The sequence below is a fragment of the Rhinichthys klamathensis genome, unplaced genomic scaffold (genome assembly GCF_029890125.1).
Source record: "Rhinichthys klamathensis goyatoka isolate OS25496 unplaced genomic scaffold, OSU_Roscu_1.1 h1tg000578l_1, whole genome shotgun sequence".
NCBI lineage: Eukaryota > Metazoa > Chordata > Actinopteri > Cypriniformes > Leuciscidae > Rhinichthys > Rhinichthys klamathensis.
The window spans coordinates 531,644-644,510 of record NW_026607042.1 but is presented as its reverse complement, the minus strand read 5'-3'; the positions used below and the strand labels follow the sequence as shown (position 1 = coordinate 644,510).

The 112,867-nt window shown below is 42.3% G+C and overlaps 3 protein-coding genes across 7 annotated transcripts in view; 1 reads left to right on the top strand and 2 right to left on the bottom strand.

Moving 5' to 3' along the window:
- Nucleotides 1-961: 961 nt before the first annotated feature.
- ccdc66 (coiled-coil domain containing 66) lies at nt 962-26,982 on the top strand. Its single transcript, XM_056240015.1, has 20 exons — nt 962-1,038; nt 1,454-1,512; nt 2,785-2,825; nt 5,446-5,746; nt 5,833-5,935; nt 6,614-6,720; nt 7,390-7,487; nt 10,058-10,141; nt 10,233-10,364; nt 13,979-14,169; nt 15,396-15,480; nt 15,566-15,727; nt 18,006-18,168; nt 18,239-18,328; nt 19,456-19,853; nt 20,355-20,398; nt 24,361-24,466; nt 24,665-24,728; nt 25,449-25,531; nt 26,828-26,982. Exons 1-20 carry the CDS (start codon nt 1,025-1,027, stop codon nt 26,921-26,923), a joined length of 2,421 nt encoding a protein of 806 aa, XP_056095990.1. The 5' UTR covers nt 962-1,024; the 3' UTR covers nt 26,924-26,982.
- Nucleotides 26,983-27,521: 539 nt separating this feature from the next.
- Nucleotides 27,522-78,046, bottom strand: tasora (transcription activation suppressor a). The gene is made up of 23 exons (XM_056240019.1): nt 77,664-78,046; nt 67,173-67,318; nt 65,250-65,342; nt 65,094-65,166; nt 62,271-62,362; nt 62,052-62,183; nt 61,537-61,670; nt 59,626-59,657; nt 58,718-58,823; nt 54,785-54,888; nt 51,083-51,186; nt 50,942-51,014; nt 50,786-50,863; nt 43,742-44,284; nt 42,303-42,682; nt 41,841-41,967; nt 36,505-37,709; nt 35,143-35,265; nt 34,899-35,058; nt 33,236-33,344; nt 32,976-33,154; nt 31,372-31,527; nt 27,522-28,564 (listed from the first exon to the last, which is right to left on the bottom strand). Exons 1-23 carry the CDS (start codon nt 77,875-77,877, stop codon nt 27,522-27,524), a joined length of 5,406 nt encoding a protein of 1,801 aa, XP_056095994.1. The 5' UTR covers nt 77,878-78,046.
- Nucleotides 78,047-88,670: 10,624 nt separating this feature from the next.
- arhgef3 (Rho guanine nucleotide exchange factor (GEF) 3) overlaps nt 88,671-112,867 on the bottom strand; it is a 118,000-nt gene continuing 93,803 nt past the window's right edge. For all 5 annotated transcript variants that reach the window (XM_056239990.1, XM_056239991.1, XM_056239993.1 and 2 more), the window contains 6 exons: nt 112,656-112,752; nt 111,478-111,554; nt 109,568-109,825; nt 108,504-108,674; nt 90,019-90,205; nt 88,671-89,154 (listed from right to left, as the gene is read on the bottom strand). In XM_056239990.1, the coding sequence (XP_056095965.1) occupies nt 88,952-89,154; nt 90,019-90,205; nt 108,504-108,674; nt 109,568-109,825; nt 111,478-111,554; nt 112,656-112,752 (993 nt within the window). In that variant the 3' untranslated portion in view covers nt 88,671-88,951. The remainder of the gene's footprint in view (nt 89,155-90,018; nt 90,206-108,503; nt 108,675-109,567; nt 109,826-111,477; nt 111,555-112,655; nt 112,753-112,867) is intronic.

Sequence of the window (112,867 nt, the reverse complement as noted above, 5' to 3'; positions counted from 1 at the left end):
ACAACTACCACAACCACCTCTGGCAAGATCAAAACTTTAGTATTGCCATCGTCATCGTATTTACACATACATAGCCTACACGTTTACAGAAATAAATGAATGAATAGTAATAAGATAACTAAGATAAGTAAAACAATAGGGTGCTCTAGAGACAAAAGTATGTGAAGTGGGGGAAGCAGGTCTCCTTAATATTTGTATAATCACAGTCCAATTTAGGGTGGGATCACTGATCACGCAGCACAGTCTTCCTCTGTCTGTGTTATATGATGAGTCTGAACTCTTAGTTCAGGGTCTGTCACTGTGCTGAGGTGTGTGTGTGTGTGTGTGTGTGTGTGTGTGTGTGTGTGTGTGTGTGTGTGTGTGTGACCCATTACATTCATATTTACTTAGCCAGGAGAGTCTGTTAAGAACTTTAAGTGTTCAATCTTTTACAATTGATGTGCAAGTGAGATTACTGATCTCACTTGCACAAAAACAGATTCAGTATTACTCTAAATGAATAGAATCATGAAATGCAAACTCTGCATATTACACAAACCTGCAATAGTTACATAACACAATACTTTATGTATTTAATCTTACTTTATTAACCAATGTCTTTGCTACTGACCAAATTCAACCATGATGATCCAATTCAACCATACTAATAAGAGCTGGAAATGGCTGAGGCGGGGATCTAGATTTGTATCTAACCAATTATACTCCTTCTTGATGTCAAAATGATTTCAGGCTTATTAATTTAAGCTGCGTTTTGTTTAAAACACAATTACACATTTTCCGAAAATGATAGCGACAGCGTCTGTGAGCTCCTGAAGAGGCGCTGAAGCGCGTCCTGGTGTTCGCTGGTTTGCTTCTCTGCCGTAGAAGAAGAAGACTCCCCCTCCGCCAATCAGAGGAGCGCTTACTGGTGTTTTCTGCCCTGCGGCTCCGCCTCAGCCAATCAGAGGAGCGCTTACTGGTCGTGAGCAGCAACGGACACGCTTTTCAACAGAACGCACTGGCATCAAAACATCGGGGGCTTAAAATGATGAATTTGGGGTGAGTGTGATCTTAAATTATGAATTTGCGGTGAGTGTGATGTTAATGTATGTCACATGATTTGATAGATTAATAAACGGCTGTCTTTGACCATGTTATGCTGTAATGTGTCACACTGAACTGTGCGGTTTGCACTGAGAAAGGACGGGCGATTAAAGGATGCGATATTTTATGACATGCATGCAAAGATATCGGGATAATCTTTTTATTTTACATTGACCTTTGCAATAAAGCACTGTCGCGGTAACAAGGTACACTGGTGGTATATGATGGTAATCTCATGGCTCTTTCATATACAAACCAGAGCACTGATGTACTGCAATAATCACACTACTCCATGGGCTTAACCTTTAACATGGCGCTTGTTAGAATGAGTGTGTTGCACTCCGGTCAGGTGTATTGGTGTGTTTTGCAGGGATGGTCTGGTGTTTGAGCTGGAGAATGGCAAGCCCAGGCTTGTGTTGGCTAAGTATGGTAAGAACACGATCTTAATCACTTCATTGTCCTTGAATGTAATCCGATAACTTTGATCCAGTGCATCAACATGCAGTTTCACACTGTGGATCATAGAGCTTCACAATAATGTGTTTTCTTACTGTAAACTCAAAAGTAGGGGTGGGCAAATATATCATATCATGATTGTTTACAGACAGGAGTATGATCCACAATCTTATCCCAGTTTTCATGTTGGTTTTTAAGACTGTTTTGCAGGTTAGTGAGTGTAGCCAAACTAATGATAAATATAGCCCTACACAATAACCGAACATAAATGAAAGAAGGCCAAACTCTAGGGGTGGGTGATATGGACAACATCTTATTTTCCTCGTTATTTTTATATTTATTAATTCATTCATTACTTTTATATTAATAAAAGGATACAATTCCCAGACAATATTAGACAGATACTACAGAAATAAACTTCTGGCACAGTAGGTCAATTTTAAAAGGAGTATTCAAGCTAGAAATTAATGGAAAATAGGTCACACTTTACTTGAAGGGGTGTGCATAAGACTGACATGACACCTTCATAATCATGACATGACATATGTCATGAATATGAAGTAGGGTTTATGCATGTTTATGACAACTGTCATTAAGTGTCATTCGCTCAATTATGACATTTTGAATGCAAATATGACATTGTTTAAGATGTCTTTGTTATGACAACTTGACATTACCAAGACAACATAAATTGTTATAAACATGACATAGCAGATTAATTATCAAACTTAAGAAAGCACTGAGCTTTATGGGTTAACAATACATTAAACTGTCAGGCGGCTGGTTTTGACATTGGCTGTCATGAGGCCATTATAACTGTGTCATGAATATTTTTCTTGACCTCGACTACAGTGGTACACATTGAATTTGTCATTAAAAAGTTATAATGGCTTCATGACAGCCAATGTCAAAACCAACTACCTGACAGTTTAATGTAATGTTAACCCATAAAGCTAAGTGCTTAAGTTTGATAATTAATCTGCTATGACATGTTTATGACAGGTTGTGTTGTCTTAACACTGTCAAGTTCTCATGACAAAGACACTGACAGGTTATGATGTATTGGTTTATGTCAAGGTGTCATAACAAAGACATCTCAAACAATGTCATATTTGCATTAAAAATGTCATAATTGAGCGAATGACACTTAATGACAGTTGTCATAAACATGCATAAACCTCCTTCATCTTCATGACATGTGTCCTGTCATGTCTGTATTTCGGCTGATGGTCTCGTCTTATACAGGTGCCGAATCCAAATCTTCTAATAAGAAGAGCTCTTGTCGGGTAAGTAAACATCCATGCAACCTTTTTGCAAGAACAAAAAAATTGAAATAAAATATGTAAGTGTGTTTTAACATCCAAATTCTAGAGCTTATCAAACATGAATGTTGTTTTGAACTGTTTGTTACTTGCAGTGTTGGGGAAAATTACATTTAAAAAGTAATGTGTTACAATATTGCGTTACTCTCTAAAAAAAGTAACTAATGCATTATTATATATATATATATATATATATATATATATATATATATATATATATATATATATATATATATATATATATATATATATATATATATATGCATTACTTTTTCTCACCTGGACTTGGCTAGCTTGTTTAATAAGTTGTATTTTTGGTAAATGTAGGTGTGATGGTATAACATTTTCATGTTGCTATAATCGCTGAAGCTTTTATCATGGTATACGGTATTATCACGATATTGAAGTAAGTTGCAAAAAATGTGTTGTCATGCTATAACATGTTTAATAACTTTTTTTCTGATAACAAAAAGAACTCTGAACATATAAATACACAAAAAATTTATAAAGATCAAACAGATTAAAGTGCAAAAGAATATCGAACAATAGGCAACACTTTACAATATGGTCCCATTAGTTAATGCATTAAATAAATGCTTTTGATTTTAGTAATGTATTATTAAATGTTGAAATTTACTTACATGATTAACGGGATGTGAATTGTGATGTCATTTTTGCTTATTAGTATGGTTGAGTTGATTCATGGCAGCAAATGATCAGCAGCAAATACATTGTTTAATAAAGTGAGGTTAAATACATAAAGTATTGTGTTATTTAACATACCGGTATTTGATTATTGCAGATTTGCATAATATTCTGAGCTTGCATTTCACTGTTTTTATTAATTTAGAGGAAAACTGAATCTGTGAGATGAGTAAATGCTCACATTTAGCCAATCAGCATCATGTTCACACACAACACCTCTGCACTTACTCACGATTCCTCTCAATAACTAAATTTTTTTTTTTTGTAAATTCAGAAGTAATGCGTTACTTTACAGGTGAAACTCGAAAAATTAGAATATCGTCCAAAAGTTCATTTATTTCAGTAATTCAACTTAAAAGGTGAAACTAATATATTATATAGACTCATTACATGCAAAGTGAGATATTTCAAGCCTTTATTTGTTATAATTTTGACGATTATGGCTTACAGCTTATGAAAACCCCAAATTCAAAATTAGAATATTGTGAAAAGGTTTTCATATCTGTAAGACATAATCATCAAAATTATAACAAATAAAGGCTTGAAATATCTCACTTTGCATGTAATGAGTCTATATAATATATTAGTTTCACCTTTTAAGTTGAATTACTGAAATAAATGAACTTTTGCACAATATTCAAATTTTTCGAGTTTCACCTGTACTAGCGTAAGTAATCTGATTACGTATCTTAAATGTTAATTATAATATGTTACCCCCAACACTGGTTACTTTTTTTTTTATACTTTCAATTTTTATTAGAATTTTATGTCAACAATAAAACAAAAAGGGAAATAAAATAAATAACATACATTGAACAAAATCAGAGGAGGCCAAGGAGGAGGTACCTAGTACAATTGAAACAAAAATAAGTCTAGTTGTACCTTACATTTACAATACTTCTACCATCTTTTGCATAAATTTACCAGAAACCCAATCAGTAGAGTCACACAAACTTAACACACAGTATACAGTTGTATTGGGAAGAACAGTTATGCAGATTCTAGGGCCAGAAAATGGGTCCATTTTCTCCATTTTTCTGTAAATGCTGACTCTCTTAACCATGTCCAGAAGATGTGGGCGTGGTTTGCATCCCTACTACCACAGTCCCTCCAACAGTCTTGAGGTATCCCAAGTTGTTTACTCTTCAAATAAGGAGTGATGAAAAACCTCATAAAACACTTCCAATTAAATTCTCTCCACTGTTGGGAGTTGGTGGAGGTCTGGAGTAGGCAACATGTCTGATACCATTCCTCCTCCGTGAGGACGACCTTTAATTCACATTCCCATTTTGCTTTTACATAGAGTGGAGTGTTCTCCATCAGACTCGGATAGAGTTTAGACACAATCTTATTGGTCTTTTGTTGATAAGCCCCACACATTATTTCAATAAGAGGGTTTACCACGTCAGAAGAAAACCTTTGCAGTAGTAATCTCTCAGCTGTAAGTATCTGAATAGATCCTGGTTATTTAGATCAACACTATCCTTTAGCTCCTGAAAACTCTTCATCTTGTTGTTTTTGATGGCTATGCAGAGAGCTGTCAGGCCCTTATTCATCCAATCTTTAAAAGTACTGTCATAAATAGCCGGCTTAAATCTGTTATCCAGTGCAATCCATCTCAGTATTTCAGGATCATTTTTAAGTTTCAATTGCTTAATCAGAGAGAACCATATCCCAAGGGAAAATATAACTATAGGATTCAGACCCTTTCTTAGAGTGCCTTCCTCTCCCAACAGGGTTTGAACATTATAATCTGGTACATAAGTCTCAATATCTTTCCATCGTGCAATATAAGAGTTATCACACCAAAGGCACAAAGGTCGTAGTTGTGCAGCTTGACACTGGTTACTTTTGTGTGATCTCTATCCTTTGTGTTCAGATTCCTCCAAGGAAAAACCCCCAGAAAATCATCAACTCAAGACAAGGCCCTCCTCAGCCAGACAAAGCCCAACAGGACAGAAAGAGCAAAGGTTCAGTAGGGCAGAGTCTCCCGCACGGACCCAGAGGGGCCGGCGCCCAGCACAGCACGTCCAGCGCGGCAGCGAGAGTGATGAGAGAGACTGATCCCGGCGCAGTCACACGGCAGAGAGAGAGCGTGGTGTGTTTGACACAGGAGCAGTTTCAGCAGATACTGAGCACCATCAACAGCTCCTCCACTGCAAGCGCACACACACACACAGGTGAGGCTCTACACCATGACCAACATGCATGTGAATAACTTCATCCATAACATTCTTAAGCACAACATTTATTCTCTTGTCGGCAGAAACTGTGGCCAGCTCAGAGGAAACCTGTCATGGAGCTACAGAAGCGGCTGAAGCGCTCATCCCGGATGCACATCACCATAAACACAGAGTTTCAGACCGAGAGTAAGCAAAGTGACGTGTGTTAAGATCAGCTGGATCTGATGAGGGGGATCTTTTTAAATGTGCTTAGTTGTAATAGTAATAATGCAAGAATGAAAGGACATTTTACGAAAATCTAGTTGTTTTTAAGGCCCTGTTATACTCACTGCAAAATTCATTTCCATTCTTCACTCCGGGGTAAAACGAAGCTGGAAATGCCTATTCGCTGATGTACTGTGTGCGAACATGCCGACGCCGTCCGCGCTGTTTACATGAAAATGTAAAGATGTGATGCGCTTTCCTCTCAATTTCCTTTCAATGAGACTTACAACTTAAATATGTTTCCACTCGTGTCTGATCGACGGACTGAACAGAAGAAATGAAGAGAAGATTTCCCTCGTCAAAGAAGGCGGAGCCTCAGAGCCACACCCACCTATTACATCATCACCACGAAAGAAAGTTTGCTTCGAACTCCAGAAACAAACTTCGATTGGCCTGATTTAGTTCAAAATGACATCACCCCAGTTTGATCTTCGATTTCGCTTGAAGTATATCAGGGCCTTTAAAGGTGAAATATGAGCAGTGCGTGAAATATGGTGTGCTTTTAATTCCTGGTTTGGTGAGATTCAATCATTGAGGTAATTGATGAATAGTTTTTGACCATGATAAACAGTTCTTTTGTTCTCTTTTGTTTGGATTCAGGCTTCTGTCAGACGGGCCGCAGTCGGGGTTTTTCAGCACATTTGGAGAAAGGGAAAGAGGGAGAGAAAAACTGGAAGCCAGAAAAGCTCAGTGGAAGAGAGAGCTGGGTAATGCTGTGCAATCAGACACTATAAGTAACAAGAGTTCAAATATGAATGAGGGTGGCATATGTAATCATCTAGTCTAGGAATATGATGGACAAATTCATTTAATTAAATTGACCTTAATGTAATGAACGCAATCTCATGAGAAAACAACTATCTTACTAACTGGTGATTTTGTATGAATTTATACAATGTGATTTTAAGGCCTTTCTGAATGCAAAAACACTTTCCTTCCATGAAATGTGAAAAACCCCTAGTCTTGTTTTCTGGCAGCTATCGTGAGCGCCCGTTAATCTTCTTTAAGAGCAAAAGAGCAACTGTGTCTAAAGTGCTGGAAAACAGAGAACTGCTTTATAGATGAAATGAACTAATTCAATAATTGATGATCTTCACAACAGAACTGACTTCAGCTGAACAACAGTTATCTCTGTAAAGCTGCTTTGAAACAATCTGTGTTGTATAAAGCACTATATAAATAAAGGTGACTTGACTTGATATGTACAGAAATAAGGTATTTAGAGAAAAAAAACGCAAGCATGAAACCATCAGTAAGCAGATCATGCAAATGAGGTTGTACAAATTCATACAAAACGTAAAACAGTTCTGAATTGCGACGAGAGTGTGTTGATTAGCGGTGGTGAATGTGTGGCTGATCAGTGTGTTGCTTTGCAGATGAGCAGATGGCGCTGAAAAGGCAGCAGAAAGCCAGTCTCAAAGATAAGGCTCATGATGGATCATCTAACGTGAGACTGAAACACCCGCCTGACACAGTGAGTAATAGTGTATACGCTCTCTGCATCTCATAAAACATGTTGCCATCGTTTGCCATTTCTGTGTCTTGGTGGTCAAGCTTTACACTAATGTGAATATGCAATCTGCTTTCATAACTCTGTTCAGTCCGTCACAGTTCATGCTGACAGTGCGACCACATGTACTGTCAACATGTACTGCGTACCCCGAAGTGATAAAATAAAACAAAATTCTGTATCAAAATTTATAGGCAAGAAAAGTAGTTTGTTTAGGCTGGGTTGTATGAATTACAAACCTGCGCACATATTTTAAAAAGCACATAACTATAGAATTCTGAATGAGCATGTGAACGCCGTCAGCGTTAATCACAGGTTCGCGTTTAAAGTCTGATCATTTCGACGGAGGTGAATCAATCAAAGTTAACTTTAGCTGGAAGTAACATTATTCAAGAACCGCTATAACGCCAAAACAATCTGTTACCTTAAATTATATGTTTATCTCTGTAAAGCTGCTTTGAAACAATTCATTGTTAAAAGCGCTATATAAATGAAGATGACTTGACTTGACTTGTCAAACCATACAGATTCTGCTATGCCTTCAGGGCTGTAGAAATGAAATTAAGATTTTCAGTTAAATATTAGGGTAAAAAAAAACTGAGACGCATTATACTGTAGTGACTACAGCAGTTACTAGGCTATAGTATGAACAATGAACTGTAGAGAGCTGTTATCTTCATTAGATTAGAGAGCCCCAAAACTGCCCTGGAAATAGATGAACAATCTCCCCTTAAAACAGTGTAATAATGATCCAGTCTGTTTCTGATGTGCGTCTCTCTTCAGGCTCTTCACAGCTGAGGGGAGGCTTTGCTAAAATCTCAGATTGGCTAAAAGCTCTCACACACTTGTGAAGGGATGCTAAAGAAACATCAACATGACTAACGAAGGCATATTCATGAATGTGCGATCACATTAGCGAAATTTCACTGGCAAAAAATGTGCATTGTCATGGTTATACCATGGTCTGGGTGAATACTCGATTCTGATTGGCTGCAGGGTGTCCATTAAAAAGTGCTAGAGGACACCTAGTAAAGGAGTTCTGGTGAAACTGACTGTTTACCGTTCGAAATTAATAAACAAATGTGCTGGCTACATCAGCTGTGAGTAACCATAGCAACAGGCAGTCAAAGTATCCATTAACAATTTATTGTATCAAAACAAACATCTAGTTAGCCATTATACTACGCCTACCTGTGTGTTTTAATTATAGGTTAAAAAACGAAAGTGTAACGTCCATGGCTAGACAAGCCTAACTTACATGAAAAAAAAAAGTTAACTTTCTGGCTCGTAAGTTAGCTAAACTGAAGGTTTCTCCGAGGTGAGCGGACTACAAATATCTCCGGTTGCTAAATAAACCGTCAGGCGTAACCAGGGAAACCAAGTTATTGTTTGTAAAAACTTTATATTTCGATTGTAAAACTAATTAAAATATAAACTAATGTTTTAAAAATGTGTTATTTGGCAAGTGACCATGGTATAAGCGCCCTTCGAGGTGTCCATTGTCAGGTATTAATGGACTTCGACTTCGCCTCGCCGTCGTCCATTAATACCTGACAATGGACACCTCGAAGGGCATTGACCCTTACTCAATGTATGAAGCACAACTCGCACCAAAAGTCACATCTTCTGTTGGTCAATGCGGTAAACTCGTGTGAACAACTTAAACCTGTGCTGGGAAATCTCTCGCCTCCATGTGAAAATCCAGATTTCGTGGAATCCTATTAAAAGTTCTGGATTTCGCCTGTGAAAATTGGTTGAACAATTCGTAAATGTGACCGCACCTTAATAAACAATAAAGAATCATGCCATGACAGTGCAACATGACAATTCTGATAAATTATCATTAAAAACGTTTTGGGGTTGAAATGAATCTACCTGTGTGCATCTGGGGCTCTGTTTACACCTGGCATTAAGATGCGTTTTGGTTGGATCAGATGTGAAGTGGACGACCCTAAATACAGGTGTTGAACGGGGTCTAAAATGTTTCGAGCTTGTCCACTTTCGACCACTTCCAGAGGTAGTCAAAAACAAACCGGATTGTTTTCGTAGTGTAAACGCTCATGTGGTCGAATGTGTTCAAAACACCGTCTACTCTCCGCCTACTGACCTGATGCGTGAACATATGGGAAGCGCTAGACAGATGGGATTTAAACTTTGTCGACTGGAGACACAAGTTTGGTTTGAAGATGAAAAACATACCAAGCACAATGTTCTCTCACCATTCCTGATCTCTAACACACACTCTCAGCGTTCGGCTGGTCTTCGGCTGCCAGAGCAGAAACTAAAGCTGATGCTCTCCGCGTGTTTTTCGTCGTCTCTGTGTGTGTTATGTAAACTGCGTGAGCTTATTTCATCCATTAGATCAAAAGTTCTGTAAAAGCCCATACATTTCCCCGCCCATAGACCCTCCCCTCGAAGAAATCAGGACAGAAGTGTTTGAAAGTGGACAAAAGAGCCGGATTAAAAGAGCCGGTGTAAACGGGGCCTGTTTGTCTGTGTAACTGAGCGGTGTATGTCTCCATGTGCCGGTGCAGGAGGGGATGAGCACACGGCCTGCTGAGAGGACTCAGTCCCAGCGAGAGCTCCCTGCAGCCATCCGCTCGGCCTTCAGAGTCGGGGTGTGTTTCAGCTGTTACTTACTCAAACACGTGTCCACCGTAGTGACTCCACGATAGATTGATTGCTGAATGGTGTTTGATGTGTGTACAGGAAGCAGGACCTGTGGAGGACATGTTCAACGCTCAGAGAGAGGAACAGCAGAGACGATGGTTACAGGAACTGGACCAGCAGAGAAAAGAGGACAAACTACGCCGACAACAAGACAAAGAAATGAACAGCCAGGTGAACTCAGTCGAGATAGGTCAAGGGTATTTGCATAGCTCTTTAACCAATACAAATGGCTTCAAAGCTGTTTTACAATAAAATGTAAGTATCTCGAAATTCAGTTTCGGGAATCAATCATTTTTATTTTAAGCTAAGGCCGTGTATGAGTTATAAAAGACTGTTGCTTGTTTGAACATGATCCCCGCTGTAAGTCACACTGTAGGATCTCAGCTGTCATTAATGTTAAACTATACGGCAGTCAAGATGTGTTAAAATCAGACACGCAAGATTCGTCTAGAGTTTTACATCATCTCTCCATGGCGGTGAGCCACATTTACGTGTGGTATTGAAAGGGTGGCTAGCAAACAAAAGCCATCTGTAGCGTTGATTTTGATCGACCCCCCGATGTGTGTGTACGACTTGACGATTCTTCACAGTATAATTCTCTGTTACTAGGTACAAAACTAGGGTTCCTTGATACTCCAGCTTGTTGTTAGGGTCATGAGAATGGATTGGGGCTCAGGTCAGGACAGACTGGCTAAACCGAGCGTCTGCCAGCTGTCTCACTTCACTGAGGTCAGATAAATCCCATCACATAGAGACTCTTTCACCTAGACATCATCATATAGAGACTGTCTGTTCCCCGAATTAGGAAATAAAAACTTTTATTGATTTTTATTTATTTAAATTTTTATTGATGTTCAACAAATTAAAAATAGATATATACAGATGAACATATGATAAAGCTCGGGTTGCTGAATATTCAATCCCTTTCTTCAGAAGCACTTGTTAATGATATGATTTCAGACTATAACCTAGATTTGCTGTGTATGACAGAAACCTGGCTAAAACCAGACGATTACATTACTTCAAATGAGTCCACCCCACAAGATTACTGTTATAAACATGAACCTCGTCTGAAAGGCAAAGGGGGAGGTGTTGCTGTAATTTATAGCAATATCTCCAGTATTACTCAGGTCTAGATTCAAATATAATTCTTTTGAAGTGTTGGTGCTTAATGTAACACTATAGTGTAAATGATAAATCATGTTTGAGATTTGTGCTGGTTACTGTATACAGGCCACCAGGGCACCATACAGACTTTATCAAAGAATTTGCTGATTTTCTATCAGAGTTAGTACTGGCTGCAGATAAAGTCCTAATTGTTGGTGATTTTAATATACATGTAGATAATGAAAAAGATGCTTTGGGATTGGCATTTAAATACATTGTAAACTCTTGGAGTTAGACAACACGTGTCAGGACCTACTCATTGTCGTAATCATACTCTAGATCTAATACTATCACATAGAATAGATGTTGATACCGTTGAAATTCTGCAGCAGAGCGATGACATCTCAGATCATTATCTAGTCTCATGTAAATTACATTTAGCCAAGATTACAAAGCCGACTCCGTGTTATAAATACGTTAGACCTATCACTTCTGCCACTAAAGATTGCTTTATTAATAATCTTCCTGATCAGTTTCATCATCTCACTATCCCAGATAGCTTAGAAGAACTCGATATTGCGACAGAAACTTTTAACTCTCTTTTTTCCAGCACTTTAGACGCAGTTGCTCCGTTGCGATTAAAGAAAATAGTCCAACGCCGTGGTACAACGAGCACACCCGGGCCTTTAAGAGAGCAGCCTGAAAAATTGAGTTTTTTCGCATTTCATGGAAGGAGAGCTCGATTGCATAAAGCGAGGCTTTGTAAAAATACAGCAGCCGCACACTCAAAACACTGTGCAAAATCAATTTAATAGCAAGCTTTCGGTCTTGCGACCTTCTTCTGCCTGAAGTAGGTCGCAAGACCGAAAGCTTGCTATTAAATTGATTTTGCACAGTGTTTTGAGTGTGCGGCTGCTGTATTTTTACAATTCCTGATGATTTAATGTAGCAGCACCTCTCTACAAGACATTTTTGACGGATGAGCGGTGGTTCTTTTCTATTTTTTTCTATAAAGCGAGGCTTTAAAAGCTGCTAGATCTGCTTATTTTTCGACTCTCTTAGAAGAAAATAAACAAAACCCTAGGTATTTATTTGAAACCGTGGCTTAACTAACGAAAAAGAGAGCTTCAACCCCAGAAGTTTCCAAGCAGCACAGCAGTAATGACTTTATGAACTTCTTTACTAACAAGATTGATAATAGGAAATTACAGTAACAGAGATTGTTTAGGCTTCACAGCAGCTCTAGAATAAAGTTATTGTCCAGCTAAAGTTAGTTTTAATCGATTCACTTTCGTCGCAAAGATCATTAGTTATTAACTTAGATAATCGCTAACACGACACCGCTCTAACAGAAAACCCTTAACACGTTCTCGAGCCCCAGGCACTGCTGTTGTGCGGATGAGCGGCCGGAGCGTGTTAAGGGTTTTCTGTTAGAGCGGTGTCGTGTTAGCGATTATCTAAGTTAATAACTAATGATCTTTGCGACGAAAGTGAATCGATTAAAACTAACTTTAGCTCGACAATGACTTTATTCTAGAGCTGCTGTAAAGCCTAAACAATCTCTGTATATAAATGAAGGTTACTTTATATATATATATATATATAGACATAAGTAGACAGCTGTCTAGTTCCGATTCCCCTTTTGGTATGTTCAAGACACACTAACTTTGGCCTAAATGTCGGGGACTTAAAGGAGAACTCCTCCGGCGCAAAATGAACCTTTGGTCTAATAAAACATGGGTACCTTAGTCAACCGTTCTCTGAGATTTATTTTCATGATAATCGAATGTAAAGAGTTTTATCTCTAAAAACTGTTTAGCGTATAACGCTAGTAATGGGGGCATCTAATAAGTAAAAAGAATCGCTAGGTAAAACACTAACAAGGTTCAAAATAGCCCCACACTAACACAGTAACATAATGAGGGTCCCTACATGCAAAACGAAGCATTGAGAACTTTGTAAGTTTACAGACCGTTTAATAAGAAGATAAAGATAAAGACAGTCCACTTCGTGTATACAGACAGGAGCCATCTTTGGAAAACAGTCTCGACTAATCAAACCACGAACGATGTGCTAAGTGAGCTGAACTGTATGAATGGCGTTCATGGTTTGACTAGTCCAGACTGTTTTCCAAAGATGGCTCCTGTCTGTATACATGAAGTGGACTGTCTTTATCTTTATCTTCTTATTAAACGGTCTGTATACTTAGAGTTCTCCTTTAACATAAATGTTATTCCTGCAAGAAAAAGAAACGTTAGTTATGTTTAATTCACAGGAGCAAGTGGTGGTTTGTTGTTGTCTGACTAATGAGGTTCTGCTCTCCTATTGGTTTTTGATTTGGCGTTTGGCATAAGAGAAGCCACACTGCGTCAAATCTTCTGACAGCCAGAAGCACATCTGAGGTGAAATGTGATCACAACGGTCATTAATCGGCTGTCGGGAAACATGTCAGACAAATCATGGCAAAAATCGCACCGTGTGAACCCGGCGTTAAGACACGACTGGCAAAAGCACTGTTTGCTTTTCATGTACTGATCAACTTTTTACTTTTTCACAGCACAGTGTGTTACATGAATATATAACAACTGAGACAGACTCATATGTCGGAGGATGCGATAGTCTAGCGTTGATGTGAAGAATGTTTTCGTTGATGGTGTTCTGTGACTGTGTGTCCACAGGCCGAGGACATGGAGCGGTGGGCGGTCCACTTCGACTCTCTGCTTCAGCCCTCCGCCGTGCCTGACCCGAGCAGCGGCCTGTCTCCGCATCGCCCCGTCTCAGGAGCCCGGGCCACTGCACGCGACGGTGTGAGTGTGTGTGGGGGGAGGGCCAGCGTCGACACCACTCAGGGAGTCCAACAGAGATCCAGGTCTGACACTGATCATTATTACACCAGCAGAGAACACAACACACAACTATACTGAGCACACATTCTTATTGGTTCAGTTTTTCACTGCATAATGAGACTGTTCATGTAGTTTTACTTTGACACACCACATGAATGCAACATCCGTATCTTATTTACATATGGCCCTTCACGTACGAAAACTCTCTCATGTTTAGTCAAAGCCCAAAACAATTATGCTCGTTGTATTCTACTCCATGAGCCCTTTCAAAAGACACATGACTATCTGAGCTGTATGATGTTGTTGACATATTACAGTACATGTAATATGGCCAGCAGCCATATCACCCTGTAGCCCAAGACTGGTTGCCCACTGAAGCTAAGCAGGGCTGAGCCGGGTTAGTGCCTGGATGGGAGACCTTCTGGGAAAACCAGGTTGCTGCTGGAAGAGGTGTTAGTGAGGCCAGCAGGGGGCGCTCACCCTGTGGTCTGTGTGGGTCCTAACGCCCCAGTGTAGTGACGGGGACACTATACTGTCAAAGAGCACCGTCCTTCGGATGAGACGTTAAACCGAGGTCCTGACTCTCTGTGGTCATTAAAAATCCCAGGATGTCCTTCGAAAAAGAGTAGGGGTGTAACCCCGGTGTCCTGGCCAAATTTGCCCCTTGGCCTCTGTCCATCATGGCCTCCTAATCATCCCCATATACTGATTGGCTTCATCACTCTGTGGAGTGTACCGCCAGTGAACCACTTCTGGTTTAAGGGATTAAAATGTTGTTAAATGTACAGTTTTAGGAAGTGAAAAAGAACAAGTCATCTTATAATTTACAGTGAAAATGGAAATTCCCAGAATCCTCTGACATTCCGACATTCCCAGAATCCTCAGCTCACGTTTGATGGTTTTTCAGTGAAATAACTAGGTTTATTTTCCCCTTATCAGTTATGCACACTATTTTTTGTTTTAATGAATGTTTATAGTGTTGTGTGTTACCATGATGCTGTTTTGTACTTGGTGTTCTGGCTTTTTACCTGAAATCTCTCAGATTCTTGAGTTTACAATGTGTGAGGCTGTGTGGGAATCTCATTGGTCACTGCCTGCCTTAACAGAATGCAAGTTGATTAGTGATAATGATGATGATGATGCTCCAAAATGATTTATTCTTTGTTGGAATAACTAAACAAATTCTAAATATTCTGGCTTTTTCGAGAGTTTTATGAAAATCAGAATGCCCTTGTAATTTGTTGTTCAGTCATCTTCGCACCATGACGGCGTTGCTGGACCCGGCTCAGATCGAGGAGCGGGATCGCCGGAGACTCAAGCAGCTGGAGCACCAGGTAGGGTTCACCCCTTGACCAAACTGACAGGAAGTCACTGCATGGACCTTTATATTTATAATATGTGCACATTTCTGATGTGTAGCGAGCAATTGAGGCTCAAGTAGAGGAGCGCAGACGTCAGAAAGAGAAGGAGGACGCCACACGCCGAGCACAGGAACAGGAAGAGGAGAGGAGGGTTGAGCGAGATCGAGAGCGACTCCAGCAGCAGTACATCACTGACACCGAGCGACAGAAACACAAAGAGGTAACACTGTCACACACACGTATTGCACATATTAAAATCAAGCAACGAGGTGGTCAGGAAATCTGAAACATGCCTCTTTTTGCTTATAACTTCTGAATGGTTTGGTAAAACTGGTCTCTTTAGATTTGTCAAGCAATACCCAATATTCCCATATCGGCCATTTTGAATTACGCATGGGCGTATCGTTACAAAATTTGGTGACTGTCATCGGCACCATGCCTATAGGTACTCAGAAAGTTTTGAGACGGCGCCACCTTCTGGTCAAAAATTCTAATGAAATTTAAAAAATGTAAATAGCTTTTGCCTATTGAAACTGGTCTTAATAGATTCCTCGGGTCATGCTGAGTACATGGATACCAATACTGCGGTTGAACTTCCTGTCCGCCATTTTGATTTTCTTTAAAAACCTACTTTTTCAAACTCCTCCTAGATCCAGCCTATGGCGTGCAAATCTTCGGGATTTAGTGTCGATAGACGAAACTGTTTTTTTGTATACCACAACAACGCATGTGTGCCGAACTGCATCTGAGGCTGAATCTCTGGAAAGATTTGACATATTGACACCACATTTTGTCATTGTCACCCAACACTGACCACACCTCATCAGTTTGGTGTCAGCGGCACCTATGTGTCGAAAGTAATAAGCAGGTCTTTCAAAATGAACACGTTAATGCAAGCGATTCTTTTTTACAGTTTAATGCGTTAAAAACATTCAACACAATTAACGCAGCATTCGTTTTTTTCCTGTCATCCTTTGGTTAGCGTTAGATTATATGTCCACGCTCTTATTCATGCAAATTCTTTTAAACCATTCAAGCGCAATAAGACACAAAAGAGCGCATCTGTAAATCTCCGGTCTGTGTGACGCGCACACACATACACACACACAGACAAAAACAACAAAAAATGAATGCCAAAATGCGCATTTCGTCGAGTGTCCTCGCAAGGAATGAGTAAATGAAGTCTTGAACATATTAGAGTTGTGAGAAGGTGTGTGTCAGATCCGCGTCATGTGCGGCAGCTCTTAAAGTGATAGCAGCCTAATAAACCTGCTGCTGTCTGTGATTAATGGTAATCAAACAACAAAAGAAAAAAAGGAAATCACTCACTGCTCTTGACTGAATAACCTTTGTAGCTTTAATAAGGATTAATCTATATTTCATTTATAATTTATGCAGTGAAGACTGTGAAGTTTTTGAAAACTTTATTCAATTTCTGTATATATCCAACCTGTTAGACCTAAGGTTACATGGGTCAAAAATAACGAAAACAATAACTTTTGTGCATTTTGATAGGGCAAGTAAAAATCTGAACCGGTCTGACTGGGCAAATAGAAAAAAAATATATACCTGTTAAATTTGATAGCTTTCATTATACTGTAATAATGAATGCCTATAATTGATGGCTAACATTGAGAAAAAAGTCAATTTCATAGAGACATCAGTAGCAGTGTTGATATTGTGATACTGGCCGCCTTCTATAAAAAAAGATGCCATTAAACAAGTATTTAAATTATAGGCAACTGTCTTTGTTGTTTCATGGAGATTAAATGTGAAAGTATTACAATATAAAAATGTTAAAAACTTTAATGTTAAGTGTTGCTTACAGCTATATTTATTATTATAATATTTTAAAGGTCATGTAGCACATATGAAATGTCCCTACTATCACTAAAATTAGTTTTCTGAGAAAACTAGCCAATCAGAAACCCTCTGACATGTTGGTGGTTTTGGAGAGTGGCTGTGAGTAACTCCGATAACACACGTGTGTTAAACAGCCTCTGCACGAGCACATTCAGCGGTTACTCACCAGCACACCTGGTCATGGGTACTTTAATGTGCATCTAAGAAACGCAAAGCACCCACTGTACAGAATTTGTGATTGTGAAATACATTTTTATCTATTGAATGTATCTTGCCCAATGCTCTCCTTCAAACAATACAAAATCAAGTCTATATATCATATATGTCATATATCGTGTGAGAAAAATGGTTTCAAACATCAAATGAAACTGTTCATGGCCTTCTTTTGTTCTGCTGCAACTTGCACTGTGGCTCTTCCACTCAGTTGAAATATGTTTTCAGTGTGTTTGGATTTACTACTGTAAAGTGATGTCACTGACAGGTTTCCAGGACCCTTCTCACACCATGTTGAACCACACTTACTTTGGCATTTTTAGTTGTAAAATAATTACTCCGTATGTTTCAAAAGAGTAAGAAAAATGGTAGGATCCATTTCAGATTGCCTTTTGAATATGACAGTAGTGTATGTATTCCAGGAGGTGCAGTCCCGTAAGACGGAGGAGCTGTATCTGAGCATCCAGAGAGCCCAAGAAGAGGCCGTTAAAGACAGACACGTGCAGAGAGTCCGAGACTTGGCCCAGAAAGGCCACGACGTGTCCAAACTCCTGCACAGCCTGGAGGGAGACTCCGCCGCACAGGGTACGGGACGAACCACACGTTTGCTCTGTATCAAACATTCTGTATGCATGATTATAAAGTAGTGTTTCAGCCCTCAGCGGTCCAGCTTTACCTGCCGCATCATCCAAGAGTCAGACCCAGAGCACAACACCTCCGAGGAAACACACCGCTGTCCAGACAGGTCTGTTCCTCTTTCAGTGCGATAGTTCACCCTTTCCTCATCCTGTGGATCTGTGTCTACAAACTGTCTTTTTCTGAAAAACTGCAATCAACGACAATGTCTGGACAATGTCAAAAAGGACAAAAAATGATGAAAGTATCATAAAAGTACATTTAAAGTATTCCATATGATACGATATACGATGCACTAAATTCAAAACCTTCAGTGAGAAATAGACTAGTATTTAGATTATTCATGGAAATTTGATCTGACGTGACGGCAGCTGTTCATCCACCTATTTACTGTATGTGAATCTCGGGATATGCTGGATAGAAACGTCCAGATGAGCATCAATTCTGAAAATGTGCATAAAAAACACGTGCGCTCAATTGAGGCAGATACTTTTTTTAATTCATGCTCATAAACTACGATGGAAACACATTTACTGAATAAATCTCTCGAAGCGCAACAATAAACTCAGCGGAGGCTGTGATTGGATAACTGGAGTAACCAGCGGACCAATGGCATCGCAGCTTCTCAGATGCTGGTTTGGTGTTTCTGAAACGCCGGAGCCGGAGTGTGTGATCAGAATGACTGGGTTTAATTCCCTCCAGAAGCGTCTCACACACACTAGTGTGTTCACACACACCAGCATCCCAACGCAAGAGATCATGACAGTGTTTACTGAGTTTCGTCTGACGCTCTGAGAAACACTCGTTCATGATGGAGGGAAAGGAGACGATTTCAGAAACGTAGTTTTCTTACTGATATTTTGTTCCAATTTCCCAGGAAGTGACGATTTTGTTCTCTTGAACACATGGGATGCTTTATTCGCTAATGTTTTGTGCCATATTTAAATTTTGCGCACAAGTTAAATTCACAAGATGGAAACATGGCTACTGACGGCACTGCATTGAGCCGTGAGCCTGATGTAAAGCACATCTCACAGCTTTGGTGGAGGAGAACATTTGACAATTCAAAAATGAAATGCTCTCTCTCTCTCTCTCTCTCTCTCTCTCTCTCTCTCTCACATACACACTTTTATGGTGTTTTTAATGGTGGTGTTTAGCTCACAGATGTGGCGATATGAACTGTTGTATGGAAACAATGTATCAGCACAGGCTTAATATCAGTGTATGATTTTGCAGAGATCAGCCATCAGCCTGAGAACGATTGTGTTGGAGATCCAGATAAACGCTCTGCTGCTGCAGTGACACACACAGCTCTCGATGTGAAGAGATCCCATCACAGCGAGGTGAAGCATCCTCTGCGCACCGCACACAGAGCAGCCGGAGCCGACCCGTACGAGGCGTACGCACGCAGACCACAGAAGAGGCCCGAGTGGAACACACTGCGGCCCAGTAAAGCCTTCGTGCCGGCGTCAGAGAGGTATCCAGAGGCCCTGAAGAGACACCGGCAGGAGAGCAGGAGACTGAGGCAGATCCAGCTCATGACACTGATGGAGAGAAACACACACTCACACACACCTCAGCCGGAGCCGCTGCCGCCCGCACACACACCGCAGAACCACAGACCGCAGCCACAGGTGCCAGTTCACTGACCTTGCTGTGCACTGAGCAATACTGGGAACCCAACTTTTAAAACAAATAGAGATCAGTTACTTGACATATAATAAAAGAATAACTCCCTTTAAAATGAAAATTCTGTCATCATTTACTCTCCCTCAAGTTGTTCCAAACCTGTATGAGTTTCTCTCTTCTGCTGAACACAAGAGAAGATATTTTGAAGAATGTTGGTAACCATACAGATGACAGATGTTGGACCCCATTGACTTCCACAGTAGAAAAACAAATACTCTATAACTCGAAGAAGATATTCTGAAGAATGAAACCGAACTCCACTGTGTTCAGGAGAACAGAGAAACTCACACAGGTTTGGAACAACTTGAGGGCGAGTAAATGATGACTAATGATTTTCATTTTGAAGTGAACGACTCCTTTAAGTTCCTCACAGTTCCCGTCCCTATAAATGTGTGTAGTGTAAGCGTGTACATGTCAGAGTGATGTCGCTTCTTCTCCTTCTTCAGAGTGAAAATCCCCTCCAGGACCCATCAGTCTTCAGTGCTGAACGGTGAGTGTGTTACAGCTGTTTGAGCTGGCTTATTCACTTTTACATTACAAAAGAATATTTCTTTTTACTTCTAAAAAAAATCGAGCCTGAATGCACTGTATGTAATGTAAATAATATTGTAATGATACATTACTATTCAAAAGTTTGAAAAAAAAAAACACTTTGTTTTTTGAAAGAAATCAATACCTTTATTTATCTAGGATGCAAAAATGTAACTAAAACACTGTTTTAACATTTATAATGTTACAAATGGCTGTTTTTATTTAAAATAAACTGCACATGAAGGATTCTTTGACGAACAATTACAAAAATACAGCATTTAAATCAAGTCACCTTCATTTATTCGGCGCTTTTAACAATATGGACTGTTCCAACGCAGCTTTACAGTGATAATAGGAAATTACAGTAACAGAGATTGTTTAGGCTTCACAGCAGCTCTAGAATAAAGTTATTGTCCAGCTAAAGTTAGTTTTGACTGATTCACTTCCGTCACAAAGATCATTAGTTATTAACTTAGATAATCGCTAACACGACACCGCTCTAACAGAAAACCCTTAACACGCTCCGGCCGCTCATCCGCACAACAGCAGTGCCTGGGGCTCGAGAACACAAACCATGAAATAGGTTCCGAGGTGCAAGCCTTGAAGAAAAAAAAATATAATAATAATTTATATATATATATATATATATATATATATATATATATACACTCACCTAAAGGATTATTAGGAACACCTGTTCAATTTCTCATTGATGCAATTATCTAATCAACCAATCACATGGCAGTTGCTTCAATGCATTTAGGGGTGTGGTCCTGGTCAAGACAATCTCCTGAACTCCAAACTGAATGTCAGAATGGGAAAGAAAGGTGATTTAAGCAATTTTGAGCGTGGCATGGTTGTTGGTGCCAGACGGGCCGGTCTGAGTATTTCACAATCTGCTCAGTTACTGGGATTTTCACGCACAACCATTTCTAGGGTTTACAAAGAATGGTGTGAAAAGGGAAAAACATCCAGTATGCGGCAGTCCTGTGGGCGAAAATGCCTTGTTGATGCTAGAGGTCAGAGGAGAATGGGCCGACTGATTCAAGCTGATAGAAGAGCAACTTTGACTGAAATAACCACTCGTTACAACCGAGTTATGCAGCAAAGCATTTGTGAAGCCACAACACGCACAACCTTGAGGCGGATGGGCTACAACAGCAGAAGACCCCTCCAGGTACCACTCATCTCCACTACAAATAGGGAAAAGAGGCTACACAAATGCAAGAGCTCACCAAAATTGGACAGTTGAAGACTGGAAAAATGTTGCCTGGTCTGATGAGTCTCGATTTCTGTTGAGACATTCAGATGGTAGAGTCAGAATTTGGCGTAAACAGAATGAGAACATGGATCCATCATGCCTTGTTACCACTGTGCAGGCTGGTGGTGGTGGTGTAATGGTGTGGGGGATGTTTTCTTGGCACACTTTAGGCCCCTTAGTGCCAATTGGGCATCGTTTAAATGCCACGGCCTACCTGAGCATTGTTTCTGACCATGTCCATCCCTTTATGGCCACCATGTACCCATCCTCTGATGGCTACTTCCAGCAGGATAATGCACCATGTCACAAAGCTCCAATCATTTCAAATTTGTTTCTTGAACATGACAATGAGTTCACTGTACTAAAATGGCCCCCACAGTCACCAGATCTCAACCCAATAGAGCATCTTTGGGATGTGGTGGAACGGGAGCTTCGTGCCCTGGATGTGCATCCCACAAATCTCCATCAACTGCAAGATGCTATCCTATCAATATGGCCCAACATTTCTAACGAATGCTTTCAGCACCTTGTTGAATCAATGCCACGTAGAATTAAGGCAGTTCTGAAGGCGAAAGGGGGTCAAACACAGTATTAGTATGGTGTTCCTAATAATCCTTTAGGTGAGTGTGTATATATATATATATATATATATATATATATAATTATTTTTATTTATTTTTTATTTTTTATCTCTGCTAAAGCTTTAAAAACGCAAACCTGTGAAAACGCTGACGGCGTGCACATGCGTATGACGTGTTTAGTCTATAGGTATGCGCGTTTGACTATATATGTGCGCAGGCGTGTAGTCTTTCTTTACAAACTGACCTCAACAAATGACTTGTCAGGCCTTAAAAATTTATAATACAGAATTATTGACCACTATTTCAAGGACAGTTAGGAAGAAAACGAATAAAAAGCTTTTATGTAACTCAAATATTAGATTTTTTTCAACAAATATGCCTATTTTTTTTTTTTTTTTTTTACAATTATTCCATAATTTAATGAGGGCCCAGTTCTGGGCCCCCCTCCCTACCCTGGGCCCGGGACAACAGACCCGTTTGTCCCCCCCTGTCGGCCTGATTCTAGGTCTTATCAACTGGCCGGAGTTTTGAGATCGCAATAGACGTGAAGGACTATAATGCGTTAAGAGCTCGCTCAAGTACTGCGGAGCTAAACCATTTATTGCTTTGTAAGTAATCAACAATATTTTAAAATGTATACGATGTTTAATAGGCAGCCAATGCAGTGTTGACAGAACCGGGCTAATATGGTCATACTTCCTGGTTCTGGTAAGAACTCGAGCTGCAGCGTTTTGGACCAGCTGTAGTTTGTTTATTAAGCGTGCAGGGCAACCACCCAGTAGAGCATTACAATAATCTAGCCTTGAGGTCATGAACGCATGAACTAACTATTCCGCATTTGTCATTGAGAGCATATGGCGTAATTTAGATATATTTTCAAGATGGAAGAATGCAGTTTTACAGAGACTAGACACGTGACTTTCAAATGAAAGATTGCTATCAAAGAGCACACCCAGGTTCCTAACCGACGACGAAGACTTGACAGAGCAGCCATCAAGTGTTAGACAGTATTCTAGGTCCTTCCAGATATCATTTCTTTCTAGAAAGGAACACAGTTGTGAAGATACTGCCTTTTCTAGTATCTTTGACAGAAAAGGCAGATTCGAGATCGGCCTGTAATTGACTAATTCTGTAGGATCAAGTTGTGGTTTTTTAACAAGCGGTTTTATCATAGCCAGCTTAAAGGTTTTCAGTACATATCCTAATGACAAAGATCCTCTTCTTAATATCATTAATTCATCTATGACCTCTGGAAGCATCTCTTTCAGTAGCTTAGTCAGTATAGGATCTAACACACAAGTTGTCGATTTAGATGAATTAACGAGTTTAGAAGATTCTTCCTCTCCTATAGCAACGAATGAATGGGACTACAATGCACTCCCTGATGCGATACTGTAGTAGACAGTTGCATAGTTATAATTTTCTCTCTAATATTATCAATCATGTAAGTAAAGAAGTTCACAAAGTCATTACTGCTGTGTTGCTTGGAAACGTCTGGGGTTGAGGCTTTATTTTTCGTTAACTTAAAACCCTAGGTATTTATTTGAAACAGTGGCTGTTTATTTTTTTTGTATATATATATTTTTAAGCCTCTCTGTATGCAATCGTGCTCTCTTTCCATGAAATGTGAAATACCTCTAGGTTTGTTTTAACATTCAACATTATTTGATTAGTACTTTTCATATGATGTTTTTTTCAAAACAGCTTTAAGAAAGTTATTTGTAATAAAGTCTCAAAATCCCCCAAGGTCCACATTTTAGGTCAATAAAAAAAAAATCCTCCATGTCTATTTATCCATCAATAATACTTCAGACTGGACAGAGACACTGTCCTGCTGTTTCCACATCTCCTTATGCTGCACAATTTACATTTTTAACATCTCAAGAAATATTTTTTGAGTACCAGATCAGCACATTAGAATGATTTCTTATGGATTATTGAACATGTCTAAAGGTTGCTGGAAAACTGGCTTTGAATTACCATTTAAAAGGAACTTCCTTTAAAGTGTGTTTTTACTGTGGTTGATGTATAGTCTCGTGATGATAATTTCTTCACGTTGTTGATGTGTTCTGTGTGCAGTGGGATGCCGTCTCCTCCCATCACCCCTGTGGTGAAGACTCGTGTTCATCAGGACACGGGCCGCCCCCTGTCCTCAGACTATGTGCCGTATGTGCGCTCACACGAGGTGTACCAGCTGGACCCGCTCTCCAGACCCGACACACACAGACCCGACACACACGAGGTGTACCAGCTGGACCCGCTCTCCAGACCCGACACACACGAGGTGTACCAGCTGGACCCGCTCTCCAGACCCGACACACATAGACCCGACACACACGAGGTGTACCAGCTGGACCCGCTCTCCAGACCCGACACACACGAGGTGTACCAGCTGGACCCGCTCTCCAGACACGACACACACGAAGCCCAGCACAGAGTCCACACAGGTCAGCAACACACTGGACAAACACATGCCATACTCAGCCTTACCCACAATTCTCTAGGACTCTTGTCTTTATGACAAAACTAATTCAGCGTGGATGATGAAATTGATGAGTTGGGAAGTTTTAGAGCAGATATATCAGCAGTGTTCACCCAGAAACTAGATTTAGTTGATTTGCTCACCTTTATGTTCCAAACCATGTGACTGACTTCTTCAGTGGAACACAGGAGGAGACTCTGTGAAGATCTTCAGTTCTCTACCATACAGCAGTTTTCACTTTCTAGCTACAAAGAGTCATAAAAGCATCATAAAGGAAATCACATGACCTGTGCACTGTAGTGTTCTGGAATATAATGGGTTTGTGAGTCATTATTCATGGAAAATCTTCCCAAATAATCATCGGTTCTGCATATTAATATAACTAGTTTCACGGTTTGTTCACAAGGTCTGTTTTGAGTCTCGATGGGAATGCACCATATTTCTGCCTTTTGGCAGAGGACAAGATTGTTAGTGAACAACGACATTATTCGTCCCACCAATTTTGTAACTTGTGAATATAGTTCACAAGTGAAGTTTCTGAAACGGTTATGGTGCTTTTTTTCTTTTCTAGAGCTTTTTGTGTGAGAGCGATTGTGACTGTTGTAGAGCAGTAGATGTGTTGTGTGTGATTGTGTTGTGTCTCCCCGCAGGTGTGTGTGTGTGATTGTGTTGTGTGTCTCCGCAGGGCTGGTCCCGCACGAGCCCGGCGCTCCTGAAAGCACTGAGCGACAGCAGGCTATCCTGAAGGGTCTGTCCCAGTTACGGCAGGTAATGCTCAAGATCACGCTTTCCTTCTACATCCTTCAGATGAGATGTTAAACCGAGGTCCTGACCCTCTGTGGTCATTCAAAACCCCAGGATGTCTTTCGAAAGAGTAGGGGTGTAACCCCGGCATCCTGGCCAAATCTGCCCAGTGGCCTCTGTCCATGATGGCCTCCTAATCATCCCCATATATATATATATATACACTGATTGGCTTCATCACCCTGTCTCCTCTCCACCAGTAAGCTGGTGTGTGGTGACCGTTCTGGCGCAATATGGCTGCCGTCGCATCATCAGGTGGATGCTGCACACTGGTGGTGGTTGAGGAGATTCCCCCTTCCATGTAAAGCGCTTTGAGTACCTAGAAAAGCGCTATATAAATGTAATGAATTAATTATTACATATTTGCAAGAGGTTTTTTTGTAATGATATCTTACATATTTTCAGAACTGTTTTAACTTCTCTAAACTGTAAGCTCAACAGCATGTCTGCAACCCAGTCTCTCTCCCATAACATTTCATTCATGCTTCAAAACCTGGTGATTGTGTCCGTAAAATAAACAGTGTGTAGATGCTTCTCCACCAGGGGCATATTTCTTATGTACAAATTTCATGTTTTTTCCTTTGTTGACAGGAACTGTTTTCTATAATGTACAAGACTGTGAGTTTTGTCTGTGTATCACACTGAGCATCTTAGATACACACAGTAGGTAATAAAAGCAAGTTGTGTACTACAGTAACAGTACATTTATTTTTGCAGAAATGTTACATGTCTTTCTCCAACACATACACTACGTATCTTCCTATTGCTCGTCCACGACAAGAATTTTCAGTTAATATACAACACACTTATTTTTGTAGAAATGTTGCATAAGTGCAGATGTGTTTGCAGAACGGCTGTGATCAGAGTTGTGTGTTCCTCCGTGCGCTGGTGATTGTGATTCCCATTTCATTACAACGGCTTGCCAGTTTAGGAAACATTACAGAATAGACTGTCCGACAGACTGTGCTCACTGAACGAGCCTTCTGAATGTGATGTTTAGAAGTTGTGAAGAGTTTGATCATCAAGCCGTGTGCATTAGTTACTGTGCAAATTGTACTTACTCTTGCACCAAAACACATGCAATTTGCTTAAATCAAGAAGAATTCAAATCTGATGGGATCAAGAGACCTATGTGATCAGAGATCTGAACTGAGCCACAGCGATGAGGAAACACAAGTCTGTGTAGTGTGTTGTATGGATTGCAGTGGTTCCTGCTGAAGTTCTCAAGCTCATGAATGAAATGTGTGTGTTGTATTCCAGGCGCTGCTGCAGAGACAGAGAGAGCTGGAACCCAGTTTATCCCCAGCACTGCAAACACAGCACACACACCACTTCTCACCATTCAGACCTGTGTGAGCCAAAGCATTGACAACAGGAAGTGCTGGTGTGGTTTCAATGAAACTGGTTTGTAAGAATGGAGTGGAGTGTCTGTTAGACACTCTGATCATAGATGTGTAACACATCAGTGTTGCATTGGATTCTGGGGGGATTTTATGGCTTGAATGCGATGTTTACAATTTTCTCTGAATGTGAATTACACTTATTTAAAACCTTTTCAATTAAACTTGAATTTGCTCAACTTGTGTCCATTACTGAACATACTTCTCCACCCTGGCTAAAACAAACCTCAGTATCTGAGTCCCATCAGCAATATGAACATTCATTTACAAAGATTGGTTGTAAAGTTGTTTAATGTTAATCGGCTTTATAAAAATAATACTAAAACCAAGGCCTTGAGCTTTTTCACAAAAGGGGAAAAAAACCAACATGTTCAGCCCGACCAACATGCAAAAGCAAAATACAAAATATGTTTTCTGAAAAATATGAAATGAATCACTTATTAATTCACTTTCAGTGGAAACCTGGAACTGTTTCATTTCTCTCAGATTGTACAAAAGACAAACTGAGATGTTCAGTTGTAAACGATGTTAAACTATCTACACACACTGGGTGTTCACCAGCCCCCGAAGCCTCCCCCGTCGGGACGGTGCGCGTCTCTCTGCCAGTTCTGGAGGAACGGGGCGCTCTGGATCCGCTGGACGTCGCTGCCGAAGCGGGCCGGCGATGAGGACCCGTGAGGCAAGCTGTGCCACGCCATCGGAACGCTATTATTGGGCAAGAACCCTCTCCAGGCGGGAGGTCCCACCGCTCCCAGGCCGTTGGAGACCGTGCAGTTCAGAAGAGGGTGTCCGAGCCCAACAGCACCGCTGTAAGACGCGAACCCCGGGCCGCTCAGACCCATGGCTCGATGTGTGGCGGACATGAAGCCAGAACCCTGCAGTCCTGGGTAAAAACTGCCCATGCCATATCTAGGCGTGGGAAGGAAACCGCACTGGTCAAAGGAGCCAGTGCTGATCCTCGGGGGGGTCCCCAAAACACTGCTCCCATTGGACGCTTGACCACCCTCGGCTTTCCTCCCAGTCATGCCGGACCGCGTGTCTATGACCGGGATCGGGCTGGTCTGCGCCCAAGGCTCTTGGTTATCGTTCTCGGGGATCGGTGCGGCTGGTCTGAGGACACACAACGATCCTCCTCGATGGTCCACATCGCCGCTGGCTTCAACACGAGATGGAGCCGCAGCGAGCGGTGTCGGGGCGGCGGGTTCAGTCCGGCTCGGGGGAGCCGCCGGCGGGCCGGGGGTGTCCGAGGAGAACTGAGGAGACTCGCACAGATCGCCGAGGCCGAGGAAGCTTTGGTGGGGATCCACTCGAAAAGACGTTTCCAAAGCGTCGCCGGCGTCACACTTCGCAAGCATCCTGGAAGCCTTGAACTGAGAGATTGCTTCGCTGAGAGCTTTAAAGTCCAACTCTTTCGGCGTGTCGCTGGTTTCGGTGTTCGCTGGGTGTTGATGAAGAGCGGGTTCAGAGACGGGGGGGAACGGATCCGTCGCGAGGGACGGCTGCTGGTCTGTAACAACATGGCTCAACTGAGCTGTGACCGACACACTGTTATCTGAAGAGTCCTGGTCCGAGTCCATGGACATGCTATCATCTCTCACTACAGGGACAAGAGAGAGGTTACAGGCCATCAACAGTCAGAACTTACACTCGTTGCAACATTTAAATGCATAGTAGGCAGTCAATTGGTTTTGAACCATAATTTTAATCAAATGTTTCAATTTGGTTCTACAAAATTCTGACCCTCTAAAAACAGATTATTACAGACACAACCCTGTATTCCTGATAACTGTTTGAGGAACAGATTATAGCACTGAATGAGGATTCTGGTACACATTGACAACTTCGGGTACCGGCTTGATTGATAGTTTGAATGATTTTAATGATCATTCTCCAAACACAATACATTGGTCTGTGCGAGTAGAGACATCCCTATCTTTACTGTCAGCTCCTCAATGTCTATTAGTGTGTTAATGAGAGGAAACTGCTGGCAGAAATCAGGCCAGCCCTGGACAAAACACTACCAACATATCTTATTTAAAATGTCTCCATAAATTTCATACAATTCAAGTGACTGAAAATGCCAAGAAAAACCCATATACTTTCTATTAAGACTCCGTTCAACAGCCAACAGGCTCTAAACACAGGTCAAGTATATGATGTCACCTGCTATAAAAGACTCAAGGGACTCTAAAATTGCAACGATCAAGTTGGTTGACACGACTTGGACACATGACAAAAAAAAAACCCCAATGGCTGCCAGCATGTTGGTGGACAAAATAAATAACAATCAGATTCAAAATTCTTGGCCAATATTTATAACGCGAAAACAACTTTACGAACCACAAAATGAATTGTAATTGGTTTAAAACATGTCCAGTATAGAGGAGGAGTTATTGTACTAAGCTTTAGCATCTGTCGTCTGCTTTAGTTCTGCTGATTTTGCAAATATGTATTTTATGGTAGATGAAAATAAATCAGAGAAAGTTTAAAGAAAAATGGAGATAAAGTTTTATCAAAATACATTTATTGGAAGAACTTTATATACACATTTGAGTTTTTTTGCTAACCAGATACAAAAGATATTATTAATGCCAGTTCACTGTATTTTAGGGTTATTTCTGTTTGGGGTTTTTGGTTGGAACAGTTACAAAGTTATGGTTACAAATACAAACACTTTTCTGTATTTACACACTAAAATAAAACACTTCTTTACTCGGTGTTTTAAAGACATGTAAAACTTTTACATCCGACTAATCAAATCTTCAGACAACGGTCTTCACACCGGCAAAGGGTTACACACAGGGTCTAAAACACACACTCCAGAGCCAAGAGTCTCAAACGGGCTTTGGACAAGTAAATAAAACACGTTAGAAACACCTGGCTTGTTTCGAGTGTTGGGAAACCTGGCGCATGTTCTTCCTTGGTTTGGTTCGTAAGGCGTATATAAACACCACTATCATGCTCGATCCACATCACAATAATCTGTTCCAGACCCTGTGAAGTGCAGTTTATCATTGTTACTGGACATTGACAGGTGAACTGTGTGTTTCATTGTTGCCCTGTGGAAGTGAACCAAACCAAAGAAAAAAATGCCACATGATAACAATTTAAGTCTCTGTTTCAGAACAAAGCAAAAGGTCTACTAAAGGAAACTTTAACATCAGTTTATCGCCACAAATGCATCTAGGATGCCGTTTCTTGGCTATGTATACTTCAAATCTAAAGGGGCTATATTTAAGAATGCTTATGTATTCATTGCTTTTTTGTTGCCAATGTGTGAACAGCTTGTAACGAAACTTAAAATGAGACCTGGCTTTTTCTGACACCTCTGTCTGTGAAAGCCTGTAGACTTGATTTTCCCGTCAAGTCTTTCACATAAACATCAAAGGATGTGGCGTAAACGTAAATGTGCCCTCCTGAGGGCAAAGAAGAATCCAAAGAAGAGGATTCATTTAAACTACAGTTTCACACAGCCAGGTCTATAGTGTAACAGTCATTTTAACCAACCCTTCGCAGGGAGTTTGATTGACAGGCAATCTGACCAATCATAATCCGCCACAAAGCAGTCAGGAGAGTTAGTAGATTAACGTTGGTGGAAAACCGTGTCCTCTCTGCTCTGCGATGTATCTTGTACTGTGTGAGAACATGATGTGTGGCGTGAGAGCGGCTTCTTAAGTGAAGAACGATAAATCACTTCGCCGCGAGTATAATCGAGGCCTTGAATCACACTCAGTCTCTTGTGCGTTATGCGCGTGTGTGAGCGCTGTTCACTCAATGGCCAGCGGTGGCGCTGATAACACAGGTTTCTGAATTCTACATATAGCCCCTTTAAATACCAAAATGAATATATTAGGAGGAAATTCACAACATCTTAACATTTCTGTTGTTGGCTCATCTCGTATGAAAACATTTTAATCCCATTCTTATTGGGACAAAAAAATATAAGTGATAAAAAATATATGGTACAGTTTCCAGGTACTAAAAATGTGACATTCATTGGCTAGTGTGGTTACAAAAACGCCATGGTTTTACTCAGCGGTAATGTATACAAAAGACCTGTTATCCCAAAGGTAAACAAGATTGCTGTTGGGTGTTCATCCACGTGTTTTGGTTATCATCACGGCATAATGCCGCTGTGTGATTGAGAGCTGGTTTTGTTCAGTACCTCTTTTAACTTTCAGAAAACACCATTTTGTCCTGTCATTTTCTATTTTGATGGTTCATCAGTGCATTTCCTTGCCGTGGAGTCACTGTGTTTTAGCTGGCCTCGCCTCTATGCTGAATAATAAAGGTCGTTCAGGATCACGGTGGCAGCAGATCGACTGGGACACTCGTTTAGACTGGGAAACTCAGCGAGACGTGTAGTTTGATGTTGTCAGATGGGTTTACCACAGAATCACTTACATGACGCTGGATCAGGACAGGGGTAAGTCTCCGCAGACGGGACGCTGGCCACGGCCTCTCCACTGGCTAAACTGCTTATTACAAACTTTACGTCATCAACATTGGCAATGACGATGCCACTGCTCGAGTAGAGGGGGAACATCTCGAACTGGAAGCCTGTTGGACAGGATTTAAACAAACATTACTTTCCTCATAAGCGGGCAAGTCACCGATCCCATATCCAAAGGTAAATTCAAGCATGATTTATGGATAACAATTGATAAATACACTACATAAAAACATTTTAATAAAGCAATCTGCAGCCTCTGGTTCTAGAACACTAATTATGTAACACAATACTGTCAGAACACCATAGTTTTACAAATGACCAAGATCAGTCGTTCAGAGTGATGGACATTGAGAAACATCAGGCTTGAAGGGTTCCTTATCCTGTGGCTCCCTCAAGTACAATATGAGCTACTCTAAAAGCACACTAAAGCCCAATGTGACAACGCAGAAAATTAAGTGAGTGTTGTGTGTTGAAATAAGCAGGTGGTGTCATTATTAGGAGGCCGTGACTAATGACTACGGAGGGGATTTGTCCAGGACACCGGAGTTACACCGCTACTCTTCTACGAGAAGTGCCTTGGGGGTTTTAAAGGAGTCGTTCACTTCAGAATTAAAATTTCCTGATAAGTTACTCTCCTCCACGTCATCCAAGATGTTCATGTCTTTCTTTCTTCAGTCGAAAAGGTGTTTGAGGAACACACTCCAGGATGTTTCTCCATACAGTGACTTCAATGGGGTCCAACGGGTCGAAGGTCCAGATTAAATGTTTCAGTGCAGCTTCAAAGTCTCGACACGATCCAGCCGAGGAATAAGAGTCTGATCGAGACAAACCAGCGGACATTTATAACAAAATAAACATTTATATACTTTTAACCACAAATGCTGGTCTTCCACTAGCTGTGATGCGACACACATTACGTCATCAGGTTGAAAGGTCAAGCGTGGCGAAGGCGGAAGAACAGATCTAGTGTTTACAAAGCCAACGTGCAAAGACAGTCTTAAAATAAATAAAAGATAAAACAAAGATGTCGGATGATTTTGAAGTTGGATAAATTGTTTAACCGGGACACGCGTGACCTTTCAACCCGATTACGTAATGTGTGTCGCATCACAGCTAGTGCAAGACCAGCATTTGTGGTTAAAAGTATATAAATGTGTATTTTGTTATAAATGTCCGCTGGTTTGTCTCGATCAGACTCTTATTCCTCGGCTGGATCGTGTCGAGACTTTGAAGCTGCACTGAAACTCACATCTGGACCTTCGACCCGTTGGACCCCATTGAAGACACTATATGGAGAAACCCTGGAGTGTGTTCCTCAAACACCTGAAGAACGACTGAAGAAAGAAAGACATGAACATCTTGGGTGACGTGGAGGAGAGTAAACTATCAGGAAATTATATTCTGAAGTGAACGACTCCTTTAATGACCACAGAGAGTCAAATACCGTCTCATTGGAGGGACGGACTCATGCGGACAGGCATGGCCCTACTTATAATGCAGAGCTAGTCACTGGGTTTAGGAACAATAACACAGTACACTCAAGGTCTAAGAGCACCTGTAAGAAATATCAGGTGTCGCTGCTTGATGAATCTCGCCTGCAGATCCACTAGACAGCCGAGGTCCGGTGCTCTTCGTGACGGAGCGTCACACTCGTGGTACGACAGGATCTCCACAATATGCCTCTTCTCATAAGCAGCGAGGATCTCGTACAAGTTCAAGGCATCCCCTTTGAGCCTGGAGACAGAGCCAGCATCACATGGTCACGGTGAGATCGTGCAGTGTGTCAGCATGTTGTGAAAGGGTTAGGTGTCAAACCTGCTGTGCTCTCGGAGCTTCTTGTGTGATTTGAAGTGTATCCTCCACCTCCAGGGGCTCTGAGGAGAGTTCAGCCGCTCGATGTGCTCAAGGATGTCTCGAAGCTTCTCTGAAAACAGACACACAGCTTTGCTGAAACGCGTGTTAAAAGTTGAACAAACCTAAATCTCAATAATAAGCCCGTTTCCACCGCAGGAACCAGGGACTTTGGGCTGGGACTCGGTGTGTTTTGGGCTGGGACTCGGTGTGTTTCCACCACAAGAACCAGGGACTTTGGGCTGGGACTCGGTGTGTTTCCACCGCAGGAACCAGGGACTTTGGGCTGGGACTCGGTGTGTTTCCACCGCAGGAACCAGGGACTTTGGGCTGGGACTCGGTGTGTTTCCACCACAAGAACCAGGGACTTTGGGCTGGGACTCGGTGTGTTTCCACTGCAGGAACCAGGGACTTTGGGCTGGGACTCGGTGTGTTTCCACCACAAGAACCAGGGACTTTGGGCTGGGACTCGGTGTGTTTCCACCGCAGGAACCAGGGACTTTGGGCTGGGACTCGGTGTGTTTCCACCGCAGGAACCAGGGACTTTGGGCTGGGACTCGGTGTGTTTCCACCGCAGGAACCAGGGACTTTGGGCTGGGACTCGGTGTGTTTCCACCGCAGGAACCAGGGACTTTGGGCTGGGACTCGGTGTGTTTCCACTGCAGGAACCAGGGACTTTGGGCTGGGACTCGGTGTGTTTCTACCACAAGAACCAGGGACTTTGGGCTGGGACTCGGTGTGTTTCCACCACAGGAACTAGTCTCTAAATGAAGCTCCTGCAAATATTTCCCCCTCCAAAAGAAAGTCTCTGCTTGCGAGGTAGTACTTTTCAAAGTTCAGGAACTTTCGGGGGAGGGACTGGGGCGCTGAACATGCTGATTGGTTGAGTTCATGCCACAATTTATTTGAGTTGTTTGCTATTCAAATCAACAATGGAGTTTAAAAAATACGACCGATGACGAGGTTCAGGCTTTATTAAGCTTAAATTCAGAGGATGAAATCCAGCGGGAACTGTAAAGTAGTCTCCGGACTCATTTGCCTAATCTTCCCGGTACTTAAGAGACCGCGGTGGAAACGCAGAGAGTCATCTTCATTTATAGAGCTTTTAACAATGTAGATTGTTTCAAATCAGCTTTACAGTGATAATAGGAAATTACAGTAACAGAGATTGTTTTGGCTTTACAGCAGCTCTAGAATAAAGTTATTGTCCAGCTAAAGTTAGTTTCTCTACTCTAAACTCTTAAGTTCTCTCTACACAAACTTTAAAAATGCGAACCTGTGAGAACGCTAATGGCGTGCACATGTGTATTAAGAGTTCATTCTATATGTATGCGCGTTTGAATATATGTGTGCAGGCATGTAGTCCTTCTCTAAAAAACCAAACCTCAACAAACTACTTGTCTGGCCTTAAAATTTATAATACAGAATTTTATCGCTTTGGCGTAGCCACGTGAACCGGAATTATCCTGACAACGATTATCTGTACAGAGGACAACAGGCCTGGGACACATTGCTCCGGGACACATTGCTCCGGGACACATTGCTCCGGGACACATTGCTCCGGGTAATGTGTGTGTGACGCGCTGCACACCTGCTCGGACACCTGGCGCTGCTGAAAGAGTGTTACCTGCGGTGATGACGGCTGGGTTCAACACGTGCTCGTCAGACACAATGAAGCCCCCGGACTGGAAGAGCTCATTGTAGGTGTGGTTCTGGATGTCACTCAGGTTGTCTACGCCAGCAAAGCTCACGGACGGATGCTTCTTCAGCGAAACCAAAGAAGGGATCTATGGGTGTAAAACGCAACATCTGTGGTTTCAGTGTATGGTTCCCAAATTCAAATCCGCTCTGAGTGCTGAGCTGTGACGTACCTTGTGCACCTGTGTGGCGATGTCCATATTCGGGATGATGACCAGTAGTTTATCTTGACTATTGCTTTTCTCAAGGAAACCCTGAGGGTTACACTCCAAATCCCCCAACTTTTTCAAATATTCCTGTTACAAATGTGAGTATAAGGTTAGTATGCTTCCCGATCTCTGGGCTACTTGAGTTTAAACATCCATCTCGATTCGTTTAACGCTTGACAGTCAGTTTCACCAACATTGAAGCAACAATTCCACCATTTTCAAGTGAAAAATTTATGCCTAAGGCTACGGTCAGACTGTCAGCCCAAATATACGATTTTTGTGCATATCCGATTGAAATCCGACCAGATTTAGCAAGAATGAACGGCCAAAAATCACATGAAATGTGTAAATGTCACTATATCACGATACGAAAATGCAACAATATGTATTGTGGATAGTGACTCTGTATTGTGTATAATTCACCCAAAACTATGTGAGAAAAAATTCAAGTTTTCAGAGTTTGTGTCAGTTCTACAGTAAACTACTGTATATGATGTTGAATATAATGTATAATAATGCAATGGAGGAATATTTGTGTGTGCTGATAATGCCAAATATCTGATGTTACCAGTAAAAAAAGTGTCCTATACATTATTTGAAATATATCTAGTCAGTGAAAGAGTGCAAGCATATTCGTCTATAATAATTCTGTATTTTCATCTTCAGAATCATGTTTTTATGCTGGTGTCTCTATTGTCCTGTGCTTTGGTCCAAGCCTGATCATTTACACACACAATGTAATACCAAATTTACCATTTTAATCAACAGTACATTTTTTGTTAACCTTTCATCACAGTATATGTCTTGGGGTATCGCAATAATCTTGTATCGTGAGTTCAGTATCGTGATATGTATCGAATCGTGACATGAGGGTATTCCCCCACTGCATTATTATACATTATATTCAACATTATATACAGTAGTTTAATGTAGTACTGACCACTAAAACTCCGTAAACTTGAATTTCTTCCTCACACAGAAATTTTATTTTGGGTGAACTATCCACGATACATATTGTCACTATCATAGTTGCATGTATGTATTGCGAAGTATCGTGACGCCTAATCCCTACCAACCCAACATCACTGGCACAGAAACCAGTGCAGATATTCCAGAAACTGAAGAGCGGCATGGACACACACATCAGATGTGAACACTTGCGGTACAACAGTGTGGACATCAATAATTTCAGATCAGATTCCTATCGGGTTTGGACTGACGGTGTGACCGTAGCGTAACTGGCCGTGTCTACACCGGCACTAAACACAGGTGTGAAGCCGCCCAGAGAACAGCAAACTGCATACTGGACACTGGATACACGCGTACCTTTATTTCCCAGCAGACGTCACTCTCCTCCTCCTCGTTGGTGGAATGGATGTAGAAGTGAACCGAGTTCTTCTGCACCCCTTTGAGGATCTCCACCAGGTTACTGATGACCTCCGGCTGCAGCTGATGGATGATGGAGCTGAGCGCACGCTCCATCGGGACGTCTTCAGCGCGTGTGTGTGCGCGCTCCATCGGGACCTCTTCAGGGTGTGTGTGTGAGTGGGCGTGCTCCATCGGGACGTCTTCAGTGAGTGTGTGGGCCATCGGGACGTCATCAGCGTGTGTGTATTCCATCAGGACGTCTTCAGTGTGTGTGTGTGCCATCGGGACGTCTTCAGCGTGTGTGTGTGCCATCTGGCCCTCCACCGTCTCCGTAGTCTCAGCCACCGGACCCCCGTTCATCTCCGCTGAGCCCTGAGGAAGAGCACTGGTGCTGTTCGCTTCCCGGGTCTGGCTCTCGGAGTCCTGCTCTAGCGGCCACAGCGTTTGGGGAGGCTCGTGGACATCACTCGAGTGATGTGGCGTCATTGAGTCCGGTAGGGCACTAGAAGGGGAACACGGTCTCAGAGACGACTCAAAAGTGGTGGTCGAAGGCGAGGAAGCACAAGGATTAATGCTGGAGGACGTATCAGGGACATTTGAAGTAACTTCAGTTGCAGAAGTGGACGAAGACACGTGTTCCTGAGCGGAGCGGGCTCCACTGGCACTCTGGGAGTCTATGAACACCTTCAGGCTGTCCCGGAAAGAGCTGATGTAGTTGGTGACAGGGAAGGGTGTGTGGAAGTTTGAGATGTAATCAGAAAGAGGCAGAACTGGAGTCTTGGGCGGTCCTCGCGAGCCCTGAGCGCTTAAACAAGACACGTAATAAATGTGTCTGTTCCTCAGGAGCTGCTCGACCTCACTGGAGAAGCCGGAGATCTGCTCGTCCACGATGAGGTCGACGCCGGCTCTGGACCCCGGCGCCGGGGGCGGGTCAGCAGGAGCGTGGCTCTCAGTGCTCGCGGCCGCAGGAACGGGCTCGTCGTCCTCCGCTGCGTCGGCCGGATCCTCCAGATCGCCGGCGGTGTTGCTGCTGTCGGGCTGGTAGGCGGGCGACAGCTCCTTCTTGTCAGGCGTGGTGTGTGTGGACACGACCGGGCTCTGGAGGAAGCGGGGGTCTTCAGGGTGGTCCATCTGTCTCTGGGAATATCTCTCCGTTTTCAGACCTAAGCAATTTAGAAAAATAAGATTGTGAAAAATGTAAACAACGTACATGAATTGATAAACTCTCAAATGTAATCCTCAGCAAAGAAGATGTTTTTAAGTCAAGTCAAGTTTGTTTCCAGAAGAAAAAAGCGTCACAGTCCAGCTTAAGTAAGTTCAGTGAAAGAGTTATTAATTTAGTTCATTTATATATATAGCCGCTCTGGAGTAAACCGTGATGTCATCGTCCAGCTCAGTTCAGTTCTCATATAATGCTGTCAATGCAGGAGATCAATAATATTGCTGAATATTAAGTGTTTAGAGGCGACAGTGACGAGAACCCAAACTCCATCAGTGACAGAATGAAGAAATAAACCTCGGGAGAAACCAGACTCAGTCGCTCAGTTCTCCTCTGGCCAACGAACGATCAGTGTGTGATTATGATTCAGGAGCATTACAGGTCAGGTGGAGGATTGGATCAGAACATCAGAATATTAATCCAGTTCATCTGGCTGAAGATCGGAGTCACGCCGGTATGGAGACGGGTGTGTTGAGGATCAGGGCCGATCTGTAGTGTCGATCGAGTCGATGCTCATTCTCAGAAACACTGGCTGCATCCGAAATCGCACACTTCCCAATAGGTCCCAATAATAATACAGTAGGCGAAATATGACATTAGTATGTCCAGATTCACAGTACTCATAAAAGAGTGTCCTACTACTTCCAGTGAGATTCTGAAGTGAGCATACGATGGACACTTCACTATCCCATGAGGCCACGGGAGAGGATCTGTGAACAGCAGTGAACTGACGCTGGTAGATCACATGATAATGTACATCCAGAACACATTCATCCTACACACACTCTAGATACTAGAGCACTATACACTCATGCTATACAGAACATATTTTTGTATCGGTCGTGAAGTAATTACTTGTTCAACATAAGTACCTACTCAAGAGAGTGTGTGATCTCAGACGCAGCCAGTGTTTAGTGTCCCCCATGATGCATTACTGATATAATGAACAGATATATGAGAGAACTGGTCTTAAGTTGGCTAGTGGGACACCGCCTTAAGTTCAGAGGTCATTCAAACAAATTAAGACTCCCTCCAAATCTCTAGCTGCTAGAAAATCGTCCACATGGTTCAGACAAAGGTCATTTCTCTTAATACCGCGACACATCTAAAACAGGAAAGAGCTTTGAGATCGACTGTACAACTAGATTTGACAAGAGTCTGAGGTATATTTTACAGACTTCTGAAAGCTACAGAACAGAGACGCAAACGGATCGCTGTAATTCATAGAAACAACTGGATCCAGGCAGTGAAAGGTGGATTTGCAGTTATTTTGTCTCATGTTGAATTGTAGAGTAAAATCATATCCTATATTGTATTGTTATATATTGTATTGATAACTCATCAATGAAATATTTACCATCTTATATTCTGCATAATTTGATGTTTTTAAATAAACTGACAAAAACTATACAAGTTTTAGGGCTGGATGATATATATTAGGGGTGGAGCCGAACCCGAATACGGTATTCGGAAAGGTACAAATAACGTGTTTTTTACGAATAGTTATTTCGAACAAATACTTAAAAAAATATTTGTATTCGGGAACAAGAAAAACTTTATATCAAAAAGCTGCATTTCATCACGAGACCGCAGTGCATGCACGGATGAGTGAGTTAGAGTGAGTGAGTGAGTGAGGTTCAGGAAGAGGTGACTGACACAGGCTGCTCCACAGACACAGCAACAGAGAGGGCTCGGCTGAGCGAAAAAACACTTAACTGCATCACTATTTTTGTTGAATAGATTTTTGTACCTTAACTGGGTTCCGGAGGCAGTTTATAACTTTCGGGAAGCGGAGTTTGCTCGGGAGATTATTCCATTACGCTGCATTATTGACGTCTGCAGTCGGGTGCTCTCATGTTCGCTCTGTTTACGTACGTTCGGTTAAAAAGGTTAAAAAATGCTTGTGTAGTTGTGTGAATTGTATGCACTTGTGGGAGTTATATGGTACGCAGACATCCCAAGTCTCTATTGATAGCGGCTCCCTGAAATTAGGGATGCACCGATCCACATTTTTTCACTTCCGATCCGATCCCGATACCTGAATTTGGATATCGGCCGATACCGATTCTATTCCGATACCAGAGCTGTGTTTGCTTTAATATTATTATTATCATTATTGTTGATTTTATATGATGCTGAAATAAACTCCTCTCAACAGGCAAGTATGATATGTACGTATCTATGCGTGTATGGCCTAAAAGGCAACTTTAGGTAAGTATAAGGTCAGAAAAACAGGAAATCCTGTTAACAGGAAAAATCCCATTCTGAAAGCAAATATGCAACTGCAAGGGTTTCAAATTGATTGTCATGTCAATATTTATTACATTCCCAAAATGTCAAATACTTGAGTCTTGAAATATAAGAAAAGTGCAAGTGTAAACATCTTACACACACACACTATCAATAAAACAGTTTGCATCAACAGCAAAAAAAAACAAGTACACTGGCTCTTTTAGCATCAACAAATCAAGGTTTTAAAATGTAAAATATTAGAAATATAAGAAAAGTGCAATAGTCCAACATTTTCGTAGGCTATTCGTGATTCAGCTGCTCTGAATTGTCAAAACACCATTCAAACTCTATTCAAACTTCTTGCTACAGATGCGAAAAACGCAGATTTTTTTTATGACGGACGAAAGTTTCAGTGGCAGTATGCAAGCGTGATTGACATAACGTGAGGTCGTATTTATTTTTTAACGTGCGAAAATTTCAGACGTGAATTTCGGACTCCGTGTGCAAGGGCCTTAACACACACACACACACTCTATCAATAAAACGGCTCCCGTTGTCTTTCTGCCCACTGGCTAAAAAACCCTCGTGCTCTTTAACGTGGTGCTTTTTTAAATGTTTGATTGCGTTCGTTGTGTTGACCGACGCGAGGGAGCTTCCACCTCTCTGAATTACAGCTTTGCAAACATTGCATTTTGCTGTCTTGCTCCGCGGTGTTTCCAGTGTGAAGTATTTCCACACAGCGGACATAATGCTGCTCAATGCTTTCCTGCTAGCTGGCTGCAAACTGCGGAATGGATTTTCTGAGCGGAGGCGTGTCTCATGACTGTGTCTATTTGAGCCGCGCCTCCGTTCAGGAAATCCATTCCACAGTTTGCAGCCAGCTAGCAGACTAGCCGGCGGGAATCAATTTTGGAGTCATTTCAGCAGACAACGTTAAAGCGCAGACATGGCTCATGGATATCGGATATCTCCGCAGGTTGGATCGGGAAAATCCGATACGTGAATTTACGCTGGTATCGGTCCCGATACCGATACTGGATCGGATCGGCCCCATCCCTACCTGAAATTAGTTCAAATCTCCCGGAATCTAACGCGCATGCGAGACAGAACATACTGTGCTCCAAACTGTTAGCGCGCGCACGGAAGAGAGCTGAGAGCGAGAGACCTTGCTTGTGTGCGTTATGAAAGCTAGTCACCCCCCGTCACCAATCCAGTCAACTCCAAACTAGATTTTTAGGCCTATTTTGAATTTTACTCGAATACGAATACAAATACTTCCCCCCCCCCCCCCCCTCAACAAATACAAATACAGATACAAATACCGGCTGCTTTGCACACCCCTAATATATATATATAACATTGATATGAGTGATCACATGGATCTAGACCTATACCTATATTGTGTTTATGTTGCATTCACATGCAAATTTGCTTTGTTTATTTCCTGCTGCAGGTCAATATCACTGGATCTTTGGTAAGTTGTGAGGAACACTATATCAAGTCCAACCTTTAGTTTAAACAGGGGAAACGCCAGTAAAACAGACGATTATCTGTTAACTCCAGTCACACTCAGCTCTCCTGCACTCAGTCTGGCATCGACAATATATTTTCACGCTCCTAAACAAAACTAATTGTGATTGGTTGCGTTACATGTCAGTCAAACGCCGTCTTAGACAGGAAAAGCTTTGATAGAGCGCAGAGCCTCTGGTTACGCGAGACTAACGCACACCCTCTATTGGCCTTGTTAACTTAAAATGCACAACAACATAATACTGACTGTAAAAAAAAAAACGTTTTTGCTGATATGAACTGGCGGGTCATTCTGAGCCCTCGGCGCCTGTACCTGTGATGGGTATCAGCACCCACGGGATGGTCTTCTCTCCGAGCAGGTTGACGCCGCGCTGCTGTCCGCCTGAGTCTGAGCACGGGCTGAACGCTTCTAGACTGCTCAGGCTCCCGGCCGTCTCCTCCTGAAACCACAACAGCAGCGTCAGACGGCAGACCTGCACGCCTTTAAACACATCACTGGAGGAATGCCAGCTAGCAGAACAATAAACAAGACTCTGGCTAGATGTGAAACTAGCAGCTGTTGTTGAAGTAAAGAACATCAAAGTATTCAAACATCTGCTCCTGTTTTTCATCTTTACATTTATTAAAACTGAGGACTTATTGCTCCACATTCACCAGCAGAACAATGGCTTATAATATACCTAACCTGAGAATAATACAGAAGCAGAGTTAAGATCAGAGTGCACACTGATAAACACAGGTGTACATGCGCAGTGGCGTGAGCAGCGGGATGTACCTCGAGGCCGTCGGTCCTCCCGGGCTCGTCGTCGTGGATGAACCTCTTCCTCAGGTCGATGTCCCGGTCCGTGGGGAGGCCGAGTCTCAGCATGCTGTCGAACAGCGCGGCGTCAGAGATGTCCTCCGCCTCCTTCAGCTCGGAGTCGGCGGGCGACTCTGAGGAGCCTCTGGTCAGGGTGTCGATCAGCTTGATGACCTCCAGCGCCCCGTGGCTCTTGTCTTTACGCAGGTCTGTGTCGAGACTGGTCGTCCCGAAGCTGTCCAGCATCTGCATGACCTTCAGCGCACTCTGAGACTTGTCCTTCCTCAGGTCTGTGTCCTGAAGGCCGACGCTGCTCACGACATCAGAGAGATGAGGAGCGGACTGCAGCTCATCCGCTGACGAGAGAGAGAGAGAATTAGGCCAATACCCTCTACTAATACACGTTGAGAAACGAGCCATCACATTTTGGAAACATCTAAAAATGAGTGACCCCAACTCTTATCATTTTAAAGCCCTTAAAACCCATGAAATAAACCCTGAGAAGAGACCGCTCCTTCAGCTGGTCCTGCGGCTCCACACACAGACTAACACCACTGACCATCCTCCGCCTCAGGACACACACACCCTCAGCCACACCATCCGGCCCAACCACATCATACAAGCACAGCGAGAGAGTTACCTGACCTACTGGACTGAAACCACAGACAAACAACGTAAACTTGAATGTTATTTGGACTTAAATAGAGACTACACCACCGCAGAATACCTGAGTGCAGTGAAAGACTAAACTAAGAAGGATGACGAGGTACAGACTGAGCATCACACTCTGACTGTGTGTGTGTGTGTGTGTGTGTGTGTCTGTACAGACTGAGCAATCACACTCTGACTGTAGAGACGGGCCGACAGAACTGGCTCCCAGAGAGTGTGTGTGTGTGTGTGTCTGTCTAGACTGAGCAATCACACTCTGACTGTGTGTGTGTGTGTTACAGACAGAACTGGCGGTCCAGAGAGAGACGCGTCTGCCCGTACTGTGAGCAGGGAGAAGTGGAGACAGAGCAACACTTCCTCACCAGCTGCCCCAACTATGAGGACATTAGAGGGACTTTTTACACAAAATTAGAAATACTTTGCCCTAACTTCTGGGCTGAAGCTAAAATGTGCAGGACCGTGGCCCTCCAGGACCGATGTCGCCTATCCCTGCTTTAGACCTCCTGTACTCCTTACTTTCATCTCGAGTTGAGTTTTGATACGGTGACATTAAAAACAAAGACAGTAGAGAGTTGATTTGTTTGTGTATACTGACATAGTTAGGCACTTTGGTCAACTGTGGTTGTTTTTATGCTATACAAATACATTTGAACTTGAACTATACAGTGCAAACAAGACTCTGAAATGAACCTTTGCACCGATGAATGTAAAATCCCTAATCCCGCCGATTCCCCGAGGCTCCTCACCTTCCGCGAGCTCGTCGCTGGGCTTGCTCCTCTGGCGTTTGGCGGCTCCCTCAGCAGCGTGGAGCTCCCCCTTCCTCTTCTCCGCGGCCTCGGCCCCTGCGCCGCCCTGCGAGCTCTTCTTGTTGAGCTGGATGAGCTCCAGCAGCTCCTGCACTCTCTCGGGGTTCTCCTGAGCGCTGCCGGCGTGGCCCAGCTCCTCCACCGTCGCCTTCAGGCCGTGCAGGGCCAGCGTGAACAGGCCCGGGCTGTAGATGTAGGGCCGCAGGAAGGGCTCCAGGCTGGGCTTCTGCCGGGGGGCGGGGAACAGCTTCTCCCGCACGTCCAGCTTGGGGTCGTAGTCGGTGCGGACGCGCTGCACGGGCTTGCCCAGCCGCAGGTGCGTGAGGTACTCGCACACCGACTGCTGTACGCAGGCGCTGGGGTCGGCGGGGGGGTCCGCGCGGGCCTTGCTCAGGGCCAGGTGAAGAGCGGACACGAACGAGTCGTGCTGGGGCATGACGGGACCCCAGCGCTCGGAGGACACCGGCCGGCAGGGAGCCGCTGCTGCACAGACACAAACATCATTACTGATAATACACTAAATATTAAGATCAGAAATAAGATTAGTGCGACTTGAGCCTGAAACTATTGAGCTATTGTAAATATGAAAACGCAGATAGCTTTTCGTACATTGTGTCTGAATGCCATGTTTCCATTTAAAGTTGTGAATTTAACTTATGCAGGGTTGGAATATACACCATCTGCTAATGAAGTCCCATGTGTTCCAAGTGAACACAATCGTCACTTACTGGGAAATTCTGTCAAAAAAGAAAAGAAAAAAGGAAGTTGCTGATATCGGGGAAGAAACTGGCTCTTTTATCCTCCATCATAAATGCCAGACGAAACACAATAAACCCTGTCATGTTTTCTTGAAATATCTAAAATTATCATCTATAGATTCTAAAAATGTGCATAAAAAAATCTGTTATTGAGCTGGAAACACCTTTTATCCGATAAGAAGTGTGGTGGATTTTTAATAAATAAGACTAATTATGTTACTAACCATAAAAATCTGATTTTAGATTTTTATCCTATGATAAACTTTTATCACACTTCTCGTTTTTATGTCTGATGGTGACTAACTTTCCATTCTAGATCTAACAATAAACCAAAATAAATCTTACTTCCTTTTATTTAGACTGTAGCCATCAGACGAACTTTCGATATGATCTAACCATCTAACAAACTTTTGACTCAATGGAACTTTGACCAATGGAACCTTGGTCAATGGAACTTAATGGAACCTTGGTCAATGGAACTTAATGGAACCTTGGTCAATGGAACTTAATGGAACCTTGGTCAATGGAACTTAATGGAACCTTGGTCAATGGAACTTAATGGAACCTTGGTCAATGGAACCTTGGTCAATGGACTAAACGTTCTGTTCTTTGACTGTATGATTCAAAATGAATGATTCAAAATGATAAATGATTGACTGAAATATTAACCCCTTACAATGTTTCTTGATGATACAGGATATTTTTGCTGATGTCACTAACAAAGGGTAATGAAGCCCCCCTTCATTAAAAGGTGCCCTAGAATGTGAAATTGAATTTATGTTAGCATAGTTAAATAACAAGAGTTCAGTACATGGACATGACATACAGTGAGTCTCAAACACCATTGTTTTCTCCTTCTTAGTTAAATCTCGTTTTTGAAAAACACCCCTGAAAAACAGGCGAATCTCCACATATACCCGACTGTGACGCAACAGTCGGGATCATTAATATGTACGACTCCAAATATTTGCATATGCCAGCCCCAGAGATGGGGACTCGAGTTTGAGACTCGGACTCGAGTGCGACTTAAGTCCCACACACAGTGACTTCAGACTCGACTTGAGACTCGTCCTCGAAAGACTTCAGACTCGACTCGGACTCGAGCTGCGGGACTCGTGAACAATGTTTATTTTTAGGAAACGTCTGATGAGCTCGCTGTTATCCCCCTCCCTCCGTTACCTATAACCTGCCTACGTAACCACGTACTACGTGGCCTATTGCTGGCAGCGCGCGCGCGACCATGAGAGGATAACAAACAAAAAGTTCGACTGCACCGGCCGCTGCTGTGCCATTCATCGTTACCTTTGGGTTCAAAAACTTCAAACAAGACGCGCTCAAAAGAAGCGCTCAATGCAAATTATGCAGTATCACGATAAAAGATTCTGGCTCAACTACATCTAATTTTATCAGGCGTCTGAAAACGCACCCTGATAGGTGAGTAAACATGTTTAGCTCAGCATTGACCATCTACCGTTAGCTTGCTTATTGCTTTAGCTACCTAACGTTACGGGAGGTTAACTCCGATTGTCTTCCTTATGAAATATGAATGAGCGATTGTTTAATTGCCAAACTTGTGGTGGTCGATTAACGTAATGTTAATCATTTACGTGCCGCTGGCTGCCCGTTGTCTACAAACAGGTTACAGGATTATTGTTGTTTATGTAACGTTACAGTTTAATTTAGTTATAACGTTACACTGGTTTGAGAGTCTGGGATGTGGTGACTTACAGTATAACGTTAAGCTATGATTAGTTGCATAGGCAGTGCAGCCAGAAGAAGCCAGAAATGTTTTGTGGCCCATACCTAGTGAGTGTGTTAAGAGAAGAGAAGGTTAACCAGTCTGATCTCACCCTTTGGATTTTATTTCTAAACATTTTGTTCTTAACAAGTTAACGTTACATGCCATAAGTTGGTCAGTTGCTTCACATTTACACTAAAGATTTTGAGCATTTGGATGTTTTGGAAGTGCACTGTAGTGTTAATTTCATTTGGACGCAATAGTTTATTTGCATTTAGCTACACTGATGTTTTGCACTAAATAGGAGTGTGTCAATTTTAGTGTTGTGAGTTATATCATTTTCTATATTTGGTCTTATGTCTTGGTATGTTCAAGCTACAAGGCAAAATAAAGAAATTAACTAGGTCCTAAAAGTAAAGCATTCTTGGTGTTTTTGTCATGTTGCAATAGCCTGTTTACACTGCTTATATACCAAAATCAAAGCTGATACTGTATGCTAATAGATAAAGGAGTCATAATAACATATGGTACCACTTTATTTTGATAGTCCACTTTATACATTCGACTAACTATAAGTAACTTTGCAGCTGCATGTCAACTAACTCTCATTAGAGTATTAGTAGGCTTAATATCTGCTAATTATGTATTATAATATCTTATTTTGTTGGTTCCCCAACAGATATTCTACTGACTATAAGTAACTTGGCAACTACAAGTCAACTTGTTCTCCAAACCCGAACCCACATCATAACCTGACAGTCTACTAATACTCTAATGAGAGTTAGTTGACATGTAGTTGAAAATGTACATGGTTAGTAGAATGTCTAAAGTGGACTATCGAAATAAAGTGTAACCTAACATATTACATGCTTCGAATTCCTTATATAAAGTTATGCAGTGTTCTAAGCAACCTGGATGGGTCGCTGTACGTGATGCAACACTTATAACCACAAGAGACTTGAGACTTGACTTGGACTCTAGCTCAGAGACTTGAGACTTGACTTGGACTCTAGCTCAGAGACTTGAGACTTGACTTGGACTCTAGCTCAGAGACTTGAGACTTGACTTGGACTCTAGCTCAGAGACTTGAGACTTGACTTGGACTCTAGCTCAGAGACTTGAGACTTGACTTGGACTCTAGCTCAGAGACTTGTGAGCATCTCTGGCCAGCCCTCAATGCCAGGCGGAACTGCGCAGCCGAAGCATGGCAGTTGCTCAGTGTTTGGATGTACACATGAACACTAGGGGTGGAACGGTACATGTATTCGTATTGAACCGAAACGGTACGGGCGTCACGGTTCGGTGCACGAATTTGCACGGAGAATACACGGTACAAATAAAAAAAAAACCTCTTAAATAGCGATAAATTTCGCTCTATTCGCTTTTGGTGTGACTGTGAACGCAGCAATGAACAGGCTGCGATCAAGATTGCAATGCTGGAGTGTGTGTGTGCGCGCGCGCGAGAGAGAGAGAGGCGCGATGAACAGTGTGTGTGTGTGCGAGAGAGTCGCGATGAACAGTGTGTAGAGTGTGTGTGTGTGTGTGTGTGTGTGCGTGCGAGAGAGAGAGAGGCGCGATGAACGTGTGTGTGCGAGAGAGAGAGAGAGAGAGAGAGAGAGAGAGAGAGAGAGAGAGAGAGAGAGAGAGAGAGAGAGAGAGAGAGAGAGAGAGAGAGAGAGGCGCGATGAACAGTGTGTGTGTGCGAGAGAGAGAGAAAGAGGCGCGGGCGCGAATCGCGCGATCGAACTGTGTGTGTGTGTGTGTGTGTGTGTGTGTGCGAGAGAGAGAGGGGCGCGCCGCGAATCGCGCGATCGAACAGTGTGTGTGAGAGAGAGAGAGGCAAGAGCGATCGAACAGTGGAAACATAAAAACATACTCCGTCATTTTTTTCATACAGGACATCATTAAAACGGCAAATTGTTTACTTTTATTTGTGTACACTCACAATAAAACACAACATTGTGCTTTTGTCACACTCTAAACTCTTGTCAAACTGTAACCTACAACTGTTAACAAAAGTTTTTAATGGTAGTATTATTTTATACGGAAATCAATTATTTATAATTCAGATGAGAATAAAGTTAGGGTTAATTAAAATGAAGGAAAACAAATATATTGATATGAAATAGCAAATTAATTTTAAATTCATTCAGGTACAATTACCAAACATATCTCAAGGTCTTTTCGTCTTTTTAATAATTTGATTAATAAACTAATGATATAAAACTACTGTCAGTGCACTACAAATAAACTGGTTCTCTGCCTTTATTAATAAAACTTATTAAAAAAAATACAAGGCTTAAGACATTTATAAAAAAGCCTTCTGCATTTTTGTTTTGCTATTCACTCCATTGTACCGAAATCGTACCGAACCGTGACGTCTGAACCGAGGTATGAACCGAACCGTGACTTCTGTGTACCGTTCCACCCCTAATGAACACAAAAGTATTTTTTAGTTCCTTCATCTGAGCCTCTGAAGAAACAATGGGTTAATTTTATTTTCTCTGGAAATTTCCAAACATTTCACCGACTGTTTCCTCAACTTGGGCCAATACAGAGCTGGCCTCGGATCGAGCTACCAAGCAACACTTTCTGATGTGTAATTGTTCAAGTTCAGACAGGTAATCTTTCTCTCAAAATCGTTCAATACTGTTTATGCATCAGTAAGTCAAGCCAGTGACTAAAATATCAACTTCACATCGTTTCTTTTAGTAGGATGAAAATAATCGTATTTAAATTGTGAACAAATTATATACAGAAAGCGATCAAAGAACAATCTTTCCACACAGCGCGAGTTTATCTGGACACTTGCCAAACTCGTTATGAAATCAATGACGCACGTTACTGCACAACGAAGCTCTTACTGTATTTACATCATCGTGTTTGCATTGGGGAAAGCATTAGAGAGTGCAGAAACTGCTTTGCAATGATGATATCTTCATTCTCGCGATCAACACACTGTCATCTGCTCAATGCTCATCACGGCAACATTTTATGTGATGGGAATAGATCTAAATACTTTAAAAACATCTCACGATTCGTTAATCTCGATAGCTGTTATAGTAAAAACGTATAATAGCAGTAGTAAAAGTATTCGAGAGAGTTTCACATGTAATGCGTAGCTATTTCATATGCAAGCATGTCAGCCAATCACAGCAGTGGCCGCGGTTACACTGAATCCCACAGCAGACACGCCCCTTCAAACAGAGTGTTCAAATCAGAGGCTAAAAGCAGGCTAGGAAAAATGCCATTTATTTCTAAATTATGATTATTTTTTATCTAAAAAACATACTAACATTATAAGGGCAACCCAGGAAACATTATAAAATAATAAAAAAAAACATTCTAGGGCACCTTTAAACTTGCTTGCTTTAAACAATTTAACCAATCATAATGATAGAGCGTGACATGTTAGTCATGATGATTCTGTTTTGATGTCAATCTGTCTGGCTTGATCCTATAAAGCTTGTTGTACTCTTCTTTTGGGTTGAGATTCTCTGAGAACCACTCGAGAACTCCCGGCCGTAATAAAGAGCATTTAAAGGACAATAACTACGGTCTGTCTGTCATTTAAGCTGCGCAGCAAGCAAGTACCTTAGAATTATAGGATTAGACGGATGCTGTAGTCGATTGGAGACTCGCTGAAGTGTAAACTTAGCTAACGTCAATGTATAGGCGCGCAAGAGTATAAGTATCATAGGTACGTAGTTAGGTTTAGGGAAAACATCTACAAAAGAAGACATGCTCATAAACTACGATGGAAACACATTTACTGAATAAATCTCTCGAAGCGCAACAATAAACTCAGGTGACTTTGCCTCAGGCTGTGATTGGATAACTGGAGTATCCAGCGGACCAATGGCATCGCCGGAGCCGGAGTCTGTGATCAGAATGATTTGGTTTAATTCCCTCCAGAAGCGTCTCACACACACCAGCATCCCAACGCAAGAGATCATGACAGCGTTTACTGAGTTTCGTCTGACGCTCTGAGACACACTCGTTCATGATGGAGGGAAAAGAGTGACGATTGCAGAAACTTACAGCGCCAGTTTCACAGGAAGTGATGATTTTGTTCTCTTGAACACATGGGAAGGAAACACTGCTTTACTTGCAAATGTTTTATGCCATATTCCAACCCTGCATAAGTTAAATTCGCAACTGGATGGAAACATGTATACTGGTATTTGTACCGACTACTGGGTGTTTGTATGGTGATGACACTAGTTTGAAGAGAAGCTCACTACCCACGTTAGCTAAAGTAAGATTACCAGTGTATGTTTGTGACTAGATACATGATTGATAACATCTGTTTAACAGCACACACATTTGAAGTTAATACGATCACTTCCTCGAGTTAATGAAATATGTTAAACGAATGTGCTTGCAATATTTTGGCCAAGCATTCACGTGTGTGTTTGCATAAAACATGCTTCTGGCTTTAAGAAGCTTCATGTGGATTTAACAGTGTACATGTCTCCAGATACTCACGGCTCTTTAACAGCTCGCGCTTCTCTCGGTAAATGAAAAGTGCTTGTATACACGACATCTTCCAGCCGCCTCGTCGCTCTGTAAAATCAAAGACATTTGAAATATTTCAAAGATGGATTTGTGTTACACTGCCGTTTCACCATCATTAGCTCATACCGCTGGAGTTGGCCATTTGACTGGCGGAGAGCAAGAAGAAGAACCCTCGGTCCTTCACCATGTTCACCAGCACCTGCAGAGACACACACAGTCAGCTGACGGACAGCAGCCGCACTCGAGCCGCACTCGAGCCGCACTCACCAGCCCCTGCTCCTCCAGAGTCTGCAGCAGAGCGCTCAAGCTCTTCGGGGACTTGTCCTTCTCCACCACGTCAAACAGACTGCAGAACATGCCACTCTTACACACTGCCAAAACAAACCAGACACAGTATTTACAGCAGGTTATCGTACCTCTACTCAATGCAACTTTAACATCCCTACAACAGATGTGCAGCACAACAAGCAAACCAAACGAATAATACACATCACAACATAATGACATCTGCTGAAAGCTCAACTGCGTATCGTGACAAACCCCCCTAATTTGACTAGTTGGCATTTATTATATTGTCGACATTAGGGCCGCACTATAGTGCAAAAAATGGACATTGCAGTGTCTAAATACATAGCGATATGAGAAAATACAGGCATGTTCACCAGATGACTCGAATAGTTATATTTGGAAAGAACACCATATCTGTATCGGCCGATATATGTTAATTTTTAATGTTATCGTTATTGGCCCAACGAGACAATTAGGCTGACATATTAAAGGGGTCATATAATGGTACATGCACTTTTACAAGTTGATTGTACTGAAATGTGTGTTGGCAGTGCCTGTATACAAACATCATATAATGATAAAAATCCATCCAGTGGTTTTGTTTTAATCTCCTTATATGTTTTCCCCTGCCTCAAATCGAGCCGTTCGTTTTTGTGACGTCAATAAAACGGACGCCCCTCCCACGACTGTTGATTGACGGGAGCGTTTCAACACAGACCCGCCCTCGCACATGAGGTAGCTGTCAATCATAGTCTGCGCGGCGCGGACCGGACCGGCGCGGTCATTGTTGATATGCTGGAGCTCTGTCTATGAGCAGAATGGCGTCTAAGCGATTGTGGTGTTCTGTTCTTGGGTGTAATAACGAACACAGTCATTTTAATGTTCCTAAATCCGAACCGCTGAAGACGCAGTGGCTGAGTTTGTTTTCGAAGGGAATATTCCCCACGAGCAACGTCAATGCTCTCATGTTTGCGCGAATCATTTCTCACCAGACTGCTTTATAAACGAGGGTCAGTATAAAGCTGGATTTGCTAAGAAGCTTTGCTAAAAAGGATCGGTCCCAGATATTCGTGTTCCTGCTGAACCTCCAGAAGAACGGAAGTGAGTGAAACGTTTTATTAAACTTTATATTAATATATTAATCTTTGCAAATCGCTAGCTGCACGCTTCACAATGAATGCGTCTAAGGTTTACACTTAGGGTACATTACGGCATGTTTTCTATGTATGACGTTCTCAATATAATTCATAATTCCACGTTTATACTGAACAACGCGTTATGGTTATTTTGTTATTGTGTTACAAACGGTGTATGCACAGAACAGAGAGGCGGGGTGAGCGCAGCTCATGATCATTTAAAGTCATATGCACTGAAACGGCGCGCTGAAAACAGAGCTGTTTTTGACCAGGTAAAATAAGTGTTTTCTTACAATACTAATGAGAATTTTTAATTAAAGTATATTACAAACTTTTAATTTAGACCCTAAAGAATCATATTAGCTTGTACAAAAATGGCATTATATGACCCCTTTAAGGCCAATATATAACGTTGTGAATTCTTTGGGTTTAGTTGCTGCGACGGTAAGAGCGCATCCACAACTGGAGTTACACTTTCTGACTCGCACGCAACTTAGTTCAAGTTCACTTGTGCATTCGCATCATTTTGTGCAGATATAAGTTGTAATATTACGTTTATGTTGTATATAAATACATGATTAATCTCATTAGGATGCGTTTCATTGAGTTCAGTTTCCTAGAGTTCACTCAGCTCCAGCACACACAGCTCTAACAGCAATGCTGCCATTTGAAATGGTAATATTCATTTTAGATTTCTTTTGTTGTGGTTGCAAAAACATTGATGCATTATTTATTATAACTAACACTTTAATTTTTCTCGTATTATTTCATCAACAATATGGTTTAAAAGTGACATTATTGTCCGTGCGGAGGCTATTCCATTGTATTCATCCATGAGACCTGCATTTAATCCTTTATACGCAAGTAATGTTGTCCAATGACTTGCTTACATTATTTAGGCATTGTTTAATTTCTTTGTAAGTCTCTCTCTCTCTCTCTCTCTCTATATATATATATATATTTATATTAGGGGTGTAACGATATTTGAACCGAACCGAAAAATCGCGATACACCACCCACGATACGTATCGCGATACTCTCATGGCGAACCGAACACGCCCCGCCCCCCGCTGCCCCGCCCCCTGCTGCCCCGCCCAGCCCCGGCTCATTGCACCTCATGTGTTGTGTACACAACGAATACAGGGCTGTTGCCTAACCACCATTAACCACATATAATCGCAATAAGCTCAGTGTTTTGTTACTTTTGATAATAAGCAAGGTGTAATCTTTCAAATTATGTCTATTTGATCACGAAATGCAAACAATAAATGCCGTTTTGGCGCTCTTAGATGTGGCGTGACAGATATCACTGTATGCATGCGGCAGCGCGGAGCGCGATCATCTCTTTCTCAGTTACAGAATAAACATGAATGGACACCCGAAGGTATGTTGAAAGATGCAGTATACTTACTGAAAGGCATCATAACTCGTGTAAACACTCAATCAGTGTTTCAACAGCGGAAATACGTCAATAAAACGCTTAGTTTTTCACATAGCTTTATATTTACCTCAGGCAAGTCATTCAGTGTCCACAGCTTGCTGGTTTGCTAACTCTTTCACTAAATAAATGCTATATATTAGCCTATATATTATATTTTACTTAACCTGTTTATGATATCTTGATTATTTAATGTATGTTTAAAATAGTTGTCATGAAAATAACAGCAACTGTGTAAATTATTATATAACAATAACAAATTAGAGTAAAAACATGTTAATGCAAAAATTGCCTTATGTGCAGTTTACATGTTTTCATACAACCTGTTATTTGAGTGTTGATTATTATTATATAATTTAGGCTAAAAGTCTAGGCTCTGTTGTTAAGCTTTAATGTTATAGTAATGTGCAAGTAAGGGCTGTAGTTTACAGCATTAGCAGATAATTTTGTTATCCTTGCGAAACGTTTACTTGTAATTGAATTAATTTAAAGACAAGGACACAATTTGTTCATTAAAGCACTGTTTAATAAAAAATAAAAGCAATTTTAGCTTTCTAAACCCCCCCACCCCACCGAAATGAACCGAACCGAACCGAGACCTCAAAACCGTGGGACGAACCGAACCGTCAGGTTTGTGTATCGTTACACCCCTAATATATATATATTTTTTTTTTTTGATAAAGAAAGTTTGTCATCGGAGTGTAAAATTAATTTTAAAAGTTAAGGAATCTTACACTGGTTCACTATAGGCTACTGTACTGTATATGTTTGATTATTATTATGTTGAAGCTTGGGACTAGATTTTAATGGTGAGACTTTTGTTTTTTATAATCAGGCTCTCAAAAATTTCATAAAAATTTGGATTTAGATTTATTGGCCAATATAACGGTTATAGGCTTTAAAATGCAAAGAATGATCGGTATCGGCCAAAACGTTGATATCGGTGCAGTAATCCTTCTAGGGCTGAACGCTTTGGGAAATGGTTGACGAACAGCAACCTCCTTCAGGAACCATAACATGCGCAGAGTTTACAAACCATCTCTCTTCACACAGGGCACATTCCCACAGTTCCAATCCAATATAAAACAACAGTAATGTCTGTGAAACCTTCGTGGCTGCCGGTGTAGATGCTCCAGGAGAAGAGTGCGGACGGCATCTTCTGCTTCACCTGCTGCAGACGCATCACGGTGCCCACTTCGATCTTCTCCGGCCTGAGGACACAGCAGCAGTGGGTCAGCGGGTCAGTGGGTACACAAGCACACAAGCAGGAACACAGGCACACAGCGGGAACACAAGCAGACAAGCAGGAACACAGGCACACAGCGGGAACACAGGCACACAAGCAGGAACACAGGCACACAAGCAGGAACACAGGCACACAAGCGGGAACACAGGCACACAGCGGGAACACAGGCACACAAGCGGGAACACAGGCAGACAAGCAGGAACACAGGCACACAAGCAGGAACACAGGCAGACAAGCAGGAACACAGGCACACAAGCGGGAACACAGGCACACAGCGGGAACACAGGCACACAAGCAGGAACACAGGCAGACAAGCAGGAACACAGGCACACAAGCGGGAACACAGGCACACAAGCGGGAACACAGGCACACAAGCAGGAACACAGGCACACAAGCGGGAACACAGGCACACAGCGGGAACACAGGCACACAAGCAGGAACACAGGCAGACAAGCGGGAACACAGGCACACAAGCGGGAACACAGGCACACAAGCGGGAACACAGGCACACAAGCGGGAACACAGGCACACAAGCAGGAACACAGGCACACAAGCGGGAACACAGGCACACAGCGGGAACACAGGCACACAAGCAGGAACACAGGCAGACAAGCAGGAACACAGGCACACAAGCGGGAACACAGGCACACAAGCAGGAACACAGGCACACAAGCGGGAACACAGGCACACAAGCAGGAACACAGGCACACAAGCAGGAACACAGGCACACAAGCGGGAACACAGGCACACAAGCGGGAACACAGGCACACAAGCGGGAACACAGGCACACAAGCGGGAACACAGGCACAAAAGCAGGAACACAGGCACACAAGCGGGAACACAGGCACAAAAGCAGGAACACAGGCACACAAGCGGGAACACAGGCACACAAGCGGGAACACAGGCACACAAGCGGGAACACAGGCACAAAAGCGGGAACACAGGCACACAAGCGGGAACACAGGCACAAAAGCAGGAACACAGGCACACAAGCGGGAACACAGGCACAAAGCGGGAACACAGGCACACAAGCAGGAACACAGGCACACAAGCGGGAACACAGGCACAAAAGCGGGAACACAGGCACACAAGCGGGAACACAGGCACAAAAGCGGGAACACAGGCACACAAGCGGGAACACAGGCACAAAAGCAGGAACACAGGCACACAAGCAGGAACACAGGCACACAGCGGGAACACAGGCACACAAGCAGGAACACAGGCAGACAAGCAGGAACACAGGCACACAGCGGGAACACAGGCACACAAGCGGGAACACAGGCACAAAAGCAGGAACACAAGCACACAAGCAGGAACACAGGCACACAGCGGGAACACAGGCACACAAGCGGGAACACAGGCACACAAGCGGGAACACAGGCACACAAGCAGGAACACAGGCACACAGCGGGAACACAGGCACACAAGCGGGAACACAGGCACAAAAGCAGGAACACAAGCACACAAGCAGGAACACAGGCACACAGCGGGAACACAGGCACACAAGCGGGAACACAGGCACACAAGCGGGAACACAGGCACACAAGCGGGAACACAAGCGGGAACACAGGCACACAAGCGGGAACACAAGCGGGAACACAGGCACACAAGCGGGAACACAGGCACACAAGCGGGAACACAGGCACACAAGCGGGAACACAGGCACACAAGCAGGAACACAGGCACACAAGCGGGAACACAGGCACACAAGCGGGAACACAGGCACACAAGCGGGAACACAGGCACACAAGCGGGAACACAGGCACACAAGCGGGAACACATGCACACAAGCGGGAACACAGGCACACAGCGGGAACACAGGCACACAGCGGGAACACAAGCGGGAACACAGGCACACAAGCGGGAACACAGGCACACAGCGGGAACACAGGCACACAGCGGGAACACAGGCACACAGCGGGAACACAGGCACACAAGCGGGAACACAGGCACACAAGCGGGAACACAGGCACACAAGCGGGAACACAAGCACACAAGCGGGAACACAGGCACACAAGCGGGAACACAGGCACACAAGCGGGAACACAGGCACACAAGCAGGAACACAGGCACACAAGCGGGAACACAGGCACACAAGCGGGAACACAGGCACACAAGCGGGAACACAGGCACACAAGCGGGAACACAGGCAGACAACCGGGAACACAAGCGGGAACACAGGCACACAAGCGGGAACACAGGCACACAAGCGGGAACACAGGCACACAAGCGGGAACACAGGCACACAAGCGGGAACACAAGCGGGAACACAGGCACACAAGCGGGAACACAAGCGGGAACACAGGCACACAAGCGGGAACACAAGCGGGAACACAGGCACACAAGCGGGAACACAGGCACACAAGCGGGAACACAAGCGGGAACACAGGCACACAAGCGGGAACACAAGCGGGAACACAGGCACACAAGCAGGAACACAGGCACACAAGCGGGAACACAGGCACACAAGCGGGAACACAGGCACACAAGCAGGAACACAGGCACACAAGCGGGAACACAGGCACACAAGCGGGAACACAGGCACACAAGCGGGAACACAGGCACACAAGCGGGAACACAGACACACAAGCGGGAACACAGGCACACAAGCGGGAACACAGGCACACAGCGGGAACACAGGCACACAGCGGGAACACAGGCACACAAGCGGGAACACAGGCACACAGCGGGAACACAGGCACACAGCGGGAACACAGGCACACAGCGGGAACACAGGCACACAAGCGGGAACACAGGCACACAAGCGGGAACACAGGCACACAAGCGGGAACACAGGCACACAAGCGGGAACACAGGCACACAAGCGGGAACACAGGCACACAAGCGGGAACACAGGCACACAAGCGGGAACACAGGCACACAAGCAGGAACACAGGCACACAAGCGGGAACACAGGCACACAAGCGGGAACACAGGCACACAAGCGGGAACACAGGCACACAAGCGGGAACACAGGCAGACAACCGGGAACACAAGCGGGAACACAGGCACACAAGCGGGAACACAGGCACACAAGCGGGAACACAGGCACACAAGCGGGAACACAAGCGGGAACACAGGCACACAAGCGGGAACACAAGCGGGAACACAGGCACACAAGCGGGAACACAAGCGGGAACACAGGCACACAAGCGGGAACACAGGCACACAAGCGGGAACACAAGCGGGAACACAGGCACACAAGCGGGAACACAAGCGGGAACACAGGCACACAAGCGGGAACACAAGCGGGAACACAGGCACACAAGCGGGAACACAGGCACACAAGCGGGAACACAGGCACACAAGCAGGAACACAGGCACACAAGCGGGAACACAGGCACACAAGCGGGAACACAGGCACACAAGCGGGAACACAGGCACACAAGCGGGAACACAGGCAGACAACCGGGAACACAAGCGGGAACACAGGCACACAAGCGGGAACACAGGCACACAAGCGGGAACACAAGCGGGAACACAGGCACACAAGCGGGAACACAAGCGGGAACACAGGCACACAAGCGGGAACACAGGCACACAAGCGGGAACACAAGCGGGAACACAGGCACACAAGCGGGAACACAAGCGGGAACACAGGCACACAAGCGGGAACACAAGCGGGAACACAGGCACACAAGCGGGAACACAAGCGGGAACACAAGCACACAAGCGGGAACACAGGCACACAAGCGGGAACACAGGCACACAAGCGGGAACACGGCGGGAACACAGGCACACAAGCGGGAACACGGCGGGAACACACGGCCGCTGCTGTCTGAGGGAGGACTCACAGTTTGAATGGCAGGAACGGCCGGGAGAGCGAGCGAAGGCAGGCCTGGTACATGTCTTTCCCCTGGTTCACGAAGTGCCCGCGCCACACCGTGTAGCTGCGCCTGCCTGTCACACGCCGGAGGGAGGACCGTTAGAAACACAAGCAGGACAAACAAGTATGCTATCATCCCTTCCCCATTCCACTAAAGGGGAATGTGAAGATTTCTTCCATACAACAACAGTTCATTAAGACTAAATTACAAAGTAATTAGTTTGTAATTAGCTAGTCATTTCACTCGGCGGCCATCTTTGAACCGCTCCTGTCTCTCTGAATGGGGAAACACCACATTCTCCAAAGCGGTTTGCTAAACCTCATTTGAAATCAAGAAAATCTGACAACAACTGTCTCATAAATGTAGTTTCAGCTGCAGTGAAACAATGACTTTACCAGTCACCGATTGGCTCTTTCATTTGGAAGGCGGGACTTATTTCGCCTATATATATATATATATAAAATAGGGACTTATTGAGACTTTCACAATCACATTAACTTTCTACAGTGAACCTTATAAAGACTGAATCGTAAATTGCTGGCACTTCAACTCGTATACAGAACCATATATATCTTTTTGTGCTGTTTGTTGTTCAATACCGTTTTGAATGTTGTTTCTTTGTTTTGAGTTTTTTTGGTGTTTATATAAAGTCACAAAAGATGCTTAGGCTACTGTTTATTTTACTAATTGGTTGAAACACATGTTGATGACGCCTATAACCCAGATTTATGATTAGCATTTACTCAGAGAAGCACGTGTTTGTTATAGTAATTATGAGTGCAGTATAAAGTACACAGACTATATAAACTGTTGTAGTAAAGGAAAAGAGATGTAATAACAGCAGTGAAACGCTGTTGTGCTGAAGTGCCGCCCACCTCTGCTCGTCCCTGACGGCTGACTGCTGGTCCTGAGGAAAAACACAGTCTCCATTAAACTGCAGTTCTGAGAGTCACAACACCAAGATTTAATACTTAATATAATATTCGACAATATTAATAATAATAATAATGATAATAATGAATTTTATTTATAACGCGCTTTTCTTAAACTCATAGCGCTACAATATACAAAAAAGAATAACAACAATAAGATACAATAAAACAAACACATTCATTTGCAATAAGCAGCTCTAAAAAGGTGTATCTTTAAAGACTTCTTAAAACAGTCCACTGTTGGAGAGTCTCTAATTCCCGATGGTAGAGCAGTCCATAGACGTGGTGCTGAGACCGAAAATGCTCGTCCCCACATTGACTAATTTATATCGAGGCTGCTGAAGGATGCATGACCTAGAAGAGCGCAGAGAGCGAGCTGGAGTGTAAGAGGTAACTAAACTGCAGAGATAGGCAGGGGCTGTCCCATGAATCGCTTTATACGTTAAAACCAGTGTTTTGAATTCGATACGTGCTTGTATAGGCAGCCAACGCCAGTCATGGAGTACCGGGGAAATATGTTGTCGAGCAGTTGGGTGTGTCAAAAGCGGGGCGGCTGAATTTTGAATATATTGTAGTTTTTTGATGGATCGATTTGGGAGACCAGCATAGAGTGCATTGCAATAATCAAGCCCCGACATATTAAAGCGTGAATAAGCCTATCTGCATCTCGGAGCGATAGAAACGGTAGTAGTCTAGCGATATTTCTAAGATGGAAAAAATGCAGTTTTTGATATCATTTTAATATGGACATCGAACATCAGTTCTGGGTCAAAGATAATGCCAAGATTGCGCACTTTAGAGGACGGAGTAACAAAGTCATGGCCATTAATCAAATTTGAACTGTTAAGTTTAAGTAAACCCGTTGACATACCGACAAATAGAAGTTCTGTTTTTGATTCGTTAAGCTTAAGAAAGTTGTCATGCATCCAGGCTTTTATCTCATCCAAGCAGGTGGTAAGAGCTGTAACTGCAAGGTTTGGATTAGGGTGCATGCTGATATAGATCTGCGTATCGTCAGCATAACTATGAAACCCTAACCCAAACTTACGAATAATGTCACTCAAAGGCAACATATAAAAGCTATTTTTCTTCTTTTGGCACTCAACGGAGGCTGTCGCATTTTCTCTCGTGTGGAGAGAAACACGAGAGAAGTGTGTCTGGCGGCTCTTTCCGTGGACTGATTGTGTGCTAATGTTGCTGAGGTGTTTTTTCCCTGTTCCCACACTGTACTTACAGGAGCATAGTACACTGTACACTGTACTTACAGGAGCATAGTCAGGGGGTTGCCTTTTTCTCCTCACCTCTCCTCATGTCATGCTGTATTTTTTTTCCTCAATTCCCTGTCTTCCTGTCCCGTCTACCCCCTTGTCATATCGTATATATGTTTGTATGGACAGGTTGATGGCCAATTTCACTGGTACTTGTGACTAAGTGACAATAAAGAGTTTACTACTACTACTACTTTAAATAAGAAGGGACCAAGCACGGACCCTTGTGGGACACCCTGCTGAACTAGTGTAGGTATAGATTTGTTTTTACCCAAAGACACAAACTGGAAACAATATTATTGATCTCCTGCATTGACACCATTATATGAGAACTGAGCTGGACGATGACATCACGGTTTTCTCCAGAGCAGCTATATATATAAATTAACTAAATTAATAACTTTTTTACAACAAAATGAACCATCACTGGACATACTTAAGCTGGACTGTGACGCTATTTTCTTCTGGAAACAAACTTTGTTGCATTATTCTCCTGTTATCACTGTACAGCTGCTTTGAAACCCTCTGTGCTGTTAAATAAAGCTGACTGGACTTGAGCGGAGCAAGTGCAGCAGAGCAGGAGTACCTGAGCGGAGCGAGGGGTTTGGGCACAGCCGTGGAGGTCTCTCTGCTCTTGAAGTAATACGAGACCACAGCGTACGGACACACGTGTCTCGGCCGGGACGAGATCTCGAAGTCCACGTACTCGTAGAAGTATTGCTGCGAAGAAAGACCCTTCAGACGTCTCACACAAAACACATGCGCTTATGACCCTCTGATCAAGCCGTAACACTTCACAATAATGTTCATTAGTTAATGTATCAACTAACATGAACTAACCATGAGCAACACATCTGTTACTGTATTAGTTCATCGTTCTTAACGTTAGCTAATAAAATACAGCCGTTTATTGTTTGTTCATAGTGCATTAACTAATGTTAACAAATACAACCTTTGGTTTTAATAATGTATTAGTACATGTTGAAATTAATATTAACTAACATTAATAAATGCTGTAGAGTATTGTTCATTCTTAGTTCATGTTAGCGTAACCGATCATCAGTATCGACTCGTCCTTCAGTGAGGAAGCAGCGTGTTTACCTGAGTGTACTCGAACGACCTGTACGCCAGCAGCGACGTCACGCGCGTCGAGTTCTTGGAGAAGTGGCTGTCAAACTTAGGAGTGGGATCTATACATCTGGACATACAGTCATGCACACTCTTGACTTTACCCTGGAGGACACAAGATCGAACATTTCTCAGACTCCACAACACCACGACTTTCATCTGGACACAACACATCATCAGCTGCTGATGTACCTTTATGACTTTGAAGATGACGATGTTTCCCGTGGATCCAGGCTCGATGGGGCTGATCTGAAGCAGGTCAGAAAACTGACACAGGTAAACCCCTGCAACATCAACACATTCAGCATTCACTGGAGGAACAGCAGAGCACGACACGGCTCACACACAGCAGAGTCGGCACAAGGCTCACACACAGCAGAGTCGACACGGCTCACACACAGCAGAGTCGACACGGCTCACACACAGCAGAGTCGACACGGCTCACACACAGCAGAGTCGACACGGCTCACACACAGCAGAGTCGACACGGCTCACACACAGCAGAGTCGACACGGCTCACACACAGCAGAGTCGACACGGCTCACACACAGCAGAGTCGACACGGCTCACACACAGCAGAGTCGACACGGCTCACACACAGCAGAGTCGAGAGCGGCCGTATGCACTCACTCCGCAGACATGCAACCGGTATTTCATCAGTGCATTCCTGAGTGCATTGGTCATTTGGTAACCCTTTACTTGAAGGGGTGTGCATAAGACTGTCATGACACCTTCATAATCATGACATGACACATGTCATGAATATGAAGAAGGGTTTATGCATGTTTATGACAACTGTCATTAAGTGTCATTTGCTCAATTATGACATTTTGAATGCAAATTTGACATTGTTTGAGATGTCTTTGTTATGACAACTTGACATTACTAAGACAACACAACCTGTCATAAATATGTCATAAACATGACATAGCAGATGAATTATCAAACTTAAAGGGATACTCCACCAGTTTTTCTTATTAAACTATGTTATTCCCTTAACTAAGACGAGTTGATACATACCTCTCTCGTCTCAGTGCGTGCACTATATCGCTCTGTATTGCCGCAAAACTATGTTAGCACTTAGCTTAGCCCATGCATTAAATATGGGCCAAGCAGAGAAGCGACCAAACACTTCCACGTTTTCCCTATGTAAACACAGTTACTCGAGTAGTGTAACTTGACCTGGGCTGGTGACACAAAATAAACCGTTGCGCTTTTCTAAGCGTTTAAAATTGATGACTATATTGTATGGCGGAATACCATAACAAGTGCTTTTGAGCAGTTCGACTTGGCGCAATAATATCTTCACTAGTGAAAAGTCCTCTTACCGGCTCCCGCTTCCTCTCCCCCTCCCTCTGACATTTCCGTCAATACAACCAACGTGGCTTTTACTACCTGTGCTATTAGCAAACTGCAGATCATTTGCAATGGCGGACTTTGTAGATGATTATGACTTCTTTGTAGAAGACCCAGAGCCATATCTGTTTGAACCCGAGTACACGGAGGAGGAATTAGCTCTTATGGACCGTGAGAGGAAAGAAAGATATGATCCAGAACAGACCGGAGCTGGCGAAAGACCACGGGCAAACAGCAATTGGTGGTGCAAGTGTGACTGTTGCGAACAGATGCCGACCGAAATTGAGAGCCTGTGCTGTTTAGAATGCTAACTAGCTTCCAACAACCTGTTACTTCGTCAACTCCGCTCGAACTACTACTACCGGCGCATGTCACGTTGGTTGTATTGACGGAAATGTCAGAGGGAGGGGGAGAGGAAGCGGGAGCCGGTAAGAGGACTTTTCACTAGTGAAGATATTATTGCGCCAAGTCGAACTGCTCAAAAGCACTTGTTATGGTATTCCGCCATACAATATAGTCATCAATTTTAAACGCTTAGAAAAGCGCAACGGTTTATTTTGTGTCACCAGCCCAGGTCAAGTTACACTACTCGAGTAACTGTGTTTACATAGGGAAAACGTGGAAGTGTTTGGTCGCTTCTCTGCTTGGCCCATATTTAATGCATGGGCTAAGCTAAGTGCTAACATAGTTTTGCGGCAATACAGAGCGATATAGTGCACGCACTGAGACGAGAGAGGTATGTATCAACTCGTCTTAGTTAAGGGAATAACATAGTTTAATAAGAAAAACTGGTGGAGTATCCCTTTAAGAAAGCACTTAGCTTTATGGGTTAACATTACATTAAACTGTCAGGTGGTTGGTTTTGACATTGGCTGTCATGAAGCCATTATAACATTTTAATGACAAATTCAATGTGTACCACTGTAGTCGAGGTCAAGAAAAATATTCATGACACAGTTATAATGGCCTTATGACAGCCAATGTCAAAACCAACCACATGACAGTTTAATGTAATGTTAACCCATAAAGCTAAGTGCTTTCTTAAGTTTGATCATTCATCTGCTATGTCATGTTTATGACATTTATGACAGGTTATGATGTATTGTTGTATGTCAAGTTGTCAAACAAATACATCTCAAACAATGTCATTTTTTTTTTTTTAAATGTCATAATTGAGCAAATGACACTTAAAACAAACAAAAACAATGTATAAAGTTTATTTTAATTTTCAGTTTTTGGCTAAATGGATACTTTAATTTTGGTGTTTTGGTAAAAAAATAATAATTTCGGTACATCACTAATTATTATTACTATTATTTTAAATATTGTTTGTATTTTTATTAAATTGAAAAAAAAAATCATACAGAAACATTATTATACTAATAATTCTATTGTACTGTAAAATAAAACTTAATATTTATAAATAAAAACGAATTACTAATGTTTATAATAATACCAATAATAATGTAAAACTGCATGCAGAGCTTAAAGCTATTGGTGGATGACAGATTTATGATGATTCTCATGGTCAGATGGTGTGTGTGATGACGCACGGTGATGCGCTCGCGCCTTGGAGTGGCTTTGACGAGGCGTGGACCGGTACTCGTGTCGTACCTTTGAGTGTGTGTTGTGAATGTAGATGTAGTGTGAAGGTTTGACCTTTCGCTGGATTCCCCAGCATGTTCATCCAGCTGCTGCCCACAGACAGGCCTCTCTCACACACCACGGAGACCTGCACACACACACACACACCAGCGGTTACAGCAGAACCCCAGCACACGCTGCTATCAGCACTCAGAGGAGGACGAGGTTTACCTTCTGAGCGTCACACATGAGGAAGCAGAAGGATTCAGACAGCTCCTTCTCCGTGCGCCCGTCCAGCTTCAACTCCCGCCGCTTCTCCATGAACTGCACACACAACATCCCAACATCACTACACACACATATCCACACAAACGTGAAGTATTACTGTTCAAAATCCCATCTGTAGCTACACGCCTGCATCTCGGTTTACCACACTGTTCAGGAGGAATGAAGGATGAGATTAACCCTCTTTGTGCAGACGACAGTCTGAGAACACACACTGGGAGGATAACGGTGTATGACTGACGCTACAGTGCAATATTCTCCAGGAGTTTACACACTCCACATGCTGAATCAGGCAAACTCCCCCCGACGAGTGACACACACTGACGCTCTCCGGCGGCCGACACTGAAAACTACTGTTGCTTGCCTGTAATACGGTTTTACATTTATATTAGCTAGGTTTTAGCTGTAGTAGCAAAATTGGAATAGAGAATAGTTTTTTTTTTACTGCTATCTAACATTTTGGTTTCATGGCTGGTAAAAAAACATGAATGGCTAGTAAATTTTCTTAAGTCACTAGCCACTGGTATGTGTGCCAAATGGTTACTTTAAGCCCTGGATAGAACATGTGACGCGTGCCTGAACACCTCTGAGAGTGGCTTCGGTGTCTGACCACTACAGTCCCCTACACGTGCTTTATAATGAGGGCACAGCCAGGCAATCCGCTTGGAAATGATGTTCATGTGAATAGTTCACCCAAAAATGAACATTTACTGGTTATTTGCTCACCCCAAGACCATCCAAGATGTATATGACTTTCTTTCCTCAGCTGAAGAGAAATTAAATAAATGAATCAATAAATTATAGAAATTTTAACAGCCAATGCTGACCTTATTCCAGCTCTGCGAGTCTCGTGAACGTGCTTCACTGGGCTGGAACAAGGTGAGCATTGGTTGTTTAGTAGTATATCATTGTTTTCCTGAAAATTACAGATTGTTTCACTAGAGAAGACCCGTATTTGTCAGCTGGGGTCACGTGGAGCCCTTTGAAGCTACAAAAATATGGATTTTAGACCGTCAATATATTGGGCACCATTCACTTGCATTAGATCCTGGAATGTTACATTTTCTCCAAAACCTTCATTTCTCTTCGGCTGAGGAAAGAAAGACACATCTTGGATGGCCTTGGGCTGAGCAACTTATCAGGAAATGTTCATATTTGAGTGAACTATTCCTTCTAATGCCAGATGTCAAGCAAGCCTTAGAATAGCGGCACAGGAAACACTGTATTAAAGGGTTTTTTATGACGAATTGTTTGTCGAATCCGACGCCAAAAAAATAAAGAGTATTGAGTATTTACCCACTATACATCGCCTGTTAACTGTCAGTGACATTTGGCGTACATTTTATTGCCTTTTTTCCCTTTCACATATTTAATGATCATACATTAGTTGTCATTCAAAAGCTTAAACACTCAAAATTCATTCTGCGAAAAACTTTTTTAAATTGCTCAGGAAACTGTACTTTAAAACCTTTTAGCAGTCTCAATTTTTCTGATATCAACTTGAAATACACCTGGGCTAAACACATGGCTTTGATTTCTGCTCATGCTCAGACGCTGGAGGCAGTTACAGGTGTGGACCTACACACCGACACAAGGGCATGTTTGCTGGAACATCTGACCTCCTGGCCAAAACATCTGATCTGTTGAGTCTAGTGTGGTATTCCCTTCTCTTGTTAGGATGACCTTAAGCGTAGAACACAAACATCGCTAGACACGCGCAACAGGCTGTGTGTTCCTATACACCTGGAGAGTGTCTCACGCGGAGTGGCTTCTGTTAGACGTTACTGACTCTTGACACACAATCTACATGATTATTCTTTATATAGGTGTTCGAGCTCATTTATAGATCATATAAGAGTGCGTGCTCACGTCTTTCTCCAGAGGGTCGCTGTGCACGAGGCGAGGCTTGGAGTACAGGAACGTCCCGGCGGAGGAGCTGTCCTTATAGCTGGAGCTGAGGATCTGCTGGATCTCGGAGAACTCCCGGGAGTCCAGGGACACGTGCTGAAACAGAGCTGCGGACGGGAACAGAGGCGTCACCACACACACACACACACGACTGCTCAAACACATCACCTGTGGGAAACAACTAATGTACATATCTTATAACTATTGATGTGCGACTCATGCGCGGCACACAGGTGCTTTAGTGGATGATGGCTGTAAGTCAGTGACGCCCTCTGTTGGCAGGGAAAGCAAGATGGCGCTCAAACACGTCCGGTGGCTTCACCGCCTGACAGCAACTCATTTAATATATAGCTCATTTATATATAGCTCATTTAATATAGCTCATTTATATATATATATATATATAGCTCATTTATATATATATATATATATATATATATATATCATTTATATATATATATATAGCTCATTTATATATATAGCTCATTTATATATATAGCTCATTTATATATATAGCTCATTTATATATATATAGCTCATTTATATATATATAGCTCATTTATATATATATAGCTCATTTATATATAGCTCATTTATATATAGCTCATTTTTATATAGCTCATTTATATATAGCTCTATATATAGCTCATTTATATAACGCTCATTCATATATATAGCTCATTTATATAGCTCATTTATATATAGCTCATTTATATAGCTCATTTATATAAAGCTCATTTATATAAAGCTCATTTATATATAGCTCATTTATATATAGCTCATTTATATATAGCTCATTTATATATAGCTCATTCATATATAGCTCATTCATATATAGCTCATTCATATATAGCTCATTCATATATAGCTCATTCATATATATAGCTCATTCATATATATAGCTCATTTATATATATATGAGCTATATATATAGCTCATTTATATATATATGAGCTATATATATATAGCTCATTTATATATATAGCTCATTTATATATAGCTCATTTATATATAGCTCATTTATATATAGCTCATTTTTATATATAGCTCATTTATATATAGCTCATTCATATATAGCTCATTTATATATAGCTCATTTTTATATATAGCTCATTTATATATAGCTCATTCATATATAGCTCATTCATATATAGCTCATTCATATATAGCTCATTCATATATAGCCCATTCATATATAGCTCATTTATATATAGCTCATTTATATAGCTCATTTATATATAGCTCATTTATATAAAGCTCATTTATATAAAGCTCATTTATATAGCTCATTTATATAAAGCTCATTTATATAACGCTCACTTATATATAGCTCATTTATATAAAGCTCATTTATATAAAGCTCATTTATATAACGCTCATTTATATAACGCTCATTTATATAACGCTCATTTATATAACGCTCATTTATATAACGCTCACTTATATACAGCTCATTTATATAACGCTCATTTATATATAGCTCATTTATATAGCTCATTTATATATAGCTCATTTATATATAGCTCATTTATATAAAGCTCATTCATATATAGCTCATTCATATATAGCTCATTCATATATAGCTCATTCATATATAGCTCATTCATATATATAGCTCATTCATATATATAGCTCATTCATATATATAGCTCATTTATATATATATATATATGGGCTATATATATAGCTCATTTATATATATATGAGCTATATATATATATAGCTCATTTATATATATAGCTCATTTATATATAGCTCATTTATACAGTGGTGTGAATAAGTTATTACCCCCATGCTAAAGTTGCCTAAAAAGAGGAATAAAAAATCATCTTTTGGAAATTGGTCTTAATGCCTTAATTAGAAAAATGAGGAAAAATCCAGAGATTGGCATGGTGTTATTTCAGTTAGCCTAATAGCTGGTTTGATTTGCATTGAAAGATGATCTTATGGAAAGTACCCCATGCCAATCTCTAGGTATGGTGAAGGGAATGTGATGATGTGGGTCTATTTTAATTCCAAAGGCCAAGGGAACTTTATCAGGATGCATATTATCCTGGATCCATGAAATAACTGGCCTTTAAAAATAAAAATCTGCCTGACTCTATGGGAATTTAACATAGCCTGACTTATGCACCCTGTATTTTAAGGAAGAACATTTATTTATTTATGATACATTATTCATACACAAAGAAAATTGGTGTCCTTAAAAGGTTGGATTTTTCCTCATTTTTCTAATTAAGGCATTAAGATCAATTTCCAAAAGATGATTTTTTATTCCTCTTTTTAGGCAACTTTAGCATGGGGGTAATAACTTATTCACACCACTGTATATAGCTCCTTTATATATAGCTCCTTTATATATAGCTCCTTTATATATAGCTCCTTTATATATAGCTCATTTATATATAGCTCATTCATATATAGCTCATTCATATATAGCTCATTCATATATAGCCCATTTATATATAGCTCATTCATATATAGCTCATTTATATAGCTCATTTATATATAGCTCATTCATATAGCTCATTCATATAGCTCATTTATATATAGCTCATTCATATAGCTCATTTATATATAGCTCATTTATATATAGCTCATTTATATATAGCTCATTCATATATAGCTCATTCATATATAGCTCATTCATATATAGCTCATTCATATATAGCTCATTCATATATAGCCCATTTATATAGCTCATTTATATAAAGCTCATTCATATATAGCTCATTTATATATAGCTCATTTATATAGCTCATTTATATATAGCTCATTCATATATAGCTCATTTATATATAGCTCATTCATATAGCTCATTTATATATAGCTCATTTATATATAGCTCATTCATATATAGCTCATTCATATATAGCCCATTTATATAGCTCATTCATATATAGCTCATTCATATATAGCCCATTTATATAGCTCATTTATATATAGCTCATTCATATATAGCTCATTTATATAGCTCATTTATATATAGCTCATTCATATCGCTCATTTATATATAGCTCATTTATATATAGCTCATTTGTTACTCAAGAGTGCAACAGACTTGAAACACTATGACCACTATGTCTAATTGACACGCATCCTCGCACCGGCACTCTGTTAAAGCCACCATGAAATCTTAATTCTTCTCTCTTTTTTTAACAGAATATTGCAGTATTTATTATAAAGGATTCATCCATGCACATCATTTAAGTTCAATGATGAACTTATCGAACTTTAAAAGATACAAATCTTTTATCAAAATAATTTCCCCTCCCTCTTGCAGCGACACCTTTGATGGCGTGCCGTGTGTGAAGACTGTGCCGTGTGTGAAGACTGTGCCGTGTGTGAAGAGTGTGAAGACTGTGCCCTGTGTGAAGACTGTGCCATGTGTGAAGACTGTGCCGTGTGTGAAGAGTGTGAAGACTGTGCCGTGTGTGAAGAGTGTGCCGTGTGTGAAGAGTGTGAAGACTGTGCCGTGTGTGAAGACTGTGCCGTGTGTGAAGAGTGTGCCGTGTGTGAAGAGTGTGAAGACTGTGCCGTGTGTGAAGACTGTGCCGTGTGTGAAGAGTGTGAAGACTGTGCTGTGTGTGAAGACTGTGCCGTGTGTGAAGACTGTGCCATGTGTGAAGACTGTGCCGTGTGTGAAGAGTGTGAAGACTGTGCCGTGTGTGAAGAGTGTGAAGACTGTGCCGTGTGTGAAGACTGTGCCGTGTGTGAAGAGTGTGAAGACTGTGCTGTGTGTGAAGACTGTGCCGTGTGTGAAGACTGTGCCATGTGTGAAGACTGTGCCGTGTGTGAAGAGTGTGAAGACTGTGCCGTGTGTGAAGAGTGTGAAGACTGTGCCGTGTGTGAAGACTGTGCCGTGTGTGAAGAGTGTGAAGACTGTGCCGTGTGTGAAGAGTGTGAAGACTGTGCTGTGTGTGAAGACTGTGCCGTGTGTGAAGACTGTGCCGTGTGTGAAGAGTGTGAAGACTGTGCTGTGTGTGAAGACTGTGCCGTGTGTGAAGAGTGTGAAGACTGTGCCGTGTGTGAAGAGTGTGAAGACTGTGCCGTGTGTGAAGACTGTGCCGTGTGTGAAGAGTGTGAAGAGTGTGCTGTGTGTGAAGACTGTGCCGTGTGTGAAGAGTGTGCCGTGTGTGAAGACTGTGCCGTGTGTGAAGACTGTGCCGTGTGTGAAGAGTGTGAAGACTGTGCCGTGTGTGAAGAGTGTGAAGACTGTGCCGTGTGTGAAGACTGTGCCGTGTGTGAAGAGTGTGAAGACTGTGCTGTGTGTGAAGACTGTGCCGTGTGTGAAGACTGTGCCATGTGTGAAGACTGTGCCGTGTGTGAAGAGTGTGAAGACTGTGCCGTGTGTGAAGAGTGTGAAGACTGTGCCGTGTGTGAAGACTGTGCCGTGTGTGAAGAGTGTGAAGACTGTGCCGTGTGTGAAGAGTGTGAAGACTGTGCTGTGTGTGAAGACTGTGCCGTGTGTGAAGACTGTGCCGTGTGTGAAGAGTGTGAAGACTGTGCTGTGTGTGAAGACTGTGCCGTGTGTGAAGAGTGTGAAGACTGTGCCGTGTGTGAAGAGTGTGAAGACTGTGCCGTGTGTGAAGACTGTGCCGTGTGTGAAGAGTGTGAAGAGTGTGCTGTGTGTGAAGACTGTGCCGTGTGTGAAGAGTGTGCCGTGTGTGAAGACTGTGCCGTGTGTGAAGACTGTGCCGTGTGTGAAGAGTGTGCCGTGTGTGAAGACTGTGCCGTGTGTGAAGACTGTGCCGTGTGTGAAGAGTGTGCCGTGTGTGAAGACTGTGCCGTGTGTGAAGACTGTGCCGTGTGTGAAGACTGTGCCGTGTGTGAAGACTGTGCTGTGTGTGAAGAGTGTGAAGACTGTGCCGTGTGTGAAGACTGTGCCGTGTGTGAAGACTGTGCCGTGTGTGAAGACTGTGCCGTGTGTGAAGAGTGTGAAGACTGTGCTGTGTGTGAAGACTGTGCCGTGTGTGAAGAGTGTGAAGACTGTGCTGTCTGTGAAGACTGTGCCGTGTGTGAAGACTGTGCCGTGTGTGAAGACTGTGCCGTGTGTGAAGAGTGTGAAGACTGTGCCGTGTGTGAAGACTGTGCCGTGTGTGAAGACTGTGCCGTGTGTGAAGACTGTGAAGACTGTGCCGTGTGTGAAGACTGTGCCGTGTGTGAAGACTGTGCCGTGTGTGAAGACTGTGCCGTGTGTGAAGACTGTGCCGTGTGTGAAGACTGTGCCGTGTGTGAAGACTGTGCCGTGTGTGAAGACTGTGCCGTGTGTGAAGACTGTGAAGACTGTGCCGTGTGTGAAGACTGTGCCGTGTGTGAAGACTGTGCCGTGTGTGAAGACTGTGCCGTGTGTGAAGACTGTGCCGTGTGTGAAGACTGTGCCGTGTGTGAAGACTGTGCCGTGTGTGAAGAGTGTGAAGACTGTGCTGTGTGTGAAGACTGTGCCGTGTGTGAAGAGTGTGAAGACTGTGCTGTGTGTGAAGACTGTGCCGTGTGTGAAGACTGTGCCGTGTGTGAAGACTGTGCCGTGTGTGAAGACTGTGCCGTGTGTGAAGACTGTGCCGTGTGTGAAGAGTGTGAAGACTGTGCCGTGTGTGAAGACTGTGCCGTGTGTGAAGACTGTGCCGTGTGTGAAGACTGTGCCGTGTGTGAAGACTGTGAAGACTGTGCCGTGTGTGAAGACTGTGCCGTGTGTGAAGACTGTGCCGTGTGTGAAGACTGTGCCGTGTGTGAAGACTGTGCCGTGTGTGAAGACTGTGCCGTGTGTGAAGACTGTGCCGTGTGTGAATGAAAAATGACTGGACTATATTGGAGTCTTTCATATTATAATACTTTTGGGCAATGAAAGATTATTTATAGCTTTTCTTGTTCTGTCCTCAGTTGCTGCCTCATTAAACAGCTGTGCTATACATTTAAAAGAAATTTCTTTTAAATGTATATTATATATAAATATACTTTTTTTTAATTAATGTATTTTACAACAATACAAAGAGCAATGTGTACCATTTTAACACATTTAGTGCTACACTTATTCACTTATTTGTTTTCCCACTAAATGTTTTTTCACTAAACGTTCAGATTATTGTGCACTCATGATTTTTCTTGAGTAACTTTTGCTGCTGAACTTTCCACTAATCTAGTTTATAATAGTATTTTGTCATAGATTATGATTATATAATTTTTTCATTTTGTTGGTTTTCTTTATAATGATGTTTAACACACAAAATAATGATTATCAGTTCAACACACAGAGGTATAGAAATACTACACTGAATGAAAAAGAACTGCTGATATCGGATCAGCATCGGCAGGTACTCAGAGTGCATCCCTAGCTCATGCTCCCCTGACGCTTGCGTTGTGAAACTGTTTAAATCAAAGACTTTAGGGAGAGAGCTGCTGCCATGTGACGTACAGTAGCCTATGGAGCCGCACTTCACAAACAGTCTTTAACCACACATTATCATTATTTATGTGTTACAAACATTTAAATGACAGGGGATAAGAGTGTACTATTATAAAACGTTATAGCTTGGGTATTTAAACACTGATGTCTACGGTAGAGATCAAAATAAGAGAAATTCATCTTTTGAAAATATTTTGACACGTGTAGGCCTATGTATTGAATTGCTTTACGCTAAGAGGTGGCGATGAGTGTTTGTCCTTGAATCATTCATTTGAAAGATTTATTTACCAACGCTGATTCACCCAATAACGATACGTCTTTATAAATGAGACATTGACACCATTCAATTTTTTTATTTTATTATTTCATTCAAATTATTATTATTTTTTTTTAATAGACTAAAGCACTAAACATTTTGTCAGAAGTTTGCATGTTATTTTGTTTGATTGTCTAATGTTTTTTTCTTCAGAATTGTGGTTCTCAATTTATCCAGAATCGTGCATTCTTTGTGTTCTTTGTGAATAATTTTCGGAGCCTGATGAAGTCGGTATAAATATGTGTTTAATACTACAAAATATGCCCGATGTTACAGTCACTGCACTTGCCGCCCAGAACACAAGAGAACATCCCAATCGAGTGAAGAGATTTGTGGAAACTGAAATGGAAGCACATCTTACCTAATTCAGACTAAAACATCTATTTAGCCTCACATACTGACTTTATTTGTAGTTCATACTGTTTTAATACCCTGTATTTTCTTTCTCATTTTTAGGAAAAGCACTTAATTACCATTGTTTATTTCTATACCAAATGTCCTACACTTGCAATAAAGCTAAAAATATAAACAACTACATCATTATGTTGATATCCTATATTTTTACAATAAAACTTACGACAAACATGTCTTCTAATATCCTCAGTTGTTGCGTATACCGAGCTGCATCGAACACATTTGTAAAATACTTTTTGAACCCATTGTGCGAGTTCACTTTAATACCGTGTGCTTTATATACATGTTGCTGCTGATTGGACTGCAGTTCTGACACACCCACCAAACAAGAGAAAACGTATCTCAAACCCCGGTGCACACCGGTGCACGCCGTTTCCAGGAAACATGACGTTCAACCCGGAAACCGTAGCAAAACATTGCGCACCGTTTTGAACTTGAACGTGCCCCTGACCAATCAGAGCAGAGTAGACCAATCACAACATACTGGGTCATCTGACCAATCAGAGCAGAGTAGACCAATCACAACATACTGGGTCATCTGACCAATCAGAGCAGAGTAGACCAATCACAACATACTGGGTCATCTGACCAATCAGAGAAGAGTAGACCAATCACAAGAGACTGGGTCATCGGACCAATCAGAGCAGAGTAGACCAATCACAACATACTGGGTCATCTGACCAATCAGAGCAGAGTAGACCAATCACAACATACTGGGTCATCTGACCAATCAGAGCAGAGTAGACCAATCACAAGAGACTGGGTCTTCTGACCAATCAGAGCAGAGTAGACCAATCACAACAGACTGGGTCATCTGACCAATCAGAGCAGAGTAGACCAATCACAACAGACTGGGTCATCTGACCAATCAGAGCAGAGTAGACCAATCACAAGAGACTGGGTCTTCTGACCAATCAGAGCAGAGTAGACCAATCACAACAGACTGGGTCATCTGACCAATCAGAGCAGAGTAGACCAATCACAAGAGACTGGGTCTTCTGACCAATCAGAGCAGAGTAGACCAATCACAACAGACTGGGTCATCTGACCAATCAGAGCAGAGTAGACCAATCACAAGAGACTGGGTCTTCTGACCAATCAGAGCAGAGTAGACCAATCACAACAGACTGGGTCATCGACCAATCAGAGCAGAGTAGACCAATCACAACAGACTGGGACATCTGACCAATCAGAGAAGAGTAGACCAATCACATCTGACCAATCAGAGCAGAGTAGACCAATCACAACAGACTGGGTCATCTGACCAATCAGAGCAGAGTAGACCAATCACAACAGACTGGGTCATCTGACCAATCAGAGCAGAGTAGACCAATCACAACAGACTGGGTCATCTGACCAATCAGAGCAGAGTAGACCAATCACAACAGAGTAGTCTCGTGGAAAGGAGGGATTTAGAGAGAGTGAATCTTTGAATTAACAGTTTTCAGAAATCTATGTTGTTTTCTTCCCTTTTATGCATGTAAATTTATTGTCAGTGATCTCCTAAACAAAATTAGGAGCCTTTAATTAAAATAGCACAAGGCGTGAAACTGTGTGAGGCCATGGGGTTTACAACGGCTGCCAGAATCACAGTGTTATTATTATATCAGTGATCAGTATCTTCCTTAAATTTCCTGATTGGTGCAATTACTATTATTGACAATTATTATGTCCAAACTCATCTGTGATGTGCATGATAATGTGTGTTTGTTTGGATCACACATGAGCTTGGTAGGAGAATTTTAGAATAACGACTCATGGCATGTCAGCAGTTAACAACTGCAGTTCTGCGAGTCATATGTTACGCCACTTCTTTGCACATGCTCAGTCTTTGCACGTTTTTGAGCCTTGCCAATTTAAACATTCAAGCGCAAGACGCGAAAGAGAACTCGCTCGCGCTGTGTGAGAAGTTGTGTGTGCGTGAACTGCACATCCGAAGCCAAGCAAGTGAATACTGAGTTCAGCCGTCTTTCACGTCTTATTGCGCTTGAACCCACAATTTCACACAAAATTATATCAAATGGTCCATCTTGGCTAGTATCCTAGTAAACATAGTCCGTTATGTCTTAAGTGAACGTAAACAGTGGAGAAAGAAAAGTGTGTATCAGTTATCATAAACAGTATCAGTATATTGGACCTGTGCATCGCTCTTAAAGGGACAGCAGCCTAATATTCCTGCTTCTGTGTTTACTGTTCAAACAACTGACTCGCTGCAACAAACACAATGCTCTCGGCTGAATAACTTTTGTAACTTTAATGAGTATTCAGCTATATTTAATTTATACAGTGAAGACAATGCCGTGTTATTTTACATTTGATTAGGCTACTCTATTCAATTCCTGTACCTCATCTGTACTGTTAGATTTACCCGTAAAACCCGAAAAGCACTGTTTATTTCATTTGCATCTTTGCTCTATTGTGTTTATTTGTTCTTAGTTTATTACAGACTGTTTACTCGACTTTAATAGTGCATGAAGTTTATATTTTATATATTTATGTCAATTGTTTATGTGCATTGTTCTGGCATTCCATGTAAAAAAATCTGGTGAGTAAAATAAAAAATGTACTAGCCAATGGCGACTCGAGCTTCAGTGTGTCTGTAGTGGGTTGATTTTTGTTTAAATATATGTTTATTGGTAATAGGCCTATACCCTAAAGTGTGATATACAGTATAACAGTTATATAACATAATAAATAACTATATAGAATAGTTTACTCAAAAGGACTTAAATGTAAAAAATAATTAGACTACTTGAAATCACTACGATTAAAATGTTTGCAAAGAATCTTTGCTTGAATAAAACTGTTTGAAAATCTTTAAATGCATGAATGAAAGTTTAGAATGTGTGAACAGAATATTCAAGTTTTAAAATGATTGCACATAAATCTTTGTAGGGTCAAAACAGAATATGAATGAAAACAGAATGACTGGTAAGTTTAAATAAATTCCTCCATCCTATTAACTTCTAAAGTAAAATATTCATAAAACAGAAAGATATGTAGTGTTCCCCACTGTTCCCCAGTGACATACGGGTGTGGCAGAGCAACCTGTTACCTGAGGGAGGGTGTGTGTATACACACACACACGCACACACACACACACACACAGAGAGAGATATGTTATGTTACAGTATATCTTATATTATGGGCTGATGGACAGGATCTCCATGTATCCTGTCATGAATTACTGCTCTGCACACTAACGCGCCTGTGCTGCACAGTGCAGATGTCTATGTAGAGAGCTCACTACAACTAACACACAGACTGGGTGTCTTCAGTCCCAGTAACGGGGAAAGAGAAAGAAAGCGGGCCAGCGCACCTCTCTTTTCTCTGCTCTTCCGGGGGATGTGGAAGTTCAGTCGCGGCTGCTCTTCGGCTGGTTTCGCGGCCCGTGAGACTCTCTTGAGCCGCTTCTCTTCATCGGGACCGTCCGGGCATCCACACTCTTCCTCCGGGCCGCCATTTTGGCTCCATGAAGGCGCAGCAGGATCGTGCTTCTCTTTGTCGCTGGTTTTGCCTCCTCGATGCTCCATGGCTGCTTTATTCACGAGCTCCAGACATGAGTGTGTTCTCCTCGCAGCGCTGAAAGCTGGAGGCAGTGCGGTGTTTCTGTCTGCTGAATGTGCCTCACAACACACATAAACACACACGCATGTACATGCCCACTCATAGCCGCAATGTGTGTGTGAGTGTGACCGGATCGCAGCAGCGCCGCCCAGCGGGCTCCATCTTCATTTAAATAAGAACAAAACATACATTAGCATAGCATACAGGAGTGCATGTTATGGGTAAACGAAAGCGAGAGAAGAAAGGAAGAGAAAGAAAGAAAGAAAGAAAGAAAGAAAGAAAGAAAGAAAGAAAGAAAGAAAGAAAGAAAGAAAGAAAGAAAGAAAGAAAGAAAGAAAGAAAGAAAGGCATTTTACAAAAAAGCTTTTACTCATTAAACAGCTGTGTAGTTTTTACTTTTGATATAGTTTCTAAATATATTTTAACATCAATTTTAAATTGTATAAAATCATTTCATTTGACTTCATGTATAGTCCAGTCATTTTATGAAAAAAGGTTGAACAAATTGCAACAGAAGCAAACTCAACTTATTTTGTATCCTCAATATGTCCTGAGTAAGGGGGAAAAGCCCCGAAGAATCCCATTAGAGAAAAGTTTAGAAAAAGGCCCAAATATAGGCTACTCTATTCATACGCCTATTCATTCTGTTTCTCACGTGAAAAGGGTAAACATTTTAACCTTTAGATATCTCCATGAAAATTACTGAGCTGATTACTTACATCAAGACACAAAAAATGTATTACAAGTTTTTTGAAATTGTTTGTTAACTTGGGGAAACGGTGCATAATATAATTACGTATGTGCTAATTTGCATAAATACCACAACAGATCTAAACATTGGGTATAGCCAGGTGAAAAAATGTCTTGTTGAATCTAGTTGACAATGACATCTTACAGTAAAATACTTAATGTTAAGGTCTGAAGGGAACGCATTTAGGCTACCCATGAGCATTAATACAGATGCAGGAAGAAGTAGCCTTTATTCATATTGCAGAGATGGGGTTCGGGGCTGGGGCCGGATGAGTCTGAGGGAAGAACAGGAGACACGGGTAAGGAGAATGCATGGGTAAAATAAAAAGTGTCTGGATCAAACAATCAAATTAATCCATGTAGGAGAAACAAAAGGAAATCTTTCTTACCTGAGTAACAGTTGAGTGGGCCTTGAATGAATGACTGAATCTCTGCCCCTTATGGGGACATTTGTTTGCCTCTATAGTCTTTTACTGTAAGATGTCAACAAGATTCTACAAGACATTTTCACCTGGATATACCCAATGTTTAGATATGTTGTGTTATAAAATGTCTCTGTCTTTTATTTACTCAGATATGCCCTGTTGTATTATAACTATTAGGCCTATTTCTATTTTTGTAACATGTCCAAAGATTGTAAGATAATATTTGTCTGTATGAGCTGTGATGAGATACCAGTACCACAGTTGTTATTGTAAAAAAAAAATTAAAATGAATAAAAACATTACAAAAAAAGAAATGTTGTGTTATTTATGCAAATTAGCACATACGTAATTAGATTATACACCGTTTGCCCATTTCAAAAAACTTGTCATACATTTTTTGTTTGTCTTGATGTAAGTAATCAACTCAGTAATTTTCATGGTGATATCTAAAGGTCAAAATGTTACCCTATTAACGTGAGAAACAGAATGAATAGGCGTATGAATAGAGTATATTTGGGTCTTTTTCTAAACTTTCCCCTAATGGGATTCTTCGGGGCTTTTTCCCCTTACTCAGGACATATTGAGGATTAATCAGTTGAGTTTGCTTCTGTTGCAATTTGTTCAAGGTTGACCCCCATTTTGGCTTAAAATGAATATTATAGTAACCATAGATGAATATCTATGATAGTAAAGGGCAACTAGAATAATTAAATCAAATATAAACAAAAGATTGAGGCTCCATCAAAACCCTCTGAGCGCCTCCTGCAGGTCCAGTGCTGAACTACAGAAAGTCCCTCAGTTTATCAACAAATAGAAATGTTATCGATATATCATGTTCAAACAGCACATATACACAGTATAAATTCAAAATATTATTATATTAATTTAGAATATATATATATATATATATATATATATATATATATATATATATATATATATATATATGAATAGTACATAAACCATTATCTGAAAAGTTTGTGTAGTGCTTGCAGAACACAATACGGCAGTGTCACAGTTGGCCTGACCCTAACACTTTCCCAGAATTTAAACTCGTCATAAAATGAAACTTGCCATACTCTTTTCTTCTCAATTGTTTGATGTTAATCTGAGTGAAATGGCTTCTTGAACAAGAAAATATGTAGGGCGGAGCTTGATTTTGGAGATGGTCCTTACTGCAGAACACGAAATCCACCTTACATATACCTAATCCTACCCATCTCCGCCCCCTGATCCCTAACCGCACCCCTAATCCTACCCATCTCCGCCCCCTGATCCCTAACCGCACCCCTAATCCTACCCATCTCCGCCCCCTGATCCCTAACCGCACCCCTAATCCTACCCATCTCCGCCCCCTGATCCCTAACCGCACCCCTAATCCTACCCATCTCCGCCCCCTGATCCCTAACCGCCCCCCTAATCCTACCCATCTCCACCCCTGATCCCTAACCCCACCCCTAATCCTACCCATCTCCGCCCCCTGATCCCTAACCGCACCCCTAATCCTACCCATCTCCGCCCCCTGATCCCTAACCGCACCCCTAATCCTACCCATCTCCGCCCCCTGATCCCTAACCCCACCCCTAATCCTACCCATCTCCGCCCCCTGATCCCTAACCGCACCCCTAATCCTACCCATCTCCACCCCTGATCCCTAACCCCAGCCCTAATCCTACCCATCTCTGCCCCCTGATCCCTAACCCCACCCCTAATCCTACCCATCTCCACCCCCTGATCCCTAACCCCACCCCTAATCCTACCCATCTCCGCCCCCTGTTCCCTAACCCCACCCCTAATCCTACCCATCTCCGCCCCCTGATCCCTAACCGCACCCCTAATCCTACCCATCTCCGCCCCCTGATCCCTAACCGCACCCCTAATCCTACCCATCTCCGCCCCCTGATCCCTAACCGCACCCCTAATCCTACCCATCTCCACCCCTGATCCCTAACCCCACCCCTAATCCTACCCATCTCCGCCCCCTGATCCCTAACCGCACCCCTAATCCTACCCATCTCCGCCCCCTGATCCCTAACCCCACCCCTAATCCTACACATCTCCGCCCCCTGATCCCTAACCCCACCCCTAATCCTACACATCTCCGCCCCCTGATCCCTAATCCCACATCTAAACCTACCCATCTCAACCCCTTAGATCTGGATCCAACTCCGCCCCCTGGATCTCGTGTCCTGCAATGGGAGGTGCTACTGTGATTTTGTCCATGATGAATTGATTGAATGGTTGTGGTTTGCAATTTGTGGATCTCATGTGATTGACAGGTTGAGGACAGCCCCGCCCAAATATACGGATTTGACTCAAGCCTAAAGCGCAACTTACTCGAGTAATGTGACGCACTGCTGACATTTCTGCTAGGCCATGATGCACAACGCTACTTCTGATGTCATGAGTTGCGTAAGTTGCCCTTTAGGTGAAAGTAGAGACTGCGTGCGGCCGTTTGGCCGGAAGCTTGAATTTATAGTTTGTAACGTGTTAAATATGGATGTTTTTGATGGATAGATGCACTTTTATCATGGATAGATGCACTTTTATGATGGATAGATGCACTTTTATCATGGATAGATGCACTTTTATGATGGATAGATGCACTTTTATGATGGATAGATGCACTTTTATGATGGATAGATGCACTTTTATGATGGACAGATGCACTTTTATCATGAATAGATGCACTTTTATCATGGATAGATGCACTTTTATCATGGATAGATGCACTTTTATGATGGATAGATGCACTTTTATCATGGACAGATGCACTTTTATCATGGATAGATGCACTTTTATGATGGATAGATGCACTTTTATCATGAATAGACGCACTTTTATGATGGATAGATGCACTTTTATGATGGATAGATGCACTTTTATCATGGACAGATGCACTTTTATCATGGATAGATGCACTTTTATGATGGATAGATGCACTTTTATCATGAATAGACGCACTTTTATGATGGATAGATGCACTTTTATGATGGATAGATGCACTTTTATCATGGACAGATGCACTTTTATGATGGATAGATGCACTTTTATGATGGATAGATGCACTTTTATCATGGATAGATGCACTTTTATCATGGATAGATGCACTTTTATGATGGATAGACGCACTTTTATCATGGATAGATGCACTTTTATGATGGATAGATGCACTTTTATCATGGATAGATGCACTTTTATCATGGATAGATGCACTTTTATGATGGATAGATGCACTTTTATGATGGATAGACGCACTTTTATCATGGATAGATGCACTTTTATGATGGATAGATGCACTTTTATCATGAGCCGCTTTCCGACCAAGTAGTTACAGGAACTTAGTTATAGGAACTGTCCACTTCTAAACAGTTCTAAGAACTACTCTCCCCCAAACTCGGTTTTGCTTTTTGCGTTCGCACTGGCCAAGTGGCCATAGGAACTGGTAGGAGGGGTAAGGGAGTGACGCAAGCACGGCGGCGGCGGCGGCGCCACATACAACAACAACAAACCAGCGTGGAGGAGGCTATCGGAATGTTCCTGTTCTGCCTTGCCGGGACCTTAATAACGGAGTACGAACGGCGGCGTTTAAAGATCTTGAGTTCTGTACAGAGAAACACAGAAGACGAAGGCACCAGCGTAATATGATCTTAAGTAATATGATGGAAGAAGATAGAAGAGCAGAGCGCAGGAGGCAAACAAAACGACGGGTAAGTTTAGCAAGCATTAGCAATTAGCTGGTTGAATGCGTTATGTTTGTCTTAAGTTATGAGTTAGCATAGCCTACATAGGCGAATTGCAACAGACAGTGAAGAAAATGTGTTGACAGTGGGTGTGACTTATAAGTTGAACCAATCAACGTAGACCTAGGGAAAGGGAACTAAAAAAGTCCTCGCTCTAGACTAGGTACTGAAAGAGTTATAGGAACTACGGTCTGAGGAACTAAAAAATCCCTAACTTAGTCCGGTCGGAACACGCGAAAAAAAGGGTTATAGGAACGTTAGGTTCTAGGAACTGCAAAAGTCCCTCCGGTCGGAAAGCGGCTATAGATAGATGCACTTTTATGATGGATAGATGCACTTTTATGATGGATAGATGCACTTTTATGATGGATAGATGCACTTTTATGATGGATAGATGCACTTTTATCATGTATAGATGCACTTTTATGATGGACAGATGCACTTTTATGATGGATAGATACACTTTTATCATGGATAGATGCACTTTTATCATGGATAGATGCCCTTTTATCATGGATAGATGCCCTTTTATCATGGATAGATGCACTTTTATGATGGATAGATGCACTTTTATCATGGATAGATGCACTTTTATCATGGATAGATGCACTTTTATCATGGATAGATGCACTTTTATCATGGATAGATGCACTTTTATCATGGATAGATGCACTTTTATGATGGATAGATGCACTTTTATGATGGATAGATGCACTTTTATCATGGATAGATGCACTTTTATCATGGATAGATGCACTTTTATCATGGATAGATGCACTTTTATCATGGATAGATGCACTTTTATGATGGATAGATGCACTTTTATGATGGATAGATGCACTTTTATCATGGATAGATGCACTTTTATGATGGATAGATGCACTTTTATGATGGATAGATGCACTTATCATGATAGATGCACTTTTATGATGGATAGATGCACTTTTATCATGGATAGATGCACTTTTATCATGGATAGACGCAGTTTTATGATGGATAGATGCACTTTTATGATGATAGATGCACTTTTATGATGATAGATGCACTTTTATCATGGATAGATGCACTTTTATCATGGATAGACGCAGTTTTATGATGGACAGATGCACTTTTATGATGGATAGATACACTTTTATCATGGATAGATGCACTTTTATCATGGATAGATGCCCTTTTATCATGGATAGATACACTTTTATGATGGATAGATGCACTTTTATCATGGATAGATGCACTTTTATCATGGATAGATGCACTTTTATCATGGATAGATGCACTTTTATCATGGATAGATGCACTTTTATCATGGATAGATGCACTTTTATGATGGATAGATGCACTTTTATGATGGATAGATGCACTTTTATCATGGATAGATGCACTTTTATCATGGATAGATGCACTTTTATGATAGATAGATGCACTTTTATCATGGATAGATGCACTTTTATCATGGATAGATGCACTTTTATGATGGATAGATGCACTTTTATCATGGATAGATGCACTTTTATGATAGATAGATGCACTTTTATCATGGATAGATGCACTTTTATCATGGATAGATGCACTTTTATGATGGATAGATGCACTTTTATGATAGATAGATGCACTTTTATCATGGATAGATGCACTTTTATCATGGATAGATGCACTTTTATGATGGATAGATGCACTTTTATGATGGATAGATGCACTTATCATGATAGATGCACTTTTATGATGGATAGATGCACTTTTATCATGGATAGATGCACTTTTATCATGGATAGACGCAGTTTTATGATGGATAGATGCACTTTTATCATGGATAGATGCACTTTTATCATGGATAGATGCACTTTTATGATGGATAGATGCCCTTTTATGATGGATAGATGCACTTTTATCATGGATAGATACACTTTTATCATGGATAGATGCACTTTTATTATGGATAGATGCACTTTAATCATGGATAGATGCACTTTAATCATGGATAGATGCACTTTTATCATGGATAGATGCACTTTTATGATGGATAGATGCACTTTTATGATGGACAGATGCACTTTTATCATGGACAGATGCACTTTTATGATGGATAGATGCACTTTTATGATGGATAGATGCACTTTTATCATGGATAGATGCACTTTTATGATGGATAAATGCACTTTTATCATGGATAGATGCACTTTTATGATGGATAGATGCACTTTTATGATGGATAGATGCACTTTTATGATGGATAGATGCACTTTTATCATGGATAGATGCACTTTTATGATGGATAGACGCACTTTTATCATGGATAGATGCACTTTTATCATGGATAGATGCACTTTTATCATGGATAGACGCACTTTTATCATGGATAGATGCACTTTTATCATGATAGATGCACTTTTATCATGGATAGATGCACTTTTATCATGGATAGACGCACTTTTATCATGGATAGATGCACTTTTATCATGATAGATGCACTTTTATCATGGATAGATGCACTTTTATGATGGATAGATGCACTTTTATCATGGATAGATGCACTTTTATCATGGATAGATGCACTTTTACGATGGATAGATGCACTTTTATCATGGACAGATGCACTTTTATCATGGACAGATGCACTTTTATCATGGACAGATGCACTTTTATCATGGATAGACGCACTTTTATGATGGATAGATGCACTTTTATGATGGATAGATGCACTTTTATGATGGACAGATGCACTTTTATCATGGATAGCTGCACTTTTATCATGGACTGGATAGATGCACTTTTATCATGATAGATGCACTTTTATCATGGATAGATGCACTTTTATCATGGATAGACGCACTTTTATCATGGATAGATGCACTTTTATCATGATAGATGCACTTTTATCATGGATAGATGCTGTTTTATGATGGATAGATGCACTTTTATGATGGATAGATGCTGTTTTATGATGGACAGATGCACTTTTATGATGGATAGATGCACTTTTATCATGGATAAATGCACTTTTATGATGGATAGATGCACTTTTATCATGGACAGATGCACTTTTATCATGGACAGATGCACTTTTATCATGGACAGATGCACTTTTATCATGGATAGACGCACTTTTATGATGGATAGATGCACTTTTATGATGGATAGATGCACTTTTATGATGGATAGATGCACTTTTATCATGGATAGATGCACTTTTATGATGGATAGATGCACTTGTATCATGGATAGATGCACTTTTATCATGGATAGATGCACTTTTATCATGGATAGATGCACTTTTATCATGGATAGATGCACTTTTATGATGGATAGATGCACTTTTATCATGGATAGGTGCACTTTTATGATGGATAGATGCACTTTTATGATGGATAGATGCACTTTTATCATGGATAGATGCACTTTTATCATGGATAGATGCACTTTTATTTTCTCATAGATAGACGCACTTTTCTCATGGATAGATGCACTTTTATGAGCTTCAATCTGATGTTTGCAAACCACTGCCCTTATAAAGCTTGGAATTTTGCTGGATTTTTCAATATAACTCTGATTGTATTCGTCTGAAAGAAGAAAGTCATGTACACCTAGGATGACTTGAGGGTGAGTAAATCATGGGGAATTTTTCCTTTTTGGGTGAACTATCCCTTTAAACATGAACTTCCATCAATGGTTTTACCTTTAAAATGAATGTAGACTAAGAAAAAAACCTTAAGCTTACAAAGTAAACTGAATTATGCATCTGTGCATAAAAATCTCTCACAAGGATTGTATTCTTAAACATTTCAGTGTACTATTTAAACAAGAGAGGCAGAACTGCTAAACTGCCTTTCATCTGTTGTGTTATTGTTCTCCAGCCTCATGAGTGTGTGTGTAATTATCCGTACACACACACTTGAGCATGTGAGGAAGGGTGTGTAAGTGTCAGGGGGAGGCAGACTGAAACACACCGGAGAGGAGTGTGATCTTCAGGGATATGAGACAGATGTCAGACTGCTCTTGCATCATCAACAGAAGCCGTGCGCTCGCTGATCCGGCCGGAGCTTCAGTCCGTCCTCAACAACAACACATGCAATTACACCTTTACACTGACCGTTTATAAATGAAAAGTTGTTCAAAATAAATAAAAATGATTAAAGGTTTTCACCATTACCTCTGCACTGAGATTTGTTTAACACACTACTGTTCAACAGTTTGGGCTCGGTCTGATTTTTCTTTTAAAGAAATAAAATACATTTATTCGGCAAGGATGCACTTAAATTGATCAAAAGTGACAGTGAAGATGTTTGCACGGTATATTTATATAAATATATATATATCAAATAAATGCTGTTCCTTTTAACTTTCCATTCATCAAAGAATCCATTTTTTTCCACAGAAACATGAAGCAGCACAACTATTTTTAACATTGATAATAATTAGAACAAAATGAGCATCACGTGATTTACTGCAGGAATGATGCTGAACATTCAACATTAAAAACATTCAATAATCTTAAAGACCACAAACATTTGATTATTCCATATGCAGTCAAATGGGGGGCTGTAAGAAAATGGAAAAAAGAAAACGTGAAGCTAAAATGAATAGATGATGTAAGCATGATTCGTATAATCTTAGACCTGTACATTTCTGATATGGACATTGTCTGTACAGCTGCTTTGAAACGATATGTATTGTGCAAATAACTGATTTGAATGGATTGTGAATACTTTAGGAGGTTGTATCTCGATTGTCACGTCAGTTGGTTCCCTGCGGTCCTCATTATGAACGCGTGACACACTGCGCGAGAGGGACTCATTATTTCCCTTTGTGTAAAGATGGTAAACACTCAAAGCTCAGACATCACACATTCACGTCAAAATATTTCCTAAAGCGCTTCAGAGCTTCACAAATAACATGTACAATTCTCAAACAACGACACTAATTTAAAATGATCACAGCCAATATCTAAGAGTGAGAAATAAGGATTTCTAAAATGTTTATTTGATTTTGTTGACAATATTGACAATGACTAATATGACTAATGACTTTTTTTTGTCTGATGACAGACCGCCCCACTCTTCCACACGAGCTCCATCCAATCGCTTCCTTTTAATCCGACAACAACAGTAAATCAGCTGAAAAACAACCTATAAATAAACATCTTACATCATACATTTCAATACAATACTTGAGGGAAAATGAATGTAAAAGAAACAGAATAAAATACTTTTTTGGATAGTTTTTATAAACTGAATGTTGCACATCTGGAACTCAACACAAGGCCTGGTGAGTAAACCTGAACTCACTCAAAGCACCAAACACGTTTTGGCGAAGCTCGTGTTCTTACAGCACAGGTTTCGGCGGCGCACACAAACACTGATAGAGATGTTGCTGAGCTACATGGCACAAGAGACGTTCAGTTGCAGTTTATGCTACATTGCAGTCCAACAGAACACAGAATGCATGTATAAAATCGATATTTCTGCCACAATGTCAATCACAGGTTCAGGAAATGACTGAGTAAAGCGTTCTCCGCTGCCATACAATTCAGAGCTGAGCTACTCTCTGAATCAAACAGGGTTTTCCCCCAAACTGGAGTCGATTCTTCAACACAAGTAATAACATTCATCCTTCCTCTGAAGTGGATGGCAGGAGAACCGCTGTTTGTGGCTCTGACATCGATGCGCAATGCTGTAATCGTACAGTGCTGAGACATACGAGATGAATGTGTGTGATATACAATCCTTCCCCAGAGCACCGCGCACAAACACTACCATCGCCCTTTGTTGCGAAAACATTCGACTGGTCATTTTTTATTGGTGATCACTGAATGAACATCTGAACATGTGTGTGTGTGACTGTATTCATTCAGTGCGCTCTACTGTAAAACGGCCCAGCGTCACAGGATGTGGAATGGCAGAAAGCTCATCCTCGGTGACTTTCAGTGGACAAACGGTCAGTTAACAAAACAACAGCACAGTGAAAGAAAGGCACAAGTATAACATAGAAGTTGAGGAACACTGAGAAACAAAGGTAGTGTCAATTCCAGAGAAGTGCTTCCTGCGAACGGTGGCATTTCCGAAACACAATACTGAGAGGATCGCTGGTTAGCAGGATCGTGAGAGTTTCTGCACTGGACGAGGGGTTTACGTGTGTGTGCGCTCAGTGCTCAGACCCAGGCTGGCCTCAGTGGTGTCCATCACGCTGCAGTCCACACACCGCCGCGCTCCTGCTTGGGCCTGGCGGATGCAGTTGAGCCACTGCTGTTTGTTGAAGGCATCGCTGGCCTGGAACGAGTGCGACTGCAGTTGTCCTCCACTGCGAAACACCACCCGGAAAAAGTTCTTGGCTGGACGAGGACAAACAGAGTTTGACATGTTTATGGCAGGCGTGTATAGCTTTTCACAGTTTTTTATACACTACAAGTCACCAGTTTTTGATCGGTAAGATTGTTAATGTTTTTAAAAGAAGTGTCTTCTGCTCAGCAAGGCTGCATTTATTTGATTAAAAATACCCCCAAAATAGTAATATTATGAAAAATTATTACAATTTAAAATAGCAGTTTTCTATGTGAATACATAGTAGAGTGTCATTTATTCATTTATGTGTAAAATAAAGCTTTTGGAACATTAAACACTACCGTTCAAAAGTTTGGGGTCAATAAGAATCTTTTTTTGGGGGGTGGGGGGCATAAATAAAATAAATCAATACTTTTATTCATCAAGTATGAATTAAATTGATCAAAAGCTACGGTAAAGACATTCATAATGTTATTACAGATTCTATTTAAAATAAATGCTATTCTTTTGAACTTTCTATTCATCAAAGATTCCTGAAAAAATTTGTACACAACTGTTTTCAACATTGATAATAATAATGAATGTTTTTTGAGCATCAAATCCTCATATTAGAGTGATTTTTGAAGGATCATGTGACACTGAAGACCGGAGTAATGATGCTGGAAACTCAGCTTCGATCACAGGAAAAAATTACATTTTAAAATATATTAAAACAGAAAACAGTTATTTTAAAGTCATAATATTAAACAGTATTACAGTTTTTTTGTTGTATTTTTAATCAAATAAATGCAGCCTTGGTGAGCAGAAGACACTTCTTTTAAAAACATTACAAATCTTACCGATCCGAAACTTTTGACTGGTAGTGTACCTGACAATTTTTGTCATGTTGATGATGTGATGAATTTCTGACTCACTCCGCTCATGGTTGCTGAAGGCCCCTCTGATGGAGCCGCCCAGGCGCATCTCTCCGTCCTGCAGGTCTTCCCACTCCAGCTCTCTCACTGGGATCGGCTGCCGGTAGAGCTGATACCACAGCTGCTCATTCTGGGTAATGGCCCGTGTGATCACCAACACGTCCTGGAACAGGAACACATGCAGCTTCTGCAGAACGAGAGAGAGAGTGAGACTTTGGTTTGTTACAGAGTACAATTCTTGAATAATGTTTGATGCACGTTTAATCACTAAGGGTTAGTTCACTCAATTTTAAAATTGTCATCACTCAGCCTTATGTCGTGCCAAATCCGTAAGACTTTCATTCATCTTTGGAACACAAATGAAGATATTTGTTTTTTGCGGAAGCACAAACGTGCTGCGTAACACGAGAATGAACATCATTGGCTCTTGCTGAAGCTCGTAACACGAGAATGAACCTCATTGGTTCTTGCTAAAGCTCAAATGTGCTGCGTAACACGAGAATGAACCTCATTGGTTCTTGCTAAAGCTCAAACGTGATGCGTAACACGAGAATGAACCTCATTGGTTCTTGCTGAAGCTCAAACGTGCTGCGTAACATGAGAATGAACCTCATTGGTTCTTGCTGAAGCTCAAACGTGATGCGTCACACGAGAATGAACCTCATTGGCTCTTGCTGAAGCTCAAACGTGATGCGTAACATGAGAATGAACCTCATTGGTTCTTGCTGAAGCTCAAACGTGCTGCGTAACATGAGAATGAACCTCATTGGTTCTTGCTAAAGCTCAAACGTGATGCGTAACACGAGAATGAACCTCATTGGTTCTTGCTGAAGCTCAAACGTGCTGCGTAACATGAGAATGAACCTCATTGGTTCTTGCTAAAGCTCAAACGTGATGCGTAACACGAGAATGAACCTCATTGGCTCTTGCTGAAGCTCAAACGTGCTGCGTAACATGAGAATGAACCTCATTGGTTCTTGCTAAAGCTCAAACGTGATGCGTAACACGAGAATGAACCTCATTGGTTCTTGCTGAAGCTCAAACGTGCTGCGTAACATGAGAATGAACCTCATTGGTTCTTGCTGAAGCTCAAACGTGATGCGTCACATGAGAATGAACCTCATTGGCTCTTGCTGAAGCTCAAACGTGCTGCGTAACATGAGAATGAACCTCATTGGTTCTTGCAGAAGCTCAAACGTGCTGCGTAACACGAGAATGAACCTCATTGGTTCTTGCTGAAGCTCAAACGTGCTGCGTAACATGAGAATGAACCTCATTGGTTCTTGCTGAAGCTCAAACGTGATGCGTCACATGAGAATGAACCTCATTGGCTCTTGCTGAAGCTCAAACGTGCTGCGTAACATGAGAATGAACCTCATTGGTTCTTGCTGAAGCTCAAACGTGCTGCGTAACATGAGAATGAACCTCATTGGCTCTTGCTGAAGCTCAAACGTGCTGCGTAACATGAGAATGAACCTCATTGGCTCTTGCTGAAGCTCAAACGTGCTGCGCAACATGAGAATGAACCTCATTGGCTCTTGCTAAAGCTCAAACGTGCTGCGTAACATGAGAATGAACCTCATTGGCTCTTGCTGAAGCTCAAACGTGCTGAGTAACATGAGAATGAACTTCATTGGCTCTTGCTGAAGCTCAAACGTGCTGCGTAACACGAGAATGAACCTCATTGGCTCTTGCAGAAGCTCAAACGTGCTGCGTAACATGAGAATGAACTTCATTGGCTCTTGCTGAAGCTCAAACGTGCTGCGTAACACGAGAATGAACCTCATTGGTTCTTGCTGAAGCTCAAACGTGCTGCGTAACACGAGAATGAACCTCATTGGTTCTTGCTGAAGCTCAAACGTGCTGCGTAACATGAGAATAAACCTCATTGGCTCTTGCTGAAGCTCAAACGTGCTGCGTAACACGAGAATGAACCTCATTGGTTCTTGCTGAAGCTCAAACGTGCTGCGTAACATGAGAATGAACCTCATTGGCTCTTGCTGAAGCTCAAACGTGCTGCGTAACACGAGAATGAACCTCATTGGTTCTTGCTGAAGCTCAAACGTGCTGCGTAACACGAGAATGAACCTCATTGGCTCTTGCTGAAGCTCAAACGTGCTGCGTAACACGAGAATGAACCTCATTGGTTCTTGCTGAAGCTCAAACGTGCTGCGTAACACGAGAATGAACCTCATTGGTTCTTGCAGAAGCTCAAACGTGCTGCGTAACATGAGAATGAACCTCATTGGCTCTTGCTGAAGCTCAAACGTGCTGCGTAACATGAGAATAAACCTCATTGGTTCTTGCTGAAGCTCAAACGTGCTGCGTAACATGAGAATGAATCTCATTGGCTCTTGCTGAAGCTCAAGCTTGCTGCGTAACACGAGAATGAATCTCATTGGCTCTTGCTGAAGCTCAAACGTGCTGCGTAACATGAGAATGAACCTCATTGGCTCTTGCAGAAGCTCAAACGTGCTGCGTAACACGAGAATGAACCTCATTGGCTCTTGCAGAAGCTCAAACGTGCTGCGTAACATGAGAATGAATCTCATTGGCTCTTGCTGAAGCTCAAACGTGCTGCGTAACATGAGAATGAATCTCATTGGCTCTTGCTGAAGCTCAAGCTTGCTGCGTAACACGAGAATGAATCTCATTGGCTCTTGCTGAAGCTCAAACGTGCTGCGTAACATGAGAATGAACCTCATTGGCTCTTGCAGAAGCTCAAACGTGCTGCGTAACATGAGAATGAACCTCATTGGTTCTTGCTGAAGCTCAAACGTGCTGCGTAACATGAGAATGAACCTCATTGGCTCTTGCAGAAGCTCAAACGTGCTGCGTAACACGAGAATGAACCTCATTGGTTCTTGCTGAAGCTCAAACTTGCTGCGTAACATGAGAATGAACCTCATTGGCTCTTGCTGAAGCTCAAACGTGCTGCGTAACACGAGAATGAACCTCATTGGTTCTTGCAGAAGCTCAAACGTGCTGCGTAACATGAGAATGAACCTCATTGGCTCTTGCTGAAGCTCAAACGTGCTGCGTAACACGAGAATGAACCTCATTGGTTCTTGCAGAAGCTCAAACGTGCTGCGTAACATGAGAATGAACCTCATTGGCTCTTGCTGAAGCTCAAACGTGCTGCGTAACATGAGAATGAACCTCATTGGTTCTTGCAGAAGCTCAAACGTGCTGCGTAACATGAGAATGAACCTCATTGGCTCTTGCAGAAGCTCAAACGTGCTGCATAACATGAGAATGAACCTCATTGGCTCTTGCAGAAGCTCAAACGTGCTGCGTAACATGAGAATGAACCTCATTGGCTCTTGCTGAAGCTCAAACGTGCTGCGTAACACGAGAATGAACCTCATTGGCTCTTGAGAAGCTCAAACGTGCTGCGTAACATGAGAATGAACCTCATTGGCTCTTGCAGAAGCTCAAACGTGCTGCGTAACATGAGAATGAACCTCATTGGTTCTTGCAGAAGCTCAAACGTGCTGCGTAACATGAGAATGAACATCATTGGCTCTTGCAGAAGCTCAAACGTGCTGCGTAACACGAGAATGAACCTCATTGGTTCTTGCAGAAGCTCAAACGTGCTGCGTAACATGAGAATGAACCTCATTGGTTCTTGCTGAAGCTCAAACGTGCTGCGTAACATGAGAATGAACCTCATTGGCTCTTGCAGAAGCTCAAACGTGCTGCGTAACACAAGAATGAACCTCATTGGCTCTTGCAGAAGCTCAAACGTGCTGCGTAACACGAGAATGAACCTCATTGGCTCTTGCTGAAGCTCAAACGTGCTGCGTAACACGAGAATGAACCTCATTGGTTCTTGCAGAAGCTCAAACGTGATGCGTAACACGAGAATGAACCTCATTGGCTCTTGCAGAAGCTCAAACGTGCTGCGTAACACGAGAATGAACCTCATTGGCTCTTGCTGAAGCTCAAACGTGCTGCGTAACATGAGAATGAACCTCATTGGCTCTTGCTGAAGCTCAAACGTGCTGCGTAACATGAGAATGAACCTCATTGGCTCTTGCTGAAGCTCAAACGTGCTGCGTAACACGAGAATGAACCTCATTGGTTCTTGCTGAAGCTCAAACGTGCTGCGTAACACGAGAATGAACCTCATTGGCTCTTGCTGAAGCTCAAACGTGCTGCGTAACACGAGAATGAATCTCATTGGCTCTTGCAGAATCTCAAACGTGATACGTAACACGAGAATGAACCTCATTGGTTCTTGCTGAAGCTCAAACATGCTGCGTAACACGAGAATGAATCTCATTGGCTCTTGCTGAAGCTCAAACGTGCTGCGTAACACGAGAATGAACCTCATTGGTTCTTACTGAAGCTCAAACGTGCTGCGTAACACGAGAATGAACCTCATTGGCTCTTGCTGAAGCTCAAACGTGCTGCGTAACATGAGAATGAACCTCATTGGATCTTGCTGAAGCTCAAACGTGCTGCGTAACACGAGAATGAACCTCATTGGCTCTTGCAGAAGCTCAAACGTGCTGCGTAACACGAGAATGAACCTCATTGGTTCTTGCTGAAGCTCAAACGTGCTGCGTAACACGAGAATGAATCTCATTGGCTCTTGCTGAAGCTCAAACGTGCAGCGTAACACGAGAATGAATCTCATTGGCTCTTGCTGAAGCTCAAACGTGCTGCGTAACACGAGAATGAACCTCATTGGTTCTTGCAGAAGCTCAAAAGTAATGCGTAACATGAGAATGAATCTCATTGGTTCTTGCTGAAGCTCAAACGTGCTGCGTAACACGAGAATGAACCTCATTGGTTCTTGCAGAAGCTCAAAAGTAATGCGTAACATGAGAATGAACCTCATTGGCTCTTGCTGAAGCTCAAACGTGCTGCGTAACACGAGAATGAATCTCATTGGCTCTTGCTGAAGCTCAAACGTGCTGCGTAACACGAGAATGAATCTCATTGGCTCTTGCTGAAGCTCAAACGTGCTGCGTAACACGAGAATGAACCTCATTGGTTCTTGCAGAAGCTCAAAAGTAATGCGTAACATGAGAATGAACCTCATTGGTTCTTGCTGAAGCTCAAACGTGCTGCGTAACACGAGAATGAATCTCATTGGCTCTTGCTGAAGCTCAAACGTGCAGCGTAACACGAGAATGAACCTCATTGGTTCTTGCAGAAGCTCAAAAGTAATGCGTAACATGAGAATGAATCTCATTGGTTCTTGCTGAAGCTCAAACGTGCTGCGTAACACGAGAATGAACCTCATTGGTTCTTGCAGAAGCTCAAGAGTAATGCGTAACATGAGAATGAATCTCATTGGTTCTTGCTGAAGCTCAAACGTGCTGCGGAACATGAGAATGAACCTCATTGGTTCTTGCAGAAGCTCAAAAGTAATGCGTAACACGAGAATGAACCTCATTGGTTCTTGCTGAAGCTCAAATGTGCTGCGTAACATGAGAATGAACCTCATTGGTTCTTGCTGAAGCTCAAACGTGCAGCGTAACATGAGAATGAACCTCATTGGTTCTTGCAGAAGCTCAAACGTGCTGCGTAACACGAGAATGAACCTCATTGGTTCTTGCTGAAGCTCAAACGTGCAGCGTTACATGAGAATGAACCTCATTGGTTCTTGCAGAAGCTCAAACGTGCTGCGTAACACGAGAATGAACCTCATTGGTTCTTGCAGAAGCTCAAACGTGATGCGTAACACGAGAATGAACCTCATTGGTTCTTGCAGAAGCTCAAACGTGCTGCGTAACACGAGAATGAACCTCATTGGCTCTTGCAGAAGCTCAAACGTGCTGCGTAACATGAGAATGAACCTCATTGGTTCTTGCAGAAGCTCAAACGTGCTGCGTAACATGAGAATGAACCTCATTGGCTCTTGCTGAAGCTCAAACGTGCTGCGTAACACGAGAATGAACCTCATTGGCTCTTGCTGAAACTCAAACGTGCTGCGTAACACGAGAATGAACCTCATTGGATCTTGCAGAAGCTCAAACGTGCTGCGTAACATGAGAATGAACCTCATTGGTTCTTGCTGAAGCTCAAACGTGCTGCGTAACACGAGAATGAACCTCATTGGCTCTTGCAGAAGCTCAAACGTGATGCGTAACACGAGAATGAACCTCATTGGTTCTTGCTGAAGCTCAAACATGCTGCGTAACACCAGAATGAATCTCATTGGCTCTTGCTGAAGCTCAAACGTGCTGCGTAACACGAGAATGAACCTCATTGGTTCTTGCTGAAGCTCAAACGTGCTGAGTAACACGAGAATGAACCTCATTAGCTCTTGCTGAAGCTCAAACGTGCTGCGTAACATGAGAATGAACCTCATTGGATCTTGCTGAAGCTCAAACGTGCTGCGTAACACGAGAATGAACCTCATTGGCTCTTGCAGAAGCTCAAACGTGCTGCGTAACACGAGAATGAACCTCATTGGTTCTTGCTGAAGCTCAAACGTGCTGCGTAACACGAGAATGAATCTCATTGGCTCTTGCTGAAGCTCAAACGTGCAGCGTAACACGAGAATGAATCTCATTGGCTCTTGCTGAAGCTCAAACGTGCTGCGTAACACGAGAATGAACCTCATTGGTTCTTGCAGAAGCTCAAAAGTAATGCGTAACATGAGAATGAATCTCATTGGTTCTTGCTGAAGCTCAAACGTGCTGCGTAACACGAGAATGAACCTCATTGGTTCTTGCAGAAGCTCAAAAGTAATGCGTAACATGAGAATGAACCTCATTGGCTCTTGCTGAAGCTCAAACGTGCTGCGTAACACGAGAATGAATCTCATTGGCTCTTGCTGAAGCTCAAACGTGCTGCGTAACACGAGAATGAATCTCATTGGCTCTTGCTGAAGCTCAAACGTGCAGCGTAACACGAGAATGAACCTCATTGGTTCTTGCTGAAGCTCAAACGTGCTGCGTAACACGAGAATGAATCTCATTGGCTCTTGCTGAAGCTCAAACGTGCAGCGTAACACGAGAATGAATCTCATTGGTTCTTGCTGAAGCTCAAACGTGCTGCGTAACACGAGAATGAATCTCATTGGCTCTTGCTGAAGCTCAAACGTGCTGCGTAACACGAGAATGAATCTCATTGGCTCTTGCTGAAGCTCAAACGTGCAGCGTAACACGAGAATGAACCTCATTGGTTCTTGCAGAAGCTCAAAAGTAATGCGTAACATGAGAATGAATCTCATTGGTTCTTGCTGAAGCTCAAACGTGCTGCGTAACACGAGAATGAACCTCATTGGTTCTTGCAGAAGCTCAAAAGTAATGCGTAACATGAGAATGAATCTCATTGGTTCTTGCTGAAGCTCAAACGTGCTGCGGAACATGAGAATGAACCTCATTGGTTCTTGCAGAAGCTCAAAAGTAATGCGTAACACGAGAATGAACCTCATTGGTTCTTGCTGAAGCTCAAATGTGCTGCGTAACATGAGAATGAACCTCATTGGTTCTTGCTGAAGCTCAAACGTGCAGCGTAACATGAGAATGAACCTCATTGGTTCTTGCAGAAGCTCAAACGTGCTGCGTAACACGAGAATGAACCTCATTGGTTCTTGCAGAAGCTCAAACGTGCAGCGTAACATGAGAATGAACCTCATTGGTTCTTGCAGAAGCTCAAACGTGCTGCGTAACACGAGAATGAACCTCATTGGTTCTTGCAGAAGCTCAAACGTGATGCGTAACACGAGAATGAACCTCATTGGTTCTTGCAGAAGCTCAAACGTGCTGCGTAACACAAGAATGAACCTCATTGGCTCTTGCAGAAGCTCAAACGTGCTGCGTAACATGAGAATGAACCTCATTGGTTCTTGCAGAAGCTCAAACGTGCTGCGTAACATGAGAATGAACCTCATTGGTTCTTGCAGAAGCTCAAACGTGCTGCGTAACATGAGAATGAACCTCATTGGTTCTGGCTGAAGCTCAAACGTGCTGAGTAACACAAGAATGAACCTCATTGGTTCTTGCTGAAGCTCAAACGTGCTGCGTAACATGAGAATTAACCTCATTGGCTCTTGCTGAAGCTCAAACATGCTGCGTAACATGAGAATGAACCTCATTGGTTCTTGCAGAAGCTCAAACGTGCTGCGTAACATGAGAATGAACCTCATTGGCTCTTGCTGAAGCTCAAACGTGCTGCGTAACACGAGAATGAACCTCATTGGTTCTTGCTGAAGCTCAAACGTGCTGCGTAACATGAGAATGAACCTCATTGGTTCTTGCAGAAGCTCAAACGTGCTGCGTAACACGAGAATGAACCTCATTGGCTCTTGCAGAAGCTCAAACGTGCTGCGTAACATGAGAATGAACCTCATTGGTTCTTGCAGAAGCTCAAACGTGCTGCGTAACACGAGAATGAACCTCATTGGTTCTTGCAGAAGCTCAAACGTGCTGCGCAACATGAGAATGAACCTCATTGGTTCTTGCTGAAGCTCAAACGTGCTGCGTAACACGAGAATGAACCTCATTGGTTCTTGCAGAAGCTCAAACGTGCTGCGTAACATGAGAATGAACCTCATTGGTTCTTGCTGAAGCTCAAACGTGCTGCGTAACATGAGAATGAACCTCATTGGTTCTTGCAGAAGCTCAAACGTGCTGCGTAACACGAGAATGAACCTCATTGGTTCTTGCAGAAGCTCAAACGTGCTGCGTAACATGAGAATGAACCTCTTTGGTTCTTGCAGAAGCTCAAACGTGCTGCGTAACATGAGAATGAACCTCATTGGTTCTTGCTGAAGCTCAAACGTGCTGCGTAACATGAGAATGAACCTCATTGGTTCTTGCAGAAGCTCAAACGTGCTGCGTAACATGAGAATGAACCTCATTGGTTCTTGCTGAAGCTCAAACGTGCTGCGTAACATGAGAATGAACCTCATTGGTTCTTGCAGAAGCTCAAACGTGCTGCGTAACATGAGAATGAACCTCATTGGCTCTTGCTGAAGCTCAAACGTGCTGCGTAACATGAGAATGAACCTCATTGGTTCTTGCTGAAGCTCAAACGTGCTGCGTAACATGAGAATGAACCTCATTGGTTCTTGCCGAAGCTCAAACGTGCTGCGTAACACGAGAATGAACCTCATTGGTTCTTGCAGAAGCTCAAACGTGCTGCGCAACATGAGAATGAACCTCATTGGTTCTTGCTGAAGCTCAAACGTGCTGCGCAACATGAGAATGAACCTTATTGGTTCTTGCAGAAGCTCAAACGTGCTGCGTAACACGAGAATGAACCTCATTGGTTCTTGCAGAAGCTCAAACGTGCTGCGCAACATGAGAATGAACCTCATTGGTTCTTGCTGAAGCTCAAACGTGCAGCGTAACATGAGAATGAACCTCATTGGTTCTTGCAGAAGCTCAAACGTGCTGCGTAACACGAGAATGAACCTCATTGGTTCTTGCAGAAGCTCAAACGTGATGCGTAACACGAGAATGAACCTCATTGGTTCTTGCAGAAGCTCAAACGTGCTGCGTAACACGAGAATGAACCTCATTGGCTCTTGCAGAAGCTCAAACGTGCTGCGTAACATGAGAATGAACCTCATTGGTTCTTGCAGAAGCTCAAACGTGCTGCGTAACATGAGAATGAACCTCATTGGCTCTTGCTGAAGCTCAAACGTGCTGCGTAACACGAGAATGAACCTCATTGGCTCTTGCTGAAACTCAAACGTGCTGCGTAACACGAGAATGAACCTCATTGGATCTTGCAGAAGCTCAAACGTGCTGCGTAACATGAGAATGAACCTCATTGGTTCTTGCTGAAGCTCAAACGTGCTGCGTAACACGAGAATGAACCTCATTGGATCTTGCAGAAGCTCAAACGTGCTGCGTAACACGAGAATGAATCTCATTGGCTCTTGCAGAAGCTCAAACGTGATGCGTAACACGAGAATGAACCTCATTGGTTCTTGCTGAAGCTCAAACATGCTGCGTAACAACAGAATGAATCTCATTGGCTCTTGCTGAAGCTCAAACGTGCTGCGTAACACGAGAATGAACCTCATTGGTTCTTGCTGAAGCTCAAACGTGCTGCGTAACACGAGAATGAACCTCATTGGCTCTTGCTGAAGCTCAAACGTGCTGCGTAACATGAGAATGAACCTCATTGGATCTTGCTGAAGCTCAAACGTGCTGCGTAACACGAGAATGAACCTCATTGGCTCTTGCAGAAGCTCAAACGTGCTGCGTAACACGAGAATGAACCTCATTGGTTCTTGCTGAAGCTCAAACGTGCTGCGTAACACGAGAATGAATCTCATTGGCTCTTGCTGAAGCTCAAACGTGCAGCGTAACACGAGAATGAATCTCATTGGCTCTTGCTGAAGCTCAAACGTGCTGCGTAACACGAGAATGAACCTCATTGGTTCTTGCAGAAGCTCAAAAGTAATGCGTAACATGAGAATGAATCTCATTGGTTCTTGCTGAAGCTCAAACGTGCTGCGTAACACGAGAATGAACCTCATTGGTTCTTGCAGAAGCTCAAAAGTAATGCGTAACATGAGAATGAACCTCATTGGCTCTTGCTGAAGCTCAAACGTGCTGCGTAACACGAGAATGAATCTCATTGGCTCTTGCTGAAGCTCAAACGTGCTGCGTAACACGAGAATGAATCTCATTGGCTCTTGCTGAAGCTCAAACGTGCTGCGTAACACGAGAATGAACCTCATTGGTTCTTGCAGAAGCTCAAAAGTAATGCGTAACATGAGAATGAACCTCATTGTTTCTTGCTGAAGCTCAAACGTGCTGCGTAACACGAGAATGAATCTCATTGGCTCTTGCTGAAGCTCAAACGTGCAGCGTAACACGAGAATGAACCTCATTGGTTCTTGCAGAAGCTCAAAAGTAATGCGTAACATGAGAATGAATCTCATTGGTTCTTGCTGAAGCTCAAACGTGCTGCGTAACACGAGAATGAACCTCATTGGTTCTTGCAGAAGCTCAAAAGTAATGCGTAACATGAGAATGAATCTCATTGGTTCTTGCTGAAGCTCAAACGTGCTGCGGAACATGAGAATGAACCTCATTGGTTCTTGCAGAAGCTCAAAAGTAATGCGTAACACGAGAATGAACCTCATTGGTTCTTGCTGAAGCTCAAATGTGCTGCGTAACATGAGAATGAACCTCATTGGTTCTTGCTGAAGCTCAAACGTGCAGCGTAACATGAGAATGAACCTCATTGGTTCTTGCAGAAGCTCAAACGTGCTGCGTAACACGAGAATGAACCTCATTGGTTCTTGCAGAAGCTCAAACGTGCAGCGTAACATGAGAATGAACCTCATTGGTTCTTGCAGAAGCTCAAACGTGCTGCGTAACACGAGAATGAACCTCATTGGTTCTTGCAGAAGCTCAAACGTGATGCGTAACACGAGAATGAACCTCATTGGTTCTTGCAGAAGCTCAAACGTGCTGCGTAACACAAGAATGAACCTCATTGGCTCTTGCAGAAGCTCAAACGTGCTGCGTAACATGAGAATGAACCTCATTGGTTCTTGCAGAAGCTCAAACGTGCTGCGTAACATGAGAATGAACCTCATTGGTTCTTGCAGAAGCTCAAACGTGCTGCGTAACATGAGAATGAACCTCATTGGTTCTGGCTGAAGCTCAAACGTGCTGAGTAACACAAGAATGAACCTCATTGGTTCTTGCTGAAGCTCAAACGTGCTGCGTAACATGAGAATTAACCTCATTGGCTCTTGCTGAAGCTCAAACATGCTGCGTAACATGAGAATGAACCTCATTGGTTCTTGCAGAAGCTCAAACGTGCTGCGTAACATGAGAATGAACCTCATTGGCTCTTGCTGAAGCTCAAACGTGCTGCGTAACACGAGAATGAACCTCATTGGTTCTTGCTGAAGCTCAAACGTGCTGCGTAACATGAGAATGAACCTCATTGGTTCTTGCAGAAGCTCAAACGTGCTGCGTAACACGAGAATGAACCTCATTGGCTCTTGCAGAAGCTCAAACGTGCTGCGTAACATGAGAATGAACCTCATTGGTTCTTGCAGAAGCTCAAACGTGCTGCGTAACACGAGAATGAACCTCATTGGTTCTTGCAGAAGCTCAAACGTGCTGCGCAACATGAGAATGAACCTCATTGGTTCTTGCTGAAGCTCAAACGTGCTGCGTAACACGAGAATGAACCTCATTGGTTCTTGCAGAAGCTCAAACGTGCTGCGTAACATGAGAATGAACCTCATTGGTTCTTGCTGAAGCTCAAACGTGCTGCGTAACATGAAAATGAACCTCATTGGTTCTTGCAGAAGCTCAAACGTGCTGCGTAACACGAGAATGAACCTCATTGGCTCTTGCTGAAACTCAAACGTGCTGCGTAACACGAGAATGAACCTCTTTGGTTCTTGCAGAAGCTCAAACGTGCTGCGTAACATGAGAATGAACCTCATTGGTTCTTGCAGAAGCTCAAACGTGCTGCGTAACATGAGAATGAACCTCTTTGGTTCTTGCAGAAGCTCAAACGTGCTGCGTAACATGAGAATGAACCTCATTGGTTCTTGCTGAAGCTCAAACGTGCTGCGTAACATGAGAATGAACCTCATTGGTTCTTGCAGAAGCTCAAACGTGCTGCGTAACATGAGAATGAACCTCATTGGCTCTTGCTGAAGCTCAAACGTGCTGCGTAACATGAGAATGAACCTCATTGGTTCTTGCTGAAGCTCAAACGTGCTGCGTAACATGAGAATGAACCTCATTGGTTCTTGCCCAAGCTCAAACGTGCTGCGTAACACGAGAATGAACCTCATTGGTTCTTGCAGAAGCTCAAACGTGCTGCGCAACATGAGAATGAACCTCATTGGTTCTTGCTGAAGCTCAAACGTGCTGCGTAACACGAGAATGAACCTCATTGGTTCTTGCAGAAGCTCAAACGTGCTGCGCAACATGAGAATGAACCTCATTGGTTCTTGCTGAAGCTCAAACGTGCTGCGTAACATGAGAATGAACCTCATTGGTTCTTGCTGAAGCTCAAACGTGCTGCGTAACATGAGAATGAACCTCATTGGTTCTTGCAGAAGCTCAAACATGCTGCGTAACACGAGAATGAACCTCATTGGTTCTTGCAGAAGCTCAAACGTGCTGCGTAACATGAGAATGAACCTCATTGGTTCTTGCTGAAGCTCAAACGTGCTGCGTAACATGAGAATGAACCTCATTGGCTCTTGCAGAAGCTCAAACGTGCTGCGTAACATGAGAATGAACCTCATTGGCTCTTGCTGAAGCTCAAACGTGCTGCGTAACATGAGAATGAACCTCATTGGTTCTTGCAGAAGCTCAAACGTGCTGCGTAACATGAGAATGAACCTCATTGGTTCTTGCAGAAGCTCAAACGTGCTGCGTAACATGAGAATGAACCTCATTGGTTCTTGCTGAAGCTCAAACGTGCTGCGTAACATGAGAATGAACCTCATTGGTTCTTGCAGAAGCTCAAACGTGCTGCATAACACGAGAATGAACCTCATTGGTTCTTGCAGAAGCTCAAACGTGCTGCGCAACATGAGAATGAACCTCATTGGTTCTTGCTGAAGCTCAAACGTGCTGCGTAACATGAGAATGAACCTCATTGGTTCTTGCTGAAGCTCAAACGTGCTGCGTAACACGAGAATGAACCTCATTGGTTCTTGCAGAAGCTCAAACGTGATGCGTAACACGAGAATGAACCTCATTGGCTCTTGCTGAAGCTCAAACGTGATGCGTAACACGAGAATGAACCTCATTGGTTCTTGCAGAAGCTCAAACGTGATGCGTAACACGAGAATGAACCTCATTGGCTCTTGCTGAAGCTCAAACGTGCTGCGTAACACGAGAATGAACCTCATTGGCTCTTGCTAAAGCTCAAACGTGCTGCGTAACATGAGAATGAACCTCATTGGCTCTTGCTGAAGCTCAAACGTGCTGCGTAACACGAGAATGAACCTCATTGGTTCTTGCTGAAGCTCAAACGTGCTGCGTAACACGAGAATGAACCTCATTGGCTCTTGCTGAAGCTCAAACGTGATGCGTAACACGAGAATGAACCTCATTAGTTCTTGCTGAAGCTCAAACGTGATGCGTAACACGAGAATGAACCTCATTGGCTCTTGCAGAAGCTCAAACGTGCTGCGTAACACGAGAATGAACCTCATTGGCTCTTGCAGAAGCTCAAACGTGATGCGTAACACGAGAATGAACCTCATTGGTTCTTGCAGAAGCTCAAACGTGATGCGTAACACGAGAATGAACCTCATTGGTTCTTGCAGAAGCTCAAACGTGATGCGTAACACGAGAATGAACCTCATTGGTTCTTGCAGAAGCTCAAACGTGCTGCGTAACATGAGAATGAACCTCATTGGTTCTTGCAGAAGCTCAAACGTGCTGCGTAACATGAGAATGAACCTCATTGGTTCTTGCAGAAGCTCAAACGTGATGCGTAACACGAGAATGAACCTCATTGATTCTTGCAGAAGCTCAAACGTGCTGCGTAACATGAGAATGAACCTCATTGGTTCTTGCAGAAGCTCAAACGTGCTGCGTAACACGAGAATGAACCTCATTGGTTCTTGCAGAAGCTCAAACGTGATGCGTAACACGAGAATGAACCTCATTGGTTCTTGCAGAAGCTCAAACGTGCTGCGTAACATGAGAATGAACCTCATTGGTTCTTGCAGAAGCTCAAACGTGCTGCGTAACATGAGAATGAACCTCATTGGTTCTTGCTGAAGCTCAAACGTGCTGCGTAACATGAGAATGAACCTCATTGGTTCTTGCAGAAGCTCAAACGTGCTGCATAACACGAGAATGAACCTCATTGGTTCTTGCAGAAGCTCAAACGTGCTGCGTAACATGAGAATGAACCTCATTGGTTCTTGCAGAAGCTCAAACGTGCTGCGTAACATGAGAATGAACCTCATTGGCTCTTGCTGAAGCTCAAACGTGCTGCGTAACATGAGAATGAACCTCATTGGTTCTTGCAGAAGCTCAAACGTGATGCGTAACACGAGAATGAACCTCATTGGTTCTGGCTGAAGCTCAAACGTGCTGCGTAACACGAGAATGAACCTCATTGGCTCTTTCTGAAGCTCAAACGTGATGCGTAACACGAGAATGAACCTCATTGGTTCTTGCAGAAGCTCAAACGTGATGCGTAACACGAGAATGAACCTCATTGGTTCTTGCTGAAGCTCAAACGTGATGCGTAACACGAGAATGAACCTCATTGGCTCTTGCAGAAGCTCAAACGTGATGCGTAACACGAGAATGAACCTCATTGGTTCTTGCAGAAGCTCAAACGTGATGCGTAACACGAGAATGAACCTCATTGGCTCTTGCTGAAGCTCAAACGTGCTGAGTAACATGAGAATGAACCTCATTGGTTCTTGCTGAAGCTCAAACGTGATGCGTAACACGAGAATGAATCTCATTGGTTCTTGCTGAAGCTCAAACGTGATGCGTAACACGAGAATGAACCTCATTGGTTCTTGCAGAAGCTCAAACGTGATGCGTAACACGAGAATGAACCTCATTGGCTCTTGCTGAAGCTCAAACGTGCTGAGTAACATGAGAATGAACCTCATTGGTTCTTGCTGAAGCTCAAACGTGATGTGTAACACGAGAATGAACCTCATTGGTTCTTGCTGAAGCTCAAACGTGATGCGTAACACGAGAATGAACCTCATTGGCTCTTGCTGAAGCTCAAACGTGCTGAGTAACATGAGAATGAACCTCATTGGTTCTTGCTGAAGCTCAAACGTGATGCGTAACACGAGAATGAACCTCATTGGCTCTTGCTGAAGCTCAAACGTGCTGCGTAACATGAGAATGAACCTCATTGGTTCTTGCAGAAGCTCAAACGTGATGCGTAACACGAGAATGAACCTCATTGGCTCTTGCTGAAGCTCAAACGTGCTGCGTACCACGAGAATGAACCTCATTGGCTCTTGCAGAAGCTCAAACGTGATGCGTAACACGAGAATGAACCTCATTGGTTCTTGCAGAAGCTCAAACGTGATGCGTAATACGAGAATGAACCTCATTGGCTCTTGCTGAAGCTCAAACGTGCTGCGTAACATGAGAATGAACCTCATTGGTTCTTGCTGAAGCTCAAACGTGATGCGTAACACGAGAATGAACCTCATTGGCTCTTGCTGAAGCTCAAACGTGCTGCGTAACACGAGAATGAACCTCATTGGTTCTTGCAGAAGCTCAAACGTGCTGCGTAACACGAGAATGAACCTCATTGGTTCTTGCAGAAGCTCAAACGTGATGCGTAACACGAGAATGAATCTCATTGGCTCTTGCAGAAGCTCAAACGTGATGCGTAACACGAGAATGAATCTCATTGGCTCTTGCTGAAGCTCAAACGTGATGCGTAACACGAGAATGAACCTCATTGGCTCTTGCTGAAGCTCAAACGTGCTGCGTAACACGAGAATGAACCTCATTGGTTCTTGCAGAAGCTCAAACGTGCTGCGTACCACGAGAATGAACCTCATTGGCTCTTGCTGAAGCTCAAACGTGCTGCGTAACACGAGAATGAACCTCATTGGCTCTTGCAGAAGCTCAAACGTGATGCGTAACACGAGAATGAACCTCATTGGTTCTTGCAGAAGCTTAAACGTGCTGCGTAACACGAGAATGAACCTCATTGGTTCTTTGCGTCAAAGTGGTAGTTGGGTAGCTTTCAACGGAGGGACAGAAATCTCTCAGAGTTCATTAAAATATTTCCACAAGTATTTTGAAAATGAACAAAAATCTTACGGGTTTAGAACGACATTAGAGTGAGTAAATGGGGTAAACTTAAGGTGCAGTTCAGCTGTATAGTTGTCATTTTAGCAGTGAAATTATTTTAATATAGATTACTGGTTAAAATGTTTTCTAACTATCAAAATCATCCTAGCTAGCGTGGACAGCGTATGCTGCTTATAATATTTTAAGCAATAACAATATAAAGTTTTAATGCTCAGACTGTAATTATAATCTATAAATATAATATTTTTATCGATTGGGCTTATAAGCTCCATTTAGCCCTATTGTTTCTAAGAAGCCAACTAATCAACAAATCTACTGAAACTCATATAAAATATTATTAATTGAATGAACTGTGCTTAGAACATTTCCTTTAATTCTTCAATATTTTCATTGCGGGAACAAACTTCCTTAAGGTCAGATATAAGAACAGATTAAAGAAACACCCGGATCAAAAGTTATGACTGATCAGTTATGTCTGATTATTGTTGGATGTTGAAAAAGGTCAAATACTAAAACTGTACTCCATATTTGTCCAGTTTATTCTGCAGTTCTTCATTTAGTTAGGCCAATTAAAAATTCATTAAAATAGCTTCATTTAATGAAATATGAAGTATTTACATTAAAAAGCATGGAAGCTTAAAAGATAGAAATGTACCACTCCAAATTTTTCAGGTTTTCCATCAAATAAAGCAATTGAACTTTGTCAAAACATACCAGACCACAAGCCTTTACATGAGGGAATAATCTTTGATTTGAAACCCACTTTATTTGAAGGCTCTACAGACATCCCTAAGAAAATGATCAAAACTTTGAGAGCTTTTAAAAGGGCCACTTCTTCTATGAAAGCCTATTTACGCCACGAAAAAAAAAAAAAAAAAAAAAAAGAAGTAATTGCGACTATTTATCTCAGAATTCAGATTTTTTTGTGCAATTTTGTCCATGCCTGTTTTTTTCTCTATGCTTCTGTTGATGCTTGTTTTTGTCTGACAGTTGAGATCCAGTTTCACGTGGCCAGACCTTTGACTAAAATGTTTGGTTCATGTAGCAACTTACGGCCAGGAATCACCCACTGGCACTGGAAGAGACATGTAAAGCAACAATGACAGCTTATTTTAGTTTTTACTCGCCATTTAGGAGAGGATTTGAAATATTTCACACCTACTCAGAAAGCTAAGCACAGTTGCTCATGAATATTGCAATAAATGACAATGCCTCGACCCAGATTCCACTCCAAGATAGGTGGATGAACATGTTCATTCATCAAAAAGGCCTAATTACCATAGAGAAGAACAAAGTGAACAGTTTCACTGTTTCTGCATTATTTGAGTGGATCACATCCTAAGCAAACGTAGAATTGGAGCAGGTGTGAAACCCTGAGATGTCTGTGAGATGTCTGTGAGATGTCTGTGAGATGTCTGAACTACAGCAGGAGCAACTGTAATAGGATAAAAGGTTTATGAAGTTCATGGTTCATTCTGGCTCCAACGAACCCACAGTATTTCATACTCATGTAATTTGTCACTGCTACACTGCAATAAACTTCTCCATTGATCTTTAGCATCCTCATAATTTTTTCTTACGCTATCTAGTTGACAAGTCAAACCAAACAGAAGTTTTATAATACTCTTCAGATTTGATGCCACTATCCCGGAAAGATTCGGCTCTTCAGGAATGTAAAGACAAAGATTTTGGGGGTAGTGTTTTCCACAAATCACCTGAATGACAAATGACTAAACCAATGCTAGAAGTTCTTACGGCTCCTCTGTTGTTCTTGAGTTCTCCGTGGCAGCTGAGGATCCGCGAGCTGTCGATCAATAGATCTTTCTGCCCACTTTCCAGATACAGCAAGCGTTCCTTGTAGAAACGGCACTCCGACTCGCCCGTCTGTGTGTTGATATCGGCCACGATGCTCTGGATCATGTTAATCTATGAAAGCCAAAGAGCAGCACAGAAAAGAGACCATTACGCCACAGGTGTGATTTCAAACCGTGTTTTTGAGACTGTCTTTGGTTCACTGCAGTTTTGAGGAGGAAATACTCAGCAATGCTGTCGACTTATGAACTTACACATGGTTTGTCTTTAAGCATATTAAAAACACCACATAGACACATAAACAACATTAAAAGCTGGATTTACACCACAGGGGGACTTTCATTATTTTGGTGTTATTATTATTATTAATTATTTTGCACAAATTGTCATGTTAGCACATTTGTTTAGTTCAATACACACTACTTAGATTTAAAAAGTAAATTAGTAAATAAAATAAATAAAAAAGCTTTAATTTGAAGGTCCATTGTGTAATATTTAGGAGGATCTGTTGACAGAAATGCAATATCATATACATAACTATGTTTTCAGTGGTGTATAAAGACCTTACTTAATGAACCGTTATGTTTGTATTAGCTTACAATGAGCATTTCTGTCTACACACACCGCGGGTCCCCTTACACCGACATGTTTCTACGGTGGCCTTGAACGGACACACGCGTTTCGTCACTGTGTTGTTCTTCGTGTAAAGAAGCTGCTAAAGTCAGCGAATAAAACACTGACACAATGATGAACAAGTCACCATAATATTCGCAATAACATCGATTTATTGAATAATTAAGTAAACCTAATTTCCTAATTCATCTTTGTAAAGAAACCTCATAGCTTAACTGGCTACTCTCTGCTGTCTCAGACGACGACATCACTTCCTGTCGGCCACCGTAACTTCCGTTGGGTGCGATTCTCACCCTCACCACTAGATGCCGCTGAAACGTACACACTGCACCTTTAAAGAGTTTGTGAGTGAGAGCAGTGCAGGACTAACTCACAGCTTCCTCCAGGTGCTGCTGGTCGGGGTGGGCGTTGGGGGTGTGTTTGAGGATCTCTCGGAGCAGCAGCGGGTATTTGACCAGGCGGCTGCGCGGGACGTCCAGGAAGCTCCACAGGTCCAGTTTGCGGCTGAAGGGCGACTCCAGGCAGCGCTGGAGGAAGTCCTGCACCCGAGGGTCCTGCTTCTTATGGTCCAGCAGGGCTTTGGCTGCCACCTGGTTACTGCAGTAGCTGTTGTAGGTGTCGAGACACGGCAGCTAGTGAGGCAGAAAGAGACATTTTCATGAACAGGGGGTCCAATCCTGCGCCTGGAGCCTGTTCATCACTGAGGTTTGGACGCTAATATAAATTACAGTGGTAAGATTCAATGTAGTTAGCTTTGTGTTACTAACTAGCAGTGTAACTAACTACCATTTCACAAGTTAGCTTGACTTTAGTTTAACTTAAAACTTCCCAAACGATACAGAGAGTCGATGCATTCAGACTGGCCTCCAGCACACTTAGTGCTAACGTCTGACTAGCTAGCCAATTCTCCAGCCGATTAGCGGTTGCTAGCCTCATTCACACAGCTGGGAGACATTAGCCACATTTACATGGACCCAAATAATCAGTTTATAGTGGGAAATAATGAGATTTAGAAATAATTAGAATAAACAATATATATAAAAAAAGCATATACAAGCTTTAATCTGCCATTGTTATCATGGTTATCATCATTGTTTCATGATGCTTATGTTTAGGAAGATGCATATGTTTTATTTATGCCTCATGTCTTATGAACTGGAAGACTGAATATTTACTAAATATTTGCTAAAAATCTCTTCTTGACAAACATCTGCTTAATTTATAGACAGGTCATCGAGGCAAAGATGACAATTATACTCCCGCTAGCTCCAGTGACATCACTGCGGTGGCTTTCTCCAGTTATGAATGCGCGTAATGCACATGTAAACGGATATGTGAATGTTTAGGGTTCATATTAACAGAAATGTCAGAATCTGAAATCGTGTAAACTTATAGTGAGCACATCGGTGTCTCTCAGCGGGGGACATTCACAACCATGTGAACCCAACTTCCCACTGAGTTCATGGTCTAATGACTAGAAATGAACTAACGTTCTGTGTGATGATATCAGAGCCAGGTAAGGTCCCGTGGTCAAGACAGTGACCAATGAGCTTCTGGAGAACACGGTCCTGCTCACGTCTGATCCAGTCCAAACCTTTCCCTCAGCAAACGCACAGCACCAATCTCAAAATCATAAACCGTTTTACATTACGATTGTGTAACCAAGGGTTTTTCTGGTTACTCAACTAAAAGATTAAAAACAAATGTTCTATCATTTGTGCTATACAATAATACAAATGTGCAGAATTTATTCATGGGACTACACGTGATTGGCCAATGATGAGAGTAATGTTTTGGGACAAAAGCAGAAAGAGACACAACGCAGGGTTGTAACTCAGACCTGCATGCTAACAGGAGCACTCGAGGACCGAGGCTGAAAGTCTAAGCCTGGACTGCACTACACAACGTTTCACATCTCAACACATTTTAAAACACTGGGCATCATACACTTGCTTTGTAAACGGTTACAGAGAAAAACTGGGCATCACACAGTAAAGGACTGAGGATCACACACTACCAGACTTTCAACTTGTTTCAAACACATCAAACTCACACAAAGAAACATGCACCTTGTATCTTGGAGACGCATGACAAATGAAAACAACATGCGCTCAAAACATCCAACATGCTTGATATCCTGCGACTGGACAGTGTGTCTGAACTGGCCAATAGTGTAGACTCATCTAGAACATGTGTAGTGTGTCCCAGCCTTCAGCTCAAGTGTTTTCATCATGATCATCAGACTCAGGGCTGGAGCACAGCACGGGCAGTGAGAGGATCTTACCCAGTCCACTAGAATATGGCCCACGCGATCGGTCGAGCCGTCCGGCTTCCTGGCCTCTCGCAGCCGACTCAGCAAATCTGCAGGATCAGAGAGAGACAGCGTGGGCGATGACATTGAGGAAGGAGTGGTCTACATCAGGTCTGGAGGGCCACCGTCCTGCAGAGTCCAGAACACCTGAACAAGCTAGCCAGGGTCTTCAGGGTCACTGCAAGAGTTTGATCAGGGGTGGAGCCAAACTCTGCAGGACAGCAGGTCTATACACATGTTTGCATATTTCAATCAAAGTATTGTGTATTTAGTGATTCATGTCGACTTATCAATGTGAATTGATCAACATTTATGTCTGTTAGCTGCTTCTTTAGCAGTTCAGGTGGAGGATAACAGCACCAGAGAGGAGTGGAGGAGGAGGAGGTTCTGGAAAGACACTCTGTGCCTCATTAGCTATCTTTCCATACACCTATTTCTTGAACATTTTAGGATATTGCATAGAAAAAAAAGCTGGATGAGCATAAATTCTAAAAATGTGCATAAAAATTGAGTCGGATAAACTTTTAATCCGATAAGAAAACGTGCATAAACTACGATGGAAACACATTTACTGAATAAATCTCTCGAAGCGCAACAATAAACTCAGCTGACTGAGGCTGTGATTGGATAACTGGAGTATCCAGCGGACCAATGGCGTCGCAGCTTCTCAGATGCTGGTTTGGTGTTTCTGAAACGCCGGAGCTGAAGTGTGTGATCAGAATGACTGGGTTTAATTCCCTCCAGAAGCGTCTCACACACACGAGTGTGTTCAGCATCCCAACGCAAGAGATCACGACAGCGTTTATTCACAAATGTTTTATGCCATATTCCAATTTTGCACATAGGTTAAATTCCCAACTTGGATATAGTGTGGGAACAGCGAGGCCGGATCTGATTTGAGATGCTCCGGCATTTATTTGTGTGATCTTCTGTGCTGTCTTCTCACATAATAACATAATTTAAACTTATATCAATATTCCATCTTGTCATGTAATAAGTGTTATCATGATTGGCTTTATCACTTGGGCTCTGATTTGCTGTTATTGGGTCTTTTCCTCTTCACTTTGGATAAGCGGATCCAGCTGTGAATGTGCGGCACTGCGCCTGGTTCAGACACACACACATGATGTGTGTGATGCTCTTCTGCTCACCTTCATGCAGGGGAATGAGGGAGTCCAGCGTGCCAAAGATCTGACTGAGTTCATGCTCCGCCATAATCGACAGCTTCAGCATGGGGTCACGATACGCCTGTGGCGAAACAACACAATCACTCAAACATTCAAATCTACTCATGCAAGACTGAGGAAGTATGTGGAAATCTTACCGAAAAGTGTAAAGCTAAGAACAGATTGTGAAAACAGAC

What these genes read in the sequence shown, in the direction of transcription:
- tasora (XM_056240019.1), bottom strand. Translation starts at nt 77,877, where the DNA reads ATGGAGCATCGAGGAGGCAAAACCAGCGACAAAGAGAAGCACGATCCT. An exon ending in GCTGGGGAATCCAGCGAAAG is followed by an intron (nt 62,363 to 65,093) that starts GTCAAACCTTCA and finishes TTGATGTTGCAG; the next exon opens with GGGTTTACCTGTGTCAGTTT. An exon ending in AAACCCCTCGCTCCGCTCAG is followed by an intron (nt 59,658 to 61,536) that starts GTACTCCTGCTC and finishes GTTTTTCCTCAG; the next exon opens with GACCAGCAGTCAGCCGTCAG.
- ccdc66 (XM_056240015.1), top strand. An exon ending in GGGAGACTCCGCCGCACAGG is followed by an intron (nt 18,169 to 18,238) that starts GTACGGGACGAA and finishes GTAGTGTTTCAG; the next exon opens with CCCTCAGCGGTCCAGCTTTA. An exon ending in CCAGCACAGAGTCCACACAG is followed by an intron (nt 24,729 to 25,448) that starts GTCAGCAACACA and finishes GTGTCTCCGCAG; the next exon opens with GGCTGGTCCCGCACGAGCCC.